This window comes from Nicotiana sylvestris, chromosome 11 (assembly GCF_000393655.2).
Source record: "Nicotiana sylvestris chromosome 11, ASM39365v2, whole genome shotgun sequence".
NCBI classification, from domain to species: Eukaryota; Viridiplantae; Streptophyta; class Magnoliopsida; order Solanales; family Solanaceae; genus Nicotiana; species Nicotiana sylvestris.
In genome coordinates this window covers 128,736,547-128,880,725 of record NC_091067.1, presented here as the reverse complement: position 1 = coordinate 128,880,725, position 144,179 = coordinate 128,736,547, and the positions used below count along the sequence as shown (strand labels likewise).

At 38.0% G+C, this 144,179-nt stretch overlaps 7 protein-coding genes and 1 long non-coding RNA gene across 10 annotated transcripts; 4 read left to right on the top strand and 4 right to left on the bottom strand.

The window, feature by feature from the left end:
• The first annotated feature begins 62,180 nt into the window (after nt 1-62,180).
• Nucleotides 62,181-67,519, top strand: LOC104244957 (CRS2-associated factor 2, chloroplastic). Its single transcript, XM_009800479.2, has 6 exons — nt 62,181-62,946; nt 64,223-64,350; nt 64,474-64,699; nt 65,419-65,546; nt 66,113-66,266; nt 66,705-67,519. The coding sequence occupies exons 1-6, from the start codon at nt 62,292-62,294 to the stop codon at nt 67,112-67,114; spliced, it is 1,701 nt and encodes a 566-aa protein (XP_009798781.1). The 5' UTR covers nt 62,181-62,291; the 3' UTR covers nt 67,115-67,519.
• Nucleotides 67,520-68,181: 662 nt separating this feature from the next.
• On the top strand, nt 68,182-73,917 carry LOC104244958 (uncharacterized). Of its 2 annotated transcripts, none has more exons than XM_009800480.2 (9): nt 68,182-68,330; nt 69,984-70,355; nt 70,847-70,880; nt 71,145-71,363; nt 71,782-71,871; nt 72,528-72,593; nt 72,679-72,770; nt 72,874-72,921; nt 73,380-73,917. In XM_009800480.2, exons 2-9 carry the CDS (start codon nt 70,015-70,017, stop codon nt 73,504-73,506), a joined length of 1,017 nt encoding a protein of 338 aa, XP_009798782.1. In that variant the 5' UTR covers nt 68,182-68,330; nt 69,984-70,014; the 3' UTR covers nt 73,507-73,917. The 2 variants fall into 2 exon arrangements, with proteins under 2 accessions (XP_009798782.1, XP_009798783.1); XM_009800481.2 differs by lacking the exon at nt 68,182-68,330 and adding an exon at nt 68,372-68,677.
• A 479-nt stretch (nt 73,918-74,396) lies between these two features.
• Nucleotides 74,397-78,900, bottom strand: LOC104244959 (uncharacterized). 2 transcript variants are annotated; one of them, XM_009800483.2, is made up of 7 exons: nt 78,815-78,900; nt 78,505-78,687; nt 76,021-76,103; nt 75,860-75,946; nt 75,499-75,647; nt 75,261-75,392; nt 74,397-74,851 (listed from the first exon to the last, which is right to left on the bottom strand). In XM_009800483.2, exons 2-7 carry the CDS (start codon nt 78,647-78,649, stop codon nt 74,662-74,664), a joined length of 786 nt encoding a protein of 261 aa, XP_009798785.1. In that variant the 5' UTR covers nt 78,650-78,687; nt 78,815-78,900; the 3' UTR covers nt 74,397-74,661. The 2 variants fall into 2 exon arrangements, with proteins under 2 accessions (XP_009798785.1, XP_009798784.1); XM_009800482.2 differs by having other exon boundaries at nt 78,797-78,868.
• Nucleotides 78,901-82,748: 3,848 nt separating this feature from the next.
• Nucleotides 82,749-85,563, bottom strand: LOC104244960 (probable glucuronoxylan glucuronosyltransferase IRX7). The gene is made up of 4 exons (XM_009800484.2): nt 84,910-85,563; nt 84,458-84,819; nt 84,054-84,304; nt 82,749-83,950 (listed from the first exon to the last, which is right to left on the bottom strand). Exons 1-4 carry the CDS (start codon nt 85,208-85,210, stop codon nt 83,485-83,487), a joined length of 1,380 nt encoding a protein of 459 aa, XP_009798786.1. The 5' UTR covers nt 85,211-85,563; the 3' UTR covers nt 82,749-83,484.
• Nucleotides 85,564-107,789: 22,226 nt separating this feature from the next.
• On the bottom strand, nt 107,790-108,239 carry LOC138881642 (uncharacterized). Its single transcript, XM_070161885.1, has one exon. It carries the CDS (start codon nt 108,237-108,239, stop codon nt 107,790-107,792), a length of 450 nt encoding a protein of 149 aa, XP_070017986.1.
• Nucleotides 108,240-108,599: 360 nt separating this feature from the next.
• Nucleotides 108,600-109,433, bottom strand: LOC138881641 (uncharacterized). The gene has a single exon (XM_070161884.1). The coding sequence runs from the start codon at nt 109,431-109,433 to the stop codon at nt 108,600-108,602; it is 834 nt and encodes a 277-aa protein (XP_070017985.1).
• Nucleotides 109,434-134,978: 25,545 nt separating this feature from the next.
• On the top strand, nt 134,979-135,866 carry LOC138881640 (uncharacterized mitochondrial protein AtMg00810-like). The gene is made up of 3 exons (XM_070161883.1): nt 134,979-135,116; nt 135,191-135,262; nt 135,567-135,866. The coding sequence occupies exons 1-3, from the start codon at nt 134,979-134,981 to the stop codon at nt 135,864-135,866; spliced, it is 510 nt and encodes a 169-aa protein (XP_070017984.1).
• An 867-nt stretch (nt 135,867-136,733) lies between these two features.
• On the top strand, nt 136,734-139,103 carry LOC104234414 (uncharacterized). The gene is made up of 4 exons (XR_011403633.1): nt 136,734-136,813; nt 137,291-137,392; nt 137,851-137,907; nt 138,334-139,103. It is a non-coding gene; the product is annotated as an uncharacterized lncRNA (long non-coding RNA).
• Nucleotides 139,104-144,179: the final 5,076 nt, after the last annotated feature.

Genomic DNA, 144,179 nt, shown 5'->3' with positions numbered 1-144,179 from the left:
GGGTTCTGGCGCCCAGTACAAGTCTTATATATGGTTTAAGTCATTTCTATAAAATTTGGTAGAAAGCGGAGTTCGTTTGACGTGATTCGGACCTAAATTGCTAAAGTTTATGTTTTATGAAGTTTGAGAAAAATCCTTTGATTTTGAGGTTTGATTCATTGTTTTTGAGGTTATTTTGGCAATTTGATCACACGGATAAGTTCGTATGAAGTTATTGAGTTAGTATATGTGTTTGGTTAGGAGCCCCGAGGGTTCGAGTGTGATTCGGATGTGTTTCGGAGGGTTTCGGACTTAGAAAATGTTGTAGGTTTCTCAGTTGTTGGGTTTCTGGTACTTCCTTCTTCGCGTTCGTGGGAGTACCCACGCAAACGCGATGGGTTAATTGTTGCTGAAGGAATTTCCTTCTACGCGAACACGTAGCTCAGGTCACGAACGCGAGGCTTTGGGGGGGATAACCCTTCGTGAACGCGGTCCTAGCCACGCGAACGCGAAGGCCAAATGGGCTTGGGCATGGGGTCCTAGTTGTCTTACGCGAACGCGAACGCGAGGGCTCAAGGAGATTACTCTCCGCGAACGCGAGCTCGTGTACGCGAACGCGAAGGCTCACCCAGCCTGACCATCGCGAACGCGAAGGGTCAGTCGCGAACGTGAAGGGCATTTTCACCCAATGATTTTAAAAAGGCCAAAAACAGAACACTTTCGGGATTTTATAAAAATTTCACAAACCTCTTTTTCTCCAAATTTTTGAAGCTTCTCTTCACCATAATCTCTTGGGTAAGTAATCTTTAACTTGTTTTCTTCATTTTCCATCAACACCCACTAGATTTTTAGGCCTAAAATATGTAATTAAGGGTAGAAATTAGGGATTTGGGTAGAGTTAGGGCTTTTTGATTATTTGTGATTTAGACCTCGTTTTGGGATCGAATTTGAAAACAAATTATATATTCGGGCTCGTGGGCAAATGGGTGATCGGGTTTTGGTCTGAACCTCGTGTTTTGACCAAGCAGGCCCGGGGTCAATTTTTGGGATTTTGGGAAGAATGATTGGAAAGTTATAATTGAACATTGGAATTTGATTGTTTAGCACTTATTGATGATATTGAGTCAATTATGTATAGATTCGATTGGTTGGAGCCGAATTTGAGAGAAAAAGCGGTGTTTGAGGCTTGAGTTGGTCGTAAAAGTTCGAGGTAAGTGTTCGGTCTAACCTCAGCTTGAGGGATTAGGAGTTGAGTCTTATTTGCTACTTGCTTCTTGTTTACTGCGACGTATAGGCATGGTGACGAGTATCTATATATTGCTATCGAGCATGACCGTGAGTCTTAAATTTGAACGTTGTTGTGCTCTTAGATGGCACTTCGGATGCTTTAATTAATGATCTCCTATATTGAGTAAAGATTGGTTTTATCCTCGTAGATCTTAGTTATGATTGAGTATTGTCATTAATTGAGCTGAGTACAAAATGAGTTAGGATTTGGTTATAGCTGATTCTCCCTTGCCGGGATGACTATTTCGATATTGTTGTTCCCTTGCCGGGAAGTTATTATATTATTTTTGTTACCTTGCCGAGATTTCTTGTAATTTTGTGATGACTTGTAAATGGGAGCGGGTGGTACGCCTACCACAAGATATGATGAAATGGGAGCGGGTGGTATGCCTACCATAAGATCGATGAAATGGGAGGGGGTGTACGCTTACCATGAGATATAATGAATTGGGAGCGGGAGGTACGCCTACCACGAGATATAATAAAATGGGAGCAAGTGGTACGCCTACCACAAGATATGAGAAATGGGATCGGGTTGCACGCCTGCAACAAGATGAAACTGAAAGTGAAAGTTACCTTATTTCTTTTTTATCCGTGTCAGAAGTTAAATTGTAGTTTCCTTATTATTCTTTGATATTCTGTTTTATCTGCTACCTCCGAAGCATGTTCCCCTTTCCAGCTTTGATTACTTATTACCTATTTACTTTTTCCGCCATATATTATATAACTGCACAGGTTTATCTGGAGTCTGGTCCTAGCCTCATCACTACATCGCCGGGGTTAGGCCAGACACTTATCAACACATGGGGTCGGTTGTGTTGACGCTACACTTTGTACTTATGTGTAGATACCAGAGCAGTGTTTGAGCAGCAACATTAGCTCGGGAGCTAGCCTTTAGTCCACCTAGACATCGAGGTAGGCTTACAGGCGTCCGTAGGCCCGACGTCTACTCTATCCTATTTTATATTCCGTTATCTCATGTATTCGAGACAAACAATATTATCTTTGTTTCAAACTGATGTATGTAATATTCTTAGTAGTCCGTGGATGATGTGACACCAGGTTCTGGGTAGAGACATGTATTGGTTTCTAGATATTTGGGTTTCATATTTATTTAAGACTTCTGCTAAATTTTATTTTCCTTTGTCACTTAAATGCGTTATCATTGATAATTTAACTGGCGAAACATGTATAAAAACGAATGAGATAGTGGTTTCTAAGTTCATGGCTTGCTTAACTTTTACGAGTAGGCACCATCACGACTCCCGAGGGTGGGAATTCCGGGTCGTGACAAGTTGGTATCAGAGCTCTAGGATACATAGATCTTACAATTCATGGACAAGCTCAGTAGAGTCTAAGGGATCGGTACGGAGACGTCTGTATGTATCCCCTAGAGGCTACAGAGTTAGGAAAATTTCCCATTTGTTCTTTCCTGTTGTGCGGTTTTGTTTCTCAATACTGATTGCCTTCCTACTCTGTTCTTTCGAGATGGCGAGAACACGCGCTTCCTCATCTACCGCTCAGCAGCCCGAGCCCCCAACAACAGCTCCTACGAGGGGCAGAGGGCGAGGCCGAGGCTGTGCTAGAGGCTGAGGTAGGGGAAGAGCTCAGCCCCGAGTAGCAGCACCAGTGGTGGAGCCTCAGGTTGATTTTGACGAGGAGGTTCCGGCCCCAGCGATTCCGGTGGGCCCAGTTCAAGTCCCGGAAGGGTTTATTGCTACCCCAGTTCTTCAGGATACTCTGGTCCGATTAGTGGGCCTCATGGAGAGTGTCACCCGAGCAGATTTGCTTCCTGTAGCATCAGTCGTCTCTCAGGCTGGAGGAGGGGCTCAGACTCTTGCTACTCGCACTCCGGAGTAGGTGGATCCTCAGATTCAGACTCCAACGGTTCAGCCAGTTAAGGCAGTCCAGCCAGGTGTAGTAGCTCAAACCGGCGATGGAGCAGCCATGTCTGCCGATGCTTTGTGGAGGTTGGATAGGTTCACCAAGCTCTTCACTACTACTTTTAGCGGTGCTTCTTCTGAGGAACCCTAGGATTTTCTATACAGTTGCCACGAGGTTCTTAGGAACATGGGTATTGTTGAGACCAATAGGGTCGATTCTGCTACATTTCTCTTGTCTGGATCTGCTAAGACTTGGTGGAGGGATTATTGCTTAGCTAGACCAGCCGGTTTGCCAACCTTGACTTGGGAGCAGTTTTCAGTGTTGTTTTTGGAGAAGTTTCTCCCCATTACTCAGAGAGAGACCTATCGGAGGCAGTTTGAGTGCCTCCAGCAGGGTTCCATGACTGTTACCCAGTATGAGACCAAGTTCATTGACTTAGCTCGCCATGCTCTTGTCATACTTCCTACCGAGAGAGAGAGGGTGAGGAGGTTTATTGATGGTCTGATTCAGCCGATTCGTCTTTAGATGGATAGGGAGACTGGGAGTGAGATCACCTTTCAGGAGGCAGCCAATGTGGTCCACAGAGTTGAGATTCTGTCACAGGGAGGTAGTCATGGGTCGGATAAGCGGACCTATCATTCAGGCAGATTCAATGGTACCTCGTCTAGAGTTAGAGATTCATATGGTAGAGGCCATCCTCATAGGCCCTTTTAGTCAGCTCTTCAGTTTTCTCACGGTGCTTCAGGTAGTCGTGGTCCTCCGATGCAGTATTCTGATTAGCAGTCTTTCAGTGCACCACCAGCACCTATCAGTGCACCACCGCTTCAGAGTTTCCAGGGTCGTCAGCCCCAGCAGCCGAGGGCTTGTTTTACTTGTGGTGACACGAGGCACATTGCTAGGTATTGCCCTTAAGCTTCGAGTAGTTCTCCGCATCAGGGTTCTCGTGCTATGATTCAGGCCCCAGGTGTTCCACAGTCCACCCAGCTAGCTAGAGGTGGGGGTAAAGGTGCTAGAGGTGGAGGTAGAGGTCCTAGAGGTGGAGCTCAGGCCGCCAGAGGTGGAGGCCAGCCAACAGCAGCCCGTCCTAGAGAGGTAGTTCAGGGTGGTTGGGCCCAACCCCGATGTTATGCCCTTCCAGCCAAGCCTAAGGCTGAGGCTTCAGATTCAGTCATTACAGGTATTATTCTGGTTTGTGATAGAGATGTTTCGGTGCTATTTGATCCAGAGTCTACGTACTCGTATGTGTCGTCTTATTTTGCACCGTATCTGATCATGCCTAGTGATTTATTAAGTGATCCTGTTTATGTGTCTACACCAGTGGGTGATTCTATTGTGGTTGATCGAGTCCATCATTCTTGTATTGTGGTGATCGGGGGTCTTGAGACTCGTGTAGATTTGTTACTTTTAGACATGGTTGATTTCGATGTTATATTAGGGATGGACTGGTTATCACCTTACCACGCTATCTTGGATTTCCATGCTAAGACTATGACCTTAGCTTTACTAGGTATGCCTCGTTTAGAGTGGAAAGGGACTCTTGGTCATTCTACTCGCAGTGTTATCTCGTATGTAAAGGCTCGCCGTATGGTCGAGAAGGGGTATTTGGCCTATTTGGCGTATGTTCGCGATTCTATTGCTGAGGTTCCCTCTACTGATTTTGTGCCTGTTGTTCGCGAGTTTCCTGAGGTATTCCCTTCAGACCTGTCGGGGATGCCACCTGATAGGGATATTGACTTCTGCATTGATTTGGCTCCAGGCACTCAACCCATTTCTATCCCGCCGTATCGCATGGCCCCGTCAGAGTTGAAAGAGTTGAAGCAGCAATTGCAAGACTTTCTTGAGAAGGGTTTCATTAGACCCAGTGTTTCGCCGTGGGGTGAACCGGTGTTGTTTGTTAAGAAAAATGATGGGTCAATGAGAATGTGTATCGATTACCAGCAGTTGAACAAGGTTACAATCAAGAATAAGTATCCATTGCCGAGGATTGATGATTTATTCGATCAACTTCAGGGTGCCAAGGTATTTTCAAATATAGACTTGAGATCTGGCTACCATCAGTTGAGGATTAGGGCCTCCGATGTCCTTAAGACATCTTTCCACACTCAGTACGGGCATTATGAGTTCTTGGTTATGTCGTTCGGGTTGACAAATGCCCCAACAACCTTTATGGATTTGATGAACCGAGTGTTCAGGCCTTGTTTAGACTCATTCGTGATCATCTTCATTGATGATATTTTGATATATTCCCATAGCTAGGAGGAGCACGAGCAGCATCTCAGAGTGATTCTTCAGGCTCTGAAGGATAGTCAGTTATATGCTAAGTTCTCAAAGTGTGAGTTCTGGTTGAGTTCAGTTGCATTCCTGGGTCATGTTGTGTCAGCAGAGGGTATTCAGGTTGATCCAAAAAAGATTGAGGCAGTCAAGAACTGGCCTAGACCAGCATCAGCTACAGAGATTCGGAGTTTCTTGGGATTGGCAGGCTACTATCATTGGTTCATGAAAGGGTTTTTATCTATTGCAGCCCCGATGACTAGGTTGACCCAAAAGGGTGCCTAGTTCAGATGGTCGGACGAGTGTGAGGCGAGTTTTCAGAAGCTCAAGACAGCTCTGATTATGGCACCAGTGTTGGTTTTGCCCACAGGTTCAGGGCCTTATACAGTTTATTATGATGCATCTCGTATTGGGCTTGGTGCAGTGTTGATGCAGGATGGCAAGGTCATTGCCTATGCTTCGAGGTAGTTGAAGATTCATGAGAAGAACTATCCGGTTCTTGATTTAGAGTTGGCAGCCATTGTTCACGCATTGAAGATTTGGAGGCACTATCTGTATGGTGTGGCGTGTGAGGTGTTCATGGATCATAAAAGTCTTCAGTATTTGTTCAAACAAAAGGAGTTGAATTTGAGGCAGAGGAGGTGGTTGGAGTTATTGAAAGATTATGACATCATTATCTTATATCAGCCGGGAAAAGCCAATGTGGTGGGTGATGCCCTGAGTAGGAAGTCAGCCAGTGTGGGCAGTCTTGCTTATATTTCGGTCGGTGAGAGACCGCTTGCCTTGGATGTTCAGGCTTTGGCCAATCGGTTTGTGAGGTTGGATATTTCTGAGCCTAGTCGTGTATTAGCTTGCACGGTCGCTCGTTCTTCTTTATTGGAGCGTATCCGTGATCGGCAGTATGATGATCCTCATTTGTGTGTCCTTAGAGACACGGTGCAGCGTGGAGGTGCCAAGCAGGTTACCTTAGGTGATGATGGAGTTTTGAGATTGCAGGGTCCAGTTTGTGTGCCTAATGTGGATGGGCTTCGAGAGTTGATTTTAGAGGAGGCCCATAGCTCCAGGTACTCTATTCATCCGGGCGCCGCGAAGATGTATCAGGATTTGCGGCAGCATTATTGGTGGCATAGAATGAAGAAAGATATTGTTGCATATGTGGCTCGGTGTTTGAATTGCCAACATGTTAAGTATGAGCATCAGAGGCATGGTGGATTGTTTCAGAGGATTGAGCTTCCCGAGTGGAAGTGGGAGCGATTACTATGGATTTCATTGTTGGGCTCCTGCAGACTCGAAGGAAGTTCGACGCAGTATGGGTCATTGTTGATAGGCTGACCAAGTCAACGCATTTCATTCCTGTGACAGTCTCCTATTCATCCGAGAGGTTAGTTGAGATCTATATCCGAGAGATTGTTCGTCTTCATAGTGTGCCTGTGTCTATCATTTCGGACCGAGGTACGCAGTTTACTTCGCGTTTCTTGAGAGCAGTTTAGCGAGAGTTAGGCACTCAGGTGGAGTTGAGGATAGCATTTCATCCCCAGACGGACGGCCAGTCCGAGCGGACTATTCAGATTCTGGAGGATATGCTCCGAGCTTGTGTCATTGATTTTGAAGGCTCGTGGGATCAGTTTTTGCCTTCAACAGAGTTTGCCTACAACAACAACTACCAGTCGAACATCCAGATGGCTCCTTATAAGGCTTTGTATGGTAGGCGATGTCGATCTCCGGTTGGATGCTTTGAGCCGGGGGAGGCTCGGTTGTTGGGTACGGATCTGGTTTAGAGGCCTTGGACAAGGTCAGGATCATTAAGGATAGGCTTCGTACAGCTCAGTCCAGGCAAAAGAGTTATGCAGACTGCAAGGTTCGAGATGTGATTTTCATGGTTGGTGAGCGAGTATTGCTCCGAGTGTCGCCTATGAAGGGCGTAATGAGATTTTGGAAGAAGGACAATCTTAGCCCTAGGTTCATTGGCCCGTTTGAGATTCTTGACCGAGTGGGAGAGGTAGCTTATAGACTTGCATTGCCGTCGAGCTTATCAGTCGTGCATCTAGTATTTCATGTGTCCATGCTTCAGAAGTATCACGGCAATCCATCCCACGTGTTAGATTTCAGCACTGTTCATTTGGACAAGGACTTGTCTTATGAGGAGGAGCCGATGGCTATTCTAGACCGACAGGTTCGTCAGTTGAGGTCGAAGAGTTTTTCTTCTGTTCGTGTTCAGTGGAGAGGTCAGCCTCCTGAGGCATCGACCTGGGAGTCCGAGTCTGATATGCGGAGCCGTTATCCTCATCTTTTCCCCGACTTAGGTACTTCTTTGTTCTATTCGTTCGAGGACGAATGGTTGTTTTAGAGGTGGAGAATGTGATGACCCAAAGGGTCATCACCTATTTTTTAATTGCATTCTGTGCTTCTGAGGCCTTGAAAACCTCATTTAGAGTCGCCTCAATTTGCGTATGCAGTCTGGGCGCGTAGCCAGAAAGCTTAAATATGAAATTTATTGAAAAATGATGGAATTTGAGTTTAAAATGAATAAATTTGACTTCGGTCAATATTTTGGGTAAACGGACCCAGACCCATGATTTAACGGTCCCGGAGGGTCTGTAGGAAGATATGGGACTTGGACGTATGCCCGGAATCGAATTCCGAGGTCCCAAGCCCGAGAAATGAATTTTTAACTAAAATTATTTTCTAAAAATGTTTAAGGAATTTTGAAATAAAATTTGTTTAGAAAGGGATGGTATCGGGCCCGTATTTTGGTTCCGGCACCCGATACAGGTCTTATATATGGTTTAAGTCATTTCTGTAAAATTTGGTTGAAACGGAGTCCATTTGACGTGATTCGGACCTAAATTGCTAAAGTTAATGTTTTATGAAGTTTGAGAAAAATCCTTTGATTTTGAGGTTTGATTCATTGTTTTTGAGGTTATTTTGGCGATTTGATCGCACGGATAAGTTCGTATGAAGTTGTTGAGTTAGTACGTGTGTTTGGTTAGGAGCCCCGAGGGCTCGGGTGTGATTCAGATGTGTTTCGGAGGGTTTCAGACTTAGAAAATGTTGTAGGTTTCTCAGCTGTTGGGTTTCTGGTACTTCCTTCTTCGCGTTCGCGGGAGTACCCACGCGAACGCGATGGGTTAATTGTTGCTGAAGGAATTTACTTCTACGCGAACGCATAGCTCAGGTCGCGAACGCGAGGCTTTGGGGGGGGATAACCCTTCGCGAACGCGGTCCTGGCCACGCGAACACGAAGGCCAAATGGGCCTGGGCAGGGGGTAGGGTAGTTGTCTTACGCGAATGCAAACCTTAGGACGCGAACGCGAGGGCTCGAGGAGATTACTCTCCGCGAACGCGAGCTCGTGTACGCGAACGCGAAGGCTCACCCAGCCTGACCATCGCGAACGCGAAGGGTCAGTCGCGAACGTGAAGGGCATTTTCACCCAATGATTTTAAAAAGGCCAAAAACAGAACACTTTCGGGATTTTATAAAAATTTCACAAACCTCTTCTTCTCCAAAGCTCTTAGGCGATTTTTGAAGCTTCTCTTCACCATAATCTCTTGGGTAAGTAATCTTTAACTTGTTTTCTTCATTTTCCATCAACACCCACTAGATTTTTAGGCCTAAAATATGTAATTAAGGGTAGAAATTAAGGATTTGGGTAGAGTTAGGGCTTTTTGATTATTTGTGATTTAGACCTCATTTTGGGTTCGGATTTGAAAACAAATTATATATTCGGGATCGTGGGCGAATGGGTGATTGGGTTTTGGTCCGAACCTCGTGTTTTGACCAAGCGGGCCCGGGGTCGATTTTTGGGATTTTGGGAAGAATGATTGGAAAGTTATAATTGAACATTGGAATTGGATTGTTTAGCACTTATTGATAATATTGAGTCAATTATGTATAGATTCGATTGGGTTGGAGCCGAATTTGAGAGAAAAAGCGGTGTTCGAGGCTTGAGTTGGCCGTGAAAGTTCGAGGTAAGTGTTCGGTCTAACCTCAACTTGAGGGATTAGAAGTTGAGTCCTATTTGCTACTTGCTTCTTGTTGAGTGCGACGTATAGGCATGGTGACGAGTATCTATACGTTGCTGTCGAGCATGACCGTGAGTCTTAAATTTGAACGTTGTTGTGCTCTTAGATGGCACTTCGGATGCTTTAATTAATGATCTCCTATATTGAGTAAAGATTGATTTTATCCTCGTAGATCTTAGTTATGATTGAGTATTGTCATTAATTGAGCTGAGTACAAATGAGTTAGGATTTGGTTATAGCTGATTCTCCCTTGCCGGGATGACTGTTTTGATATTGTTGTTCCCTTGCCGGGAAGTTATTATATTATTTTTGTTCCCTTGCTGGGATTTCTTGTAATTTTGTGATGACTTGTAAATGGGAGCGGGTGGTACGCCTACCATAAGATATAATGAAATGGGAGCGGGTGGTACGCCTACCACAAGATATGATGAAATGGGAGCGGGTGGTACGCCTACCACAAGATATGATGAAATGGGAGCGGGTGGTACGCCTACCACAAGATATAATGAAATGGGAGCGGGTGGTATGCCTACCACGAGATATAATAAAATGGGAGCGGGTGGTACGCCTACCACAAGATATAATGAAATGGGAGCGGGTGGTACGCCTACCACAAGATATGAGAAATGGGATCGGGTTGCACACCTGCAGCAAGATGAAACTGAAAGTGAAAGTTGCCTTATTTCTTTTTTTATCCGTGTTAGAAGTTAAATTGTAGTTTCCTTATTATTCTTTGATATTTTGTTTTATCTGCTACCCCCGAAGCATGTTCCCCTTCCCCAGCTTTGATTGCTTATTACTTGTTTACTTTTTCTGCCATATATTATATAACTGCACAGGTTTATCTAGAGTCTGGTCCTAGCCTCGTCACTACCTCACCGGGGTTAGGCCAGACGCTTACCAACACATGGGGTCGGTTGTGATGACGCTACACTCTGCACTTATGTGCAGATACCGGAGCAGCGTTTGTGCAGCAACATTAGCTTGGGAGCTAGCCTTCAGTCCACCTAGATACCAAGGTAGCCTTACAGGCGTCCGCAGGCCCGGCGTCTACTCTATCCTATTTTATATTCTGTTATCTCATGTATTCGAGACAAACAGTGTTATCTTTCTTTCAAACTGATGTATGTAGTATTCTTAATAGTCTGTGGATGATGTGATACCAGGTTCTGGGTAGAGACATGTATTGGTTTCTAGATATTTGGGTTTCATATTTATTTAAGACTTCCGCTAAATTTTATTTTTCGCTGTCATTTAAATGCTTAATGATTGATAATTTAACTGGCGAAACATGTATAAAAACGAATGAGTTAATGGTTTCTAAGTTCATGACTTGCCTAACTTCTACGAGTAGGCGTCATCACGACTCCCGAGAGTGAATGGACTTATATGGTTGCTATAGGCCGATATGTATGAAATTAATATAAACGGCTATTATATAAACGGTCGATATTACTAAGAATCACAACGATATAATTAGCATAGGTTATATGACTACAACCATATTAGTGAATGGACTTATATGGTTACTATAGGCAGATATGTATGAAATTAATATAAACGGCTATTATATAAATGGTCGATACTTCAAACATATTAGTCAATGGACTTATATGGTTGCCATAGGCCCGATACTTAAGACCATAATGAATTAAATTATATAAACGGCTATTATATAAATGGTCGATATTACTAAGAATCACAACGAAATAATTACCATAGGTTATATTACTACAACCATATTAGTCAATGGACTTATATGGTTGCTATAGGCCGATATGTATGAAATTAATATAAACGGTTATTATATAAACGGTCGATATTACTAAGAATCACAACGATATAATTAGCATTGGTTATATGACTACAACCATATTAGTGAATGGACTTATATGGTTGCTATAGGCTGATATGTATGAAATTAATATAAACGGCTATTATATAAACGGTCGATATTACTAAGAATCACAACGATATAATTAGCATTGATTATATGACTATAACCATATTAGTGAATGGACTTATATGGTTGCTATAGGACGATATGTATGAAATTAATATAAACGGTCGATATTACTAAGAATCACAATGATATAATTATCATAGATTATATGACTACAACCATATTAGTGAATGTACTTATATGGTTGCTATAGGCCGATATGTATGAAATTAATATAAAAGGCTATTATATAAACAGTCGATATTACTAAGAATCACAACGATATAATTAGCATTGATTATATGACTATAACCATATTAGTGAATGGACTTATATGGTTGCTATAGGCCGATATGTATGAAATTAATATAAACGGTCGATATTACTAAGAATCACAACGATATAATTATCATAGATTATATGACTACAATCATATTAGTGAATGTACTTATATGGTTGTTATAGGTCGATATGTATGAAATTAATATAAAAGGCTATTATATAAACAGCATTGATTATACTAAGAATCACAACGATATAATTAGCATTGATTATATGACTATAACCATATTAGTGAATGGACTTATATGGTTGCTATATGCCGATATGTATGAAATTAATATAAAAGGCTATTATATAAACAGTCGATATTACTAAGAATCACAACGATATAATTAGCATTGATTATATGACTATAACCATATTAGTGAATGGACTTATATGGTTGCTATAGGCCGATATGTATGAAATTAATATAAACGGTCGATATTACTAAGAATCACAACGATATAATTATCATAGATTATATGACTACAACCATATTAGTGAATGTACTTATAAGGTTGCTATAGGCCGATATGTATGAAATTAATATAAACGGTCGATATTACTAAGAATCACAACGATATAATTACCATAGGTTATATGACTTCAACTATATTAGTCAATGGACTTATATGGTTGCTATAGGCCGATACTTATGACCATAATGAATTAAATTATATAAACGGCTATTATATAAATGGTCAATATTACTAAGAATCACAACGATATAACTAGCATAGGTTATATTACTACAACCATATTAGTCAATGGACTTATATGGTTGCTATAGGCCGATACGAATGACCTTAATGAATGAAATTAATATAATCGGGTATTATACAAGCGGTTGATATTACTATGAATCACAACGATATAATTAGCATAAATTATATGACTACAACCATATTAGTCAATGGACTTATATGGTAGCTATAGGCCGATACAAATGACCTTAATATAAATGGTTGTTATGCAAACGACTATTTGGCATCTACCTCATCAACGGGCTATTTGACAACCACCTCATCAACGAGCTATTATAAGTTTGTGTACCGTATAAAAAATAATATTATGTATAGATACTAGACTTTTGATCTTCCCATCTTATAAATTGTATTTTAAAAAATATATGTAATAGTATAGGTATGTATATGAAGGCTTTTGATATTTCCATCCATATGAATTTTATTTAAAAAATAAAATAAATACGTAATAGTATAGGTATACACACGAAGTTGGTTGATCTTCCCATGAGAGAATGATGATTTATGGGATCAATGTTTTGGGATAATCAATATTTATTAACTAATTTTGGAGGAAAATATTTTGGAGAGAAAAATGGCCATTAAGCCAAATGTGAAATGAAGGGCTTTACTCGTATTTCACCAGTGTGATCATTGTTGAGCCACGTTGAGTTTGGCCAAATAGCAACTCTCTTTATTTTATTCAAGTGTTTGAATTTAGTTTAAAAGAAGGGAAAATGGTCAAATATACTCCTCTACTTTCGAATATTGTCTACATTTAACCTCTGTTATACTATCCGGCCAAATTTATCCCTACCATTATACTATCTGGCCAGATTTATCCTTATCATCAGCAAACATTTAAAAATTATCCCTTGATATGTTAAGTAATCCAAAATCTCCCAAATTCCTTTTATTTAAATCACTTATTGTTCTTATTGTTCTATTATTTTCTGAAATTACTATTAATGTGAATGTTAAAGTTATTGGAATATATAAAATATTCATAATTTTTTTTAATTACCGATGCACCCAATTCTCTTCTTGTAATAATGGGTTTGGAATTGGTTTAAAATTGTATTTATTTTTCAATCATATACGCGCAGTAGAATTCAGTGGGTCTAATTATTATATATTATATGCAGCTCATCATCATGTATGTAAATGTATATTCAAATATATTTTGTCATTACCTGGTTAGTATAGAGTTCGATCGACTAACTTAAGAGTGCACAATGTGTAGGCATTTGATTAAAGGAAAGTTGAATTCGATAATATAAAGTCTCCGAGAAACTTCAACTTCAATCAGTAACACTTGCAAAGTCTCCATACATTTGGTGCACCGAATTCATTAAAATTGGGATGGTATAAATACTTTTAGAATTTATAAAAGCTACCTAATTTAGATTTTTCAATTTACTATACTTTGTTTATTAACAATTATATTATTTAATATTTTTTCTCTTATTTTTTTCCTCCAATTCAGAAAGTAGGTAAATACCAATTATTTCGCAAATAGTGGACCAAGAAGAATAATTACTAATTTAATTAAAATAATTTGGGAGATTCTGGGTCACCTGACGGAATGAGGGGTAATTTTTTAAAATTTGCTGATTGTAGGCTATATTGGGCCCGATAGTATGACAGTAGGGCTGAATTTGGCCCGATAGTATAACTGAGGTTAAATGTAAACAATATCTAAAAATAGAGGGGTATATTTGGCCCTTTTTTTCCCAAAATTAAAACCCAAATTTACAACAATATTCAAGTGCTCAAGGCGGAGTTATAGTGGTTGAGAGTTAGTGATCTTTTGAGAGAGATAAATTGGTAACTAAGGGAGAATGGTAAAAATGAAGGTATAAGAGAGATCGTTTAAATGCGATAGATTTTGAGTAAAACTTTTATGTATTCTTTTTGTAAGGGGTCATGGAACTGGGAAGTAGTGATGGAGTAACAATGGTCTTCTAGTGATATTTTTGAGAATATAGAGAATCAATTTATGATGGTGGTCGATTTAGAAAGACTTGTCTTAGGGTGCGCGCTTTGCGCGTGTATCCAAATCAATGAATATACTAGAAATATATAAATAGTATTAAAAAGTGTGTTGATTTATAAAATAAAACTTAATGCAAACACTCATTAGATAAATCTCAAAAATAAAATATTAATGAAACATGTAACTAAACAGCATGTACACTTAACCCTGATTTTGATCAACCTATAGGTTGTTCCTTCGTATCTCACAAGAATGTTATAATCAATTTGAATACCAACATATATTGTTTGTTGCTAATTTACCAAAAGTTTCATTGGGCACAAATGACCAAATATTTATTATATGATTTCATCACAATTTTTTTAATATTTGTCAAACAACACAAATTTAGAAATTAAATCTTCTAGTCTTCTATAGATTCGGGAATGAAGGGATAAATCCTATATCTCCTAGAAAAATTGGATAAGTATAAATTTAAAATGTAAAAATAACTTATATTGAGTTAATATTTTGCAATAAATGACTTAATATTAAAAAAAACAAAGAGAACAAAAACTACAAAAAATCAATTGCTTGAATGAATGAATAATAAAAGAAAAATAATTAATGTCAACTCTTTATAATATAGTTTGTCTTTACTGTCTCAATCTTATTTCTTCAAGTTTGCATTTGAACTACTGTGATTCTTACTATTATATCATAATCGAGTTTATCTTTTAATTCCTTTCGTCGCTGATGTTCTTCCTATAGAAATAAATTTACGTACTTCAAAAGTTATGTCAACTTGAAAATTATTTTACTTATATGAAGAATTTAGAAAATAATTGAATGAGATTTGTGACGACCCGGCTAGTCGTCTCATGAGTTACCGCTTCGTTTCCCCCATTTCTGCTTCTTATTGCTTTGTCTATCGGTTCTAGGAGTGATCGGGTTGGTTGGCTCGATTTCGAAAAGGATTTGGTAAAGTTTGAGACACTTAGTCTCTTTTAAGGAAGCTTAAGTTGGAAAAAGTCAACCGGATGTTGACTTATGAGTTAGAGGGCTCGGATGTGAGTTCCGATGGCTCGAATAGCTTTGGAAGGTGATTTGAGACTTAGGAGCGTGATCGGAATGTATTTTGGAGGTTCAGAGTAGATTTAGGCTTGAATTGGCGAAATTGGATTTTTGGGGTTTTCAGCTTGATAGGTGAGATTTTGATATAGAGGTCGTAGCGGAATTCCGAGAGTTGCAGTAGTTCCATGGTGTCATTTAGGATGTGTGTGCAAAATTTTAAGTCATTCGGACGTTGTTTGGTTGGGTTTTTTATCAAAAGCGGAATTCGGAAGATTTTGGAAACTTAGGCTTGAATCCGATGTGTTTTTGTTGATTTGGTGTTGTTTGAGGTGTTTTGAAGATTGGTATAAGTTTGAATAAGGTCTTGGAATATGTTGGTGCTTTTGGTTGAGGTCCCGGGGGCCTCGGGGTGATTTCGGATGGTTGACAGAGAGTTTGGAATGTTTGACGAAGCTGTAGATTTTTCTGCTTCTGGTATTTCCGCACCTGCGAATTGGGGATCGCAGGTGCGATGCCGCAGATGCGAGGAAGGGAGACGCAGAAGCAGAAAGGATCTAGGGAGGCAGAAACCGCAAAAGCGGTTAGGAGGACCGCACCTGCGATGGCGCAGGTGCGGATATTGAATAGTAGATGCGAAAAATGGGAACTTAAGTCAGGACCGCAGATGTGGTGGATTGGCCGCAGATGCGAAAATGCCTGGGTCAGAAGGTATAAATTGTTTCCTTCGCGATTTTTGATCTATTTCACCATTTCCAAGTTGGCTTTGGTGCTTTTTGGACGATTTTGAAGGATGATTTCAAGGGAACTTCATTGAGGTAAGGATTTTGGACCTAAAACTCGTTTATATGGTATTATTTCACGGATTAGGCTTGTAATAATGGAATTTAAGGATCAAGTTTGGGGAAACTAGGGCTTGGAACTTAGACCTTTGATTGAGAACTTAGACCATTTGGGGTCAGATTTCAGAACTTTTGATATGTATGAACTCGTGGGGAGATAAGGAATCTATTGATGTAAAATTATCAAATTTTGAGATGTGGGCCCAGGGGTCGAGTTTTGGTAATTTCGGAATTTATGTTGTAAATTGATTATTTTCGCTTGGGCGTCATTCCCTTAGCATATTTGACGCTGTGATTCTGATTTTGGATAGATTCGACGCGAGTGGAGATCGATTCGAGGGGCAAAGGTGTCGCGTGCTAGAAATTTGGCCGGTTTGAGATGAGTAATAATTGTAAATGATGTTCTGAGGATATGAAACCCTGGATTGCACATCGTTGTGCTATATTGAGTTGACGCACACGCTTGATGACGAGTGTGGAGTCGTGCACTGTTGGGGATTATGACTTAGTCCATCCCGAATGACTATTTTACCACGTATTTGATTGAAATCTATTTGCTATCATCTTGTTTTGGGCTGAATGCCATATTTGGGATTCGTGCCAACTATTTGAACCCTTAGGGGATTTTTATTGATATTTCCTCACTGTTTTGACTTTATACTTGAACTCAGTCATGCTATATTCCATTATTTTCATAACTCAGCCATGTTTACTCTGTTTTAACACTGAAATGATCTTTTAAATGACATTTTGAGCTTAGAATCATGTTTGCTATTGCCCGAGTGGCTTGTGAGGATTTTTACTGAGTAAGGCAGAGGGCCTAATTGTGAGAAAACACTGATTATGATTATGAGGCCGAGGGCCTGAGATATGTACGCCACGAGATGGCTTGTTGATATGAAGCCGAGAGCTTAGTGATGATGCCACGAGATGGCTCGATATTGCGCTTGGACCGAAAGAGGCCCTTCTAGGAGTATGCACACCCCCAGTGAGCGCGGTTACCCATTGTGATGTGAGATATAGCCCGAGGGGCTGGTATTGTTGAAATTGTGCCCGAGAGGCAATCCTTTATGTTCTTATCTGTCTTATTTGTCTGTCATTTACCTGTTTAATTGTTGAATAGACATTTCTTGAAGTTTAAACCGAACTTATACGATTTTACATATCTTTACTGAACCATTGTTCTTACCTACTTTACTGCTTCATTATAGCATGTAATGTGTATTACGTAATTTCATGCTTTTAGTCTTTATTTGTGATTATTACTCACTGAGTTGGAGTACTCACTTTACTCCCTGCACCCTGTGTGCAGATTCAGGCGTATCTGGTCCCGCTCCCGAGCGTTGATCTTTTCAGCAGGCGGATCCGAAGATTCTCTAGGTAGCCGTTGGCATTCGCAGCTAGAGCTTCTTCCCTATCTTATTTCTCCTTGTTTTAGTTTTTGTATTAAACTCTGTAGACTTTTTCTGAGTATTCTAGATTTTTAGATGCTCATGACTAGTGACACCAACCATTGGCCTGTGTTAGGTTGTATTCCACAAATTATGCTATTATCTGCTACTTTGAGATTCTATTTATTATGATTTAGACTTATTCCTTATGGTTTAACTATTAAAAATTAAAGTGGGAAATGTCGGTTGGCCTTGTCTTTACGAGAGGTGTCATCACGACCGAGTTCGGGTTTAGAGTCATGACAAGTTGGTATTAGAGCCTAGGTTACATAGGTCTCACGAGTCATGAGCAGGTTTAGTAGAGTCTCGCGGATCGGTACAGAGACGTCTGTATTTATCCTCGAAAGACTGCAGAACCTTTAGGAAAACTTCATATTCTTGAAATTCTTATCGTGCGAATTTGTTGATCCGAGTACTAAACTTTTGTCATTCTATTCTCTCACAGATGGTGAGGACACGCGCTACCAGTCAGGATGGACGACCACCAGTACTACCAGCTGTGGCCACTAGAGGTCGAGGACGCGGTCGTGGTCGCGGTAGGGGCAAAGGTGTGGCCCACATAGCAGCTAGGGCAGCACATGCAGATCCACCAATCGCCCCAGTTCAGGATCAGGTTCCAGTTATGGACGCTCCAGCAGCACCAGCTCAGGCACCAACTGTGCCCATTATGATTTCGGGTCTTCAGGAGGCCCTGACTCAGATTCTATCAGTTTGCACTGGCCTAGCTCAGGCGGTCTCTGCTACTACAGCCGCAATTACTTCTCAGGCCGGGGGAGGCAATCAGACTCCCATCGCTCGCACACCTGAGCAGGTCGTGTAGGGACTTCAGATGTCGGGGGCACATCCAGCCCAGCCGGTTGCAGCTGCTTATGACTATGTAGTTCCTGCCATGCCAGAGGATGAGCAGCATAGATTGGAGAGGTTTGGTAGACTTCAGCCTCCGACCTTTAGTAGTGCAAAAGGCGAGGATGCCCAGGGTTTCTTGGATAAGTGTTAGAGGATGCTTCGTATAACAGGTATTCTGGAGACCAGCGGGTTCACTTTCACTACTTATTAGTTTTCTGGAGCTGCCTTCACTTGGTGGGAGACATTTGAGAGGCGTAGGCATGTTGGTGCAGCACCCCTTACCTGGTAGCAGTTCTCCGTTCTATTCTTGGAAAAGTATGTGCCGTAGTCTCGCAGAGAGGAGCTGTGTAGGGAGTTTGAGTGGTTGCGTCAAGGAGAGATGACTATGACACAGTATGAGATGAGGTTCTCCAAGTTAGCTCCTCATACTATTTAGTTGGTTCTAACAAATAAAGAGAGAATTAGGAGGTTTGTTGATGGCCTCACTTATCAGCTTCGTATTCTTATGACTAGGGAGAGGGTGACTGGTGCTACTTTCGAGGAGGTTGTGGATATTGCCCATGATATTGAGTTTGTTCGTCACTAGGAGCGAGAGGAGAGGGAGGCCAAGAGGCCTTGAGGATCTGGTAATTATAGTGGTGCTCCTTCCAGAGGTCAGTTTCAGCACGGCAGAGGCCGTCCACTCAGGCATGCTCACCTAGCTCGCCCAGGTTATCGTGGGGCATCATCGGGTCATGGTTATCATAGTTCTCATCAGGGCCAATTATCACTTAGTGCCCTTCCAGCTCAGAGTTCGTCCCGTGCTCCATCGGTTTAGGGCTCTTCTATGCCAGGTGCATCTACTAGTCACTCCGGTGCTAAGGGTTCCCTTCAGTCCCCTTCTCCAGCACCTGGGAGTTGTTATGAGTGTGGAGAGATGGGTCATATGTGGAGGCAATGCCCTCGTCGTCTTGCGAGTTTATCTCAGCAGAGGAGTCAGCCATCGGCTTCAATGCCAGTTACTTTACCACCACCCACCCACCTAGCTAGGGGTGGAGGTCAGTCAGTTAGGGGTCGCTCTAGAGGGGGAGGTCACTCAGGTGGCGATAAGCCCGTTTCTATGCACTTCCGTCTAAACCCGATGCTATTGTTTCTGATGCTGTTATCACAGGTATTGTTTTAGTCTGCCACAGAGATGCCTCTGTATTATTTGATCCCGGTTCCACTTTTTCTTATGTGTCATCATACTTTGCTTGTTATTTGGGTATGCCCCATGAGTTTTTTGCTTTACCTATTTATGTATTTACCACGGTGGGCGATACTGTTGTGTAGACCGTGTGTACCAGTCGTGTGTGGTGACTATTGGGGGTCTAGAGACCCGAGTAGATCTTTTATTATTGTGTATAATGGATTTTGATGTCATTTTGGGCATGGATTGGCTATCTCTGTGTCGTGCTATTCTAGATTGTCATGTCAAGATAGTCATATTGGCTATACTGGGTGTGCCACGGATTGACGAGGTTTGACTGATTATGTTCCCACTAGAGTAATCTCATTCTTGAAAGCCCAGCGTATGGTTGGAAAGAGTTGTCTGTCGTATCTAGCCTTTGTGAGGGATGTCGGTACAGAGACTCCCAGTATTGATTATGTTCCAGTTGTGAGGGATTTTCCCGATGTGTTTCCTGCAGATCTGTCGGGCATGTGATAACTAGGGATTTTGATACATTTTATACTCCTTCATGCTTAAGTTTTGATTAGAAATATGTACAAAATTGTCCCAAAGGCTCACAGTTGTGCTTGATTGCAGGTTTGATCAATGCTAACTGTGATTTCTACATGTTTTATACTCATTCTTACCTGAGCTTTTTGCATTAATTGCCATATATTAGTCCTAAAATGCTTACAAATTACACTTGATTGCAGGTTTGAGCGACAAGATGATAAATAGCAAAGATCGGCTAAAAAAGGAGTGAAATCTGCCAAGTGTCAAAAGACAACTGAAGTGGGGAACAAGATGACCTGCGCGGACCACACTGATTTGGTGCGAGGCCGCGCAGGAGAGTTCAGAGACCTTGCAAGTTTGAAGTCAAGCCACACGGTCCGCAATCAATTCCACGCGGTCCGCACTGATGGAAGTTCAGTGCGGTCCGCGTGGGTAAAAGTTCAGAGAGTTGAGTTTTGGGCAAAATCTACTACGTGGCCGCATCCCATTTATACGCGATCCGCGCATCTTAGCCTATGTGGCTGCGTGACATATCTGTGTGGTCCGCATCCCTCAGTTCCAGAAGCAAGACTTGAAGACTTATTGCCCTCCGCGGCCGCGTGACATTTGTACGCGGTCCGCGCCAGACCCTCAGGGGTATTTTTGTCCAATTTTTCCTGTGTAGTATAAATAGAACATTTTACTTTTAGCAGTGGGGTCAGATCTGTTTTGAGAGAGCATAGAGGAGCTGAACTTGGGATTTCATGAATTTAGCCTATTTTGGGCAATCTCTTCTAGTATTAATGTGGATTTGAGTAGATTAACATTGTAGTTAATTGTTATGTCAATTTCATCTATTATTTCTTCAATTTCTGTTCCTGTTATGGCTAGCTGAACCCATTAGCTAGGGTTGTGGCTCAACCCTAGTGTGGGTAATTAATGGGTGTGATTGTTTAATGCATGAATGATGTTGGGTGTTTGTTATTTGAATTAATCTTATGTTTTCATTAAGATTTGGTGGTTGCAAACACTAAGTCTAGCTTAGTGAGTCTTGACTCTTCTTGAGAAAGAGAGTCTATGACCCCAAGATTAATTCTAACAAGGAATTGGGATGGACCCATGAGAATGGTAGTCCCAATTAACGGGTTAAACCTCGAGAGAGTAATTACCCAACTTGAACCATAAGTTGCTTGGGCAAATTGGCCTACCCAATTGGTCTCGAGAGAGTCAATTGGGCAAAATCACTCTCTCTACCGAGAGGTGTGAGAGTGAGTGCAAAAGTGCAATGGTTATAGCATAAGTCCCATAGTCATCATTCTTGCATTAGGAATCTCTACCCGTTAGTTGACCACCTAGGTACATGCCACGGCCCTAGTGCCTTTCTCTATATTGCATACAACTTAGAATCATAATTTTAGCATAACTTAGCTTTACAATTGTAGTTGATAAATTGTAGCTATTAATCAAAAGAAAACCAAAAATGTTAGAAAATCAATTAGGAGCTAAAACATAGTTCTAGACTATACAAACACGCAACTCCAAATTGAAGTTCCTTGTGGAAAATTGACCCCGATACCGCTAGTGGGTAAAAGTATTAGCGCCCACTCTTCCTCAGGTCGAGTCCGTTGTGATCACTTTTTGGCGCCGTTGCCGACGAACTTTACGGTGTTGACTATATGTGCAGCTAGTATTATGTTTTGCTTCTCTTTCCTTCTTATTTACTAACTTGGTGTGTGCCGATCAATCAGGTACAATGGCTCTTAATGCAAATGACCCTATCGGCAATGTGATAGCGGGGGAGGAGGTAGAAGATCTAGAACAAGATGAGGTCTTACCTCAGCTTCCACGGAGAGGCCGACATGTCAATATAAATACAAATGAGAACATCAACATTCCAGACCCTCCTCCACCACCGCCGAGAGTGGCTCCCAGAGTTCTACCAAATCAAGGATACGCCAGTGCTATTGTTCCTCCCCGAATCCGGGCGGGGAACTTTCAAATCACAAATGTTATGCTGACCTTGCTCGAGCAAAGAGGTTATTTCACGGGTGCCTCTGATCAAAATGCCTACAATCACTTGAAGGAGTTCGTGGATACATGTTGGGGTAGCAAGCAGACAAACGTGTCCGAGGATGCGTTGAGATTGAGGCTTTTCCCGTTTTCTCTTCGGGGTAAAGCATTGGATTGGTTAGAAAGGCTCCCCAATCATTCTATTACAACATGGGATGAATTGGCGGACAAATTTATTGCCAAGTTCTTCTCTCCAAGTCATATGGCAGCTCTTCGGGATGAAATTCTAGCTTTCAAGCAAGAGCCAACGGAACCTTTGCATGAGATATGGGAAAGATATAGAACAATGGTGAAAGAGTGCCCTAATAACGACATGACCGAGGCTATGATGCAACAAACCTTTTATCGGGGCATCAACACCACAAATCAATGCATTGTGAACCAATTGGCCGGAGGGAATTTTATGAAACTTTCTTACCAAGAGGCATGTGATGTACTGAATGAAATGGCCGACACCTCTTCGGCATGGCAAAGCCGAGCAAACGTGCCCCAAGGTGACCCCACAGTCATCCATTTGCACAAGGAATTGCACGATCATGGTCAAGCTATAGCCGAGCTTACAACAACTATGAATCAATTGGCAAAGGCGCAATTGCAACAAGTCCAAAACCCGCGGCAAGTCAACACAATGGAAGGGGTTGCTATGTTGAAAAGGAGGCAAAGAGGACAACAACCTCAAAGTAATTGTGAACAATATGACAACAACAATGATGGTGGTGGATATTCGAACGAAGGTTTTGATGACCAAAGTGAGGAAGTCCAATATGTCAACAACTACCAAGGGAATAGAGGTAATCAAGGGAATCAACAATGGAGAGCCCAAGGAAATTGGGGCAATCAACAAGGTGGTAATTGGAATTACAACAACTATCAAGGAGGCAATTGGGGGAACAATAATTCGGGGAATCAAGGTAATTGGAACGGGAACAACAATTGGAAAAACAATAGTGGACAAGGTAATAGGGGGCAAGGCTTTCAAAGGACCCCAATGTATCAACAACCCAATAACCCGCCTCCGTTTCAATCTCAAGGGTCGAGTTCGTCGGGCAATGACATGGGTCGAATAGAGAGCATGTTCGAGCAAATGATGAAAAAGAGTCAAGATTCCGAGGCCCAATTAGCTTCGCATAACACATCTATCCGGAACTTGGAAGTGCAATTAGGCCAAATCTCTCAATCATTAAATACTCGCCCAAAGGGTGCTCTACCAAGTGATACGGTAGTAAACCCCAAGGGTGGGCACAATAATCATGTGATAGCAGTGACAACGCGAAGTGGAAGAGGCGGTAATGTGCATGCCTCAAGAGGAAACCAAGTTACGGTGGATGACGATGAGTTGCAAAATGATGAGATCTCGTTGGTAGTTGAGGATGTTGTTGAACCAAGTGCAAATGATGATGTGAGAATTGAAATTGATGAAGGTGAGGAGGAGACTCAAGAGGCTGTGAACCCGTCTAGGGAACACATCATTGATATACCCAAAACCAAGGCACCCTTACCTAGACCTCCTCCGCCCTATCCTCAATGGTTGGCCAAGCAAAAGGGTGACAACCAATTTAAGAAATTCATTGAAATGATGAAGAGTTTGACTATCAACGTGCCTTTGGTGGAGGCACTCGAGCAAATGTCGGGATATGCAAAGTTCATGAAAGATTTGGTTACAAAAAAGAGATCAATGGAGTGTGAGACAATCAAGATGACCCATCAAGTGAGCGCAATTGTGCATTCTATGGCTCCAAAACTTGAGGATCCCGGCGCATTCACTATCCCATGTACCATTGGAAGTGCCGACTTTGCAAAAGCCCTTTGCGACTTGGGGGCAAGTATCAATTTAATTCCATATTCGGTCTTCAAGACCTTGGGAATCGGACAACCTCGTCCAACTTCTATGAGGCTTCAAATGGCGGACCGGTCAATGAAGCGGCCTTTGGGAATTATTGATGATGTCCTTGTTCGTGTTGATAAGTTCATATTGCCGGCCGGTTTTGTAATTTTGGATTGCGAAGTGGATTTCGAGGTGCCTATTATTCTTGGGAGGCCCTTCCTAGCTACGGGGAAGGCCTTGGTTGATGTGGAAGCAGGAGAATTGACCTTCCGTGTTGGTGATGAAAAGGTGGTGTTCCACGTATGCAAATCAATGAGGCAACCAAATAGCACCGAGGTGTGCTCGTTTGTTGACATTGTCACGGCAGTGATAGTGGATGACACAAGCGCAATGGCAAATATTGAGGACCCACTTGAGGCCGTGCTATTGAACATTGATGTTGATGATAATGCTAGAAGGGTGGAGTGTGTGAACGCATTACATGGCATGGGCTCGTATTCTTATGAACCGAGGAAGTTATCTCTTGATCTTGAAAATCGCAAAACTCCTCCCACCAAGCCATCTATTGAGGAGCCACCGGTGTTGGAGTTGAAACCACTTCCTCCTCACCTCAGGTATGAATTTCTTGGTCCTAATTTCACTTTGTCAGTTATTCTTTCTTCTTGCTTGACTAACGTACAGGTTGATGCCACTTTGGCGGTTCTTCAAAAGCGCAAGCGGGCGATTGGATGGACCTTGGCGGATATTCGGGGTATTAGCCCCGTGTTTTGCATGCATAAGATAATATTGGAGGAGGATGCTCGGCCATCTCTTGAACATCAAAGGAGACTCAATGAGGCCATGCAAGAGGTGGTTAAAAAGGAAGTCATCAAGTGTCTTGACGTCGGTGTGGTGTATCTAATTTCTAACAGTTCGTGGACTTCTCCGGTACAATGTGTGCCAAAGAAGGGAGGAATGACGGTGGTGACCAATGACAACAATGAACTTATTCTGACTCGTACGGTAACGGGTTGGAGGGTATGCATGGACTACCGAAAGTTGAACAAGGTGACTAGAAAGGATCATTTCCCATTGCCGTTCTTGGACCAAATGCTTGATCGTCTTGCGGGTCGGGCTTTCTATTGTTTTCTGGATGGGTATTCAGGCTATAACCAAATTCTCATTGCCCCGGAAGACCAAGAAAAGACAACCTTCACATATCCTTATGGAACATTCGCCTTCTCTCGAATGCCATTTGGATTATGCAATGCACCGGCGACCTTCCAACGATGTATGATGGCAATCTTCACCGACATGGTGGAGGACATTTTGGAGGTCTTCATGGATGATTTTAGTATGGTTGGGGACTCATTTGGTGATTGCTTGCAAAACTTGGATTGTGTGTTGGCCCGATGCGAAGACACAAACTTGGTTCTCAATTGGGAGAAATGTCATTTTATGGTAGAAGAAGGAATTGTGTTGGGTCACAAAATTTCAAAAAGAGGGATTGAGGTTGATAAGGCAAAAATTGAGTTTATCTCAAGGCTCCCTCCCCCTACTTCTGTCAAAGGGGTGAGGAGCTTTCTTGGTCACGTGGGTTTCTACCGAAGATTTATCAAAGACTTCTCTAAGGTAGTTAACTTGTTGTGTAAATTGCTAGAGAAAGATGCTAAATTTGCGTTTGATGAGAAATGTATGGAGGCTTTCGAGCTTCTAAAGCAAAAGTTGACGACTACCCCGATCATTACTGCACCAAATTGGAGCTTGCCCTTTGAGCTCATGTGCGACGCTAGTGATGTTGCGGTGGGGGCGGTCTTGGGCCAAAGGATCAACAAAATGTTCCATCCGGTTTACTACGCAAGTAAGACAATGAATGAAGCTCAAAGGAACTACACAGTCACCGAGAAGGAATTGCTTGCCATTGTTTTTGCCATGGAAAAGTTTCGCCCATACCTTATGGGGCCAAAGTGATTATTCATACCGATCACACCGCCCTTAGGTATTTGATGACGAAGAAAGATTCTAAAGCAAGGTTAATGAGATGGGTGCTTCTTCTTCAAGAATTTGATTTGGAGATTGTTGATAGAAAGGGCAGTGAAAATCAAGTGGCGGACCACTTGTATCGATTGGAGGAAGAAGGGAGGCCTTTGGACGGCCTTGAGATAAATGATGCTTTTTCGGATGAACAACTCCTCTCGGTTTCAATGCTAGATATGCCATGGTTTGCCGACATTGCCAATTATCTTGTTACCGGTGTGGTTCCGTATGAGCTCTCTTCTAACCAAAGGAAGAAGCTCAAGCGGGATTGCTTGGACTACTATTAGGATGAGCCGTATATTTTCAAAATTTGCACCGATGGTGTAATTCGCCGGTGTGTTTCCGAAGAAGAGCAATTGAGTATTGTGGAAGCTTGTCACTCTTCGACCTATGGTGGCCATCATGGCAGGGCGAGGACGACGTCTAAAGTGTTGAGTTGTGGTTTCTATTGGCCTTCGTTGTTCAAGGATGCCGGTGACTTTGTGAAAAGATGTGATGAATGCCAACGTGCCGGAGGGATTTCGAAGAGAGATGAGATGCCCCTTAACACGATTCTAGAGGTTGACATTTTTGATATTTGGGGGATAGACTTTATGGGACCATTCGTAAGTTCTTGTGGCAACACTTACATCTTGGTAGCGGTTGATTATGTGTCGAAATGGGTTGAGGCCATAGCTTTGCCAAATAATGAAGCTCGAAGTGTGGTGGTGTTCTTGAAAAAGAGTATCTTCACGAGGTTTGGCACTCCACGTGCTATCATCAGTAACGGGGGTTCTCATTTTTGCAACCGGGCTTTTGACTCTTTGCTAGCCAAGTATGGGGTAAATCACAAGGTGACCACTCCTTATCATCCTCAAGCGAGTGGCCAAGTCGAAGTGTCCAACCGCGAGATCAAGAGTATTTTGTCCAAGACTGTCAATGCAAATAGGACCAACTGGTCGAAGAAATTGGATGATGCTCTTTGGGCTTATCGTACAGCTTTCAAAACTCCGATTGGTATGTCGCCGTATCGTTTGGTGTTTGGGAAGGCTTGTCATCTTCCGGTAGAATTGGAACATAAGGATATGTGGGCTCTGAAAAAGTTGAACTTAGAATGGGATATAGCTGCAAATCTCCGGGTTGAGCAATTGAATGAACTTGATGAGTTTAGGTTTCATGCTTACTCTAGCTCGTCCTTGTATAAGGACAAAATGAAGTACCTTCATGACAAGTATGCCCGAGGGAAGGAATTCAAAGTTGGTGACATGGTTCTTCTTTTCAATTCCCGGTTGAGGTTATTTCCGGGCAAGCTGAAGTCTAAGTGGAGCGGCCCTTTTGAAGTGGTTGGTGTAACTCCCTTTGGTGCCATTGATCTCAAAAATAAAAATGGTGAAGTTTTCCGAGTCAATGGGCATCGTGTCAAGCACTATTTGGGAAAGATTGATGACAGCCACGTGGTGGCACGCATTCATTTGAAATGATTGTGATGGTAACATGCATCGTGCCGTGATGTTAAATCAGGCGCTTCTTGGGAGGCAACCCATGTCTTTTCCTTTTCTTTGTTTTTCTGTTGTAGAATAAGATTTTTTTTTTGAGTTGATAATTTGTGAAGTGTTGCAGGAAATAATGTTGCACCAGTGCAGGGCAAAAGTGCAAAAAAAAATGGTCAGTCCCTGAAAATGGCCTACGCGGCTGCGCACCAAAGCAGTGTGGTCCGCATGGGCTTGAGCAGCTGAAAGTTCATTCTCAGAAGATTCAACGCGGTTCGCGTCCCTTGCTGTGCGGTCCGCGTGTGGAAACTTAAAATGGCATGCTCTCTGATAAAATTCATACGCGACCGCGGTCCAAAGCATTGCGGTCCGCGTGGGTAAAGCTGGAATCACCACGTCTCTGATAACTTCCACGCGGCCGCGCACCAAAATAGTGCGGTCCGTTTGGGCTGAGCAGTCAAATGTGAAGGAATGAAAACCAGCGCGGACCGCGGCCATTTTCGCGCGGCCGCACTGGTAGGTAAGTTGTGAGTTCCCAGGGTTTTTCTATAAATAGAAGCCTTGGGCCTCATTTGAACCTTTTCGCAAATTTTCATCTGGAGCTTTAATTTTCACTATACATCCGCATCTCCTGCTCAGTTGATTTCTCATTACTCCCTGGTAACAACTCTTGTTTATTTCATTCATAGCCTAATTTTTGTTTCTTTTAATCACTCCCTACTAGTATAACTTCTTATTTTCGTCCTTTTTCTTCTTAGTTAACTGTTAGTTTAGATTTTTATTGTTTTGGTTGAATCATGGGGCATAAATGCATGTTAATTAATTGAGTAGGGACACTTAGGACTCAAATTGTGAACAAAAATGGGACGTAATGGAAGAATATCCCGGCTCAGTTATATTTGCCCTACGCGGCCGCACAACATTCTTGCGCGGTCAGCGTGGCCCCTTGTGTGCAAGGACGAACCTTCTCAGCGCGATCCGCGTGCCAGTTCTATGTGGTCCGCGCTAAAGCCACGCGAACGCGGTCCAAAACAGTGCGGACCGCGTCGGTTTATTCAGAGAAACATGTGTGGGTATCAGTATACTGCGCGGACCGCGTGCCTTTTGTTGCGGTCCGCGCCTTTCTGTCTGTGTAACTGTGTCTGCAACTGTGCATTCAACTGAAATGTTTATTTCATATTATGTGCTTCTACTAACAATGTTAGAAACGTATTCCTTGCAGACAATGGTTCAAAAGCAAGTGGCTAAAAAACGAGCTGGCAAACAAATACCACCAGGGAGAAGTGGTTCCTCCCGTGGGGGAAAAGGAAAAAGAATTGTAAAGTTGAATCCTCAAACCCGGGAAGCTGATAGAGCTGCAGCTCACTCCACGGGGAGTGAGTATGCACCTTCGAGGAGTGTCACTTTAGAGTCTGCCCCCCCCCCACACATGTCCACATCTTTTCAGCTACGGGATTCCCTATCTCCTGGTCGTGCTGATGTAGCCACTTCCAAAAGGCTGGTAAATGTCATCTCGAACTCGTCTGATGAGTCCGGAGCAGAAAAATCAAATGAGAAGACGTACTCCACCTCTCCCACAGCTTCACTATCAGGGGAAAGTGGAGGATATGCCGAAGGAGGTGCACTACAGGTTGGAGGCATAGAGAGGACCAGGCGACCGGGGGCATGGGAAGATAGATTTGTCAGTGAGGTCGCTTTCCACAAATTCAGGGAATGGTGGCCCAAGAGAAAGTTGATTCCGGAAAGGCGGTTCATAGATGCCGATCTTGTCCCACTCAACCCTCATGTGCAAGCACAATTCCGTACTAGAGAGGGGTGGGGATTCTTCAAAGAGCGAGTTGAAATTTCAAATGAGCACATGGTGAAGGAGTTTTATTGCAATGTCTACCACACAGTTCGGGACTCTAAAGCAACAAAAGTGAGGGACAAGATCGTGATATTTGATGGGAAGTCGCTGAATGACTTCTTAGGGTTTGAAGAAGAGGATGAGTCTCAGTATCTTGAGAAGCTGGCAATGAAAGAGGAGGTTCGTCTGTGGTTGGCCGAGCATTTAGCAGCTCCAGGTACAGTCCCTGTGTGGTTGAAGGCACATGAAAAGATTTTTCGGAACACCCTCAACTTTGAAGCAAAAGGGTGGTTGACCTTCGTGTGTAGTTGACTTGACCCGTCTACACACGATCACTCCGTTCCCCTTCCTCGGGCTGTCTTGGTAGCATCTATCATGGTGGGTTTCCCTCTGAATGTAGGTAATATAATGTCGAGAGTGATTTCTACTGTCGGTAATGAGACAAATACAAACTACCCTTTTCCGAACACACTCTCCCTTTACTTCAGAGAGTTGAAAGTGAAGAAGAAAAGATATGATGTTACGGTACCTCCAGTGGCCCCCTACTCGTGGTATGATCAGTTGGGTCCGGACAACCCAAAGAGAGGCAAAAAGACTCAAGCTTCCACCCCATCCGCACCTGGCCAGTCTGAAGAGCCAGTTGCTACTGAGCAACCACCTGAACCCACTACTGATGAGGCACTGCCCCCAGGCCCTTCCTCCACAGCTGATCCATCTGTCGCAGCTGATTTGGTGATTCCTTCATCAAAGACTCACCGGTTCACTACCAACCAGCTCACTCACTCCCTTGCCAGTTTGAACAATTGGATGTTAGTTGCGACATCCAAGTTGTCTACTTTGACCACTGTTGTGCAGGCACAGGGAGCACCAGCTACTGTTGATATTCCCTCCTCCATTGAGGATGCATTGAAGAAGATCCTGGCCAACCAGGAAAAGATGATGGTGACGCGGGATGCCTTGACTAAGGCGGTTGGGGCACATGGAAAGGCGTTGGAAAAGTTGGCTCGGGAGTACAAGAAGCTAAAAAAGCAGAAAGCTTCCAAGGAGTCAGTTGCACAGTTAAGAGTGGATGTGGACAAGCTGCTAGCATATCAGATGCCACTCGACTTACTATTTGGAGATCCAGCTGGAGAGCCAGCAGCAATGCAGCCACAGGCAGAGGAGGATAGGCCAAGGAAGAAGAGAAAGCTCCCTAGTACAGAGGGAATAGTGATCGAGGTGGCTCCAACTCAGGTGGGCCCGTCTAGTAATGCAGATGTTGAGCCCTCTTCAGTTCCACCAGTTGATGAGCCGGATCAGGAGCAGACACCTGTCCCAGCAGCACAGCAGCAGCAGGCTGGAGACCAGTTTGATGAGGCTTGAGGGGCCGCTCTATATCCTTTGCTGATTTTTGTTGTTTTATCTGGTAGTTAGCATTGGGGACAATGCTAGCTTTTATTCGTGGGGGTGTGGCCCTACTATTTTGATTAACTGTTGGATTACTGTACATATTATCTTTACATTTAGCTTGTTGACATTAGTAATTGGTAGATGGTTTGTATATAACTGTTCATTCTAGATGCTCTTTAGATTCGATGTATATATTCATTCCCCCTGGTTGTATATTCTACTCCCCTTTTGTACATATTCATTCGGTTTTCATTTTGTTTTTCTATTTCTCGTTAAAATTCTTCGTCTTAGTTGCAAAGTTAGGCTTGGAGCCTTTTTGTCTTGTTTTGGCGTTTGCAATAAGCCCTTTGTTTTCTTAATGCCACGGTTCTTTCCAAGGGTAGAGGTTGTGCGAACCGGGTGGCTCTTCCCAATTATAGATGGCGTGACAACCTTCTTAAGGGTTTGAGTCCGTTTTTGATTTTTCTTTTTGATTTTCAAGTTTTTGTAGTTAAGGGTACCTCAGGCAAAGCTTCACTTGGGCCTAGCACATTTGCCTTTGATCCTATGGTCAAAGACATTATGTTGTGTGTAGGATGGTGAAAGTTGTGGCCTTGAGACTCTTGTGTTGACCAAACAATCATCATGTGGTCATTTTGGGCCATTGTGCGCTTGAATCATATCTAAGGTCGTTGTGGGCCCTCGACTCCGTCTTAGGCAATCCTTGAGTGTGTGTAGTGAGAATTTGAATCATGAGCCCAAGTACCGAGCCGATGGTCTAGAATTTGCCCTGAATGTTTGTTGAGGCGAAATCATAGGTGGAACTTGCCTTGAGACGTGATTATAGGCTCTCCTTGATCCAAAATGCAAAATTTGAACAATTTCCATGACCTACCAATGAAATAATCCCTAGTTCAACCCTTTTGAACATTAAACCTTTTTCGTTCATGAACCAAGCTACAAGCCTATACCCGTTCTTAACGAAACCCTCTCTTGGCACCCAAATCTTCCCTTGAGTAAATGGCAAATGTCTAAGTTTGGGGGAGAGACAAGAAAGGCATCAATATGGTAAAAAGGCGCAAAAGCAAAAAGAAAAGGAATGCAATGAAAAAAAAAGACAAAAAGAAAAACAAAAATGAATAAGAACCAAAAAGGGAATCCAAGGACAACAAAAAAGTGAAAAAGGTGTGGAAAAGTGATAAAAAGGAGAAAGGATTTGAATTGCAAAAGAAAGAGTGACAATGTGTCTCTCTAACCCCTTGAAGGAAGTGAATTACTCAATTGAGCCAAGAAAGTGTGCCAAAATAAATCAAAAGAAGTGTTTGAGGGAAGATTGAACCCATTTGAACAAAAACACGTCCTACCTTTACCCAATGCCTTCACAATAACTCCTCAAAATCCCTATATGATCTTGAGTTGAGGGAAGCCTACATTAGTGGATACTTACATAAGGGGCAAGCATATGGTACTTAGAGCCGGACTTAGGGCCTTTTCTTTGTGAGAGATGAGAGAGAAGTCCATTTCACCTCGATTTGTGTGCAAATACTCTAAAAGGTGAGGTTCACTCAGGGAAAGTCGAGGATGTGTGAGTTTGGGTTCCACAATGACCAAAGAAATTGAGAAAGGTTCCTTGATGAAATGTGTCAACTCTTGATGCTCTTGTGTCGCACTTGATCCACAAGTTTTCAAAGTTTGAATGTGTTAATTATGCATTCGCATTGAGGGCAATTGTTAGTCCCAATTGATGCTTGTTGAGGTTACTTTAGGATAAACAGGAATTACTTGGGTGTTTTCCATTGAGGGATAGGTCTCATTTTCTTTGCTTGAGGACAAGCAAAGGTTTAAGTTTGGGGGAGTTGATAACTGTGATTTTTACATGTTTTATACTCATTCTTACCTGAGCTTTTTGCATTAATTGCCATATATTAGTCCCAAAATGCTTACAAATTACACTTGATTGCAGGTTTGAGCGACAAGATGATAAATAGCAAAGATCGGCTAAAAAAGGAGTGAAATCTGCCAAGTGTCAAAAGACAACTGAAGTGGGGAACAAGATGATCTGCGCGGACCGCACTGATTTGGTGCGCGGCCGCACAGGAGAGTTCAGAGACGTTGCAAGTTTGAAGTCAAGCCACGCGGTCCGCAATCAATTCCACGCGGTCCGCATTGATGGAAGTTCAGAGACCCAGAAAATCAAGGCAAAAGCCCACGCGGCCGCACATCAAATCAGTGCGGTCCGCGTGGGTAAAAGTTCAGAGAGTTGAGTTTTGGGCAAAATCTACTACGTGGCCGCATCCCATTTCTACGTGGTCCGCGCATCTTAGCCTATGCGGCCGCGTGACATATCTGTGTGGTCCGCATCCCTCAGTTCCAGAAGCAAGACTTGAAGACTTATTGCCCTCCGCGGCCGCGTGACATTTGTACGCGGTCCGCGCCAGACCCTCAGGGGTATTTTTGTCCAATTTTTCCTGTGTAGTATAAATAGAACATTTTACTTTTTAGCAGTGGGGTCAGATCTGTTTTGAGAGAGCATAGAGCAGCTGAACTTGGGATTTCATGAATTTAGCCTATTTTGGGCAATCTCTTCTAGTATTAACGTGGATTTGAGTAGATTAACATTGTAGTTAATTGTTATGTCAATTTCATCTATTATTTCTTCAATTTCTGTTCCTATTATGGCTAGCTGAACCCATTAGCTAGGGTTGTGGCTCAACCCTAGTGTGGGTAATTAATGGGTGTGATTGTTTAGTGCATGAATGATGTTGGGTATTTGTTATTTGAATTAATCTTATGTTTTCATTAAGATTTGGTGGTTGCAAACACTAAGTCTAGCTTAGTGAGTCTTGACTCTTCTTGAGAAAGAGAGTCTATGACCCCAAGATTAATTCTAACAAGGAATTGGGATGGACCCATGAGAATGGTAGTCCCAATTAACGGGTTAAACCTCGAGAGAGTAATTACCCAACTTGAACCATAAGTTGCTTGGGCAAATTGGCCTACCCAATTGGTCTCGAGAGAGTCAATTGGGCAAAATCACTCTCTCTACCGAGAGGTGTGAGAGTGAGTGCAAAAGTGCAATGGTTATAGCATAAGTCCCATAGTCATCATTCTTGCATTAGGAATCTCTACCCGTTAGTTGACCACCTAGGTACATGCCACGACCCTAGTGCCTTTCTCTATATTGCATACAACTTAGAATCATAATTTTAGCATAACTTAGTTTTACAATTGTAGTTGATAAATTGTAGCTATTAATCAAAAGAAAACCAAAAATGTTAGAAGATCAATTAGGAGCTAAAACATAGTCCTAGACTATACAAACACGCAACTCCAAATTGAAGTTCCCTGTGGAAAATTGACCCCGATACCGCTATTGGGTAAAAGTATTAACGCCCACTCTTCCTCAGGTCGAGTCCGCTATGATCAATCAACAAGGTGACAAGATGTCAAAGATCAGCTCAAAAAAGGAGTGAAACTTGCACAAGTATCAAGACAAGCCTAAGCTCAGGCAAAACAGGGCCAGTGCGGCCGCAAGTGCGGCCGCAATGATGTGCGGCTCGCACAAGTGAGGTGCAAATAGGCTGCTATTTGGGCAAAAAGGCAATGTGGCCGCACGAGGTTTTGTGCGGTCCGCACTGGGATCAATGCGGCCACACTCGATTTAGTGCGGTCCGCAGAGCCAAGGTTGAGAGAGTAGCCAGTTCTAAGTTTGAAGCCCAATGCGGTCTGTGTTCCATTTCATGCGGACCGCACTAGAAGCCATCGCGGCCGCACTTGATTCTGTGCGGTCCGCATTGCCCGAGTTCAGAGAGCCATTTATTCAAGTTCAGAGCCCTAGTGCGACCGCACGTGATTTTGTGCGGTCCGCACTAACCCCGCAGGGGTATTTTTGTCCAAATTTTTCAATTTAGTATAAATAGCTTCTTTTCCCATTTTTTAGGTCATCAGATAGTTTGTACTGAAGGCTGCGCTCGTGACTTCGACATATTTAGCTATATTGAGTAATTTTAGCTTTATTTCAACATTGAATCTTCAAGTTTAATTTAGCAATTAATTAATATGAGTTTTTCTTCATCTATTTCTTTGTTTCCTTCTCTAATTATGAGTAGCTAGACCCATAAGCTAGGGTTGTGGCTCAACCTTAGTGAGGGTAATTAATGGATCTTGTGTTTTAGGGCTTGATTGATTATGGGTGTTTGATATGTGGACTAATTTTATGTTTAATTGCTGAATTAGTGGTTGCTAACACTAGTTGTGTTTAGTTGACTTTGGATCTTCTCGAGAAAGAGAGCCCAAGTCTCTGAAATTGGTCCAACAAGGAATTGGGGCGTACTTAAGAGATTGATAGCCCCAATTAAAGGGTTAAACCTAGAGATAGTAATACCCGACTTGAACCTTGATTGCTTGTGTAAATTTGTATACCTAATTGGTCTTGAGAAAGTCAATTCGGGCAAAATCACTCGAACTACCGAGAGGTGTAGAGTGAGCAGAATCGTGCAATGGTTATATCATACTCCCCAAATGTGACAATCATGCCTTAGACTCAAGTATTTGTCAATTGACCACCTAGGCGAAAGTCACTACCCTAGTGCCTTTTATCCATTTGAACAACTCGCAATAGTTTAATCTTAGCATATTTTAGTTTAATTGATCATTGTAGTTCTATACAATTAGAAATAAATCAAAATCCAAAATGTTTAGAAGTGCAATTAAGAGCAAATACACAACTCCACTCTAGATAGACACCCGACTCCAACTTCTAGCTCCCTGTGTAAATAGATCCCGGCCTTAATCAGGTAAAAGCTTCTTCGACCTCTCTCGCTACTCAATAGTAGTGCATGGTTGGCCTCGATCAGCATGCCACCGAAAAGGGATGTTGATTTTTGTATTGACCTGGTGCCGGGTACTTAGCCCATTTCTATTCCGTCGTATCATATGGCATCAGCGGAGTTGAAGGAGTTAAAGGAGTAGCTTCAGGAACTCCTTGATAAGGGGTTCATTCGGCCTAGTATATCACCTTGGGGTGCGCCAATTCTATTTGTGAAGAAGAAGGATGGCACTATGAGGATGTGCATTGATTATAGGCAACTGAACAAGGTAACAATTAAGAACAAGTATCCTTTGCCTCGCACTGATGATTTATTCGACCAGCTTCAGGGAGCGAGAGTGTTCTCCAAGATTGATCTCCATTTAGGTTATCACCAGTTGAAGATCAGGGACTCGGATATTCTTAAGATAACTTTCAGGACCGGATATGGTCATTATGAGTTCTTGGTGATGTCTTTTGGGCTGACCAATGCCCCAGCAGCGTTCATGCATCTGATGAACAGCATGTTCCGGCCTTATCTTGACTCATTTTTCATAGTCTTCATTGATGATATTTTGGTGTATTCGCGTAGTCAGAAGGAGCACGCGGAGCATTTGAGAGTTGTGTGCAGAGATTGAGGGAGGAGAAGCTTTATGCAAAATTCTCCAAGTGTGAGTTTTGGCTAGGTTCAGTGGCTTTCTTGGGGCATGTGGTGTCCAGCAAGGGTATTCAAGTTGATCCGAAGAAGATAGAGGTGGTTCAGAGTTGGCCCAGACCATCCTCAGCCACAGAGATTCGTAGCTTTCTCAGTTTGGCGGGTTATTATCGCCGGTTTGTTCAGGGATTTTCATCCATCGCATCACCCTTGACCAAGTTGACTCAGAAGGGTGCTTCATTTGTATGGTCGGATGAGTGTGAGGAGGGCTTTTAGAAGCTCAAGACAGCCTTGACTACAACTCCAGTGTTAGTTTTGCCATCAGCTTCAGGTTCATATACCGTGTATTGTGATGCTTTGAGAGTTGGTATTAGGTGTGTATTGATGTAGGAGGGTAGAGTTATTGCTTATGCTTCTCGTCAGTTGAAGCCCCATGAGAAGAACTACCATTTTCATGATTTGGAGTTGGTTGCCATAGTTTACGCATTGAAGATTTGGAAGCATTACTTGTATGGTGTGTCTTGTGAGGTGTTTACTGATCATCATAGCCTCCAGCACTTGTTCAAGAAAAATGATCTTAATTTGAGGCAGCAGAGATGGTTGGAGTTGCTAATGGATTATGATATCACTATATTGTACCATCCGTGGAAGGCCAATATGGTGGCCGATGCTTTGAGCCGAAAGGCAGTGAGTATGGGGAGTTGGCATATATTCCAGTTAGGGAGAGACATCTTGCAGTTGATGTTCAGGCCTTGGCCAATCGGTTTGTGAGATTAGATATTTTGGAGCCCAGTCGAGTATTGGCTTGTGTGGTTTCTCGGTCTTCCTTATATGATCGCATCAGAGAGCGCCAGTATGATGATTCACATTTGCTTGTCCTTAAGGATAGAGTCAACATGATGATGCCAGAGATGTGACCATTGGTGATGATGGGGTGTTGAGGATACAGGGTCGAATATGTGTGTCCAATGTGGATGGGCTTCGGGAGTTGATTCTGGAGGAGGCCCATAGCTTGCGGTATTCCATTCATCCGTGTGTTGCGAAAATGTATCAGGATTTGAGGTAGCATTATTGGTGAAGGAGAATGAAGAAAGACATTGTGGGATTTGTAGCTCGGTTTCTCAATTGTCAGTAGGTGAAATATGAGCATCAGAGACCGGGTGGCTTGCTTCAGCGGATGGATATTCCAGAGTGAAAGTGGGAGCGGATCACTATGGACTTTGTAGTTGGACTCCCACGAACGTTGAAGAAGTTCGATGCTATTTGGGTGATTGTGGATCGACTAACTAAGTTTGCACACTTTATTCCTGTGTGTACTACCTATTCTTCAGAGCGGTTGGCAGAGATCTATATCTGGGAGATTGTTCATTTTCATAGTGTCCCAGTTTCCATTATCTCAGATAGGGGCACTCAGTTTACTTCACAGTTTTGGAGGTCTGTGCAATGAGAGTTGGGTACTCAGGTTGAGTTAAGCACAACTTTTCACCCTCAGATGGATGGGCAGCCCGAGCGCACTATTCAGATATTGGAGGACATGTTGCATGCCTATGTCATTGATTTCGGAGGGTCATTGGATCAGTTTCTACCGCTTGCAGAGTTTGCTTATAACAACAGCTACCAGTCGAGTATTCAGATGGCTCCGTATGAGGCCTTGTATGGGAGGCGATATAGATCTCCAGTTGGTTGGTTTGAGTCGGGCAAGGCTAGGCTATTGGGGACACATTTGGTGCAGGATGCTTTAGAAAAGGTGAAGGTGATTCAAGAGAGGCTTCATACAGCGCATTTGAGGCAAAAGAGTTATGCTGACACAAGGTTCGGGATGTGTCCCACGTGGTTGATGAGAAGGTTCTGCTGAAGGTTTCGCCCATAAAGGGTGTTATGAGGTTTGGTAAGAAAGGTAAATTGAGTCCTCGGTTCATTGGGCTTTTTGAGGTGCTTCAGAGGATTGGGGAGGTGGCTTATGAGTTTGCTTTGCCACCTAGCTTGTCGAGTATGCACCCGGTATTTCATGTTTCTATGCTCCGGAAGTATATTGTGGATCCGTCTCATGTTCTGGATTTCAGCACGGTTCAATTGGATGGTGATTTGACTTATGATGTGGAGCCAGTAGCTATTTTGGAGCGTCAGGTTCGAAAGTTGAGGTTAAAGGATATAGCTTCAGTGAAGGTGCAGTGGAGAGGTCGGCCCGTGGAGGAGGCTACCTGGGAGACCGAGCGGGAGATGCGAAGCAGATATCCTCACCTGTTTGAGGTTTGAGGTTTCAGGTATGTTTCTTGACTCATTCGAGGACGAACATTTGTTTAAGTTGGGGAGGATGTGACGAACCGGCCAGTCGTCTCATGAGTTACCACTCCGTTTCCCCCATTTTTGCTTCTTATTGCTTTGTTTATCGGTTCTAGGAGTGATCGGGTTGGTTGGCTCGGTTTCGGAAAGGATTTGGTAAGGTTTGAGACACTTAGTCTCTTTTGAGGAAGCTTAAGTTGGAAAAAGTCAACAGGATGTTGGCTTATGAGTTAGAGGGCTCGGATGTGAGTTCTGATGGTTCAAATAGCATCGGGATGTGATTTGAGACTTAGGAGCGTGATCAGAATGTATTTTGGAGGTACGGAGTAGATTTAGGCATGAATTGGCGAAATTAGATTTTTGGCGTTTACCGGTTGATGGGTGAGATTTTGATATAGAGGTCGTACTGGAATTCCGAGAGTTACAGTAATTCTGTGGTGTTATTTAGGATGTGTGTGAAAAATTTCAGGTTATTCAGACATGGTTTGGTTAGGTTTTTGATCAAAAGTGGAATTCGGAAGATTTTGGAAACTTAGGCTTGAATCCAATGTGTTTTGGTTGATTCGGTGTTGTTTGAGGTGTTTTGAAGATTGGTATAAGTTTGAATAAGGTCTTGGGATATGTTGGTGCTTTTGATTAAGGTCCCGGGGGCCTCAGGGTGATTTCGGATGGTTGACGGAGAGTTTGGAATGTTTGACGAGCAACAGATTTTTCTGCTTCTGGTATTTCCGCACCTGCGGATTGGGGACCGCAGGTGCGATGCCGCAGATGCGAGAAAGGGAGCAACAAAAGCGGAAAGGATCTAGGGAGGCAGAAACCGTAGAAGCGGTAAGGAGGACCGCACCTATGATGGCGCAGGTGCGGATATTGAATCACAGATGTGAAAAATGGGAACTTAAGTGAGGATCGCAGATGCGGTGGATTGACCGCAGATGCGAAAATGCCTGGGTCAGAACATATAAATTGTTTCCTTCACGATTTTTGAGCTATTTCACCATTTCTAAGTCGGCTTTGGAGCTTTTTGGACGATTTTGAAGGAGGATTTCAAGGGAACTTCATTGAGGTAAGGATTTTGGACCTAAAACTCGTTTTTATGGTATTATTTCACAGATTGGGCTTGTAAATAATGGAATTTAAGGATCAAAGTTTGGGGAAACTAGGGCTTGGAACTTAGACCTTTGATTGAGAACTTAGACCATTTGGGGTCGGATTTAAGAACTTTTGATATGTATGAACTCGTGGGGAGATAACGAATCTATTGATGTAAAAATTATCGAATTCCGAGATGTGGTCCCAAGGGTCGGGTTTTGGTAATTTCGGGATTTATCTTGTAAATTAATCATTTTCGCTTGGGCTTCGTTCCTTTAACATATTTTGACGCTGTGATTCTGATTTTGGATAGATTCGACGCGAGTGGAGGCCGATTCGAGGGGCAAAGGCATCGCGGGCTAGAGATTTGACCGGTTTGAGGTGAGTAATGATTGTAAATGATGCTCTGAGGGTATGAAACCCCGGATTGCACATCTTTGTGCTATATTAAGGTGACACACACGCTTGATGACGAGCGTGGGGTCGTGCATTGTTGGGGATTGTGACTTAGTCCATCCCGATTGACTATTTTACCGTGTATTTGACTGAAATCTATTTGCTATCATCTTGTTTTGGGGTGAATGCCATATTTGGACTTCGTGCCAACTATTTGAACCCTTAGGGGATTTTTATTGATATTTCCTCACTGTTTTGACTTTATATTTAAACTCAGTCATGTTATATTCCACTATTTTCATAACTCAGTCATGTTTACTTTGTTTTAACACTGAAATGATCTTTTAAATGACATTTTGAGCTGAAAATCATGTTTGCTATTGCCCGAGTGGCTTGTGAGGATTTTGACTGAGTAAGGCCGAGGCCTAATTGTGAGGAAACCCTGATTATGATTATGAGGCCGAGGGCCTGAGATATGTACGCCACGAGATGGCTTGTTGATATGAGGTCGAGAGCCTAGTGATGATGCCACGAGATGGCACGATATTGTGCTTGGGCTGAAAGGGGCCCCTCCAGGAGTCTGCACACCCCCAGTGAGCGCGAGTACCAATTGTGATGTGAGATATAGCCCGAGGGGCTGGTATTGTTGACATTGTGCCCGAGGGGCAATCCTTTATGTGCTTATCTATCTTATTTGTCTGTCATTTACCTGTTTAATTGTTGAATAGGCATTTCTTGAGGTTTAAACCAAACTTATACGATTTTACCTATCTTTACTGAACATTGTTCTTACCTGTTTTATTGCTTCATTATAGCCTATAATGTGCCTTATGTGATTTCATGCTTTCAGTCTTTATTTATGATTATTACTCACTGAGTTGGAGTACTTACTTTACTCCCTGCACCCTGTGTGCAGATTCAGGCGTATCTGGTTCCGCTCCCGAGTGTTGATCTTTCCAGCAAGCGGATTCGAAGATTCTCTATGTAGCTGTAGATGTTCGCAGCCCAGAGCTTCTTCCCTATCTTATTTCTCCTTGTTTTAGTTTATGTATTAAACTATGTAGATTTTTTCTGAGTATTCTAGATTTTTAGATGCTCATGACTAGTGACACCCCGGTATCGGGCTGTGTTGGGTTGTATTCCGCAAATTATGCTATTATCTGCTACTTTGAGATTCTATTTATTATGCTTTAGACTTATTCCTTATGGTTTAACTTTTAAAAATTGAAGTGGGAAGTGTCGGCTGGCCTTGTCTTCACGAGAAGCGTCATCACGATCAGGTCCAGATTTAGGGTCATGACAAGATTCCTTTGCTAATTAGTTGATGTAAAGACTTAGTTATTTATTCTCAATATTAAAGGAAATAATTTATCTTTTATGTGATTCAAATTTTTAATATTAGCTCATCCTGAATTTTAAATATTTCATTTTTATTATAATTTTATCGATCCAATAAGAATTATATTTTCAAATAGTTGAAAATTCAATCACTATTTCACTTTTGGATTTTTGTGTGTCACTTGTTTTAAAATAAAATTCTACGTTCTGAGGCCTTAAAAATCTCTCTTAGCATTACCTCAATTTGCGTGCATAGTTTGGGCCTAGCTGGAAAGCCTAAATGTGAAAATCTGTGAAAAAATAATAAATTTTGACTATAAAATGAATTAATTTGACTTCGGTCAATTTTTTGGGTAAACGGACCTGGACCCATGATTTGATGGTCCCGGAGGGTCCGTAGGAAAATATGGGATTTGGGCGTATGCCCGGAATCGGATTCCGGGGTCCCAAACCCGAGAAATGAATTTTTGAAGAAAATTATTTTTTGAAATTGTTTATAAGGTTTGGGAATGAATCTTGATTAGAACAAGTTGGTATCGGGCCCGTATTTTGGTTCCGGCGCCTGGTACAGGGCTTATATATGATTTAAGATAATTCTGTGAAGTTTGGTAAGAAACGAAATCCGTTTGACGTGATTCGGACCTTAAATGCAAAATTTGATGTTTAAAGAAGTTTTGAGAAATTTCATTGATCTTGAGGTTTAATTTGATGTTCATGATGTTATTTTGGTGATTTTATTACACGAATAAGTCTGTAGGATGTTTTTGAGGTTGTGTGTATATTTGATTTGGAGCCCCGAGGGCTCGGGTGAGTTTTGGATAGGCCACAGGGTGGATTTTTAGACTTAGAAAGTTGCAGATTTTAGCTGGTGTGCCTAGGCCTGCAGGCTTCGCACTGGCTCGCAAATGCGAAGGCTGGATCGCAAATACGAAACCAGCCCAGGCCTGTCTTGCTCGCAAATGCGAGGCTTCGATCGCAAATGCGAAATTCCCATGTTTAGCCTTGGGTCGCAAATGCGACCCTTTCTTTGCAATTCCCAGCTCGCAAATGCGAGCCTCCCTTTGCATTTCCCAACCCAGCAGAGGTCGGGGTTAGCAATTGCGAACCCCTGTTCGCAATTCTCATATCTGAGGCCTGCAACTTTTATATTTAGACTATTTTCAACCCATTTTTCACATCTTTTCAAAACCCAAACTCCTTAGGTCAATTTTCCAAGAACAACTCTTCTTCCAACTCGATTGTAAGTTAATTTTAACTCATTTTCTTCAATCATTAACATCTTTTAACATAATTTCAACTCAAAATCAATGATTTTCATGGAGAAATTGGGTGTTTTGGGTAGAACCTAGGTTTTTCAAAAATTGGGGATTTAGACCTCGATTTGAGGTCCGATTTAAAAAAAATCATATATTTGGGTTCGTGGGGGAATGGATAATCGGGTTTTGGTTCGAACCTCGAGTTTTTACCATGTGGGCCCAGGGGCGATTTTTGGCTTTTTGGGTAAAACTTTGGAAAACTCATTTTCATGCATTGGGGTTGATTCATTTAGCATTTATTGATGTAATTAAGTAACTTGTGGCTAGATTCGAGCGAATTGGTGGTGGAATCAAGGGGTAAAGCTATAATTGAAACGTGAATTGTATTCGTAGCATCGAGGTAAGTGTTTGGTCTAACCTTAGCTTGAGGAATTAGGAGTTGTGTCTATTTGCTAAGTGTTAATTATGGAGTACGACGTATAGGCATGGTGACGGGTATCTATACGTCGGTGTCAAGCATGTCCATGAGTCTTGTGTTATAAATTGTTATGACTCGGTTGTGGTTTATTGTGTCTCATATGTTATTATCATCATTGTTCCCTTGCTGAGATATTTGTTTGATATTATTGTTCCCTTGCCGGGATTCCTTGTGATTATAGTTGGTTTGTAAATGGGAGCGGGTGGTACGCCTACCACAAGATATAATGAAATAGGAGCGGGCAATGCACCAACCACAAGATATAATAAAATGGGAGCGGGTGGTACGCCTACCACAAGATAAATAAAATGGAAGCGGGTGGCACGCCTGCCACGAGATAGGTGAAATGGGAGCGGGTGGCACACCTGCCACGAGATAAATGGAATGGGAGTGGGTGGCACGCCTGCCACGAGATACAGGAAATGGGATGGGGTTGCACGCCTGCAACAAGATGTGAAAAGAAAGTGAAATCTGCCTTTGTTTTCCTTATTCTTGTTAGTGGTTGGATTTTGATTCCTTTATAATTCTCTTGATATTCTGTTTTTACCTGTTATTCCCCGAAGCATGTTTCTCCTTCCCATCTTTGCTTGTTTATTCCTGCTTTACTTTCTACTATATATTATATAACTGCACAGGTTTATTTGGTAGTCTGGTCCTAAGTCACTACTTCGCCAAGGTTAGGCTAGACACTTATTAGCACATGAAGTCGGTTGTGCTGATACTACACTCTACACTATGTGCAGATCCTAGAGTAACTCTTGGACCATAGTTGGTACCTTCATTCCACACGGAGATTCAAGGTAGACCTACATGCGTCCGCAGGCCCTGGCGTCTCCCTCTATCCCTATTACCTTTTTCATTTTCCCTTATTTTAGAAACAGTGTATTGTTATTTCTTCAGACTTTGTATGCAATAAATCTTAGACCGCCTGTGACACTGTGACACCAGATTTTGGGTGATTAAGGCTTGAGTAATTGTAATAGACATTGATTTCAGATATTTTATTATTGTCTTCCGCTTAAATTTAAAGTTCCGTTGTTTATACGTTATCGCCTTATATTTGTTAAAAAGGAAATAATTGGTTAATGAAGTAATTAGTTTGAAGGTTTGGCTTACCTAGCTCACATTAGTAGGCGCCATCACGACTCCCGAGAGTGGAAAATTCGGATCGTGACATTGTGTTTGCAGGTTGTTAGTATTATTGACTTTTGACAATCACCTCTCTCTCTCATATATTTTTAGTTATTTGTTCTAATTGTTGAGTGTAGTTTTCAAATATTATAAAAATATCAATGAACTATTTGAGTAGAAAGGAGTTCAAACATAATATAAAAATATATTATGGTTTATATATTAAATTTAAAATCAATATGGAAGAAATTGTTGTTACGTTATATTGTTCAAATAAAAAATAGTTATATAAAATAAAATTTTAGTTGATTTTAACGTCCTAAATATTAAATCACTATTTCTACGTAATTCAAATAGGAGGGATTGGATGATTTATCATGATTTTGTGAATGATAAAATATAAAATCATACTATTACATTATACAACTCAAAGACGTAAAACCCCAATTTAATATAATTGACATAATTCAAGAAAATCCTAGCGTTATTTAATCTTCATAACTCAACAAAGATGTGTAATATAATAAAACGTTATATTTTGGAGAAACTTTACTATAATAGTCATGAATGTAAAAAAGGAAAGAAGGAAATAAACATAAATTTGCATTCTCAAATAAAATCAAATAAAAAAGTGAAGTAGTAATGTAGAACTTTACAAAGAAATCTAAATCACATTTCTTAACTATTTTAAAATCCTCATTATTTTTATCTTCCTCTTTGCCGTTTCGACTTTTCCTTGTTTTTACTATAATTAAGTTATAATGTTCAGTAATGAAAGACTTTATATAAGGTAGAGTTTTAATTGATTTTGAAGTCCTAACAATTAGGATTTTCTATATACTTTGAATAAGGAAAGATGTGATAAGAAATAATTTAAAATCTTAAATATTAGAAAAATAATTTAAATGACCACTTTGTCTAATATGAAATCTAATTTTAAAGGGTAAAAAAAGCAAATGACATTTCGCTAATGTAATGACCCAAGAGGTCATCACTTGTTTTAAAATAAAATTCTGCGTTCTAAGGCTTTAAAACCCTCTTTTAGTATCCCCTCGATTTGCGTGCACAATCCGAGCGCGTAGCCGAAAAGCTTATATGTGAAAATCTGTGAAAAATGATAAATTTTGACTATAAAATGAATTAATTTGACTTCGGTCAATGTTTTGGGTAAACAGACCCGGACCCATGATTTGACGGTCTCGGAGGATCCGTAGGAAAATATAGGACTTGGGCGTATGCCCGGAATCGAATTCCGAGGTCTCAAGCCCGAGAAATAAAGTTTTAAAGAAAATTATTTTCTGAAATTTGTTTAAAGAGTTTGGAAAAAAATTTGATTAGAACATGTTGGTATCGGGCCCGTATTTTTGTTTCGGCGCCCGGTACAGGTCTTATATGTGACTTAAGATAATTCTGTGAAATTTGGTAAGAAACGGAATCTGTTTGACGTGATTCGGACCTTAAATGCAAAATTTAATGTTTTAAGAAGTTTTGAAATATTTCATTGATTTTGAGGTTTAATTCGTTGTTTAAGGGGTTAATTTGGCGATTTGATCGCACGGATAAGTCATACGATGTTTTTGAGTTAGTACGTATGTTTGGTTGGGAGCCCCGAGGGCTCGGATGTGTTTCGGAAGGTTTTTGAACTCATAAAAATTGTAGGTTTTTCAGTTTCTGGTGTGCTGGTATTTTCTCCTTTGCGTTCATGAGGGTCACGCGAACGCGATGAGTTATTCTTGCTGAAGGAAATTTCCTTCTACGCAAATGCGAGACCCAGGTCGCGAACGCGAAGCTTTGGGGGGTCTTCCCTTCGCGACCGCGGGCCTGGTATCGCGAACGCGAAGGCTTATGAGTCTGAGCAGGGGGAGGGGTATTATACCTACGCAAACGCGATCCCCTGGACGCGAATACGAAGGCTCGAGGAGTTAGTACCCCGCGAACGCGAGCCCATTTACGCGAACGCGAAGGTCTCTCAGGTCTAGCTCATCGCGAACGCGATGAGCCTGTCGCGAACGCATAGACCAAATTCACCCAGTTATTTTTAAGTCCAAAAATAGAATGTATTACGGGAATTCCACCATTTTTCATAAACTTCATCTTCTCCACACCACTTGGGCGATTTTTGAAGAGGAACTTCACCATAGCTTCATAGGTATGTAATCCTAAGCTCGTTTTCTTCCATTTTTATCAACACCCACTAGATTTTTAAACCTAAAATATGAGATTAAGGGTAGAAAATTAGGGATTTGGGTAGAGTTAGGGCTTTTTGATCATTTGGGAATTTGACCTCGTTTTGGAGTCGGGTTTCAAAACAAAATATATATTAGAGCTCGTGGGTGAATGGGTGATCGGATTTTGGTCCGAACCTCGTATTTTGACCAAGCGGGCCCGGGGTCAATTTTTGACTTTTTGGGAAGAATGATGGGAAAGCTATAATTAAGCATTGGAATTGGATTGTTTAGCGTTTATTGATGTTATTAGGTCGATTATGTCTAGATACAATTGATTTGGAGTCAAATTCAAAAGGAAAGGCGATGTTTGAGGCTTGAGTTGGACGTGGAAGTTCGAGGTAAGTGTTCGGTCTAACCTTAGCTTGAGGGATTAGGAGTTGTGTCCTATTTGCTATTTGCTTCTTGTTGAGTACGACGTATAGGCATGGTGACGAGTATCTATACGTTGGTGTCGAGCATGACCGTGAGTCTTAAATTGCAATTTATTTTGTGTTCTTAAATAGTACTACAAATGCTTTAATTGATGATTCTTGATATTGAGCAAGGATTAAGTTTGTTTTCGTGGAAATTACTTATGATTGAGTATTGGTGTTAGCTGAGATGAGTAGAAGTTGGGTTAAGATTGGTTATAGCTGTTTTTCCCTTGTCGGGACATAATTACTTTTACTGTCGAATCCCTTGCCGGGATAGTGTAGTTTATTGTTGATCCCTTGCCGTGACTCTTGGTATGGTTGTTGCTAAAGGTATATAAATGTTTTGTTGGATGGGCTGCATGCCGCAACAATACTATATATGGAACGGGTTGCACGCCGCAACAATGTTATGCTGGATCGGGTTGTACGCCGCAACAATACTATATATGGAACGGGTTGCACACCGCAACAATGTTATGTTGGATCGGGTTGCACGCCGCAACAATATTATATTGGATCGGGTTGCACGCCGCAACAGTGATATAAATGGATCAGGTTGCACGCCGCAACAGTGTTAAATGATAGGGATCGGGTTGCACGCCGCAACATTGTTATTATGGTTTTGTTGTAAATCTTGAATTGTTCTCTCATATTTCTCTTAAGTTTCTGCTGGATTCGATATTTCCCCCGTAGTATGTACCCCCTCCCATGTTAATTGTTTATTCCTATTTATTTTTCCGTTGTATATTATATAACTGCATAGGTTTATCCGGAGTCTGATCCTAGCCTCGTCACCACCTCGCCAGGGTTAGGCCAGGCACTTACCAGCACTTGGGGTCGGTTGTGCTGATGCTACACTTTGCACTATGTGAAGATTCCGGAGCAACTTTTGGACAGTAGCACTTGGGGAGCCTACCTTCAGTCTAGCTAGAGATCCCGAGGTAGTCCTACAAGTGTCCACAAGCCTAGTGTTCTCTTCTACTTTATTATGTACTCTGTTTTCATTAGATTTCAAGACAGATTGTATTTCTTTCAGACATTTGTTGTAGTAATAGTAGTCTGTCCGTGATATTGTAACACCGGATTCCGGGTAGAGATGTGTGTTGTGATTATCGTACTGGTTTCGGTTATTATATTAGATTAAGTCTTCCGCTTGATTTCAGTTATCGTTAATATCTAAATGTTGGATACCTGTTAAATTCAGATTGTTAAAAAGGGTTAAAAATGAAAGAGTTAGAAATTTCTATGTTTAGTGGCTTACCTAACTTCTACGAGTAGGCGCCATCACGACTCACGAGGGTGGGAAATCCGGGTCGTGACAAGTTGGTATAAGAGCTCTAGGTTGCATAGGTCTCACAATTCACGGACAAGCTTAGTAGAGTCTGAGGGATCGATACAGAGACGTCTGTATTTATCCCCTAGTGGCTACAAAGTTAGGAAAAACTTCACATTTATTCTTTCCTGTCGTGGAGTTTGGTTTCGCAATGCTAATTGAATTTCTACTCTGTCCTTTCGCAGATAGCGAGAACACGCGCTTCCTCATCCAATAACCAGCAGCCAGAGCCCCCAGCAGCAGCTCCCACGAGGGGCAGAGGGCAAGGCCGAGACCGTGCTAGAGACTGAGGTAGGGGTAGAGCTCAGCCCCGAGCAGCATCACCAGTAGCGGAGCCTCAGGTTGACTTTGATAATGAGGTTCCGGCCCCAGTAGTTTCGGTAGGCCTAACTCAGGTCCCAAAGGGGTTTATTGCTACCCCAGTTCTCCAGGATGCTCTGGTCCGTCTAGTAGGCCTTATGGAGAGTGTTACCCGAGCAGGTTTGCTTCCTGTAGCACCATCCGTATCTCAGGCTGGAGGGGGAGCCCAGACTCCTACCACTCGCACTCCGGAGCAGGTAGATCCCCAGTTCCAGACTCCAGCAGTTCAGCCAGTTGAAGCAGTTCATCCGGGTGTGGTAGCTCAAGCCGGTGATGGAGCAGCTATGTCTGCCGATGCCTTGTGGAGGTTGGATAGGTTCACCAAGCTCTTTACTACTACTTTCAGCGGTGCAATTACTGAGGATCCCCAGGATTATCTAGACAGCTATTATGAGGTTCTCGGGAACATGGGGATAGTTGAGACCAATGGGGCTGATTTTGCTACTTTTCGCTTGTCGGGATCCACCAAGATTTGGTGGAGGGATTTTTGTTTGGCTAGACCAGCCGGATCGCCAACTTTGACTTGGGAGCAGTTTACTAGCTATTTCTGGAGAAGTTTTTCCCCATCACTCAGAGAGAGGCCTATCGGAGGCAGTTTGAGCGTCTCTAGCAGGGTTCCATGACTATTACCCAGTATGAGACCAGATTCATCGACTTGGATCGTCATGCTCTTGTCATACTTCCCACCGAGAGAGAGAGGGTGAGGAGGTTTATTGATGGACCTATTCAGTCGATTTGTCTTTAGATGGCTAGGGAGACTGGGAGTGAGATTACTTTCCAGGAGGCGACCAATGTGGCCAGGAGAGTGGAGATGGTTCTATCGCAGGGAGGTGGTCATGGGTCGGACAAGAGGCCCCATCATTCAGGTAGATTTAGTGGTGCCTCGTCTAGAGGCAGGGATTCGTATGGTAGAGGCCATCCTCCTAGGCCTTTTCAGTCTGCACTTCAGGTTTCTCACGGTGCTTCAGGTGGCCGTGGTTCTCACATGCAGTATCCTGATTAGCAGCCCTACAGTGCACCACCAGCTTCTATCAATGCACCACCACTCCAGAGTTTTCAGGGTGGTCATTCAGGTCGCCAGGTTCAGTCTTAGTTTCCTCAGCCGCAACAGTCAGGTGGATTTTTTGAGTGTGGTGAGTATGGTCATATCAGGAGGGCTTGTCCGAGGTTGGTGGGTACTTAGTCGCAACAGCAGGGTTCCCGTGCTATGGTTCAGGCACCAGGTGTTCCACAGGCCGCCCAGCCAGCTAGAGATGGGGGTAGAGGTGCTAGAGGTGGAGGTAGAGGTGCTAGAGGTGGAGCTCAGATTGCTAGAGGTGGAGGCCAACCAGCAGTAGGTCGTCCCAGGGATGTAGTTTAGGGCGGTGGGGCCCAGCCCCGATGTTATTCTCTCCCAGCCAGGCCCAAGGCTGAGGCTTCAGATGCAGTTGTTATAGGTACGGTTCTGGTTTGTGATAGAGATGCCTTAGTGTTATTTGATCCAGGGTCTACGTACTCCTATGTGTCATCTTATTTTGCACCATATCTGGTTATGCCTAGTGATCCCTTGAGTGCCCCTGTATATGTGTCTACATCGGTAGGTGATTCTGTTATGGTAGATCGAGTCCATCGCTCTTGTATAGTCATGATTGGGGGTCTTGAGACTCGTGTAGATTTGTTGCTTCTGGACATGGTTGATTTCGATGTTATATTAGGGATAGACTGGTTATTACCTTACCATGCTATCTTGGACTGTCATGCCAAGACTGTGATCTTAGCCTTACCGGGTTTACCTCGTTTAGAGTGGAGAGGGACTCCTGGTCATTCTACCCGTAGTGTTATTTCTTATGTGAAGGCTCGGTGTATGGTCGAGAAGGGGTGTTTGGCCTATTTGGCATATGTTCGTGATCCTAGTGCTGAGGTTCCTTCTATTGATTATGTGCCCGTTGTTCGTGAGTTTCCTGAGGTTTTCCTTTTAGACCTGCCGGGTATGCCACCCGACAGGGATATTGTTTTCTGCATTGATTTGGTTCTGGGCACTCAGCCCATTTCTATCCCGCCATATCGTATGGCCTCGCCTGAGTTGAAAGAGTTGAAGGAGCGGTTGCAAGACTTGCTTGAAAAGGGTTTCATTAGGCCGAGTGTTTCACCTTGGGGTGTGCCAGTGTTGTTTGTTAAGAAGAAAGGATGGATCGATGAGAATGTGTATTTATTACCGATAGTTGAACAAGGTTACAATCAAGAATAAGTATCCATTGCCGAGGATTGATGATTTGTTTGATCAACTTCAGGGTGCTAAGGTATTTTCGAAGATTGATTTGAGATCTGGCTACCATCAGTTGAGGATTAGGGCATCCGATGTCCTTAAGACAGCCTTTCGCACTCGGTATGGGCATTATGAGTTCTTGGTGATGTCATTTGGGTTGACAAATGCTCTAGCAAATTTTATGGATTTGATGAACCAAGTGTCCAGGCCTTATTTGGACTCGTTCGTGATAGTCTTCATGGATGATATTTTGATATATTCCCGCAGCCGGGAGGAGCACGAGCAGCATCTCAGAGTGGTTCTTCAAACTCTTAGGGATAGTCAGTTATATGCTAAGTTCTCGAAGTGTGAGTTCTGGTTGAGTTCAGTTGCATTCCTGGGTCATGTTGTATCGACAAAGGGTATTCAGGTTGATCCGAAGAAGATTGAGGCAGTCAAGAACTGGCCTAGACCAGCATCAGCTACAGAGATTCAGAGTTTCTTGGGATTGACAGGCTACTATCGTCGGTTCGTGGAGGGGTTTTCATCTATCGCAACCCCGATAACCAGGTTGACCCAGAAATGTGCTCAGTTCAGATGGTCGGACGAGTGTGAGGCGAGCTTTCAGAAGCTCAAGACAGCTCTGACTACGGCACCGATGTTGGTTTTGCCCACAGGTTCAGGGTCTTATACAGTTTATTGTGATGCATCTCGTATTATACTTGGTGCAATGTTGATGCAGGATGGCAAGGTCATTGCCTATGCTTCGCGGCAGTTAAAGATTCATGAGAAGAACTACTCGGTTCATGATTTGGAGTTGGCAGCCATTGTTCACGCATTGAAGATTTGGAGGCATTATCTGTATGGCGTGGCATGTGAGGTGTTCACGGATCACAAGAGTCTTCAGTATTTGTTCAAGCAAAAGAAGTTGAATTTGAGGCAGAGGAGGTGATTGGAGTTGTTGAAGGACTATGATATCACCATCTTAAATCATCCGGGAAAGGCCAATGTGGTGGCTGATGCTTTGAGTAGGAAGTCAGCCAGTATGGGCAGTCTTGCTTTTATTCTGGTTAGTGAGAGACCGCTTGCTTTGGATATTCAGACTTTGGCCAATCAGTTTGTGAGGTTGGATGTTTCTGAGCCTAGCCATGTGTTAGCTTGCACAGTCGCTCGTTCTTCATTATTGGAGCGTATCCGTGATCGGAAGTATGATGATCCCCATTTGTGTGTCCTTAGAGACACCCTGCAGCACGGAGGTGCCAAACATGTTACCTTAGGTGACGATGGAGTTTTGAGACTGCAGGGTCGAGTTTGTGTGCATAATGTGGATGGACTTTGAGAGTTGATATTAGAGGACTCCCATAGCTCTCGGTACTATATTCATCCGGGTGTCGTGAAGATGTATCAGGATTTGCGGCAGCATTATTGGTGGCGGAGAATGAAGAAGGATATCATTGCATATGTGACTCGGTGTTTGAATTGTCAGCAGGTTAAGTACGAGCATCAGAGGCCCGGTAGTTCATTTCAGAGGATTGAGCTTCCCGAGTGGAAGTGGGAGCGGATCACTATGGATTTCATCGTTGGACTCCCGCAGACTCGGAGGAAGTTCGACACAGTATGGGTCATTATTGATAGGCTGACCAAGTCAGTGCATTTCATTCTTGTGGCAGTCTCCTATTCTTCTGAGAGGTTAGCTGAGATCTATATCCGGAAGATTGTTTGCCTTCATGGTGTGCCCGTATCTATCATTTCGGATCGAGGTACGCAGTTTACCTCACGCTTTTGGAAAGCAGTTCAACGAGAGTTGGGCACGCAGGTTGAGTTGAGCACAACGTTTTATCCTTAGACGGACGGGCAGTCCAAGCGGGCCATTCAGATTTTGGAGGATATGCTCGAGCTTGTGTCATTGACTTTGGAGGCTCGTGGGATCAGTTTTTGCCTTTAACAGAGTTTGCCTACAACAACAGCTACCAGTCGAGTATCCAAATGGCTCCTTATGAGGCTTTATATGTTAGGCGATGTCGGTCTCCGGTTGGATGGTTTGAGACGGGAGAGGCTCGGTTGTTGGGTACGTATCTGGTTCAGGATGCCTTGGACAAGGTCAGGATTATTCAGGATAGGCTTCATACAGCTCAGTCCATGCAAAAGAGCTATGCCGACCGCAAGGTTCGAGATTTGGCTTTCATGGTCGGTGAGCGGGTATTGCTTCGAGTATCGCCTATGAAGGGCGTGATGAGATTCAGGAAGAAGGGCAAGCTTAGCCCTAGGTTCATTGGCCCGTTTGAGATTCTTGATCGAGTGGGAGAGGTGGCTTATAGACTTGCATTGCCGCCGAGCTTATCAGTCGTGCATCCAGTGTTTCATGTGTCCATGCTTCGAAAATATCATGGCGATCCATCCCACGTGTTAGATTTTAGCACTGTCCAGTTGGACAAGGACTTGTCTTATGAGGAGGAGCCGGTAGCTATCCTAGACCGGCAGGTTCGTCAGTTGAGATCGAAGAGTTTTCCTTCTATTCATGTTCAGTGGAGAGGTCAGCCTCCTGAGGCATCGACCTGGGAGTCCAAGTCCGATATGCGAAGCCGTTATCCTCATCTTTTCCCCGACTTAGGTACTTCCTTCTTCTGTCCGTTCGAGGACGAACGGTTGGTTTAGAGGTGGAGAATGTAGGTCATCACTTGTTTTAAAATGAAATTCTGCATTCCGAGACTTTAAAAACCTCTTTTAGCATCCCCTCGATTTGCATGCACAGTCCGGGAGCGCAACTAGAAAGCTTATATGTGAAAATCTGTGAAAAATAATAAATTTTGACTATAAAATGAATTAATTTGACTTAGGTCAACGATTTGGGTAAACGAACCCAGATCCGTGATTAGATGGTCTCGGAGGGTCCGTAGGAAAATATGGGACTTGGGCGTATGCCCGGAATCGAATTCCGAGGTCCCAAGCCCGAGAAATGAATTTTTAAAGAAAATTATTTTCTGAAATTTATTTAAAGGATTTGGAAATGAATTTTGATTAGAACATGTTGGTATCGGGCCTGTATTTTGGTTCCGGCGCCCAGTACAGGTCTTATATGTGATTTAAGATAATTCTGTGAAGTTTGGTAAAAAACGGAATCCGTTTGACGTGATTTGGACCTTAAATGCAAAATTTGACGTTTTAAGAAGTTTTGAAATATTTCATTGATTTTGAGGTTTAATTCGTTGTTTAAGGGGTTAATTTGGCGATTTGATCGCACGGATAAGTTCATATGATGTTTTTGAGTTAGTATGTATGTTTGGTTGGGAGCCCCGAGGGCTTGAGTGAGTTTCAGAAGGTTTTTGAACTTATAAAAGTTGCAGGTTTTTCAGTTTATGGTGTGCTGGTATTTTCTCCTTCGCGTTGGCGGGAGGACCCTCGCGAACGCGATGAGTTATTCTTGCTGAAGAAAATTTTCTTCTACGCGAACGCGAGACCCAGGTTGTGAACGCGAAGCTTTGAGGGGTCTTTCCTTCGCGAACGCGGGTCTGGTATCGTGAACGCGAAGGTTTATGAGCCTGGGCAGGGGGAGGGGTATTACACCTACGCGAACGCGACAACCTGGACGCGAACACGAAGGCTTGAGGAGTTAGTTCTCCGCGAACACGAGCCCATTTACGTGAACGCTAAGGTCTCTCAGGTCTAGCTCATCGCGAATGCGATGAGCCTGTCGCGAACGCATAGACCAAATTCGCCCAGTTATTTTTAAGTCCAAAAACAGAATGTATTACGGGAATTCCACCATTTTTCATAAACTTCATCTTCTCCACACCACTTGGGCGATTTTTGAAGAGGAACTTCACCATAGCTTCATAGGTATGTAATCCTAAGCTCGTTTTCTTCCATTTTTATCAACACCCACTAGATTTCTAGGCCTAAAATATAAGATTAAGGGTAGAAAATTAGGGATTTGGGTAGAGTTAGGGCTTTTTTATCATTTGGGAATTTGACATCGTTTTGGGGTCGGGTTTCAAAAAAATATATATATTCGGGCTCGTGGGTGAATGGGTGATTGGATTTTGGTTCGAACCTCGTATTTTAACCAAGCGGGCCCGGGGTCAATTTTTGACTTTTTGGGAAGAATGATGGGAAAGCTATAATTAAGCATTGGAATTGGATTGTTTAGCGTTTATTGATGTTATTAAGTCTATTATGTCTAGATACAATTGATTTGGAGTCAAATTCAAAAGGAAATGCGATGTTTGAGGCTTGAGTTGGCCGTGGAGTTCGAGGTAAGTGTTCGGTCTAACCTTAGCTTGAGGGATTAGGAGTTGTGTCCTATTTTCTATTTGCTTCTTGTTGAGTACTACGTATAGGCATGGTGACGAGTATCTATACGTTGGTGTCGAGCATGACCGTGAGTCTTAAATTGCAATTTATTTTGTGTTCTTAAATAGTACTACAAATACTTTAATTGATGATTCTTGATATTAAGCAAGGATTAAGTTTGTTTTCGTGGAAATTACTTATGATTGAGTATTGGTGTTAGCTGAAATGAGTAGAAGTTGGGTTAAGATTGGTTATAACTGTTTCTCCCTTGTTGGGACGTAATTACTTTTACTATCGAATCCCTTGCCGGGATAGTGTAGTTTATTGTTGATCCCTTGCCGGGACTCTTGGTATGGTTGTTGCTAAAGGTATATAAATGTTCTGTTGGATGGGTTGCACGCCGCAACAATACTATATATGAAACGGGTTGCACGCCGCAACAATATTATGTTGGATCGGGTTGCACGCCGCAACAATACTATATATGGAACGGGTTGCACGCCACAACAATGTTATGTTGGATCGGGTTGCATGCCGCAACAATGTGATATTGGATCGGGTTGCATGCCGCAACAGTGATATAAATGGATCAGGTTGCACGTTGCAACAGTGTTAAATGATAGGGATCGGGTTGCGCGCCGCAACAGTGTTATTATGGTTTTGTTGTAAATCTTGAATTGCTCTCTCATATTTCTCTTAAGTTTCTGCTGGATTCGATATTTTCCCCGTAGCATGTACCCCCTCCCATGTTAATTGTTTATTCCTGTTTATTTTCCGTTGTATATTATATAACTGCACAGGTTTATTTAGAGTCTGGTCCTAGCCTTGTCACCACCACGCCGGGGTTAGGCCAGCCACTTACCAGCACATGGGGTCGGTTGTGCTGATGCTACACTCTGCACTATGTGCAGATTCCAGAGTAGCTTTTGGACAGTAGCACTTGGGGAGCTTGCCTTCAGTCCAACCAGAGATCCCGAGGTAGTCCTGCAGGCGTCCGCAGGCTCGGCGTTCTCTTCTACTTTATTATGTACTCTGTTTTCATTAGATTTCGAGACAAATTGTATTTCTTTCAGACATTTGTTGTAGTAATCTTAGTCCGTCCGTGATATTGTGACACCGAATTCCGGGTAGAGATGTGTGTTGTCATTATCATACTGGTTTCGGTTATTAGATTAGATTAAGTATTCCGCTTGATTTCAATTATCTTTAAATATTGGATACCTGTTAAATTCAGATTGTTAAAAAGGGTTAAAAATGGAAGAGTTAGAAATTTCTATGTTTAGTGGCTTGCCTAGCTTCTACGAGTAGATGTCATCACGACTCCCGAGGGTGGAAAATCCGGGCCGTGACAACTAAAGGCTTTCGTGCTTTTAGTATAGTACTAGTCTATAGGTACGCGCGTTGCGCGTGTACCCTATATTGATGAGAATTATTTTTTTAAAATATATAAATTGTTCAAAACATGGTTTTAGTCACAAAAAAAATATTAAGTAAAAGTTTGAGTTCTTAAAAATGATAAATATTGATCATGAAATTGACACATATATAAAGAATTTTATTCATTTATTCATGACCTTTTCTAATAATATTTATTTAAGTAAAAAATTAAGTTAACGTATACAAAAAATTTTATTAGTACTTTGAAATTAGTATATCTTATGAATATTACATTTGTCTTAATAACCATGTATATTATGATTCGTTGGGTAGTAATCAATAAAAATGGAGAATTAAGTTGATAATTTTATCATAATATTATAATTGATTTCAAAATTATAATTATTAGGAAAAATAATTAAATGTCAATGTTATCCTATTTGAAATTTATTTTTAAGGGTAAAAAGGTTTATTAATATTTCGCTCTAGGCTTTGTTCTTCAAAAGTTATGCATTCTTGCTAAAACTGAAAAGTTGAATATACAGAATTTGAATATTCATCAATTTCAAAAATTTTAAATTTTTATTTTATATTCGAATATAACTTTTAGTAAGTATACTTACATATTGAGATTAGATACACACGCAATGCACGTACTGTGAATTTTACCAAATACAGACTCCTAACTAAAAAGAAAATTGTGTGTGCGATTTAAGCAAAAGATTTAACCAAAAAGATCTCCTAAACCTAAAAGATATTAATTATAAAATAAACAAATTTAATACTCCAACATAGGGGCGAAAATTTAGGCTAGGCAGAATTTTTTTTAACTACAAAAAAAGGTCTCCAAAACCTTAAAGCTTTTAACTACTCCAACGTACGTAGGGAGTAGAACTGTGATGACCCAAAGGGTCATCACCTGTTTTCTTATTCATTCAGAGCTTCCGAGGCCTTGAAAACCTTATTTACAGTCGCCTCGATTTATGTGCGCACTCCGGACGAGTAGCCGGAAGCTCAAATATGAAATTTTGTGAAAATTTGCTAAGTTTTGATATTAAAATGAATAAATTTGACTTCGGTCAACATTTTAGGTAAACGGACCCGGACCCGTGATTTGATGGTCCCGAGAGGTCCGTAGAAAAATATGGGACTTGGGCGTATGCCCGGAATCATATTCCGAGGTCCCAGGCCCGAGAAATGAATTTTTGAGTAAAATTATTTTCTGAAAATATTTAAGGAAAATGGAAATGAAATTTGATTAGAAAGTGATGGTATCGGGCCCGTATTTTAGCTCTGGCGCCCGGTACAGGTCTTATATATGGTTTAAGCACTTTCTGTAAAGTTTGGTTGAAAACGGACGTCGTTTGACGTGTTTCGGACTCAAAATAGAAAATTTGATGTTTTATGAAATTTGAAAGATTTTTTGGATTTTAAAGCTTAATTCGTGGTATATGACGTTATTTTGGCGATTTGATTGCACAGTTAAGTTCGTAGGATATTGTTGAGTTAGTTTATGTGTTTGGTCGGACTTAGGAAAATTGCAGAAACAGTACCCATGAATAGTACCCCGTGAACAGTAGCCACGAATAGTACACCGTGAACAGTACCTATGAATAGTACCCATGAACAGTACCCGTGAATAGTGTAGTGAACAGTACCATGTGAACAGTACCCGAACGTGTGAACAGTGCCCCCGACATTTTCTGGACAGATTCTTAAGTTGGGAAAATGGGACTCGTCCCATTTTCCATTTTTATCAAAATGGAGCTCGGGAAAGGCGATTTTCGGGAGATTTTCAGATAAAACAACGGGGTAAGTGTTCTTAACTTAATAAAAATCTTGAAAACCCTCTTGATTTAATTTGAAGATTTGAGGATCGAGTTGATGTCGGATTTTGGTAAAATTAGTATGGTTGGACTCGTGGTTGGATGAGGTTTCATATTCCATAATTTTTGTCGTGTTCCGAGACGTGGGCCCACGGGCGAAATTTTAGTGCAATTTCGATTTTTTAATGGAAAATGTAGAATTTCATATGGAATTAATTCCTATAATTTTTATTGACTGAATGGAATTGTTTATGACTAAAGTTGAGAATTTCGGGCACGAATTCGCGAGGCAAAGGCTTGTTGAAATTTTGAATTGGTTGCAAAGCGAGGTAAGTGTTTGGTCTAACCTTAGCTTGAGGGATTAGGAGCTGTGTCTTATTTGCTAGATGTTAATTGTGGTGTACGACGTATAGGCATGGTGACGAGTATCTATACATTGGTGTCAAGCATGTTCGTGAGTCTTGTATTATAATTGTTATTACTCTATTGTGGTTTATTGCGCTTCATATGTTATCATCATCATTGTTCCCCTGTCGGGATGTTTGTTTGATAGTATTGTTCCCTTGCCGGGATGTTTGTTTTGATATTATTGTTCCCTTGCCGGGATGTTTGTTTGATATTATTGTTCCCCTGCCGGGATATTTGTTTGATACTATTGCTCCCTTGCCGGGATGTTTATTTTGATAGTATTGTTCCCTTGCCGGGATGTTGTTAAATATCATTGTTCCCTTGCCAGGAAGTTGTTATATTGCTATTGTTCCCTTGTCGGGATTCCTTGTGATTATTGTTGGCTTGTAACTGGGAGCGGGTGGTACGCCTACCACAAGATATAATGAAATGAGAGCGAGTGGTACACCTACCACAAGATATAATGAAATGGGAGCGGGTGGTATGCCTACCACAATATATAATGAAATAGGAGCGGGTGGTACGCCTACCACAAGATATAATGAAATGGGAGCAGGTGGTACGCCTACCACGAGATACATGAAATGGGAGCGGGTGGCACGCCTGCCACGAGATACAGGAAATGGGATCGGGTTGCACGCCTGCAACAAGATGTGAAAAGAAAGTGAAATTTGCCTTTGTTTTCCTTATTCTTGTTTGTGGTTGGATTTTGATTCCTTTATAATTCTCTTGATATTCTGTTTTTACCTTCTTTTTTTATATATTTTCAATACTCCAAATTTCAACAATTGTTACATTTTTTAACTCAATTGATTTCCCAACTAAATTTTCCTTAAACCGTTTGAGGTTGTACTTTACTTAAAAGGAATTTCTACTATGTTTTGATTTATTGATTTCTCGTATTAAAAGTAAAGGATTCATTCGATATTGTACTTTAATTAAAAAGGGTATCGTCTTTATCAAATGATTTCTACAAATAACTTCATCTTTTCTTGTTGATTTTCTAATTGGGTTGGAAGCTGTACTCTACTTTATGTTAAGTGAATGAGGCGTCACAAGGTGACATTTACTTGAAAGAATTATATTCGAAAGATGCTTATTTGAAAGATATTTTATTTAAAGGAAATATATTCGAAATATATTCATTGAAAAGTATATTATCTTAGAGATTATTAATTGAAGGATTTATAGGCGAAAGATTTACATTTGAAGGACTTGATAAATTGATTGCACTTGTGTCTATTATTTGTTGAGAAACATTTATGGTGTTCTTGTTGCCTACTATTTATATCACTGGTTGATCATTGTTGACATCATTGTTATCTGCTTCCTATTATTTTGTATGCTATATTGCACAGGTTTATTTGGTAGTCTGGTCCTAGCCTCGTCACTACTTCACCGAGGTTAGGTTAGGCACTTACCAGCACATGGAGTCGGTTGTGCTGATACTACACTCTGCACTATGTGCAGATACTGATACCGGAGTGCTTGGACCGCAGTGAGGGTGCTGTCTTCAGCCCACACAGGCGACACGAGGTAGTCCTGCAAACGTCCGCAGGCCTTGGCGTCACCTCCTATCCTTTCCTTTATCCTGTTTCCTTTATTCATTTCAGAAACAGTGTTTTTTTCATCTTTCAGACTTTGTATGTAGTATTCTTAGACCGTCTGTGAAGCTGTGACACCAAATTCTGGGTAGGATTGTATTTAGACTTCCGCAGTTTTGTATTAAGATAAATTGTCAGATTTTGTCTTCCGCTTAATTATTTTTGCTATTTGCATGATATCTACTCATCATTGATAATGGTTTAAAACTGGAAAAGGTTAAGTAATTAGGATAATTTGGCTTGCCTAGCTTTCACCAGTAGGCGCCATCATGACTCTCGAGGGTGTGAAATCCGGGTCGTGACAAGAACGAATAAGAAAAAATTTAGGCGAAATTTTATTAACTTTCCTAGACTGTTAATAATAGGAGAATAATTAAATAGCTATTCCTAAATTATAGGAGAATTAATTAAATAATTATTTCTAAATATTAATGAAATACTCAAATTACTAAGGATTTCGTGCTTTTAATATAGTATAGATATAGATAATAGATAGATAGATATAGATATAGATATAGATATAGATGAGGGATGGTGGTTGAGGCAATTATTTATAGATGTAGCACGTGACCAAATTTACTATTTCGTAAATTTAGATAATAAATTTGGACTACTTCACATTATTCAAAGACAAATTTGGTCATTTTCCCTTGTTAAAAAAAAGCTCACATGCTAAAAAGTTTATGCCGTTAGTTAAAAGGACAAGGCTAGCCTACTTTTGTAACAACAAGGTTATATATGACCTCAACTATTAATTTTGAGAGTAAATTTGAGCAATTTTTTAAATTCAAGGGCAAATTATGACTATTTGGTAAAAAAATAATACTTCTACGTTTTATGTGACACATTTTTTCTTTTAGTTTGCCACAACAAGAATGGCATCTTTATATATTTAGAAACAACTTAATTATAAAATTATTATTTTATCCTTAACAAAATAATTTATAAATCAAACAAATATTTGTAGTCTATTTTAGACCATAAATTTAAAAAGAAATCCCCTTATTTCATGCCTGGTACATTGCCACATAAATTAGGATAAACACATTAGTACTCAGAGCCTGTTTGGCCATGAAATTTCTTTCACTTTTTTTCGAATTATTTTTATTTTTTTTCAAAATCAGTGTGTGGCCATAAAATTTTTAATTTTCACTTGAAGATGAAGTTTGGAATTTTTCGAAAGTTTGAAAACTCCAAAAAAGCTATTTTTCAAAATTTTCACTCATATTACTCATAAAAATTGAAAAATAACCCAAATTATATTCATGTCCAAATACAACTCTAATTTCCAAACACCATTTTCACTTAAAATTATTTTTCACCTTTTTAGGAATTTTACAATTCTTATGTCCAAACGCCCACTTAGTACTAGCCCGTTTGGCCAAGCTGCAAAAATCAGCTTATTTTGAGAAGTGTTTTTTTCAAAAGTGTTTTTCTCAAAAGTACTTTCGGTGAGAAGCAGTTTGTGTTTGGTTAATTAGTTTGAAAAACACTTCTGAGCAGCAATTAGTGTTTGACCAAGTTTTAAAAAACTGCTTCTAAGTGTATTTTTATCAAAAATGTTTCTCAAAAAAATGCTTTTGAAGAGAAGTTACTTTTTTCTGCTTCTCCAAAACTACTTCTGTTTCTTTTCAAAAGCACTATTTTTCCTTCCAAAAATTTGGCCAAACACCTTAATTTTTGGCCAAAAGTGCAAAAAATGAAGCTTGGCGAAACAGGCTAGTAGTAAGCATTTTCGCTTGGCTTTGCAGTACGACGTCGGCACAGACAAAAAATCTCTTCTCCCAACTGAAGATTTGATCATCAACTTCCTTCCCTCTCATCTGCTAACACAAAAACCAGAAACACACTTTACGGAACCAAAATCCCCTTTGCTCCTACAATGCCAATTCTAGCCATGTCACTACCAAAACCCAACCTTTTCTCTAATCTTCCCACTGCTCCACCCCCCACCCACAACCCCAACTCAACCCCACTACCTCACCCACCCATCCCTATACCCAAATATCCACCACCCCAAAAGAAACCCCACAATTCTCAAAAACCGCCCAAAAAAACCGCTCCAGCTTTTAAGACTCACCACCACAATTCCAACTACCACAAACCCGTTAAACCGGGTCAAGTCATCACATCCGACGGCGACCGTTCCGTGGTCGTTAAAGATAACGGCGTGTCCTACCGTCTCCCAGGTGCCCCATTTGATTTCCAGTTCAGTTACTCTGAGACTCCAAAAGCTAAACCTGTTGCTATTCGTGAACCGGGTTTTTTGCCTTTTGCTCCTCCTACTATGCCTAGACCGTGGACCGGGAAAGCACCCATGAAGAAATCAAAGAGAAATATTAAGCTTTTTGAGCCGTTGAATCCTCTAGTAGAAAATAATGATGGGATTAAGCGTTATGAAATGTTTAGGGCTTATGAGCTGATGGGAAAGTTTGAAGGGAGGCCAAAGGAAAAGGTGTTGGGTCCCCCATTAACTAAGGAGGAAATCCGTGAGCTATTGAAACCTTGTATAGCTAGTAATCGTCAGGTTAATATTGGTAAGTTTACTTGGAATTTTAGGTAAGGAAATGTGTTTGCAATGAAACCAGACAAATGAATCTTACAGCTTGTTTGGATTGTTGTTACATGTTTCATAATGTATCTTATTGTATTGTACTGTATTGTTTGATGAATACCACATTTGGATAGATTGTATTGTTTGCCGTCGTTTTATGATATCACGCACCAACAATATGAAGAATAAACTTGCAATATTGCCGGTTAGGTAAGGAAATGCGTTTGAAATGAAACAAGACGTGTATGAATCTTAGTTGACAGACTAGTTATGCAGATATTATAATGTAGGAATTTTTATGGGGTAAGTGATAATGTGAAATGCAATGAATAATAGTGTAGGAATTGTTATGCTGCGTACTTGGTGAACATTTTGGTCTTTAGGTGTTCTTATCTAGTTATTGCTAATACACATATTCTTACTCCACATTCTATCATGCATAAAGTATTACATACATTTCTGCATAATTTATGCCAGTATTAGCAATGCAAAGTTTAATACTTTCAACAATGCATTAGTTATAGTGATTACTACTCCTAACTAAAGCTTCGTTAGTGATCCAGAGATAATTTTATCTTATGTGGTCAACCAAATTTTTGTATTATTTATGCGGGATTTATGCTAGGGTTGTTTGTGTTTATGTGGTCAATCAAACTTCCGCCAAGTTATTATGCTTACTCGCTAGTGCTATGTCACTTTTGCTTCTTAGCCGCCTGCATGTCCCTTCGTTCCCTCTGCCTTACAAGAACTTATAAGAATACCTAAGCCAGATTAGTGGTTTTTGCAAACCAACCCAAAACTGATTTGGGATTGAGACATAATAGATAGTTATTGATTGTTGTTGTTGAATGGTGAACTTTTGTTTTTGTATTGCTGCTTTTTTTTGCTGCCAAAGCTCAATTTTGCTCATGTATATTTTGGAATGTTGAGCCAATTAAAAAAAAGAAATAGGCAAAGTGTTTTTTTTTGTTTTTTTTTTTTGGGTTGGGGGCGGGGAGAGGGAGGGGAAGGAGCTTCTGGGGTCAACTTGATTGCTAATTGTTGATAGCATCTTGTTTTATCTAAGGACTTGTGAAGGATTTTATTTAAGTTGGATTGTTCTGAATCCATTGCCCGATTTTGCACATGCTCTGCTTGCTAATTCAGAACGACTTTTCTTCATTCTTCCATTCATTTTGTACTTTTTCCTCTCTCAAAATTTTGAGCATGCAACAATTTGTGCTTTTGGAATTTTCTTATTGAATCTTTGAATTTGATAGGTCGGGATGGATTGGTACATAACATGTTAGAGTTAATACATACCCATTGGAGAAGGGATCCGGTTTGTAAAGTTCGATGTTTAGGTGTCCCCACTGTTGATATGAACAACCTATGCAAATGTCTCGAGGTTATCCATCGATTAAACTATTGTCAAATATTGTTGAATTTTTGGTCATGTCTTTTTATTAAGTTTACTATATACACTCTAAAAGGGTTTCCGGCTTGCCATCTGCATCTTTATCACTATTAGGAGAAGACTGGTGGAAAGATCATACATAGAATGGGTGGTGTAGTTTATCTCTTTCGGGGCAGGAACTATGACCATCGTACTCGTCCAAAGTACCCACTGATGTTATGGAAACCAGCTACACCAGTTTACCCAAAGCTTATACAGGACGCTCCAGAAGGATTGACCAAAGAAGAAGCTGATGAACTGCGAATCAAGGGAAAAAAGCTACCCCCTATCTGTAAATTGGGTACGTCATCTACCTAACCACTCCGACATGTGCTTGTATCTGATTTTAAATTTGAGCTCTGGCTTTCATTCTGCTATTGAGGTTATTGGCAACAACAAACATGTAATATTGTTGGGTCACTTGCAACTGATAGCAGAACATCTGATCATGTTACTGTTAAGTAATGAATCTCCTACATAATGCTGTTCATAGGATGCTCTGCACCACCTTCAATCTTTCCCGTCTTTTTGATAGCCAATATTTATGACCATGTTGAAAATAAAAGCATCTTTATCCACCATCTTTTGCTTCTAGTTCCTGACCACTAACTAATTTTTGTTGAAGGAGAGAGTATCTAGAGCTTTTGTTTTTCTTGAAGCAACTGAATGTATGCCAATGTATCTCTTATTTTCCAATCCGTGAACCTAATAAGTTTAAAAACTTTGTGGGTTGGTTGTCTAAATCTACATAAGACACATTTTGCTATATAAACAAAGTGAAAGACGAGGTCCTCCAATTTCATTTTCGACTGGTCTGTTTAATTAGAAATGTTTATGTGCAGTATCTTTTTTTCCTTGTGTAAACTAGCTTTATATGCATTTCCTGTGGTTATGATCAGTTTTCTGCACTTTCCAACTAGGCAAAGTTTTCACATTTGTATATGTGTGTACGTTGGACTTCTCATCGCATTTTCTTGCATTCTGACTCATTTTGAAGAACTTGGGTATCTTCCTTTGCAGCTAAAAATGGAGTCTACCTTACATTAGTTAGAGACGTGAGAAGTGCATTTGAAGCTTCTCCACTTGTGAAGATTGATTGCCGGGGGATGCATGCAAGTGATTATAAGAAGATAGGAGCTAAGTTAAAGGTTTTGTTTATTCCTCGTCTTATTCTTTAATTATACAGTCGCTTGATTTTTATATTGCTGTATAAATCCATGCATGACTTTGGCTTTTGTGGAATTAGGTTCTTGACACGTGCATCATGAGCAATGCAGCAGTATAAAATATTTCTTAAGATCTCTCTTACATATTATTGCACTATTTTACTATCCTTCAGAGGTTATGCAATTATATTACAAGACAAGTAGCAAGATTTAGTAATATAGGAGCTTGCATTGTGTTTGGGCTTGACTTCAGTTATGAAATATTTAGCTAATCAAGCAAGACCCTGTAGCCTCTGAGATATTCCGGTTAAGATTAAGGTTTTTCTTGTGAATTAGAGATTAACAGCTTGTTTGTTTGCAAAGCATCTAAAAGTTTTGTTTCAGTGCAAAACATGACTTGATGGAAATCAGAATTTAATATCCACATTCTATAAGAGAGAAAAGTATCTATCAAATCTTGGGCATACTCGAACAGCTCTTCTGTTTTTTGGGTACTTCTGTTCTTTACATTAGATATGGTCTTCACTAATTTCTACTTCCAATGACAGGAATTAGTCCCGTGTGTGCTATTATCATTTGATGATGAACAGATATTGATGTGGAGAGGGAAAGAGTGGAAACCTATGTACGGTTATGCCCCTGCTGTTGTGTCCTCCAGAATAGATGGTGTCACAAATGAAATGAATTCTTCAGAACGTCCAGGTATGCATGGAATACTAACACATTCGCTTACCTTGAATTGGCTTATACATGTAGCTGGTTGTCTGAACAAATTGCCTGTTCTCCACCTTTAACATTCGTGCTGGTAGTTGTTTAATCATATTTGGAGAATAGACACTGTCCACATACAAATACACTGTGATTATACTAGCCTATTATATTGTCTCATCAGAGTTGTGGAGAAACCAGACGAAATACTGCCAGGTTTTAGCCACGGGTCTATGTTTTTCACTGTTTGCATTGCTTGAAGTTGCCTGACATTTAAGTTTTGCTTTGTGCAACTAAGGTTCACATTGCGATAGAAATACTATACTTGCTTACTAAGTCTCACCTCTTTGGAACTTTAGACCTCTTTTTTGCAGACTCTAAATCGATTTTGCTAACTATAGTATTTATATATTTGTTACACTCCCAACGCAGGCACGGCCAAAGATCGTTCTAAAGCAGTTGCGAAAACAGTGAGTTCAAGCCCTAAAATGATGTCCCTGTGGAAGAATGCAGTCAGTTCAGGCAAGGCACTATTACTAGAAGAGATTGATCTGAAACCTGATGATCTATTGAACAAGGTGGAGGAATTCGATAACATTTCCCAGGCCACAGAGCACACATATCCTGCTTTGGTTTTGTCCAGTAAACATATACCTGAACAGTCAGGAGTGATGTGGAAAGGTAGTTCTGATGACGACAATGACAGCGACGATGAGATAAGTGATGATGATTATGAGGATAAATATAACATTAACAACTCAGTTGAAGCATTAGAGTCAAGAGTTCCTAAAGGATTTTTACCAGTTGATTTAATAGTAAAGGAGTTTAGTGATGAGGAGTAAACAAGTAGAAAGAAAATAAAGTAACTTGAATGGTAGGTATAGAGCCACAAGCAGCAAGATTTGTAGAAGAAAATGAAGAATGGAGCAAAAGGATTTGGAGGACTTTCTGCTCTTTTCTTGGTCAATTGTTCTGACATTGGTCTTTCCTCTGCAATTTTGGAAGAATGGTGGATGCCCAAAATGTGGAAGTATGAAATAACGTGCCCAGAATAAAGGGCTCTTATTTTTTCTGTTTTTTTTATATTATATATCTGTCTGTACAGTTGTATCATGTATAATTTAAGAAATTAACAAGTTGAAAAATTATGCAATAGCATCCATGTAAAATAGTGACCTTGTCCATCTAAGGTTGTGTCATTAGAAAAAATAATAGGGAGCATATGTATGAGATATCCTAATTCCTAACACTTGCCCAGAGTAAGATAAGCATCCCTACCAAAAAATGTGAATTACTTGTGAAAGTGCACAGTTTGCCAATTAATTCGTGAAATTCCATCTTAAAATGCCTGGATTTGTTACTCCATGAAAGAAGAATTAACAATGATATCGTTTCTTAATTTTTACATTAGACATTTATAGATACAGAAACAAACTTTGATGAGACAAGCATTTATCAAGAAAAGTTTGTTCTTATATGGCATTTGAAATTAAATTACGACAATATTTATTAGTATAAGATGTACATTGTGGTATTAAATGTTTGCTTACACCTCTCAACATTTTGCTTCAAATAATTCATATATTGTCTAAGATGGTGTCTAAAGGGGAGCGTTGGAGCAACGATAAATGTCTTCGTGTGACCTATAAGTCACAGGTTCAAGCCGTGGAAGCATCCACTAATGATTGCATTAGGGTAGAGCGTCTATATCACACCTCTTGGGATGCGGCTGGACTGCTTTTTTTTTTTTCTTTCTTTTTTCTAACGATGGTAATATTATTGTTGTGAACCTCATTGGGTACAAAATTAGTAGAGTAGTAATAGGAGTGCGTTTGATAATTTAGTCAAAAGTTGAATTTCTATTTTATCTAGTGCCAAGTCAAACACATAAGACTTACTTGGTGAATGGCAGAGAGAAAAAAAAGGTCCTTCACTAGTGTAGAACAAGACAGAAAACAACATAGAATGGATTGGTGGTGTAACAAAGAGGGAAGCAAGATGGAGAAAAGCCCCTATCATTTATTCAATATCATTTTCCCCCATCTTCAGGCCCATAAGGTACTCCTATATCAATTGTATCTAACTAATTAGTCTCAGTTTATAAATATCCAGTTTAATTCTTGTACTTACTCTTTCCCTATTTTGCTAATAATTTGCTATGAAACTAATATTATCAATCTTCTTTCATTAATGTCCTACGTTGTACCCACAAATAATTGAACAGAAATACATCTTTTTGTTTGTTTTAGCAATCCTACATTGACCATGCATATACCTCCAATTTTGCTCTCTGGATTTCCCATCTCTTTGATCCTAGCTCTTTCATGGCTGCAGCTTAGGATAAACAAAAATATTTGAAAGAAAAAAGAGATTTTTTTTGATTGATTCTTCAAGATTTTTTCTGGGTATGTTCTATTTTCTTTCATATTGAGTAAATTGTATGTGTTGCATGTATTCTTTGTGCGTATGTGTTGCCTACAGACTGGAATATGTGTTTTTGAGAGCCAAGAGCATATTCTCAGATTTCACACAACATTTAAAATATTTATTTTAGTGATATAAAAGAAATTATTTGAGTAATTATTGAAAATTTAATTTTATATTATAACATTGTATCAACGTTTTATGCATGAAAATACTTTAGTGAAATTCTAAATTTTTTTCGGGAAGTTGTATAAAAATAGAGCAGTGTCAAATATTTTAGAATGTTCAAAATGTACAGACTGATGAGGGCGGACAGTGTAAGTGTATTATGCCATGCTTATGTTGTTTCGTATCTTGATGTTGTCTTCTAGTTTTGTTTTTAAACAGTGTTAACATCCTTTTTATGATAATATAGCAATGCTCGCCTATAATCAATGTTAAGGAACTCTCGTCCTTGCTTTTTTTAGTTTTTCTGAAGTAATCCTGTTCTAGGATCCTGCTATCTGCACCTTGAATTTCTTTTTTTAGCTCCGTACATTATCAAAATCGATATAAGAGGATCAGGTTGAATCTCCTTTGTCGGAAAATTATATTGTGCAAATAGAGTAATAATAAACCTTTTTGTATACATATAGAAATTGTTGAATCCTCTTAACATAAGGAAGCTTCTAGTGTAGTGGCAAAGATAGTTTAAACATTTGTTCAGGTCGCAATGGCGAAGCTAGCAATTTCCCCAAGGGTGTTCAAACTTGAAAGAAGTGAAAAAAATTCTCCGACAAAGGGTGTTCAATATATATTATATACCTCTAAAATCTAATATTGTACCTATATACACAGTGTAATTTTTCGATGAAGGATAATCAATTGACCACCCTTAGGACAATGTGGCTTCACCCCTGTCAGATCGCACCTTCAAATCCTATGTGTGGCGTTCTTGCATTTTTTGAATCCCCTTGTTAGTATTTTTGGCTCCCCTATTGATGGATATCATAATGAGTTATCACCAACATCATTCCTAAATTGTAACAAACTTCTAGTAAATTATAACCTATACTAAACCACAGACTATTTTGATTCCTTGTTACATAAAGGGAGTTCTTTAAATTGGTAGGTAATGAATACTTGCTTCTCGTGCTGCAAGCTCTGAAAATGGAAAATAGTTACCTTCAATTTGAGATAAGACATCGTAGTGTCTGAATTTCTTGAATTCTAGCTATAGTTATTGTTACAAAAGAAATATAAACTCAAGCTTTGAACGATTAATATTTACGATAATGTTCTTAACAGGATCTTCATATAACATACTTGGCAGCAAGTCATGATAAGACATACAGCCACTCCAAGTTATTGGTTGACGTGGAGGTTCTCAGTCTTGGGATCGGGGCTCCTTGTAGCTGTAGGTATTTCAGCACTCTTAATATGGAAGTTTGAAGGTTCGCCAAAATGGAGATACCAGGAAAGAGATAATAATAATAAGAAGAAGAAGAAGAAGAGGCCGGTTGGGTTCTTGTACAAAGACGAAGCTTGGAGTACATGTCACAAAGCAATCAGTCCTGTTTGGCTGCTTTCTTACAGGCTAATTGCTTTCATTTTTCTTCTCTCAATGCTTGTCATGGATGTTGTTCTAAATAGTACAGATATATTCTTTTTCTATACTCAGTAAGCGACATCTCCTTCTTATTTCCCCATATTTCTTCTTGGCTTGATTCTGTTTTGGTTCACTCTCTTGCTAACCGACACTTTTTGGTAATATGCATATTGTGGATTCTGTCAGTAATCCTTTCCCTCTGTAGTACTACTCAACTCCTAATCAAGTTTAGGTTTTCTTAAAAATCAGAATAAATGTGTGCTAGAAATGTTCACTTCCATGGTCGTGTTGTCACTGTCTCTTTAGTTTTGCCTTTTCTTATTTGGTTTTCATTCATGATTAGTTAATATCCTTAGGTCCTGTTGATCAAGTTTCCCTATGATATAGATAGAGTTATACTAGAAGCCTTATTACCTCTTGCAATTATAACTTAGCATTTGAAATACTAAGATAACAATGCCTAATAAATTTCACTTTTACTAGTCCATAACTATTTAACATGCTCATCGCGTGATGCTTAGTCTTATTTTTTGCTTTTGATTATTCTTTTTGTGCTGAACAGGTGGACATTCTCTTTGGTCACTCTGTATTTTGGGGTATGTTACTCAGCAATTGAATCATCTTTGCCAATTCATTTCTGGATATGATCTGGTGGATGTGAATGTCTTAAGATGCATATATAAAACGAAAGTGTTTCTTTCCTCCTGAAAAGGCATACTAACTATCTCTTCTTCATCGCTAAATAGTTCAGGAATATTATTTCATATAATTACAACATTATCATCTCTTCTCCTTGCTCATTTAGCTTCAAGTTTCCCTTATTTCTTTAACTTGGTTATGTTCTCAACGAAATGGTGTAGTTAGGGTCTTCACTCTCCATCTATGGATGTATCCAACATCGGCGCAAGGGTGTTGCTGGTGCGAAAGTTGCCTGTATCGATGAAGAGAAAAACGACGCCCCAACTCTTGAGAAGAATGCAAGTTTACCTGGCATATCCAAGGACTTGAGTTCCAATGAGGAAACTGATGATAGAGAAGTTGCAGGACGTTTGGGCTATGCCTTTCAAATAATTTTTCAGGCATGTCCTCTCAAGATATATTCACCTCGGATTTGTTTTTTCAAAAGTATGGTAAACCTATGTTGCGCGGACTCACCGCACCCGTGTCAGATCCTCCAAAAATGCATTATTTTGGAGGATATGACACACAGTTGGCGACATTTTCGGAAACTCCGAGCAACATAGTGTTAAACAGAATATCTAGTTTTAATCTTCATTTCTTCCTTTCCTTTTTCTTTATACTCTATCTACTTAACCATTACCATACTCATTTATGGCATAGGTAACTTATTATCGTCATTCGTCATAGATATTTGATAAGTTAGTGTTTCCCTTCCTTATTGCTACTGGAAAGTAAGTAAACAAATACAAAGTGGTACTGTCTTTTGGCTAATTTTCTTCTTGTTGTTTTGTTTTGGTCTTGTTCAAAAACTTTTAGATATGTGCGGGTGCTGTGGTGCTTACAGATTGCGTTTATTGGCTTCTTATCTACCCATTTCTCACGCCCAATGATTACAGGTTACAATTTGTAAGTCCTAAGAACTGTGGTTCCCTTTGTTATGTCTTCTTTCTTTATGTTTTACTGGCTTGATCCTATTTCCCTTTTACATTTTGGTTCAATTTGTGGCTTCTTGTATTATTATGCAATAAAGCCTGGCCATGCACTGTAGTGCTAAGTCCAGAATGATGTTCTGGTATACTTTGCTACTCAACTGTTCTAATTTTCGGGTCATTAGCTACCCACATCTAGCCTTTAAAATTTGACAGTTTCTTTTACAATCAAGTCTCGTTTTTCCATTCCTGATTGCGTGGTTGTTCTCACCGTCCTCTATTTTCTTTAGTTTCTGGACATATTTCTACATGCATGGATACTGAAATCCTGAACAGAAGAAAGCTAAGTGCTCTTAGAAGACATGGCAGTACTTTAACTTCACCATTGCTTACTTATGCATCTCTACTATTAGCAGTTCCTCAATTCTGAACTAAAGGAAAAAGTTGTATATTATATGAAAGGAAGGTTTCTATGTCTATACTTCCACTGCAGAGTATGACGGAAAAGAGCATATCTACCTGGATTAGTATTTATTTGTGCTTTGCACATAGTTTAAAAGATGATTAACCTGTGTTCTTCTTTCCCCTTTCTCGCTATTTATACATAAGTTGATGTTCTACCCGTCTGTGCAGCTGGTTGTTGGTATGCATTCTGTCAATGCCATTACCCTGCTTGGCGACGTGATTTTGAATTCTCTTGTAAGTTTGCATTTGTGACTGGCTTAAACTATAAACGTATCCTATGCCCATATCTTGGCTAACATGATCTCTTGCCTCTTTCCAGCGGTTCCCTTTCTTCAGATTTGCATATTTTGTACTTTGGACATGCACATTTGTCGCGTTCCAGTGGCTCGTTCATATGTGTGTCTCAAAGTGGTATGTTTGCTTTCAACATGCTATTCATTATCATTTTATTCAGGAAAAAAGAGCCATTTAGGCATATGCTGTTACTAATAGAGTTCAATTCCTGCTGCAACAGGTGGCCTTATCCCTTCCTGGATGTTTCATTCAAATACGCTCCCTTAGTGTATGTGTGCAATCTTTCGCGTTTATGCTTTTAGTTATTGCAGATATATACCCTCTATGATACATAGAAATGAGCCAGGGGCGGATCCACCTCCCGACCTACGGTTTACGTGAACCCAGTAGATTTTGTCCAAACAGTGTAAATGTGTTCGAAAAATTTACTAACTAAATGTTTTAATGTGAACCCAGTTACTATTGAAAATTTACTCGAGGTCGTTGCAGGAACCCATAAGCATCAACTCCTAGATCCGCCTCTGATTAATGAGCTATTGCCCCTTAGTGTGCGTTACTCACTCTTCATGGTTGCATGTCGTATCCTCCAGAAGTAGTACATTTTTTGGAGGATCCGACACGGGTGGGGCAGTATTTTGGAGAGTCCGAGCAACATAAAAATTAATGACCAGAGTTATTCATAAGCTTATGAAGTGCTTATGCTATTTGCCAAATGTGGAACTGCAGGTATTTGATGGTTGGTGTGTTTCATCTCCCTTGCTATGGTCTGTTTGCCTTGGTAATAGCATTGAAATATTGGTTAGCAAGATTATTCCGGTGGGTGAGTCGGAAGCTATCTGGAGACAGTAAATGAGTTCAAACACCAATCAACAAGTCAAGCATTATTATACACTAGTATTCTTAAATCAAATTATCTTTTTTTTTTTTTTTTAATTCTTAGTGCTACTCAAATAAATGAGTAGCACAAGCTATTATATACTATAATTTTTATCACATCCCCGGGTTCTTATCATGTATATAATTTTTTTCATTTATATCCTCGAAACAAAACGAGACTAGAAAGAACACGGGAATTTTCCTATCAATTATTATCCAAGGCAAAAATGCTTTTCCTGTTTGCAAATGCTGGGAGCAACTTTTGGGGCTGCCGGCTGGTATGACTTACAGAAAGTTGATAATCATCAGATCACAAAAGAATGTACCAAGACCAGTTTGTCCTTTTTTTCCCTTTGGATTTAACCCTAATTCCCTTATGTTTTATTTATATTCTGGTTGTCTTGTAAAATAGTTAGCATTTGTTTCGACCTCTGTATATAATTTCTCTCTGAATTATACACATATGCTAAACGTATACCTATTCTATCATCTTACCATGATCCCCAGCTGCCTCTTGAGTTAACTATTTATTATAGAAAAATCTAACAAAATTTCTAGCAAAGATTTTAAAAGATCATTATGTTTAACATTATTGTCGTTTCCTATTCCATTCTTTGATGTAGTGGCTTTATTTTGTTTCCGACTCCATAATGGTATTTAACATTTTCAAACGTGTGGAAACATGACAATTAGAGAAACATAAGAGTTTGTTGGACAGTTAGCTCTAAAGTTATGTTTTCTTAAACAATGATCATACACTACTGTGATTAACAAAAGAGAGAGTTTATAATAGTCAATAGTAATCGCGATTAACAAAAAGAAATTTACTCAAAAGAAAGTGAAATATTTCCAAGTTAAGCAAGCCAATAACTCAAGAGCAATTGCTACATTTTCCAAAAAAAGAATCTAACAATGACAAAGATATTTTAGGCACGACAAACATAATGTTAAGGTGGATTTAAATATGCAAGATAAAGAGAAATCTCCAAACTCTGCCCCTACTTTGAATATGTTTTCCAAGTTGATGTCTTTTTACATCTTTCTGATAGTATTATGAGCTTCCTGGACAACGACAAAAAAAAAAAAAAGGAAAATGAAAGAAAACCCAACACCTATTTGCTTGAGAAGTAATTCAAGGTTTCACATTCTCTCTGATGAACTTCTCCAACTGAGAAATTTCTCCGGTCAAACCAGAAGCTTCAGCAACAATTACTCTGTTATGGCACTGCGAAAAAGCAAATGCTTCTCCAGGTACACCAAGCGTAAATTCATTAGCGATATCTGCATCAGATACTGCAGTCCTTGATGTACGAAGCTTGTCGCTGGCTCAATAAGAAAATCAACAAGTTATAAAACAGAACACCAGAAACAGCACTTTAACTAAAAGTTCTGCCATGGTTATAATACAGTGACCTAATGGGTACCCGAGTAAATAAGTAAAATAAAGGATACAACAAAACTTCATGGTGCTGCTATGATATTAACAATTTATAAAGGGTCTCCTAGTTCATTACCAGAAGAAAACGAATAAAGCATGCAACATATTTCACGGTGGAAAGGTTAATTTCAACTCTCTAGAAGGATTTTATTCTTATTTTCTATGTGTACGGATCAGAGTTACGCTTTAACCATACATTATATATGTATGCTTTAGGATAGTCTTCCTCATGTATGAACGGGTAAATTGGTGTTTGTTCTAAGAATAAATGCCATTGGATAGTGTTGCCGTACATTTCTTTCTCCAGCTGTTTCCTGATGAACTCCGTTGTATGGGCAGTTACTTTGTCAACCTTGTTGCAAAGGAGGAGCACTGGAACTTTTTTCTTGACTACACTTGCCTTTGTTAAGATCTCATATAAGTACCTGTATGCAAGAGGGATCATGATATGCAAAAGTCAGTTGTCAAATATCCAAATGCAAATTAACAACTGCTATTATTAAAGCAATATAAGCAGCAAATGATCAGTACTCTGAAGCAGCACGGCAGTTTGGTAAAAATTCCACAGAATCCACCACAAACACAACGCCGGCTGCTTGAGGCAAGAATTCATCCAGCTTCGGCCGAAGGCGAGAGTGCCCTGGGACATCAACAACGTGAATAGGCTTAACTTTCCCTTTCTGCAGCATAAAGTAAAACAGGTCCAAGTATGAGATGTGAAATACGTGAAGGAATTCAGTAAATCAATTACAAAAAACATGTCAAGACAAAAAAGGTAGACCAGTGGCAATTAACAAGATCCATCTTTGCCTTCTGAAGGTGGAGATGACAAGAATGCTGGGGAACTAGTAGAATGGGAAAAGGCGAAACAAGAGAAGACAATGTTCATTACCTTGTCTTTTTCGGAGTTTAGAATAAAACTGCCTTCATTTGGTTCCATTGACGTCACTGTACCCTGATGGGCTGAACCATCTCTAAGCTGGTGTATGCCACATCTAAACAGTTTAGATAAACTCCAAAAAGATTATCCCAGGTCTCATGTCAAAGAGTTACCTGGTAAAAAAGATAAGTTTTGCCGCTTCCACTAAGCCCAGTGAGTACAATGGTGTTAGATGCTGTACGCTTGAAAAGGCGAACTGCAGATAGAATAGTAAACAAAAGGAAATTCATCATATTTCAGCCTTCAACGGAAGTTAAAATGGATAAGCAAAACTCTAAAGCTAATACATGAAACCATTCACTGAGGATCATCATAGTGGCAAACGGGTGAAATAGAATTTTACGAAAATGTGGCATCAAATAGAAGAAAAGAAGAACCTAACACAGTCAGTCCTTGCAACCCCCCCCCCCCTCTCCGGACTTTTGCAACACATTCAAAAGATGAGTCTTGAGAAAAATAGTAGAAAGAGCCAACAGGAATTTATATAGTCATACTTTGCTTCATACTAAACTTAAGAAAGCAAGAGGAAATTTTTGCAGAACAGGCAGCTTAAGGCCGCTCCCACAGGCAAAGCTACTTAAAAATTTATCAAAATAGTCGAGACGATAAATATCATAGAGAACAAGAAGAAAGGAAGAATTTCCGGGGAACGCCTGAAAAATTGTCGGAAGAATGCTAGGCAGGATGGTGTCACTGAATGAACCAAAAAGGCACCCTTAAATGATGGCCAGAAAGAGACAAGAGTAATGCACTCGTGAAGAGAAGGAAATTTTTTTGGGCAGACAGACGGCATAACACCGCTTGCTGGTAAGTAATAAACTCTAACACCATGAAGAAAAAAGAAGAGAAGAAAACACTTATTGAATTTTGTTACTAGCAATATACAAGAGGACACTATGTAGGAGTTTTAATTTACATGAGATATGGGAAGTTTTATAAATCTCCGGTTTCTGATATTCTCCTTGCTTATAAAATTTGGGTTTCTGACATTCTCCTTTTTATAATTTTCTTGGGATGTTCTAGGAGAAATGTAAAAAAGATGAAAATGTTACACATACAATAAAAAGAGGATGGTTAAAATAGAGAACTGCTACTGAGTGTTATGTGATAAGGATGCCTACCAAAGTTAAAGTAAAGTTCTATAGAATAGTTGTGAGGCCATCAATGTTATATGGGAGTGAATGGTAGGCCTCTAAAGTTCGACATGTTCACAAGATAAATGTCACAAAGATGCAGATCCTAATATGGATGGGCAATCAAACAATATTAAACAAGATTAAAATGATATATTCAACAGAAGGTGTAAGTCGGGGGCAGATTTATAGGCAAAATTATGGGGCACGTGAACCCATGGTCTTTACGCAAAATTAGATAAATGTACATATTTTCTAAAATTGGTATAATATTAATTGGCGGCACCCATGCTCCAAGAGGGTTGTGGTGCACTTGGTTGAAGGTAAAGTTATTTACCAAGAGGTATAGGGATCAATTCTCACTTAATACATTTTTTCCTCCATTTTTTTAGTAGTGCACCCATGTACTAGAAATCCTAGATCCGCTCTGGTATAAGTAGCACACATAGAGGATAAAACGAGAAAAGGTCACTTCAAATGATTCAGTCATGTCCTAAGTTGACTTCCAAATGCTTCAGACTACAGGTGTGAAACCATTGTGAGTTCAGGGGTTAAAAAGGGATGAGGTAGACCCAAAATCACATGGCAAAAAATTGTCTCAGAGGACCTACAATCTTTTGAAATCCATGCAGGCCTAGTGAAAAATAAGGCACGATAAAAGAAAAGATTAATATAGGCGATACTAATTAGTTGGAATTAAATTTTTAAAGTGTTAGTATATTTACTTTAGATCCATTGCTTTCTAGGAGTCTTAAGTCATGCTAGAATTGTATATGGCAGTAGAAAATATAGAAAACTTCTAGTGTTTTTTTTTAAATTGTTATCTTACATATTATTGCAATGAAGTGAGCTTAAAAGGATAACATGAACATTAAGAATTCATATGGCCGACCCTAACTTGCTTGGGATTGAGGCATAGTTGTTGTTGTTGCATTCTTAAAGAAATTCTTAATGATAATTTTTTGTTTCCGCCAATGATACCAAAATTGATATCTAATCGACAATTGAGCAGAGAATTAAAAAGAGGAATCACCAAAATAACAGTTGATTAATAAAAGAAGAGGGAGTGCGATAGGTTGATGGCTAGCAAAAGCTAACCAAACTATGATGATTCCTCTATGCATACAAAAGATTCATAAACCGATATCAACTAATTTGGGATTGAGGTGTCATTCACTAAAAGAATACAACTTTGTTTTTTGTAGTTTGACTAAGATATAACTCAGTTATGTAATCAAAATTTTGCAATCACACAATTTTCTTCCAACACCTTCAGACACAAGCAAACAAAGAAAGGAAAACCTAAAACAAGTTCCAACGCCAAATGAAGAAACCTTTGATTTCCCAAGTCAAACTCAGAAATGAAAATTCAAAAGAATTGGACACATTGACACACCCATGCGAAAATTTAACAAAGAATTAAGGAAAACAATGTAATATTGAAGGGATATTTGAAAAGCTTACTGATAAACAAGAAAATGAGGGTGAATAAAACAACTCCAAGTGCAGTATAAAGTTGAACAGGAGGTGTTTGATGGATGAATTCTTCAACTTCATGTAACCATTGCTGCATTTGACTTTTCAATTGTTCCACTTTCTCCTTATCCATCTTCTTTTCAAAATTCTTCACTCGAATTTAATCTTACCCTAAGAAAGAACGAGACTTTCTCCATTAGATTACAAAAAAATTACAGACAGAAACAGGGAATTAAATAGGAATTGAAATTTATTGAAAGAGGAATATCTCAAGGATCACCGGAAACTCGATACCCACCGGCAATCCAGAGGGCCACCGATGCCTGAGGAAACGAAGAGTGTAGCAAAGTAGTTAACTGAGACGGGTTTATCGATAGGAAATTGGGCTTTAGAATCTGCACAAGTTTTGGGCCTCAGCCCACCAATTTTTGCTAGCAAATAGCACGGGCTAGCCAGTTTTCGGACTGGTCATTCAAAAATAGCTAGCGTTTGCCAAGTCAATAAAAAATAACCACTATTTTGCTGCAACAGAGATCGGTCCAGCATAATATACTGGAGTTTGGTGCACATGTGTATAAACTTCCAGCATATTATGCTGGAACTCCAACACGCAGAAAGTTCCAACATAATATACTAGAGATTCGAGCACCTGTGTATGAACTTCCAGCATATTATATTGGATCGGTATACTTTGCGGGAACTCCAGCATCCAGTATACTTATGCTGGAACTCCAGTATAATATACTGGAGTATCTTCCGGATTTTGAACAGTGTTTTCGTTCAGATTTATCTTTACATAAAAAAATGGCTAAATTTTGATTACTTTTGAAAGTGTGGGTATTTTTGAATGACCACTTGTAAATCTGACTATTTTTTAAATTCTCCCTGGAAATGTATTAGACCGAGTTCTTAATTTAGATATATTTTAACTTCAATTTATCACATTCTGAGTATGATATGGAAATTTAACCTCATATAGCAAAGATATACACCTTATTTATTATAAACTAAAATTATTTTAAAATATTATTTTTTTATAGCTACCTTTTATATTTTATAGCAAAATAGATATTTATGATATATACTACCATTGAAGTGTGAAATACGTTAATTATATTTTTTCTCTCTCTTTCAATTAGCACACGACTCTCTTTGAGAAAATACCTGCTTCTAATCGTGAATTCTCTGACCGAATATTTTAGGGTTACTGCATTTGAAAATACTTCTAAACTGTTGGGAGAAAAGGGGAAAGATAGAACTTTTCTTCAAAATCGAATTCCTCCAAGGAGGGGCTCGTCGCTCTGAGACTAAGGCCATTGCGTGAGGAGAAACAACGATGTCGGAATAATCCGAGTAGAGCATAGGTACTATAACATGAACGACTGACACTACAATATTTTCTACGCCAGAGAAGATTTGACGGACGGTTTTTTCTTCGTCTCCATTTCTAGTTTTAATACAATGTATACAGTATTTTGCTTGGCCGAAAAACGCCATCTCCGACGACTTTTCTTCTCCTCTTTGCTATTTAGTCACATACAATAATACAAATACATTATATTTTGTACAAATCCACTCAAACACATTGTATTTTTATAAAATATTTTTTTGCCTGTATTTATATATTTCGAATGTCTGTATTTTTTTACTCCAGTTGAATACACTTGTATTCATGCATACTATATATGCAGTATGCATGAATATAGGATATAAACATTGAAATACACTGAATACAAAAATTGAAATAGAACAGAATATAAATGAATACATTTAATTTTAAAATACAGTGAAATATAATCAAATACACTGAATATAAATAAAAATACAGTGAATACAACCAATAAAATATACTGAATACAACAATAATAACATGTATTAGGAATGACAAAAATACTGTTAATATAAATACATTTGAATACACTGAATACAAAATAGCGAATACAATAAATACATACATTGAATCTAATGAATGCGACATTAAAAAACAAAATATTGAAACACACCAAAAACAATAGTTATATATAACTGAAAAATCATTCTAATTAATTGGGTTGATAATGAGGCGTGCTAGAATTTATTTTGTTGAGTTATATTAGGAGTCTATCACGTTAATTGATACTATTTCCGTTATTAGACTGCTGGACAGACCTATTTTTAAGGTGATTGTCGTTCCTGTATTTATGAATGCATGACGCGAATACATGTGAATACAGTCGCGTACAACTGTAACCTCCTATTTTTTAGGCGACTTTTGCTACTGTATTCAAGAATACAATAGCGTGAATACAACGAATATACTATCGTAACAACTGAATAGTAATTATAGGAATTAACTATGTATATAGTAGCTATAGGAAGTTAATAGCCACAAAACAATAGTGGATTCTGAAAATTATTGTTAAGTCTAATATGTAACTTAGAAGGTAAAGTAAAAAATTTGCTATAATCGGTTAAAGAATAGTTGTAAAAGTTCTTTAATCAGTGCATATCTGGATATAACATAAATTATTATTCTTCCTCTGTCTTAATTTATGGGATGCATTTATCTTTTTAAATTGTTCCAAAAGAATTATATCTTTCTGTATTTAGAAATAATTTAAATTTAAATTTCGTAAAAGAATGATTTATATTATACAAGTATATATGACTTATTGTAAATCACATGTTTTAAAACTCTCTTTCTTAAATTTTATACCTAGTCAAACAACATCGAATAAAATTAGACGAAATGGGTGCTAATTATGGGCCAAGTCAAGCCATTTTGAGTTCTTCTTATTATTATTTTTATTTTATTTTTTTACTTTTTGTTGAACGTGAAAGAAGGTTCAATGAAAATTAGCGCGCCGAGCTGCCCTTCAGGCAGTACCTTATAATAGCTGATACCTATTTTCTCCAAATGCGTCCTTCAAAAATTGATATTGAGAAAGAAAGGGATCGGACAATGGATAATTCAAAAAGGACATAAGATTTTTTTGGATCCAAAATTAATAATTTGATATTACAGAGAAGTTTGAATTTATAATGATGTGGCTATTAAGGGGATAGTTAAGTATGATCTTTGATTCTGTATGAACCTGTTAAAAATAGAAAGTTGGAAAAGCATAAGGCTTGGGAGAAAAAAGAGCATTAATTAAAAAAATTCAAATACAATTCCGACCTACAGGAATCGAACCAGTGACCTAAGGATTATACTGCTTGGTAATTCCAAGCAGAGTCCTCCGCTTTACCAACGGAGCTAAGGTCGGGGATAATGCCTGTATCACCATTCATAATCTGATATACTTCGTATTTAGAAAGCCAAATAGTTGACGCCATTTTTCCTTAAATGTTTATCCATGTTTTGAGTTACTAACTATTTTACTGTGGATAATTGATAAATCCAACTGGTTTATACCTTTAAATGTAATCGGATCAGATAAGACTCCGAGAGAGCAGTCCTACTCAGCACATCCAATTTCACTTTGATCAACAACTTGATGGTATGACTAGATGGTTTAAGGTATTGGTTTACTAAATCGACGTACAATACGTCTTAATCATTCGGCTGGAAAAAAAAACTTCATGAACTCGCAATTTATAGGCACCTCTTCAGTATTTCAATTAATAATCAAATCATTGTCCTATGAGCTAAATGATATACAACATAACAATACGAGTGACCAAAATGTTATTCGCAAGGATATGATTCACATTATCATAAACTGGTAACGGTAAAAAACTTGTGGGAAAGAATAAGAAAGGTGGCGTAGAAGACAAATATAGAGACCCAAAAGTCCAAAACATTGCCTTAAAAACAGAGAACCTAGGGGGACAAAATATGTCATTTGGCCAATTTTACTCTGCAACCCGTGACCACTGAATTATTGAATTACTACTACTACTCACTTCTTTCTCTTCCCTTTCTAACGTAGTAACGTTTCACCATTAAAATACAACATTAAAGTTTCTGACACATCCTCGCTGTCTCCAAGCTGGTCCTTTCCATATTCTCTCTCCCACTTAAGGGTAAATACTGCATCCCCTCTCCTTTCCCATCTTCTTTACTATATCTCCTCATTCATTGAATCACAGACTCTACAATTCTTTTTCCCACAAATGCCAGTAAGAAAATACAAAAATTCAACATCATTCAACTTGAACATAAACCGGTGTTGCCAAAAGCGAAAAACATAGGAATTTTAAGCTCAAAGTGCAATTAAACTTCAATCTCTATTTATGAAGAAAGGCGCAACTAAAAATTAAAATGCTTATGTAATTCAAGAAAAATAACAAATTCACTCCTAATATTTGTTGTTTAGTACTGTCATGTTCAAGATAGAACTCATGGACATTGAGGCACATCCCTTACTGTCTTACCTAGACTTAAAAGCTTACACGAGACGAATCGTCCTCCTTGGCTTAAATGCACCATATATGAGCCTTTGATAAGGCTGACATGAATATTGTATTATCTATTTCTTTCTAACTTTCTACCTTTCGTATATTTGAGTAAAATTTCTACAAAGATATAAGAACAAAAAAAACAAAGGAATTGTACAGCAAAGCAGAAGCATCCACACTGCAGACCATGCGCATTTTCTCAACCATCTTCTGTCTCTTCTTATTTCCCCCATACCATACCAATAAAACAATAATATTCCTTCACTTCACATGTGCACAACAGAAGCTAATGTCCACCCCAAGCCGCATCTACAACCAATCACATCTTGCCAATTCAGCTTACAATAAAATCTCTCTAATCTTGGACCCCACTTACCAATTTTCCTAACTCTATATACATAAAAAGTGAAAAATATACAGAGTTGTCCTGTCACTCTCTCTCTCTCTCCTTCTTCTGCTAAAAATAAAGAACAGTCCAATACATCCATAGCTGTCTCCCACATTTACACATTTCCACGTCGATTAAAGAGCCTTTCTTAGCTGGCAGTAGATTCTATCCCCATAATATGCTCCACACCTGGCAAAATTCTATTCGTTTGAAACTCTTGACCTGCGATGAGACATACTCAACTTCTGAGTCAAAGCATGTAAAACTTGCCACGTGGCGTCTCCCTCTACCGTCCGATCATGGAACAAGAGGGACCGTGTAATTCTTGGGTCCCACAGCTTCTGTTGTATGATGCTTAAGTTGGTGGCAGCCACGTGTTCAAGAATTGAACCAAGCTTTCCGACGTCTTTCTCCGCCACCGTGACGGAGATATCCGCCCACGGCACGGCGGAGGAAAACGGCAGCTCGATGCCGTCGGCGATGATCACCGGTACACAGCCTAAAACGACCGATTCCACCAGTCTTGGACTCCATGGGGCCCACCCTAATGGACACAAACAAAACGTTGACCGTAATATCTCCGACTGGTAACCGGCAAACCTATGCCTCTTCAGGTAAAATCTCCGATCATTCCCATATTTTTGTAATATAACTGTACGAACTTTCCTGACAATGAAAGGAGAAGATAAAACGGTAAAAGGTCATTATCGACATTTCATAATAAAACAGACCAAAAAGATCGTTCACGGAGATAAAAAATTACACTTACTTGCTGTAATAACGTCCGCTGACATTTTTAGGGTGGACTTCCATTTTACCCCTAAAGAACGCGAAAATATCACGTTTACCATTGACGTCCGACGTGGACAGCGTTTTCCGTACACTTTCCGGCGACACATACGGCGGAATAACAACATGTTCTGCTCTTTGACATGGGTGATCATATTTAACACCAAACGTTTGTAATATAATCGAATTTCTCAAAATTTCAGGTATCCCATCTGCCATAGCCACATCCTCCTATTAACGAAAACACATAAAGATCAATACTTTAACCTTAAAAGACCATAAAGATGAAAACATCATCTTATTTTTTGTAGGAAAAACAAAAAGATTTCTTCTTTATAGAAAAAATAACAGACCAGTCAATGAAAGCTTCATTTTTGGACTTACCAACGTGTGAAAACAAGCTCCAAAATCATGAGAAGCGACAAAGACATGGTCAGAACCTAAACTACGATTCCAAAATGGAAATTGTGAAGATATTAGCTCAACAGCTGAACCAATAAGAGAACGAGCGTGACCAATAGCTGGGAATCCATTAACTGTGCTAAAATTGCAAGAAACATAAACGGGTACGAAGAAAAAATCAGCTTCCCACGGGTCAAATGTTCGGACATCGCTGTTTAACAAAGCTCTATGTATTGCCACCTCAGATGCAAACAAATGGTTGCTACATCTTTCATTTGTTAACCAATCGCTATTATATTTTGTTGGTAACTCGTAAACGTAAATCTTTAAACCATTCAATGAATCTGAAACAAACAAACAAAATGAATAAAGATTAATACGAGTATTAATGTTAGCAAAAAATAGAAGATTAATAATGTGACGTAATTAATTACCTTGGTGGTGTTTAGGGTATTGAAGAAGAGCTGAAGAGTTGATTGATTCAATGAGAGCACGTGAAGCTTTAGATTGAGAAACGGTAGTTTTAGAAATGAAGGAGATAGTATTATTAGGCTTGTGATTAAAGAGAAAAGAAGCAAAGAAGTAAAAAGAAAGTGAAAACCAAAGCACCCATTTGAAATATCTGTAACAAAAACTTTTCTCTGATGTTCTAACGTTTCTGCTATTATTATGTAATAGCCTCATTCTTACATAGAAACCTCTGTTTCTATTGTTTGTTCTTTTTGGTTCCAACATTTAAATTTCGTTTCTCCCTTCTTAAACCCCTCGAAAAGAGAAATGGTGTGTAGCTGGTGAAATGGGGCTGTCGTTTTTGGTATTGAAGTGGAGATGAAGAAACAGGGGATGGTTTGTTAAGAGTTCGTTTTAACTTGAAGAATAAAGAAATGAACGAATATGTCACAGAAAAAGAATTGACACCTAAAAATAATTAAGTATTGGGGTTTGGTTCAGTTTCTGTTTCCCTAGGAAAAAAATAATAATGGAGGTCATGAAGTTGCAGAGATGGCAGAGAGAGAAAGTGAGAAGAGAGAAAGGGTTTACTAATACAGAAGGGTCACATTGTGATGGAGCAGAATGAATAGCGGCATGGCTCTCGGTTTCGAAGTTGGCTTTTAATATTATGTGTTCTAAGTTTAAATACCAAAATAACCTTTAAGTTTTGAATTTTTTGTTTTTTTTGGTTCTATTAGTTGTCTGTATCAGAAATTCGAATTCGTTCAACGTAAAACTAATTAAAGGATAAAGCAATTTTTTTCATCACCATTCTCGATATTAAGAAAATATTGGATGAATCAACCTTTGAATATGCAAGTTTCAACTATAATATCGTGTGGAAGGTCAAACACTCAAGTTTTTAGTTGGTAAGTATTGATAGGCAGGGGGGGAGGGGGGAGTATTGATAATTGAGTTATATTTATGATCTCATTTATTAGCCATTTCACATAGTTGGAATTAATACTACTAAATTCTTGATAGATATAGTAAGATCCTAGTATTAAAACCTTGGACGGTGAGATCCAGATCTATACAAGTGTGATATTTTGAAAATTGATCTAGCCTTTGAACGTTACTCTCTAGTTTAGTCAAAATTATCAACTTGTTTCTACAGATTTCACATAAAGTGTGAAATATTATGTAAACGTGTAATTATTATTCAAAGTCTGAATTTGAGGGCTTTGGTTATGTTGTTAGATTTGACTAGTATTAGTACACATGCGATGCGCGGACACAAATATCACATTAGAATTTGAGTTATTGAAATTACCTTAAAATTTAAAACTTCCATATAACATGTTTCTTTTTGTTTATATTTTTATTTTATATATGTAACAATCTAACTCCTTGATTTAGTACTTGTATTTTATTTTGTGGTCAATATTAAATAATGCTAAACATATCATGTTTGTGATATGTCTTGTTTGAGCATATTATTTAACAAAATTTTTACTACCACTTTATGTTTCACAGCAAATTCGAATAAGTCTTATCCTTCTACATTTTCACCCAAAACAACTCTCTCTTTAATCTTTGCTTATAGTTATTGCATTATCTATTACTTAATAATGTTATATTCATGTGATCTTTTATTAGCTTACCAATTGACTTGATATCTTGCTTATTACCCTTTTGATAAACATATATAAATATAATTTTTTTATTCCTAAAATTTAATTTATTTTTGTACTTTTTTCCTCTTACTTGGAACTCTATTTTCATTTAAATCTTTCAATAATATTTTTGAGTATTATTTAATTATTTAATATACTTATAGTTAATTAATTCAAAGTATAAATATTCTCACACTATCTCTATTTTCCTCTTTATACATCCTCTTCCCTACTATGAATTTTTAATTAGTTTTTTTACATTAATATTTTACCAATAAACAAAATATATAATATCACATTTTATTTTAAGTTTTAACTTTGAATTAGTTTAAAATATTAATTGATAATTTTTTTATTATTATATTTTAAATCTATTGAATTTTCTTATAATTATTTTTTGTATCACGTGTAGTTAAATTTTCTTTCTCTTCTAACGTTAGGATACAAATAGACTTTAATTTTCGTTCATAAAATTACCCACATGAGATATTTATTTTGTATTTCGTTAGTTTTAATTTGTTATCCAATTTTTAGTTTTTTATTTAGTAAAACTTTAATTTTGTAGTCCTATCCATAGTTTGAGTGTTTCGCCATAATTTTAATCTAAATCTCAAGTTCAAATCGTCTTTCCCTTCTATTTCTAATATTGAATATTTTTAAATTTTTTATTATTGCTATTAAGTTACCTAATATATAGTATTTTATTTTCTTATGTGGCTTTCGTTAACATGCCTCTTTATTTTATATCATAATCTATTTATATCCTTTAATATCATTATATAAATCGATGTATGATTTTTTTAATCTTGAAATAAATATTTATTTTATTTAAAATTAATACCCAAAATTATCAAATTGTTTAAGCATTATATATTTACTTTATTTTATTTTTTAAACCAATTCTTAGTATAAATAACCTCACATTATCTCTAATTTATAATAGTTTGATTTTTTTAAAGTTTTTAATCTATTAAACTTCAGTTATGTGGCCTTATCCACGTCATGGCCATTTTTTATCATACTTAAAAAAAAATTATATCAAATTTAAATAAGTTTTATCCTTTTTTGTTCTTTATGATAGAAATTTTGATTTTTTCTCTGTTTGTTTCTCATTTTGCTATTGTATATTCAATACTTAATATTATTAACATTTTTTTTTGGTAAGTAAAATTTGTTATTTCACGAACCAAGTATAATCTTTACAATTCGCATTCATTAGGATCTTGGACATCATACCCCAAGTCCTATACTTTCTCGTTTCTCCTAATTACAGACAAAAAAATAAAAGGAAACTCTGTAAAGCAGTCTAGTACTATCTCAAATTTTAGGATACTCTTTCATCTCCTGTAGCTTGCTATCTAGCTTCTTATATTTACTACCACAACTATGAATTTCCTGTGCTATTACCCGTATGATGGCCTTATTTTGCCTAGCCTTCCCTTGAAAGATCCTCAAGTTCCTCTCATTCCATATGTGATAGACGCATGCTACCAAACAGATTCTATACACATTTGAATTTGCAAATTTCCCCTTTGCATGCACCTCTGCCCATTGAACTTCTTCATTTTACCCTTTTGCTTTCCTTTGGATTCCTTGTCATTCCAATAAGCTATCCCAGATTTGTGATGTTACTCCACACTTAAAGAACAAATGTTCTGCACTTTCTAGTTCTCTTGCACACAATGGACACGATAGATCATCAATTTGACTCCATTTTGCCACTCTATCTCTTGTTAACAGCCTCCCATGTAAGTTTAAGTATAGTATGAATAGCCATCTAGGAGCTCCAGAGTTGTTACAGATTAATCTTCTCCATGAGCATTTTGGATAATCACCCTGGAACTTCTTGTACATCTTTTGTATGGTGAAGCCTTGCATCTGATTGAGTTCTTCTTCTTGTATCCCCACTTCTTCCAAATATTCAGCAACCTTTAGTATCTTCTGTACAATCCAAGACGCCTGCATTGGTTTGCTCTTCTACAGACTAACTCTCCTTCCATAGTAACAATGTATCCATTTTACCCATAGTTTATCCTTCTTATTGCATATGTTCCACAGCAATTTGCACACAGCTGCCTTGTTCCACAATTGGATGTCCATAATGTTCATCCCCCCTGCTACCTTTGGCATACAGATTCTATCCCAGGCAATAAGTGCCCTATGTGATACATCAACACCTCCTGTCCAGAGGAACCTTTTGCACACACTCTCAATCATTTGTATCAACTTCCTAGGTAATGTAAAAATCTGAGACCAGAAAGTTTGTATTGAGAAAAGAACACTTTTAATAAGTTGTAATCTCCCTGCATAAGACAAAAACTTTGAAGTCCAGCTAGTAATCCTGCCAATTATCTTGTCAATTAGTGGCTTGCACTGAGTTATTGATAGCCTCTTTGTACTGAGAGGGACCCCTAGGTATCTTATAGGCAGCTCACCCTTTAAGAAACCTAGATGATCCAATATATCAAGCTGCAATGTCTGGTTCACTCCCCCAAAGTATACACTACTTTTCTCCACATTTGCTTTCAGCCCAGAAACCTTAGAGAACATTTGAAAACTAGCATACAGTGCTTTCACAGACTCCATGTCTCCTTTACAAAACAAGAGCAAATCATCTGCAAAACTGAGTTGTATTATATTTAGCTTAGCATATTTTTGATGGAATTTGAAAGACTTGTTCCCCTTAAGCCCATTTAACATTCTTGTGAAGTATTCCATTACTAGCACAAACAAAAAAGGGGACATGGAATCTCCCTATCTCAGTCCCTTCTTTGCTGGAAAAGGCTTCATAGGATTACCATTTATAAGTATAGAGTAGGATACTGTAGTTACACATTTCATGATCCATGTAATGAACTCTTGTGGAAAGCATAGTTGGTCCAGAATTTGCTATGAGAAACACCACTCAACAGAGTTATATGCCTTATTCATATCAATCTTCAAACAACATCTTGGAGTAATATTCTTCCTGCTATAACCTTTTACAATCTCATGGCTTAGAATGATGTTGTCTGAAATTATCCTCCCTGGTACAAAAGCTGATTGGCTATCATCAACCAAGTAGTCCACACCTGTTGAAGTCTGCTAGTTATGATTTTGGATATGACTTTATAGATGGTAATACAACATGATATTGGCCTAAACTCTGAGATTCTTAATGGATTTTGCACTTTAGGAACTAAAGTCACTATAGTGCAGTTGATTGGTCTGTACATTTATGAAGTTCTAAAGAAGTCCTGAACTGCACTTCATCTCCTATAATTGCCCATGTCTTTTTAAAGAATAGTGGATTATACCCATCACACCCTGGAGCCTTTGAGTCATCTATGCTTTTTAGTGTTTGGACAATCTAATCCCTTGTCATAGGTTCTATCAGTTTTACTTGTTGTGCTCTTGTCAGTATGCTTCCTCTCTTCATCACATCTGGTGTAATTGTTGGGATCTCCTTTGCAGCTGTTCCTAATAGTTTCTGATAGAACTGAATGATTTCCTGTTGTACTTCCTCCTGATTCCGAGTCTGCATTCCTGTTTGGGTGACTAGCTTTATAATCTTCTTTTGAGCATTCCTGTTCTTTATACTAGCATGAAAGAAAGCTGAATTTGAATCCCCTAGTCTCAACCATTGGATCGTGGACTTTTGTTTCAGTATACCCTCCTCAATTGTACTTCATTTTTCTAGCTTGTCTTTTAGATCATTTTCATCATTCTTCAAACTCTTTGTATGGTTTAGGTCTCTTATTAGCATCTACATCCTCTGTAACTCTCCCCTTATGAGTGTGATCTTCCCATGAATTTCGCTATACTCCTCTTGATGCAGCTGCTTCAGCCCATTCTTAAGTTTTTTAAGCTTCAGCTAGATTCTTTTCATTGTTGGTCCTTGTATGTTCCTCTCCCATGCTGCTTTAACTATGTCTTCAAATTCCTTGTGCTCAGCAAGGTTGTTGAAAAATTTAAAAGGTTTTGGACTGTTCTGCTGTTCCTGCTCAAAATAAAGACACAAAGGTGTATGGTCAGAAAACAAAGGGTCCTGCACCACCACCTCCAATTGCCTCATATTCATCATTCATCCATCATTTACTAGTGCTCTATCTATTTTGCTATGTACATGACTATTTGTTCATGTAAACTCCCTCCCAACATATCTAAGTTCTGTCATTCCTGTATTTTCTAAGAAATCATTGAAATCCCTTATCTCTGCTTCCATAACAGGGTTCCCATTGTACCTATATTCCCAACTTTGTATTGCATTATAGTCACCCATTGCAATCCAAGGTCCCTTTAGCTCCCTATGCAACTGTGTTAACTCCTCCCACATGTTCCTTCTTTGTTCAATAGTGTGCAGCCCATATATTGCTGAAAATCAGAATTCTTCCTTGCTCTCAATTAAAGTAATCTTCCCTGTGATCATCTGCTCAGATTTATTATGCTGCACAAACTCCACTACTCCTGGATCCCATACTACCCATATTCTTCCTTTTGTACTAGCTACATAATTGTCATTCCACTTCCAGCTCTGTGCAATTTTTTGTATGATTTTCCTTGCCACATCTTTCTTCACCTTGTGCTCAATAATAGCTATTAAGCCTACCTTATTGTCTCTAATATATTTGTCGCACCTCCTTTTTACATACCCGAGAGGGTGCAAGGGAGTTTTCTCCAATTAAAGGACAGTCGAAACGGGATTTGTTTGTTTGTTTCAGAGTCGCCACCTGGGAATTTTAAGGCGTCCCAAGTCACCGGTTTTAATCCCTGAATCGAGGAGAATATGACTCTGTCTATTTAACAGTCTGCGCACCAGAAATCCGGATAAGGAATTCTGTTAACCCGGGAGAAGGTGTTAGGCATTCCCGAGTTCCGTGGTTCTAGCACGGTCGCTCAACTGTTATATTCGGCTTGATTATTTTGATTTGTAAAATACATTTTTATTGCATGATTTTATTGTTACCGCTTCTATTTATATTTAAAGACCCTTCTTTGAATTGAATCACGCGTACGTGTATTCGTGTTATAAATTATATTTTTTTAAAAACATGCGGAGTTGTGTCACGCGCACGTGTACACAATAATATAGATAATATTTTTATTATAATAATTATTTTTGAAATTATGCTTTAATAAAATCAAGAACATTCGCCCTTTTTGTATAATTAAGTAGTGAACCTCACATCTCGGTTTTTTATGAAATTAATAATGATATTCTCCGAGGAATCCCTTTTATTAAATATTCGATCGAAGTTGCGCGAACGCATAATCCGAATTGCTTTTAGAAATATAATCAGGTTACGCGAACGTATCCCTAATCACAAAAATATTCTTGATAAGGTTCTCTACAAATTGTTATTATGTGTTGACCGCGAGCCTTGTTTTACACATATGAATCATATACCTCAAATTTTAAAGAATTAATGACGTGAAAAAGAAAACAGACAATACGTATCTAAAACTAACATTTTTCGTGGATACAACCTTTGGATGTCCATAAATCGAATCGTGTATAAAATTGGGAAAGAACTTAAAATGGTAAACAAATTAATATTTTCCGCAGAATCTTCATTGTTTCATTTAAGGCGAACTCTTCTTCTATATATCTTTTACATAAAATGCCACGATTCGTTTATAAATCCTATGTCCTTCTCATGTATTTGTTTTAGTCCAAAGTTGCAATGGTTTGGTTAATGTTTGCAATGGAAGATAAGAGTCAAGTTGATAAGAAAGAGAACTATTATACAAATTGATTCAATAAAATTACATCACATGCAATATAGTTGTACGTTTGAACCATTCCTAATATTGTATCAACTCACCTTCCACATATGATTATATATATACTCATCATCATGCCATATATGAACATACAACTTATATCAATCTAAACGAAAATCAGATTATTTTTTTTTACAAGATATACTAATAATGTAATTTATTGATACTTCCATTCTACTTTACATTTAGCTAACAATATTACGGGATGTAATTAATGGCCCATTTTATGCCATGTTCCCTACCTTGGTATTTTAATCATGACTTCACTTAATGAAAATTCCGAAATAGATGATATTATTACAACACTTAAACGAATTTTAAGAGGTAACAATTATCTTATATTCATTACGCCAAACGTACTACTATATTAATCAACTGAAACAAAAACCAAATTTTTAACTAATGAACTTGAACGAATGGAAAACAGAATTATAATTCCCGAACTTCATTAATTTGTCATGTTGAAGCTTTTCGTGACATGAATTTACAGATATGTACCTGATATTGGAAGCAAAAGAAAATGAAGATGAGAATCAGCAGCAGTAATAACAGTACAACAGCAACAACTGCCCAGCAACAGTAACAACCCAGTAACAGACCGGTGGAGTAGTAATCCCAAAAACAAAAGCTTTAAGCTTTAAATGAAACAACAACCATTAATACTAATTTCAAACAAAGAAAGAAAGCAGTAGATTTTTAGTTTTTATTTTTATTTTTGAAAGCTTAAATATTTTTCGGAATTTTTCTCTCTTCTATTCTCTGTCCGTTTTTTCTCTCTATCTGTGTGTGTATTTTTTTTCTCGTATCTCTCTTTATTGTCTCCCTTGTCTTGTGTTCAAGACTTCATATATATAATCTCATCCCATAAATCTTTCAATTAATTAAAATCAATACTTTTTCTCTACCCAACCCATTATCTTCCCACTCATCCCCATTACATTAAATAAACATATCACACCACCCCATTTCATTTTGTCCCCCATGCCTAACATAAAATAATGCAAGATTCCCCCTTTAAATTAAATCTTGTCCCCCCTTTATATTAAATAACCATATCACAACCCACCCCATTTTATTTTGTCCCCCATGCTTCATATAAACAATTACAAAATGTACAATTCCTAAACTACCCCTCTGACCCTATTGCAAATTACTATTTTACCCCCGAAAGTACTATAAATTACCAAACTACCCATCAGCTATAACACATCAATTAATCAAACTTAACCAAAATATAGACAATATGATCAATTTCTAACAATGTTCAAACAACAATATGAACACGGATGAACATCATAACAACAATATCACATGAACACGATTTTAACAACATTTCAACAACAAATCACATGAACACAAATTGAACAACAAAGAACAACTAAAATTTGATTGAACAATATTTTAGCAACAAAACCTATTTTCGGATTTAAACAACAACAACAATCAAACAAGTACATTTAGATTAAATTCAATAATATTGAACTTAAAATCAACTCTAACAACATTACAACAAACAATTCTTATATTAAACTTTAAACAAGATTATGAGAACAATTCAAGCAATAATCATAAATGGTAAACAAGAAATCAAACTATACAAAATTCGGATTCAAGATCATCCAAACAAAGTATGAACATGAATGAATCTATTTTAACACAACAAACATGACGGATTAAACGATTAAATCAATATATTCCTTTAACACAACTAAATTCTTTTTAGACAAATAACAAGATCGACGAATAAACAATTATGAACTTAAGCTTGAACTTAACAATATTAACAATTTCTAACAATACATAAACTCATGAAACAAATTGAAGAAATAGTTAATTAAATTTCAATTTGAATCTAACAAACATCAAACTAACAAATATTCACTTAAACAATAATACAAACATGAAATGAATATGAAAACAACTAATTAAACTTCTATTTTGAAATCTGAAAATTAATTTAACAAAACAACATGATCACACTAGAAAATTATTTCAACGATGAATCAACGAACAAGACAAGGATTAAATCATTTAACGATTTTGGATCCGAAAAATATCAAACAAAAATATGAACAAAAATAAAACTTAGAACAACTAACCGGAGATGAACAACGACAAACTCGAACCATGTATGGACTGTTTTGACAAATATCAACCAAAGCTCGAACAAAAGCTTGAACTCGACTTTATTGAGTAACGTCGAAACAGTAGCAATAATTTACGCGAAGCAGAAGCAACGTTTGGTTGTTTGGTTGAGATAGAAGCAGCAGCGACGGGGCTTCGAACAACAGAAGGAACAAACAACGGGGTGGTCGACGCACATTCAGAAGCAACTGGTGGCGACGAAGGACTGTTTTGCCGGAGAAGATGAAGCTCGACCAAACGACGACGAACTAGAGCAACAATGGTGGACGAAGAAGATGAAGTGCTTGGGCAACAGCTGTTTGGACGATGAGGGTGTGTCGAAGAAGAAGGTAAAGGGCAGCCATGGATGCTTGGTTGGAGCTTTGGAGGAAGAAGAAGAAGATAGGAGAGGGGGGCAGATGGTTTAGATTTTTAGGGTTTTTTTTTTTGTTTTATTGTTTGTAAGATAATAGAGGTGTTGGGTTATGGACTGGGTCGACCCAGTTCGAAATGGACTGGGTCGTAGGGAAGATTGGGCCATTTTTTGGGCCTGTGGCTTGAAATCGAAGAAGAGGCCCAATTCCGACTTTCTTTATATTTTCGCTCTCTTTTCTTCTTTTATTTCTTCTAAAACTAATCTATAAAATATTTAAACTATTATTAAGAATTAAATTAAGTTATAAAAGCGCAAATTAACTCCCAATAACAATTAACGCACAATTAAGTAATAATAAAGCATAAAATTGTATATTTGGACATTAAATGCTAAAAATGCAAACGATGCCTATTTTTGTAATTTTTAATTTTTGTAAAACAAATTTAATTACTAACAATTTTAGAATTAAATCCTACATGCAAAATGCGACATATTTTTGTATTTTTTATTAATTTAGCAAATAAACACGCACAGACAAATACAAATAATTATTCAAAATATCACAAAATATCACAAAATTGCACACCAAAGAAAAATCATTTTATTTTTGGATTTTTTGAGAGTAATTCTCATATTGGGCAAAAATCACGTGCTTACAATATTTCTTTATTTCTTTTTGCTTATATACTTTATTCAATCCTCTAACATTCCATGTTACTATCTTCATATAGGTATGAATGGGCCATCCTCCTCCTGCATCACTTCCCATCTATTCTTACTACTAGCTCCCACACTTATCTGTATTGAAGTTGAAGGATCTGGTGAATTGCTCTCATTTGCTATACTTATTCCCCCATGTTTTGAGTTTCTTGCTGTAGATTTATTCTTCACTGTCTGCCAACCTTCCTCATCCTCCTGTCTTTGTGGTGACAAATCTTGCTGTGGCTTTTCTATTCCTTTTTGCTTTTCATCCTGTTTTTGAACTTGTATAATAGTTGCTTTGTCATGCTTCTCTTCCACTTGTTCTTTCCTTCGCCAAAACTATTGTGACTTTTGGTCTCTTCCTTTTTGCTTTATTTCTTCCTTCTGTAGTTCTTGGCAGACATGTCCCAATTGTAGACATTTTGTGCAATACTAAGGCATTCAATCGTACCAAACATCTTGCTCAAACTCCCTGCCATTAGGATCTTCTACCATAATCTGTTTTGGAAGTGGCTTAGTCACATCCATTTTCACTAGAATTCGAGCATATGAAATGCGCTCAACTCTAGTAGTACATGCATCTGCATATATAGGTATTCCCAAAGTACTCCCAATTCGACTCAATGAATCATCTTCCTAACAATTAAGAGGTAGTTTAGGCAATTGGATCCAAAGTGGTATAGTTTTCAACACCTCATTAGCAAAGTCAAAAGTCGCAGTCCACACTTTAACCACCATAGGCTTGCTATTCATCATATATGGCCTTGAATAGAGCACATCATCTCTATATTCTATTGTGTCAAATTTAACCATAAAATACCCATCATTATGAAGGTATATTGATGGTTTTGCAGCAAAATTCCACTGAAATGAGACAAATCTTTCAAACGCAGCAATAGTAGGAGTTTCACCCACTACATACACAATCACAGCTATTCTCCATTTCTCAGTAGCTCGCTCCACAACCTCTTTGTCTAATTTAGCTACCTTGACCACATTTTTAATTGTAGGGGCAATATACTGTAAATTCATACCTCAAGTAGCTATTTTATTTTCAGTGAATAGGCTCTTCCATTTCATCTTTGCAGTTGTCTCAACTGGGATCTCCAATTTCCTCTGAGCTCCAGTTTCCCCCATACCTTTCCCTGCTCCATTCCTCTCAGCTTCCTCAATTACAGCAGCAACACTCTTGTTAGGTTCTAATTGAGCTGAATTTGAGCCTTCTATAGTCAACGGTGGTGTTTTTGCTCCTTTTGCTAAATCTGGCCACTGTTCCATTGGTTTTTCTGTTACTGTTTCATTGATTTTCTTAGCTTTCTCATCAGATTTCTCAGCTGGCTCTCTATCTACTTCCTTCGCTGCTAGATCTCTCAGATCCACAGTAGTTGCATGTCGTCGAGGCCGGCCTCGCGGCATTTTCCGGTGAAGTTGGCGCAAGATAGCAAAGTCGCACTATCCTAGCGGCACTGAGATATTTATATATATTATTAACGTTGTCATATGCTTTTTATTAGTTTACTTGAATTTAATATCCACTTTATCACATTCATTTTAATATAATACAAATAAAAAATAAAAATTATTTCAATAGTAACTTTGACTCTATTGCTCATATTCTTAATTATGAATTTTCTTATCATATTAAAAAAAAAAAGTCCCATCTCAAATTCAAATATATCTTATTCTTCTATTTTCTCCATTGGACCACATTTCCAAAAATCATCTTATACTTTCAAACTTAACCTAGCAATACTCAATTCAAATATTAATCGTAAAAACTATAATTGTTGCAATAATATTTTCACTATTATTTTAAGAAATATTTATTTATGTATAAAATATTTATTGTCCGAATTGTCAACATTAATATAACCTCATTATATATATTACTATTTAATTATTTTTTCTGCCATAATTGAATTATACACAAAATTTAATTAAAGATTACTATAGTAATGTATATTGTTCACAAATAAGGTCAGATACAAAGTTTGTACTAAATAAAAAATTATTATTCCAACTTAAAATTATTGTGTAAGATAAAAAATAAGAATTTAATTAATTCTTTCTCAAAAAAAGATACCTACCATAACTGAATTATATACAAAATTTTAATTAAAGATACCTACAGTAATGTATACTACACCCAAATAAGGTCAGATACAAAGTTTGTACTAAATAAAGAATTACTATTTCAACTTAAAATTAATGTGTAGGATACAAAACGAAAATTTAATTGATTCTTTCTCAAAAAAGGATACCTACCATAACAGAATTATGCATAAAATTTTAATTAAAGATACCTACAGTAATGTATATTGTACCAAAATAAGGTCTGTTACAAAGCTTGATCAATTAATTAAAATTCGTCCCTACCATAATTTATTTCGTCCCTACCATAATTATACAAAAAAAATGTTAACTAAATTATACTACTAATAGAGATTTGTATCGTAATTAAAAAATAATTCTTATTGAACTACTACTTCCATTAATTATGTTTCCATTAATAATTCAAATTTTTATTGTTGTCTTAAAATTTTTAAGTGGCTTTTTTTTAGCTTGTCACTTAGCTTAACGTCATGCTTCACTACTCTCCTTTTAATATAATATAATATAAATTTGCATACTTAAAAAAATCAAGCATATGAGGTTTTGAAATATTTTCTCAATCTCAAAGTGGAAACAAACGGAGTAGATTTGATATCTTTGTTATTTTTGAAATTAGGAGTATTAGTACTACTCACTCCACCTCATCTGGACATATTTATGTGGTTAGGTTTGAGGTAGATTTTAGAAATTTTGTTCAGATTTATATCTATATTAAAAAATTATTAAAAGTATATAAATATTTAGCTCATAATTCAATCCGATAGTTTTGTCATTATTATACATTAATTTAAGATCGTTGTAGACAAAGTTCAAATCTAGAACCTGCGTCTACTCACTTCTTGTTGGTGTTTATAGCTTTAATGAGGAACATTTTATATTTTCAAAATTGAATTAAGTTAACTCGAGAGAAAATGTTATTAAAAGAAAAAACAAAAGAGGGGATGAGGGTAAAGTAGGAAACTAGAAAACGATAAAATCTAACAAAAAAGATCGTTGTAACAAAATCTAACAAAATTGATAAAATAATGACGAAACAATCCGATAGTTTCGTCATTATTATACATTAATTTAAGATCGTTGTAGGCAAAGTTCAAATCTAGAACCTGCGTCTACTCATTTCTTGTTGGTGTTTATAGCTTTAACGAGGAACATTTTATATTTTCAAAATTGAATTAAGTTAACTCGAGAGAAAATGTAATTAAAAAAAAAAAAACAAGAGAGGGGATAAGGGTAAAGTAGGAAACTAGAAAACGATAGAATCTAACAAAAAAGTTTGAGAAAGAGTGTATCTGAAAAGTGACTTTGAGAGACCAGCTAGTTCAACTTTGTTTTTTGTTTTTTTAATTATCTATTTCAAGTGTTGTACTTAAAAAGTTGATATAATTCCATACCCAGAGACACTGCACACGAGAAGGGCAGTTACAAAAAAGCTAAATTCACTGGCGAATTTTATTCCATAGCATCGCTACTATATTTGATTTTTGTATTTGTTGTTAGGTTGTCCAAACATAGGAGAAAAATTCCTTTACTTGTCCTCATGCCCTGTTATTAGTTGTTAAAAAGATAACTTTAAACGATTTTTTGAAATTAAAATTATATATAAATTAATATGCATTTAAAATTAAAGCTTTCTTACTGAAAAAATACAGTGTAAGTACTGTATTACAAGCAGTACATATCAAATTGATCTCATCTTTCATGCTTTCCTGATCTGACAAGCAAATTCGTAATCTTGTAGAATCAATGAATCCAAGAAAATTAATCCATAAATTCTCGATAATAAACCATCTCAAGTCCATTTTTTCTTTTTTGGTAAGTAAATTTTTCATTTCACAAACCAAATATAACATTACAGCACATCTTTGCTAGGAACTTGGACATCATGCCCCAAGTCCTATATTCATCAGATAACTCTTCCTTGTAAGACAGTTTGTTATTGGCAAGTTGGAAGTGGGACGTTTCTTTCTCGTACCGTGCCTGTTAGCCTCAGAACTGATCATTATGAAATAGCGCATAACAGGTACGAGATTGACTCAACAGGCACGAGATTGACTCAACATGCACGAGATTGACTCAATAGGCACGAGATCCTAAAGTTAATTATTTTTTAACAGAAAAATCAAATTTATTTGAATTTTAAATTCAAAATTCGAATAGATAGTCGTGTCTGTTTGTGAAACAAGACATCTTTTCTGAAAGGGTCTGTTGGTTGCCTATAAATACATAAGAATTCCAACGAAATGATATAGAAAATCACAAGTGTTATTGCAGGCTTTGTTGTATCCTGAAGAGAATCGTTTTGTATTTTCCCTAAATTAGTATACAGGCGATAACTCTTTAAGGACATTCGATTTTCACGCCTCAAAGCCAATTTTGTTTATTATAAAATAACAATCTTAAAGAGTTATTCTGCTATGGAGAAATTGATGTCTGTTGTTGAGAATCCGAAGGAGTTCATCAAACTTGATCGCTTTGATGGAACGAACTTTACCCGTTGGAGAGACAAGATGATATTCTTGTTGTCCGCTCTCAATATCTACTATGTCCTTGATTCTGCCTTGCCTCCGATGCCTGAGCCCATAGCAGAAGATTCTGACGTAGTCAAGGAAGAAAGGAAGAAACGAGAACATGATGAACTGTTGTGTCGCGGCCATATTCTGAATACTTTGACAGATCGACTCTATGATCTTTACTGCAATCTGAAGTCACCAAGAGAGATTTGGACTGCTCTACAAACTGCATACCAGAATGAAAAACGAGGTATTGACAAATTCCTGGCTCTGCAGTACTTTGAATTTAAAATATTTGATACTAGGCCTATAATGGATCAGATTCATGAACTGCAAATCTTAGTATCAAAACTAAGTGATCTTGAAGTTAAAATTCCTGATGCACTTCAAATAGGTGCTATTCTTTCGAAATTGCCTTCCTCTTGGAATGACTATAGAAAGAAAATCCTACATTATATGGATAAAATTGAACAATTTCGTACTCACATTCAAATTGAAAGTGAGACTCGTGCTCGTGATGCTATTAGTCAGCCTTCGAGTTCGGCAGTCAATTTTATCAGTCAGAATGATTCAGGAAGTGGGAACAAACATCTGAAAGTTTCCAAAAAGTCTTCTTTTAAAAAGAGAAAGAACTTTAGTCGTCATCATTGTGGAAAGAAAGGCCATATGATTCGGGACTGCAGATATAGAAAGGCAGGAATAAATTTCAATGCAGGCAATACCGAAAAGTCTAGAAAGATTAAAAAATCTAAAAATTCTGAAAAGGCAAACGTAGTGGAAAATTCTGCCCAAGGACTGGTTGCCATGGTTTCAGCAATGCAAATTGGTATGGTCACAGAGTTGAATGTGGCTACCGCTGCTACAAATACTCAAGACTGGTGGCTAGATTCGGGTGCTACTATTCATGTCTGTTATGACAAGAAGATGTTCAAGACATATGCAGAAGTGCAGGATTCTGAACAAGTCTTGATGGGAAACCATGTTGCGGCAGATGTTGCTGGAAAAGGAAGTATTGAGATTAACTTCACATCTGGCCAGAAGTTGACGTTACTGAATGTGTATCATGTTCCTGATATGAAGAAAAACTTAATGTCCGCTGCTTTGCTGTCAAAGAAAGGCTTCAAGATAGTTATTGAGTCTGATCATGTAATAGTGTCTAAGAATGGAGTTTTTGTTGGAAAAGGCTATAACTGTAACGGCATGTTCAAATTGAGTATTAATGAAATAAATTATGTTTCTGCTTACATCGTTGAGTCTGATTCTTGTTTATGGCATGCTAGACTAGGACATTTAAATTTTGGCTCCTTGAATTATATGTCCAAAAATGGTTATATCTCATGTAAAACTCAACATATAAAATGTGAAATTTGCATACAAGCAAAGATGACTAAGAAACCATTTCGTAAAGTTGAAAAATCCACAGAACTATTAGATTTAATACATTCAGACTTGTGTGAATTAAATGGAGAATTAACTAGAGGAGGCAAAAGATATTTTATTACTTTTATAGATGACTTCTCTAGATTTACATATGTTTACCTACTTAGAACTAAGGACGAAGCTTTTCAAAAGTTTAAAGAATACAAGTCTGTTGTGGAAAATCAAAGGAGTAGGAAAATTAAAATTATTCGAAGTGATAGAGGCGGAGAATATTTTCCTAACGAATTTAATAAGTTCTGTGAAGAGCATGGCCTAATACATCAAATGAGTGCCCCTTATACTCCTCAACAAAATGGGTTAGCGGAAAGAAAAAATAGAACTTTGGTGGATATGGTTAATGCTATGTTACTTAATGCACATCTGCCACATAATTTATGGGGTGAAGCACTACTAACTGCATGTTATATTTTAAATAGAGTACCTTCAAAAAGTATGCATATTTCGCCTTATGAGCTTTGGAATGGTAGAAAACCAAATTTAAATTATTTTAAAGTGTGGGGGTGTATATCCTATTATAGAGTACCTGACCATCAAAGAACAAAATTGGGTCCTAGAGGAATTAAAAGTATTTTTGTAGGATATGCACAACACTCCAAAGCTTATAGACTGCTAGATCTAGAATCTAATGTCATTATAGAATCTATACATGTTGAATTTATTGAAAATAGATTTATAAATGACAATGTTGATGAAATGACTGAAATAAATGGAAAACGTATTGATGCTAATAAATTGTCGCTTTCTGAAATTATTAAAACTAAGGAAAGAAGTGATGATATGCAGATAGAACCAAGGAAAAGCCAAAGAATAAGAAAAGAAAAACATCTTGGTTCTGATTTTATTTCTTCACAATCTATAGTATTTCTTGTTGAAGGAGATAGGACAAACGTTTGTAATCAAATTCCAATTGTATTAAATGTTGAAGAAGACCCAAAGACGTTTCAAGAAGCAATGTCTTCTAGAGACGCTGCTTTTTGGAAAGAGGCCATTAATGATGAAATGGACTCAATTATATCCAACAACACTTGGGTTTTGGTTGATCTTCCTCTTGGATCAAAACCTATAGGTTGTAAGTGGGTCTTTAGGAGAAAGTACAATACAGATGGTTCTGTCCAAACCTTCAAAGCAAGATTAGTTGCAAAAGGTTTCACTCAAAAGGAAGGCATAGACTATTTTGATACATATGCTCCTGTTGCAAGAATAACATCCATTAGAGTCCTTTTATCCTTGGCCTCTATCTATGATCTTTACGTACATCAAATGGATGTTAAAACAGCCTTTTTAAATGGGAACCTTAGTGAAGAAATATATATGCAACAACCTGAAGGTTTTGTTCTTCCGGGAAACGAGAAGAAAGTTTGTAAATTGATAAAGTCTCTTTATGGTCTTAAACAAGCGCCTAAACAGTGGCATGAAAGATTTGATAGTGTAATACTATCAACCGGATTCGTACATAATAATGCAGACAAGTGCATTTACTCTAAATTTACAAAAGAATATGGAGTAATAATTTGTTTATATGTCGATGACATGCTGATTTTTGGTACGAATCTACAAGGAATTACCGAGACCAAGAAGTATCTAACCTCAGTTTTTAAAATGAAGGATTTAAATGAAGTTGATACTATTTTGGGAATCAAGGTCAAAAGAGATAACAAGCAAGTGACTTTGTCACAAGCACATTATATAGATAAAATCCTTACTAAATTCAGTCATTTAGGAATAAAGGGGTATAATACTCCTTATGATTCTAGTGTTAAGCTAACTGCAAATACTGGAAGAGCAGTAGCACAGTTGGAGTATGCAAGTGCGATAGGTAGTATGATGTATGCAATGCATTGCACTAGACCCGACATTGCATTTGCTGTTTGTAAACTTTCAAGGTTTACCAGTAATCCAGGTAATGATCATTGGAAAGCAATAAGTAGAGTACTTGGATATTTAAAATATACAAAGCACTTAGGCATTTGCTATAATGGTTTTCCTAATGTATTAGAGGGATATTCTGATGCAAGTTGGATTACAAGTGTTAATGATAATAAATCCACATCAGGATGGATATTTACTCTAGGCGGTGGAGCCATTAGTTGGGCATCCAAGAAACAAACATGTATTTCCCATTCTACTATGGAATCTGAATTTATTGCATTAGCAGCTGCTGGAAAAGAAGCAGAATGGCTGAGGAATATGTTACTTGATATAAAGTTGTGGCCACAACCTATGCCAGCCATTTCCATATTCTGTGATAGTGAGACTACAATGTGTGTTGCTCACAATAAATAATGGTAAATCGAGACATATAAGCTTGAGACATGCTTATATCAGAGAATTAATTACAAATGGAGCTATAGCTATAATATATGTGAGATCAAATAAGAATTTGGCTGATCCACTTACGAAGCCATTAGGTAGAGATGTAGTACAACAAACTTGTGGAGGGATGGGGCTGAGACCCTTAAATTAAATACAAGGAATAGGAACCCCACTTTGAGTTAGTATACACTCTAACAATATAAGTTCAATGGGTAATAACAAGTTACTTGTATTGTTTAAGCACTGATCTCCTCTTTAGGAGCCCTAATTCTATTGTACTACTTACTGTTATATGAGGAGTTAAGGAGTTGTTAAATGCTTGTTATAACAGGGGCATAAAGACAAACTCCAAAGTGCATACTGTTACATGAAGAGGTTGATTAATCTTAATGGAATTATTAATGTCTGGAGTAACAGGGACATAGTAACTAATTCCACCTATATGAATATTGAAGTGGTGCCGCTTCTAGTAAGATTTAAAGGGTTGATCTTGTAAATATTCATGAATTCAGGATGAGCACATGGCCGTAAACGTGCTAAAGCGAATACTGGATTTTCTAAGCTACTTGATAACACCGTGTATGTGGTACTTTCGGTTTTGGCACAAGGATTTGTGGTTCAAATCTTAAGATACCATTAACTTCGTCAAAACTTTAATATACTTACACTAAAGGAAAGTTCAAATCTGTAAAAGATACTTTCAATTATTCACAAGTGTTATGAAGTGAAATAACAAACTAGTGGGGGATTGTAAGATAGTTTGTTATTGGCAAGTTGGAAGTGGGACGTTTCTTTCTCGTACCATGCCTGTTAGCCTCGGAACTGATCATTATGAATAGCGCATAACAGGCACGAGATTGACTCAACAGGCACGAGATTGACTCAACATGCACGAGATTGACTCAACAGACACGAGATTGATTCAACATGCACGAGATTGACTCAACAAACACGAGATTGACTCAACAAGCACGAGATCCTAAAGTTAATTATTTTTTAACAGAAAAATCAAATTTATTTGAATTTTAGATTCAAAATTCGAATAAATAGTCGTGTCTGTTTGTGAAACAAGACATTTTTTCTGAAAGGGTCTGTTGGTTGCCTATAAATACATAAGAATTCCAACGAAATGATATAAAAAATCACAAGTGTTATCGCAGGCTTTGTTGTATCCTGAAGAGAATCGTTTTGTATTTTCCCTAAATTAGTATACAGGCGATAACTCTTTAAGGACAGTCGGTTTTCACGCCTCAAAGCCAATTTTGTTTATTATAAAATAACATACCTACTCTACCATTGAGTTCTAGAATGAATACAAATTAGGCTATCCTCAATCTCTAGGGTACCGCTTCATAGCTGTCAGTTTCCCAGTTAACTTCTTATTCAGATTTCCTCGACTATAGACTTCATGTGCTATCAGACGTATAATGTTCTCCTTCTGGATTTACCTTGGAATATCCTCAAATTTCTTTCCATCCATATATGATAAATGCACGCGAACATGCACAGTCTATACATATTTGCCATTGCTGAATGACCATTTACATGAACCTCTGTTCATTGAACTTCTTCAGACCATCCTTGAGTCCTCCTTGTGATTCCCTGTCATTCCAATAATCTCTCCCACATTTGTGGTGTCATTGCACATTTAAAGAACAAATGATCAACTGTTTCCGGCTCTCTTGCACGTAGTGGATATGTCAAATCTTCAATCTGACTCCATTTGTCTGTTCTATCCATTATTTGCAATCTCCCTTATAAGTTGAGATACAATATAAACACCCATCTAGGAGCCCCATAGTTGTTACATATCAGTCTTCTCCAAGAGCATTTAGGGTACTCTCCTCGAATCTCCCTGTACATTTTTTGGATAGAGAAGTTCCTTATTTGTCCAAATTCCCTCTCTTGTAAGCCCACTTCTTCTAGGTATTTTGTTGCTTTTAAGATCTTCTGTACAATACAGGATGCTTGCTTAGGTTGATTCTTCCACAACGTGGTTCTTCTCCCATAGCAACAATGTATCCACTTCATCCATAGCTTATCCTTTTTGGTACATACATTCCAAAGCAGTTTGCATATAGCAACCTTATTCCAAGCTTGAATATCCATTATATTTAGTCCCCCATAAACTTTTGAAATGCAGAGTTTTTCCCACGCAATTAGTGCCCTTTTCGAAACATCCACTCCTTCTGTCCATAAAAATCTTTTACAGACACTTTCGATAATTTGAATCAGCTTCTTTGGTAGAGTAAAAATTTGGGACCAAAATGTCTGTATTCAAAAGAGGACACTCTTGATTAGCTGTAGTCTCCCCTTTAAGGAATCCTAGTTGGTCAAGTATTTCAAGTTGTAGTTGTTGGTTAACTCTACCAAAATACACACTGCTTTTATCCACATTTGCCTCCAGGCCTGAAACTCTTGAGAACAGCTTAAAACAAGTATACAAAACTTTCACTGAAGCCATATCACCTCGACAAAATAGTAGAAGGTTATCTGCAAACCCAAGTTGTACTATGTTCAACTTTGCACATTTAGGGTGAAATCTGAACTCCTTATCCTTATTATCCTTCACTCCATTTAGAACTCTTGTGAAATATTCCATGGCTAGTACAAATAGGAAAGGGGATATAGGTCTCCCTGTTTGAACCCTTTCTTTGCTGGGAATGGATTAATAGGATTACCATTTATGAGAATGGAATAGGATACTGTTATGACACACTTCATGACCCATTGAATGAATATCTATGGAAAATTCAGTTGCATTAGAATCTATTCTAGAAAGCACCACTCCACAGAATCATATGCCTTCCTCATATCAATCTTCATACATCATCTAGGTGAGATAGACTTCCCGTTGTACCCTTTAACTAGTTCATGACTAAGTATGGTATTGTCTGATATTACCCTGCTAGGAACAAATGCTGTCTGACTATCATCTACTAGATAATCTATTACCTCTTATAGTCAGCTAGTGATAATTTTGGATATAATCTTATATATGGTGGTGCAACGGGATATTGGTCTGAACTCAGCTATTTTGGAAGGAATTTACACCTTTGGTATCAAAGTCATTGTGGTGAAATTAATTGGCTTATATATCTCAGATGTTCTCAAAAACTCTTGGACGTCCTCAATTAGTTCATCCCCTATAATTTCCCATGTCTTCTTAAAAAACACTGCATTATAACCATCACACCCTGGGCTTTGGAATCTTTTATACTTTGTAAAGCCTAATAGACTTGTTCTTTAGACACATGAGCAATTAGCTTCAATTGTTGGTTTCTTGTCATCACATTTCCTCTCTTCATTACATCAGGTTCAATAGCTGGAATTTCCTCTATTGTTGATCCCAGAAGCTGCTTATAAAATTGAATGATTTCCTGTTGCACCTCCTCCTGATTTTGGGTATATGTCCATATCTGAGTGAGCAATCTAGTGATCTTCTTTTGAGCATTTCTATTCTTGATACTTGCATGGAAGAAAGCAGAATTTAAATCACCTAGCTTTAACCATTGAATTCTTGACTTCTGCTTGAGAATGTTTTCCTCTACCATAACCCATTTTTCCAGCTTCTCTTTCAGACATTTTTCAATGCTCTTCAATTACTCTGAGTGATTAGGAGTTCTCACTTACATTCACTTGTTGTAGCTTCTCTCGGGTAGCTTGGATCATTTCAGGAATTTTACTATACTTTTCAACATTTAACTGCTTCTAGCCTTGTTTCAGCATTTTTAACTTCTTCCAAATACTTTGCATAACAGGGATCTGCATATTTACTTCCCAAGTTTCCTTGGCTAGTCTTTGAAACTCCTTATGATCTGCTAGGATATTGAAAAACTTGAAAGGTTTTGGACATGTTGTTGGTCTTATTCAAAGTATAAACATATAGGAGTATGATCAAAGAAGAGAGGGTCATGCAGTACCACCTCTAACTGTGTCATATCAATCATCCATCTAGCATTTACTAAAGCTCTGTCTATTCTGCTATATACATGATTATTTGTCCACGTGAATTCTCTGCCAACTGCTTTGAGTTCTGTCATTCCTGTGTTTAGCAAAAATTCAGAGAAGTCTCTAGTTTCTGCCTCCATAACAGGGTTACCATTATATCTATCTTCAAAGCTTTGTGTGACATTATAGTATCCCATAGCAATCCAAGGTCCCTCTAACTTATTATGCAACTGTGTAACCTCTACCCACATGGCCTTTCTATGATCAATGGTGTGCAGACCATATACTGCTGACATCCAGAATTCTTTGTGAATTTGGCGGAGGAGAATCTTCCCAGGGATTAACTGTTCAGAACAACTATGCATGGTAAAATCCAGTACCCCAGGATCTCACAAGATCCATATTCTCCCTCTATTACTAGCCACATAATTATCAGTTCACTTCTAATTCATAGATATTTTTTGGATAATTTTCCTGCCATAGGTTGTTTCACCTTGTGCTTAATTATTGCTATCAAAACTACTTTGTTGTCTCTAATATATTGCTTTATTTCTCTTTGTTTATAGACTTTATTCAATCCTCTAACATTCTATGATACTATGTTATAAAAAGATCATCTGTATCCTGCATCACTTCCCACCTATTCATACTACTAGTACCTGAGCTTACTAGTGCAGACATCTGAGAGCTTGAGGGATCAAGAGTGTTGAAACCATTTGATGTGCTCACCCCTGTGTTCGCATATTTTTTGCCCCTTTAGAAATAGATTTATTTTTGACAGTCTTCCAACCTTCTTCTTCTATAGTCATTTCTAGACTTTTTGAGAGACTTTGTTGCTGTATATTTTCATTACCCTTCATCTTCATACCCTGTACTTGGGTGTGTGAAACTGCAACCTTTTGTATGACCTGATCACTTTGTAGTCCCCCTTCCTCATGTCCTATCTTCCTCCAGAATTGTTGAGGCTTCTGGTTTCTCCCCTTTTGTTGTTTTGGCAGAGCTTTTTTCTGTGATTCCTGGCACATATGATCTAGTTGCAAGTACTTATTGCAGTACATAGGCATCCAATCATACCAAATTTCCTGTTCAAATTCCCTTCCATTTGGATCCTCCACCATGATCTGTATGGGAAGAGGCCTAGTGACATCTATCTTGACCAAAATTCTGGCATATGATATACGTTCAACCTTTGTGGTGCAAGCATCAACATATATAAGAACTCCCAAAGTACTTCCAATTCTGCTTAGTGAGTCATCCTCCCAGCAATTCAGTGGCAGCTTTGGAAGCTGAATCCATAATGGGATGGTCTTCAGTACTTCGTTAGTAAAGTCAAAATCAGCATTCCACATTTTAACCACATCTGGTTTACTATTCATCGTGTAAGGTCCTGAATAGAGCACAACATCTTTATCTTCCATAACAACAAATTTTACCACAAAATACCCATCATTATGCAGATATATTGTGGGTTTAGCAATAAAATTCCATTGGAATGTGAAAAATCTTTCAAACGCAGCTATAGTAGGAGTTTTGCCCACTACATACACTATTACAGCCATTTTCCATCTCTCAGTAGCTCATTCAACCACCTCTTTGTCTAGTTTAGCCACTTTAACTCCATTCTTAATAGTAGGTGCTATGTATTGTAAATCCATACCTCTGGTAGCCATCTTATTCTCAGCGAAAATGTTCTTCCAATTTGTTGTTACTGCTGGCTGAACTGGTAATTTCAGTTTCCTCTGAGCACCAGATGTTCCCGTTCCCTTTTCACCTCCTGGTTGTTTAGGTCCTTCAATTATGATATTTTCACTCTTGTTCTGCACAGATTATACTGAATTTGAGCTTCCCTAATTATCGGCGGGGTCTTAAGCCCCTTTATAGTTAGGGCTGGTCATTGTTCCATTGGAATTTCCTCTTCTATAACTGTAATTACCTCATCTAATTCCTCTACTAACTGCCTTATTGGTCCTTTCAATGGTAGCTCCTTCGATTCCACACTTATCGCAGGTCTCCGAGGTCGACCTCGCAACATTTTTCGGTGATGATGGCACACAATAGTAGTAGCATTCTATCATACGCCAAGAGCGTCTTTCTATTGTCTACAAGTCCATTTTATAGCTATATAATTATGAATATATTCATTACTAAAGATTGTGGTGGGATAGATAAGAAATTTCAATCCTTAATCAGATGTCTTGAGTTTGAGTATGTAGACGAAAAAATTTATAGTAAAAAGTGCTTCCTCTTTAACGGATATCATGCAGACTAAATTTGAATTAGTCGTGCCCAAAGCGAGTACCTGGCACCAAGTGAGACACTAGTAACTCTCACTAATATAATATGTACCTTTTTTCATTTTTCGTATTGGTTATTTTATTCATGCTCGCAAGATAAGTAAATAAATATATTAGACAAGACATGAGTTTATTATCATTTTGTTTCTAACATCGCTATCAGAAATATCTCTATCTTATTTTATCACCTAATATTTAACTAATCTGCACCTGAAGTTTTTTGCTTTTGGTTTAGGATAACAACATTCTAAAATACTTTTGTACTCACCTTTTAAACTTCATCAATTAAAAACAAAAAGTTCGCCACCAGAAAGTCAAATTTACTCCATCTCACAGAAAATTGAAAATTTTATGTTGAGAAAATACTTTTTTTTACAAATGGACTTAAGTTAACCTTCTTTCCTAAGAGGAGAATAAAGAAGAATTATTCTTATTCCTTTTATATAAATTATATATATAAAAAAATAGTTTACGCATTTTAATGCCTTTCACATCAATTTTTTATAATTATTGTGTCCAACCTAAACTTGTGTGTATCCCGATTAATATTAGGGGTATCTGCAGCTACTTTCTACTAAATTAAATAATTTTGTCTAGCAAAATTTGAATAGATAAAAAGAAATTGACTAATATTTTTACCGCCAGTCACCTTTCAAATAATCTTGTGATGTTATTATTTCTATAGTTTTTGTTGATGGTACTGATATATTGTCTCTTTTCGTCTTCTTGAGTCGAGGGTCTATGGAAAATTACCTTTCTACTCCCTCGGGGTAGAAGTAAGGTCTATGTACAGACTACTCTTCCCATACCCCACTTGTGAAATTTTACTGGGAAGGTGGTGGTAGTGTTTCCCATCCTAATAAACTTTCCCTTAGGGTCTATTTGGAAAGCCACCAGGTAATTGGAATTGGTGTAATTACTAGGGTAGTAATTACATGGCCTAGTAATTACACAGTTGTGTAATTACGATGACCTGTTTGTTTGTCATAGTGTAATTACAAGTTTACTGTTTGGTTGCACTAGTGTAATTACACAGTTAGATAAAATTTTAAATGGAGTAATTATCAAAACTTAAAAGTTAATACAATAAATATATGCCTACAAAATTTTATAAGTATAAATGATATTATATTTGGTATTTAAGATGTATATTTTTCGTGAATATACATTAATTAGTAATCATATATTTATAACTAATATTGTAAAAATAATATATATATATATATATATATATATATATTAAATTAATAATAATTAATTTAGATACTTACAAGAACTAAAAACATACGTTTTATAAAATAACATGGAATTCATATTTGATAAATTAAATTAATATTTATAAATATAATGTCATAACATTATTCAAATGTTTGACAAAATTAATCTATCAATTCTAACTAAAATGAACAACATGCAATATGATCCAATGCTACTAAAGCAAGTAAATTGGAACCATGAATATAATGCAATTTTAAAATACAAAAAAATATTTAACTTATGTCAAATTCCAACATGATAATAGTAAGTTCCACTACAACTTAAGATTAGGAAATATATTAAGTTTATAACCACATTCAACAACGAAATTCCACTTTAATTGCATCACTCATTATCCAAGTTTGTTAATGACTCATTATTTCTAATATTAGGAGGTGCAATTTCAAAAAATAGAATAATAAAATAAATAAAATATAAGCAATTTCATGGGATCACAAGAAGTAAAGATAGAGAAATAAAATATAAATAATGTACAAAGAAAATATATTTTAAAATTTAAAAAAAAATTAAAAATATAAATAAAAAGTTATAAAGAAAAAAATTAAAATTAAAATAAAAGGTAAAGAAACTAAAAATTAACCTTGTAATTACACGGTGTAATTACCACCAATTCTCACCTTCCCTTGAGATTACAAACATACTAAACTGTGTAATTACATCCAATTACAAACACATCCAATTCATAGGTGGCTTTCCAAACAGGCTCTTAAGAAATCTCGTATTATTATAGTTAGAGCGTTACCACTCTATTAAATTAGTCATTAGGAAAGATAAATATTCTTAAAACTTTTGAGTGCCAATAAATTAAAAACTTAGGGGTCGTTTGGTAGGATGCATTGGATAAGCTAATGCATGCATTAACTTTGTGTATTAATAATACATTGTTTGGTAGATATTTTGAACATATGCATTAGTTATGCAAGCATTAGTTATACATCCTATTTGGTATTATCCTATGCATAACTAATGCATAGAAAACAATGGTATTAGCAATGCAATAGATTTTAATGCATGCATTAGCTTAGTTAAAGACAAAATTATCCTTCAAAATTTATGCTTGATTAAAATATGCTAGGTAGTATATTAATGCAAGTTCAAAATAATCCAAATAGTGAGAAATAAATTTATATCCCTAGTAAATAAATAAATACTTAGCATATTTCCTTTTTTATAAATAAATATTTAATTTTATTTTACAATATAGGTAGACAAATAAAATAATTTTTTTAAAACTTTTTCATATAAAATATTTCTCAACATACGTTTCTTTTAAAAAGTTAGAGTGTGGACTAGCTTTGAGGGTATTTTTGTAAACAAACAATTCTTTTAGAAATTGTACAATACTTTAATACATCAAACTAAACAATTGATAAGAAATATGTCAGCATAACTAATACCAGCATAACTAATGCAAGTATAATTAATACCAACATTACTAATACAGCCTATTCAACATTATTCTTATGCACCCTACCAAACGACCCCTTAGTGGTGATGCTAAAGAAAATGTTCGTATCTTTTTTTTTTCTCCTTTCCACCCTTTCTTTTTTGCTTCCTTTTATCTCCTTCGCACGAGAACGAGAATGTTCTACGCAACATCATGAATTAATTCACAGTTTCACACCATATAACAACTTTCGGCAATTAATAAAGAGTAATTCAGCCTGATTAAAGTGGTATCAAGAATAAATGCATGACCTAAAGCCTTAAAAGCAGAACATTAAAGATGAAAAGCTGCTTCCTTATATATCGTTCAATCAAATTATAAACAAATCCTTTGTGCTTAAAACATGAAAATTGAGAAACGTATTCTCAACGTACAAAAACGCAATCCATATCTCTATATACTCCCTCCGTTCACTTTTAATTGTCCACTTTTGAATGTGTATTTCTTTTAAAAAATATAAAGTATATATTTTATAATTTTACATATAATAATGATAGCATTTTAAAAAGTCTTGGAAAATAATTTGGGGAATAAGTAGTTAATGATAAAGGTAAAACAAAGAAAAAACTGTTTTTCTCTTAATTTAGTATAGTAAATAAGTAAAATTTAAAAAAAATATTTTAATATAGTGCGCACTAAAAGTGAACGGATTTTGAGTATATAAAAGGGAAACAAGGAAAAGGTCTAAGCTAATCTTCCATCCTGCTACCTTAGAATTCCAAAATTGAATGATTCAAGTGGAAATATAACGATGAATTATTGGAAGAAGTCATTGAACTATTTTGGATATGCATTATCCTTTAAAATTACGTCTAATAGACTCAATTCAAAGGCCAATAAACTGAAATTAGACGTCATCATTATCTTCTGTCTCCATTCGTGTATTGGCTTATCAATTTATCAACCACAACTAATTATGGGGCCAAACAAATACAATTAACAACTGGATTAGGTAATGAATCGACATTTATCTGAATACGTTACGTATTTAAACAAACCAGGTAGTTATTCAGCTGAGTAATATTTTTTATATTAAGAATAGTAGATATCTCAGTGGAAGTCTCTTTCAAGCATTCACTTAGAAGTTAAGGAAGTAAGGAACCTTCTAAAATATATTACATATTCAACTTTAAGGCATTTCGTTGCACTTTAATCACCCTCGTGAAGAGGCGCACTCCGATACCATTGATGTCCAATAGCTTTTATAGTAATGGCTGGATCTACTACTACCTCGTCCATTGAGTATAACAGAGCAAATGATGGTATAGCAATGAACATAGGGATGATACTAGGAAATATGGTCCGAAGAATCTCGATAGTAGTTCCATGAACAATCCTTTGCGGGATTGGATTTTTTTTATAGTGGAAATGCCATAAAGCGCGACCCAAGATCCATGATACGAAAACCAAAATCAGAATAACGAAGAAAAAGACATCGTGATGTAAGTCTGTTATTCCTTGCATTATAGGTGTTGCTGCGTCTTGAGATCCTAATTGCCAGCGGGCCCCTACTGGTAGTGATACTCCGATCTCATGGATGGCGGGTCTATCACCCCAATTGGTTTAGTTAGGAAATTATTTATATGAGTATGCCCCTATCCCGTAAGCCTTCCATCGTTGCAAGCCCCTTCCATTCGAGGCACGAGTAGGAACATAAAAAAAATGGCTCCGTTCGTGATTCCCAGGTGGGGATCACTTCACTCCAGCGTCTGTAGAGTCTTCTTGCAACTTTCCTTGAAAATCGACTAAGCGCGAACAGAAGCTCGTAATGGTCGACAGTATTCCTGCCATACCAGAATTCCAATTATTTAGAGCTAGAAGCTTCGCCAGAAGCAAGCAAGATGAGGTCGCTCTGCTTCGTAGACAAGGCTCGTTCCGTACTTTACTTACGAGCTCGTGTAGTACTCACCCCTATCTCTAAAGGGGCTTATGCACTCCACTCGCTGTCTACTAAACGAGCGTTAGAGCGAGCGAGCGAAGCCCTCAATTTAGTGGCTTCCCTCACCCTCCTCTTTCATTTCCGCTTAAGCTTCCCCGGTTTGTGGGATTAATTGATTGGATACCCGAGACCCATAATCTTTCCTAGGAACAGCTTCTACGACGATAGGCATAAAGGCATGATTAGTTCCACAAATCTCACTGCACTGACCATAGTAAACTCCTTCTCGTTGTACCGAAATAGAGGTCTGATTTAAACGACCAGGTACAGCATCACATTTGACACCTAAGGAAGGTACAGCCCAACTATGAGGTACATCAGCAGATGTTACAATAAAACGTATATAACTTTTTGCTGGTACAACCACTCTATTGTCGACTTCTAATAAACGTGATTGACCCAATTCTGGATCATCTTCTGGAATCGTATAACTGTCAAAAGTGAGTGACTGTTCATCGGAACTGTTATAGTCCGAATACTCATAAGGTAGGGTCGACGCCCGCCTCCCCCCAAACTGTACTTGCAAGTTTCCCCGCAAAAAGCTCTCCACGCCTACTCTTAGAAAGAACACTATTTTTCTTTAGTTAGGTAGTTCTCCCGACCGTAAGACCCTTTATGAGTAAGGTTAATCGAAGGCCGGGGAAAGTTTATTGGCAAGAGGGAACCATTTCTCACCCAGCCCTACCTACCCTATGTATTCGATTCTTCCCATCCCGATAAAGCGAGTCACCCGTGATTCGATAGTTCCATTTTCCGCTGATGCAGGCCGATTGGGATCCCAGCAGTCAAACCACTGTGTTCGTTCCTCACCCTCCTTCCAATCAAATCTATTCTAAGGTGTCCGGAGGCAGGGGAAAGAAAGGAGGGATTGATCGACCAACTTGAACAGATCCATAACCTGCTTCCATCTGTCCTGAATGAGGGAATTAAGGCGGGTATAGTCGAACTGAACTGCTTGATTCTAAGGTGGGTGATAAGCAGCTGTATCCGTATCAAGCCTACCATCTCTTCTCACGAAAGACTTTCCATCCCGTCTCTGAAAGTTTTGCAATATAAGTGGCCCTGCTTCAAAGCCCCAGAAAACCCCCTTACTCTCTCTCTATAAAAAAAAGCCCTTTCCCCTTTCTTTAATAATATAAGGTAAGCTTTGAAAAGTAACACGCTCCCGACAGGCAATTAATCCATAATATCATCCATCATTGGCATTATTGGAAATAAATCACCCAACTCTTATTCAAAGCCCATCTACACACTCTAGCTGCTTCCTTTTGACTTCTGAAGGCCTAGCGAGTTCCTTTTTTTTTTCAAAGGCGGTCCTTTTCTTTCCTCGGACCGATGACTCGCTTGCTCAGTACTGTTAACTATTGTAGGAGGATGTCGCCCCCTCGGGACTACCAGTAGCTTCGGTTGTTGAATCTCGTGCAAGTTAGGTTGTGGTTGTATTGGCTGCAAGCAGAACGTAGGCGCTTTAGGTGTGTGTTGATCATGCACTCTCGCTTCGTGTAATATCGTATGTATGATAGAGGTAGTGTGGTGATTGACCTCAATGCTAATGGTGATCCCCAAGGTTCAACGAATGAATGAAGCTATGATCGTACCCGGATAGAGATGAATGGTCTTCCTCTGATGTCTCCGCATGGTAACTAAACACTTAGTTAGCGTTAGCTTTTTTTTATTTCGCCAACTCAGCAGATTCCAGTATCCGACCTATCTCTTTCTGCCGATTCCCCGGGTTGTCGGAATTTCTGGTTCGATCAGGACCAGGAGTCCCATTCATTCGTTTATGGGAGCGACTCTCTGTTCCCATTCTCCACCGGATCATCAAGTAATTAGCCAGCTCAATCCATTTTTCCATCCGATGATCTTGGTAGGGCTAACGAGATTTCTTTTGCTTAAGGCTAGGCGTATAGATAGGTTTCTGGATCTCGAGATTAGTTTAATTTCTCTTTCTCCTTCCATTGCTTGACTAGGTTCGCTTTGCAATTTACCCAAAACAAAGGCACTACCAAACTGCACTACATCCCTTTCAATTGGTCTACAACAGGGTCATTGTAGAGAATCCCTGCCCACCACTCTCCCTGTAGGTCGAGCCTCCTTTTCAGTCGCCCTCTACTTGAATGAATTGACATTTGTGGATGCTTGTTCATTCGGGATTCTTCTATCTATATTTAGAACTACTGGATCAACTACTCCGGCTTTTAGCCTTTGCAAGTTCCCAACATCGCTCCGGTTGGAATTAGAGAAACTAAGTTCGTTTCGGTATGAGAAAATAACCAATCCTGAATAAGGGATAAGTCAGGCGTGTACAGACTATGGCATCGTTAAGCCCTTTTAATTAAGTGTGAAATGTGTTGTTTCAAAGTAGCTAAGGGAAGTTTGGTCGGAGACCTGATCTTTGGTCATATAGCCGTGTGAGAAGTCTGGTACTCTATTAAGAAGAAAATTCCCTGATCGTCTGTCATATGCGCTGCCCATATCCTGAGCCTGCTTAGAAGGGACTCAATAACGTTTGAAGGTCGCCCACGGGATGCATTGTACGGTAGTAGTTTATGTTAGCTGCTTATCCAGTGCCTTCTTTACGACTTTCGACAATTAGTCTAGATAAAATATAATTTGTTTTTAGCCCCTGACTAGACACGTCTAGGAGTGTTCAAACCGAACCGGAAAACCGCACCAAACCGAAAAACCAAACCAAACCGATTAAAAAATCCGACTAGGTTTGGTTTGACTTGGTAAAAAAAAATTCGAACCAAACCGACATATAAATATATAAATTTTATTTAGATTTTTAAGACTTTATAGTGAATTTTCTTTTGAAAATATAGAAATATTTGGGATCCTCTCATGTATTAACCTTGAAAGCGTAAATTAACGAAAAATTATTGTTAGACGACTAAGAAAATAACTATCATGTATTACTAAAAAAATTCTCCCATTAGAATATTTTAATAGATCATATATTTGTCAATTTTTTTCCATATTTACTAAATATATATTCACTTATCAAAGTTTTATCTATAATTTTAACAAAATAAGATTGAAATAATATTCATATAACAAAAAAAAACCCGAAAACCCGACAAAATCGAACCAATCCAAACCGATATTATTGATTTGATTTGGTTTTGATAAAAACCGAACCAACCCGATCCATGTACACCCCTAGACACATCTTCTTCTGCTTCAAGGATCAAAAGTATTATTGCTATTAATTAATTTTAAGAGCTAAGCAATATAAGAAAAAAGTTTAGAAAAATTAGGTAGGTTAGTTAAATAAATTCAATGGCTTAGTGCAACATAAAATCAAATGTAGTGCGCGCACGTCAATAGTCAACTAATCCAATAGCAATCTAAGAGCTAAGACAACCTCTCAAGTACTTATACCATGGTGGAGGAAATAAACTCGAAAAATGGGACTCATATAACTCCAAAAAAAAAAAAAATTAATGTAAGAGAATCTTTCATCCTTTAATATATCGTGTAACTCATCGAAGGGAAGGCGCTCCCTATCAAGTTTTTTATTTAGAACTAGAATTTAAAATATCCGATTACAGATAAAGTTAGATCATATCCATTTCACTACCGTCTACAACCCTTCCTCTAGAGAAAAAAGTTACAGTAATATAAGATTTCTCTCCTTAAAATAAAAAAGGAGAAATAAAGTTTCTTTTAAGGCCCATCAAATCTTTTTCTTCCATTTATTCTTCTTTCTTTTTCCATCACTTACTTAGTTTCTAAAAATAACTAAGTATCCAATCACTATTGAAGATGATGGACGAGGTTGCTTCTAAGTATAAACAAGAGAGGGTCCACATGTGTGACAATTTAAACCTATATAATAATACCAAATTGTACCCCACAAACACAAAGTAACCTAAAACATTAATGTGGCCTACTCATTTCAATTTCAGATTGCTGGACCATATAGTAGCACTTTTATTGTCAAATCACAATCATGAACCCATCAAGGCCGGAGGTTATGTGATACATAATTACTCTGATCAAATTACTACTTTGCTTATTCCAAAATACTCCATTGAAATTCCCTACTAGTTAAGTAATCACCTTGTAGATAAATACTCATGGATAATTCAATTGACCAACTTTAAAAAAAATGTCTTGAAAATTCCGAATTGTGCTGGAGTTATGTTTAAATCTGTTTACCATCTCAATTTTGTAATTTTTGACATCGTTTGTGAAATTTTGTGCTGAACTTGGTTTATGTCTCAATTCAAACTTCACTATATTTAGACAGGTAGTACAAAATAAGATAAAAGACTTCCTTTTTTCCTTTTGTGGTTTATTGAAGTTCATCAAGCCCGACTAATATTGATTCGCGCTTATTAGGACTTACGATAAAGTCTTTTTTACAAAAAGTTTTTCCATTCTCAAAATTCAAATCCGAGAGCTCCGGATAAAATTAAAGGAATGCACTATCGTATAACACTCCTTGATGATAGAGAAAACATTTCTAAGGAAGTTATAAATTTTAAAGAAGAACACGTTAGTACCAATATTTATTTTTGTGCATCAGAAATTAAAGAACTAAAACTTGTTAACACTTTTATAAGATTGGGTGGATTTGATCAGAGTACAATTCATTGATTTGGCTTATCCAAGAAAGAAAGGTCCATTTCATTTTATGGGGTTCTGTACCCTCAAAACTCATAAAAAAAGCCAGACTACAGTTGAAAGGGTTGTGTAGATTCCCTTCCCTTCATGCTAAGTCAATCATAGTAATCCTTTTAGGCTTTAGCTTTGAGACATGCATTTGATTCAGCAGAGAGACCCTACTGGATGTGGAGTGTGAGCTGTGTTAGCACATGCATATTTTGGATGCCAAAACAAAACTCAAAAACTAGCCATGTGATGAATTATTAGCAGAGTATTTTTGCATTTACTCTTGTCTTCTTGAAGGAAACACTAATGATATAGTTTGAATTGTGTATCGTATTGCCTAAACATTTTTAATAGTGTTGTCAAATTATTTACTTATGATGTTTTTGACACGTTCACATGTGAAAGTTATGCATTTTTTTTTACGATATAGTAGTTGTTAAATTGTTTGACTACTTACGACAACAACATATTCAGCATAATCTTACGGGTGTGATCTGAGGATGTTTGACTACTAATTACACTAAATTTAAAAGTTTAAACTGGCTACTTAAACCTAAAAAATTTCAAATTCATTGCAAATGAATGGTCTAAATCATGGGCTTTAAGCTGTACGTGTTACTGTGATAGTGAAGGTCGTGACCGCTTCTCACGGCGGTGATGCAGTGGTGGTTGGGGTGGTGGATGGTGAAGGAAGAAAGAAAAAATAGTAAAAAACAATAAGTGGTAAAATCCACGTGCCAAGGCGCAAAAAACAAATCTGGTAATCGAGTGCGAAGAGAATAGTTATTCCACTTCGAAACAGTCTAAAAGAAAAAATAAGACCCCACAAAATTTATGTATGTAGAAGAAAATTCGAGACAAGTTAGAGAGGTATTTATGTATTTTTCCATTTTCAACTAATTCCTCATTTCTCAAGTTAATAATAGGAAATAATTTAAGCCATTACTTTAAGCGGCCGTGTAGAAATGACCTATGATCATCCCCAAATGCCTTTGTCATTACATCTTGAATAACAGAGGGGATATACTATACCGTTTGAATTCACATGGAAAAAAACTGGACGTGTTTTTCTGTTTCATTATGCAATTGGCCATGTATTTTACTAGATCCTTGTTTCTCAATTATTTTGTTATTACAATATTACATATGCTTGAAAATTATTTTTCGGTATTTAACTGTTTAAAAGAGGTGGTCTGTTTTGGTCTGGCCTTGTCTTCACGAGAGGCGCCATCACGATCGGATTCGGGGAATTGGGTCGTGACAAGTTGGTATCAGAGCCTAGGTTACATAGGTCTCACGAGTCATGAGCAGGTTTAGTAAAGTCTCGCGGATCGGTACGAAGACGTCTGTATTTATCCTCGAGAGGCTGCAGAACCTTTAGGAAAAACTTCACACTCTTGAATTCTTATCGTGCGTCCTTGATTCAGCTTGGAAAGTAACTTTTGAAATTCCTTCCACGCGTTTGTATGCACGCATGAGCGCTCAGTATCAGATGTGCATCAATGACTTGTGATTCCCTGATCGAGGGGTGAGATATGATCTCGGTGAGTTGATGTTGGGCCAGTCTGGAGGACTTGGGGCTAGATTTTTGCCTATAGCTTGAGCACCGAGATGCTGCTTGTGTGAGCAAGTGCTTTTGAATTTATATGTTCGGTATTTTTCCCTGTTAGTGGAAGTGACGGCTGGATGGCTATGTAATAAGAATGTTAGTGCTGCGAGATGTATTCGTATGATTTTGCAGTGACGAGAAAGGTCCGCTGGAGGATAGAAGAACTATTAGGTGCTTGATTTCCGTCTTGATTCGAGTTATAGCCCGAGTTATGGGCGTGTGAAGCATCTTTTCATGTCTCCTAGTTGGGAGTGGAGTAGATTTCATATTGCGGTATGAGTTTAGACTCAGGAAGACTAAGTGAGTGTGTAATGCTTATGATGGTGGAAGGTATACATAAATGTTAATTTAAGGCGAAGCAGGTGAGTTATCTCCTGCGAAGTGTTCTGGAGTTGTGCGATCTTTATGTTGTCTGTTAGAAGATCCCATTTACAAGTGAAATATATGTGCGAATTTAATTTGGGTCACTTAAGAGAGTGAGTTTAATTGCTATGAGAGTAAATGCGAAATTTGTAAAAGATATGAAGTACTAGATGGTCTGTGTGCCACGAGCTTATGAAGGGTTGAGTTTAATCTCACTATGGTATTATGACAGCAATAAAGTGTATGCGTTATGAGTTATGGTGCGTGTTTTGATCTATGGCTTCGAGCCAAGTAGGGGAGTCCGCTATTGAATAGTTGATTGCACGGTTATGTGCTCTAATGGTTCCAGTTCGAGGCGTATTTGTAAATCAGTTGTGGCTCGAGTAAAGGAAATTTCAATAAAGGCTATGTTATGCTTTATGGGTGTACGAGAATTGGGGAATGACTTGAGTTGTGGTTGGTAAGGAATGCTCGGTGCATAGGGCAGGAAGTTGCTTGGTTATATTAGAATGAGGTCACATTCTGCAGTGTCGGAGTACAAATGAAGCACAACTTATTCGGTTCGTTTAATCAATCTAGCTGCGGTTTGAGTAGAGTGGATGCCTCTAGAGAATGGTCTTATTGTGTTCAAAATTTTACATGCAATAATTGGAGGCTTTCAAGTTGTACTCATGGATAGAAACTGAATTTTTAAGTGGAAGATGGCAAGACTTGTAGTATTTTCTATGTTAATTATGGGATTCCATATATCAGTATCGGGAAAGTGAAGGTAATGGCTTCGGATTCGCAGTAAGTTTTTTCAGAGTCGGTATCTTGAATATGGTGCTTTGGGAAACATTAAAAGAGTATTCAGCGGGTGATGAACCTGAGGCTGTGTGGTATTATGCTTGGGTCTCGTGTGGTAAGTTTGGGTTGAAGAAATGTGATGTTATAGCAAGAAGGAGTATCAAGTGAAGGTAAATCAGAAGGGAGCTCGGATAGATGGGATAGCTTGGTAGTAGGCCATATCGGTATGGTAAGGATATGAATAGTTATTTGGGTGTTTACAAGGTAATGAGTTTCCATATGTGTTTCGTGGCAATTCTCTTAGGTTTTGGATGGCTTGTGTATCTTGGTTGAGTTAAAATAAGTCAGTATTGGTGGTTTGGTTTTATGGAAACAGGGATTTGTAGAGTTCTTAATAATTTCTACCATGATAGAGATGTATAATTTCTGCTGGCATAAGGAGCATGGAATGTATAGTAATTTTCTCCTAGATAGGATCAAATGGAATTTTTTTGACTAGTTAAGTATGTAGTTGATAGGGGCTCGGAAAGGGATTTTGAAGTTCTCATTTTTATCATAGGATAACATATTATATGTGGTATGTTGTGTAGGGCGGAGATTGGCATATGTAAGGTCGCAATTCAGTTTTGAAGGAAGGTCATAAATTCTTAGACAGCACATGCAGTTTCAGATGACTAGGTAAATGATATTACTAAATGGTGTGTCTTGATAACGGTATGCACTTCAGAAAGAGGGAAGTGTGATTGAGTTAATAATACATCATAGGTATTGCGGTTGTGGACTGTGAGAAAATAGCTAAGGTTGGTCAGAGGGTAGTATTTGCTATGATTCAGTCGTTGTGAACCTTCGGAGGATTATTTATCTGTTATGTGTGACTAGACTTGATGTGTGGTTCATTAATAGACATATATGGATGTGTGTTCTGTATCACGACGGTTTGGTTGACTTCGAGTTGTCACTGGTGAGAGATGTGTTGATTCAGTTGTTATTGAGTTATTAGTAATCACGAGGATCTATGAGTTATCTTTCCATGTTGCGAGGCGTTAAGGTTTGTTGGTTATAGGCACATGTAGTGCGGCGTTATTGGGTCCTCTCACTGGAATTCGAGCGGGTAGAGTATCATGTATTGCTCGGCGGGTAGCGTATCGGTTGTGTCCCTTCGGGTATGTGTAATGTTATATCAATTGCTTCGCAGTGGTTATAATGATTGCTTTGGTTTTAGCCATCATATTGCGCACGGTTGTCGATTTTGAGAAGAGTGACTTAAGGTGTTTTCACGTGGATCAGTGTTTGGATGAGGTCGCGCATTGGAGCGAAGCTATGGGGAGGTATGATCCTGTGGGTTAGATTTGTGTGTTCTGTTTTTATGATGTGATACGGGTTCTCGGCATTGTGTGTGGTGGTACTAGTGAGCTTGCGGTACAACTCTTTCATTTGAGTCATTTTTTAGGAATTGAGTAGGTTCGGATTGTGGCTTATTGGTGCACGGATTGCACGAATCGTGGCTTTAGTCTATATTGAGGTATCAATGTCACAAGAGTAGTTGTGTTGGATTAGATGAGACTGTCGGGGTCTTTAATGACTGCAAACGGATTTGCCAAAGGAGGAGTGACATTTGCCAAAGGAGGAGTGACTTCTTGAATGGTTGATCTGGGAAATGGTTATGGCTTACCGCGTGTTTTAGTGATCATTGACAGTATATGAAAGTGTTGAGGTGAGGCTTTAGTTGATAAGAGTTTTTCTATCGGTATTCGTTTGTTGTGTGCAACTGCTGTAATTAGAAGTTATCACTACGAGTGTTTGAGTCATGTGGTATATCAAGTGATTGCACCTGAGATTGCAAGTATGGGTGATTACAGCTGGTTCGGGCTTATTCTGAATATAGATGTGAGATTCTGATCTTGTGAATGATTTCAAAAGTGGAAATGTGGTTCTAAGGCTTATGGGTTAGATTGGGTTGTGAAATTTCAGTTACTGTATGTTATCGGACCTATGTGAGATAGGGTGACGTGGGATCACCCTCAGGTATATGCATGGTAAGGTTATTCAGCGATTGGTTAGCTTTTGGAACAACTCTGAGCACGTTCGTGGATGAACGTATGTTTAAGTGGGGGAGGATGTAATGACCCGACCAGTCATTTTGAGCTTTTGCACTTTGCTCGCCAGTTCTCGGGCATGACTTGCCCCGTGTGGTATATTATGACTTATGTAAATCGTTGGTGTTGGGTTTTAGGTTAATCAGAATTTAATTTGAAAGAACAGTCTCAGTTGTAAACTTAAAATTTGAAAGGTTTGACCAATATTTGACTTGTTTGTATATGATCTCGGATCGGAATTTTTATGATTTGGTTAGCTCCGTATGGTAATTTTGGACTTAGGATCGTGCCCGGATTTTTTTTTGGAAGTTTGTAGTTTAATTAGGCTTGAAATGGCGAAAATGAGAAACCGAAGTTTGGAAATTTGACCGAGGGGTTGACTTTTTGATATCGAGATCAAAATCCGACTCAAGAAGTTGGAATAGCTCCATTATGTCATTTATGACTTGTGTGCAAAATTTGGGGTCAATCGGACCTGATTTGATAGGTTTCGGCGTTGTTTGTGGAATTTGAAATTTCTAAGTTCTTAAGCTTGAATCCGAAGTTGATTTAGTGTTTTGATGTTGTTTTGAGTGATTCGAAAGCTCAACAAGGTGTTAATGATGTTATGGGAGGTGTTGGTATGTTTGGGTAGAGGTTTGAGGGCCTCAGGTGTGTTTCGGGTGAGTTTTGAGCGAGTCCGGATATTCCTGAACTTAGAAAATGGATGGGGGCAGAAGTTTTAGTGCTGGGCGCGCAAAATGGTCCGTGGTCATGAAGATCCGCATGTCGTCGGTCCAACTGCGGAAGCTCATATCTTTTGATCTACAAGGAATTTGGAGATGATTCAAAAACGAAAGTTGTAGCGCTTCGTGTCTAGTTTCCAGAAAGGTAAAGATATTGCAATTTGGACATCTGTAGCAAAAGGCATGGCGAAAATACTAAAGTCTGTCACTGCAGAGGAAAACTGTGCGGCCGCGATTGTTTTTGTGCGGACCACGATTGGTTTTGTGCGGCCCGCGGAGGGTGAAATCTGAGGGGTACTCTATAAATACGAGGTTTTGGGTTTTATTTGATATTTTGACCTAGAGAGCTCAGATTTTGGCGATTTTTAGAAGGTTTTTCAAGAAATTCATCGGGATAAGTGATTTTAACTCAGATTTGGCTAGAATACATGAATCTATCACTGAATTCATCATTTAATTCGTGATTTGGGATGGAATTTGGGAAAAAAATTGTGAAATCTTTCAAAAATGTAAAATGATAATTTGAAGGACCAAATGGTATCGGAATTGGATAATTTTGGTATGGTTAGACTCGTGAGGGTATGAGGATTCTGAAAATGTAAATTTTACCCGATTCTGAGACGTGGTCCCGGGGCTCGGGTTTTGCTAATTTCAGGATTTTTGATATTTTTCAAATGTTTTCGCTTGGGCTTTGTTCCCTTGGCATATTGTGACGTATTCGTTCTGATTTTGGATAGATTCGACGCGCGTGGAGGCCAATTCGAGGGGCAAAGGCGTCGCGAGCTAGAGAATTAGCCGGTTCGAGTCGAGTAATGATTGTAAATGATATCCTAATGGTTTGAAACCCCAGATTGCACATCGTAATGCTATATTGAGGCAAGATACACGCTGGATGATGAGCGTGGGGTCTTTTACTACTGGGGATTGTGACTTGGTCCGTCCCGATTGATAATTTTACCGCGTATTTGACTGAAATTCATTTGTTATCATCATGATTTGGGCTGATTGCCATATTTGGGCTTCATGCCAACTATTTGAACCCTTCGGGGATTTTTATCACTGTTTCCTCACTGCTTGACTTATTATTTGAACTCAGTCCTTTTGATATCTACTGTTTTACGAACTCAGCCACTTTTACTTATATTTGAAACTTAAATGATATTTCTACATCATATTTTGGGTTGAGAACTACTGTTTTACTAATGCCCAAGGGGCTTGTGATGATTTTTGGACTGAGTGAGGCCGAGGGCCATATGTGAGGATATGCTGAGTGATATGAGGCCGAGGGCCTGGGATACTTTATATGCCACGAGGTGGCTTGAGTGATGTGAGGCCGAGTGCCGAGTGATGATGCCACGAGGTGGCTTGATATAGCGCTTGGGCCGTAAGGGGCCCCTCCGGAGTCTGCACACCCACAGTGAGCGCGGGTACCTATGATGATCTGAGAGTGAGCCCGAGGTCCTGATACTGTTCTGAGTGATTGATACTGAGCCCGAGGGGCTGATACTATACTGAGAGTGAGCCCGAGGAGCTGATACAATTATGAGCGATTGATACTGTGCCCGAGAGGCGGATTTCTACTTGTTATTTACCTGTTAAATTACCTGTTTTACTTGTTTAAAAAAGGGATATCATTTGATTTCTTCACTGATTACTACTTTAAGTGATTTTACTGCTTGATATGGAATTGCTTTGTGCCTTTACGTATTTTCATACTTTCAGCCATTATTTATAATTATTACTCACTGAGTCGGAGTACTCACATTACTCCCTGCACCATGTGTGCAGATTCAGGCATCGCAGAGTCCGCTCCTGAGTGTTGATTCTCCCAGTCCAGGTAGTGATTCAGAGACTACGAGGTAGCTGTTGGCGTTCGCAGCCCCGTGCCTCCCTTATCTTATCATTTTCATATTTTTAGAACTATTGTATCAGATTTAGTGTTCAGTAGACCTGTATCCGGATTTCTTAGTTGCTCATGACTTGTGACACCCCGGTCTGGGCTGTGTCGGGATGGTTTCTACTGTTGTTATCGTTAATTCCACAAATTATGGTTATTATATCTCGTTTTAGAACTACTTATGGTATTTAACTGTTTAAAAGAGGTGGACTGTTTTGGTCTGGCTGGCCTTGTCTTCACGAGAGGTGCCATCACGATCGGATTCGGGGAATTGGGTCGTGACATATAGTTTCCTATATGGTATAAGAACGAAAATTTTCTTTAAAAATATGGCTGAGCCATAAACATAGTTAATCGACTATATCATTATAGCCTCCCGGATGGAGATCCATGTTAACTGCAGATTCGGGAGTTTAGGCTTATTTTGCTTTACAGTGTGTTTTTTCATTCTTTTTATTGCGCTCAACCCACATGTACTATTTTAGAGATTTTTTCGGGAGAAATTCAAAAATAGCCAGATTTACAAGTGGTCATTCAAAAATAGTCTAATCAAAATTTAGCCACTTTTCATGTAAAAATAAATCTGAACGAAAATACTGTTCAAAATCCGAAAAAATACTCTAGTATATTATACTGGAGTTCCAGCATAAGTATACTGGATCTCCAGTATATTATACTGGAGTTCCAGTATAATAGAGAGTGGAGCACCGGTGCTCCAATCTCCAATATATTATGCTGGAACTTTTCGCATGTTGGAGTTCCTGCATAATATGCTGGAAGTTCATACACAGGTGCATTGATCTACAATATATTATGCTAGAACTTTTCGTGTTGCAGCAAAATAATGACTATTTTTCAATGACTTTGCAAACACTGACTATTTTTGAATGGCCAGTCTAAAAACTGGCTAGCCCTTGCTATTTTTACGATTTTTTCCTTCCTATAAATATTTGAAACTTATTTATCAAAATTATCCTAATTTTGTATAATACCCGCTCTAAACAAGGTTTGCTTACAATTTGTATACAATCCATTATTAGTGTCTTAAATTAGGGGATTCAGTTATAACTTTCCTTTTTTTCTCTCCTCTCCTCTTTCCTTATTCTCTATCGTCTCTCTCCATATTCAATTTATTATTATTGCCTTAAATTAGGAGATTCAGTTACACCATTTTTTATTTATTTTGCTCCACTCCTCTTTTCTTATTCTCTGTCACCTCTCTCCGTACACAATAGTTTGAGGGAGTTAATAAATAATCTAACCAGATATGATGCTGGCAATTCAGATTCTGTGCCCATTCTATTCATAACTCCATCAGTACTTCAAAAGTTCTACAATAAATTATATTCGTAACTCCATTATTTGGACATAGAGAAGATGTCTGTCTTTTACAAGACTAAAGGAAGCTCGACTGCTCGCATGACTGTAAGATCTGGCATAAGGAAGATCCTCCCCAACTCTGAGATATGTAATTTTGAGTCTGAACCCTGTGGTTATTCAATGAATTCGATTTAACGAGTTGCACTCTCAACCATTCATATTACCCCGGAATACGTTTAGCTATGCTAGCTTTGAAGTAGTTGGGCGTGATCTGAAAACCATGAAGCTGGGCCAGCTAGTTGAGAGGGTGCTACCATTATATATTAAATACAATTTTCATATAAATTTTATACAAATATGTCTTTTGTATATATTTTGTATATGATTTGCCTATATTTTATATGTGGTGTGTTCTTTTCTCTCTCTGAAATTTCAATCAAACTTCATCTCTTAATACATATCAACAACTTTATGTAAAAGATAATATTTATAACTTAAATACAAATTTCATACAATGATTAAGACATTATACAACTAGTTTTCAACTTTCATACAACATTCAAATAAAAAAATATATAACTACAACAGAATATAACTTAAATACAATTTACATACAACTATAACATAACTTTAATACAATTTTGTAAGTATATTGTATGTCATGTGTTTTTCTTCTTCTTCAAGTTTCAATACGAAATTTCGCCAAAATCAAGTCTAATATTCACCAAACACTCTCAAAATTGAGATATAAACTCCAAAGAATATTTCTCATTATTTACAACAACACTCAATCCAAACATGTAATAGTTTTTAAAAATTCAAATTCAAATTCAAAGCTTTAAAATTTTTTAGTGGCTGTCAACGATGAAGAGTCAAACACCTTCAAAATTTGTTGATTGATAATTTCAATTCAAACACCAATTGTGCAACATGAAAGAAAATTGCTAAATTAAAACTCTATAATAAAACGATTGAAATCCATTGAAAAATTACATTAAAACTATATACAACATGAATGATAAAAGTAGATAACATCAAAGAAAGAAAATTGGGGAAAGAAGAGAGAGAGAGAGAGAGAGAGAGAGAGAGAGGGAGAGGGAGAGAGAGCGCATGTATATGAGAAATAATTGATATTCCTTATTCAATTCCTAATATAAAGGGATACTCATTAAAATTAATTTGTATATAATTGATAAATCGTATATGACCATGTAATTAAGTTAAAACTTGATTAGAGAGGGTAAATAAGTTTCCTATGTAGTATAAATATGTAAAATCCCGTTTTTTTTATTTTAACTATATAATAAGTGAAGGTTCTTTGCCGTCCATCATGGCACTTCAGTAAATAAAACCAAAAGTGAGGCTAAGTTTCTAACCCTCCTATTTCATGTGTTAATTCTCGATGAATCCATTTGAAATTTAGCTTTTGTAGGCAATTTTTTTTGATTTCTCTCTATTTCTGTGGTTGATGGTTCTTTTTTCGCCCCTAGGTAGATTCTTAATCTTCTTCTTCCTCCTCTTTCTTTTTTATTCACTATTTTTTCTGATTTCTGTTTATATTTTATGCTATTTGATTTTGATACTCTTTTTGGGTTTTAATAGCCTTTCAGTTCGTTCCTACAAAGAGGCATTTAAAGTGGTAGACAATTCCTATTAGCAGATTTTTCCATTCTTATTGCATGACTTGAAATTTTTGCTTTATGAATACAAATATAATATTTTGGATAGTTGTTGATTCAGAAGTTATAAAATCAAACAATAATGGTATTTACCAGTTTTAGTTTATTTGCAAATGGGTTTTATAGGGACTTAATATGGGGCCCATATTGAAGAAAACAAAAAGAAAAGAAGAGATAATGGGATGGTAGGCGCCTACAATCTCATACTTGCAAATTGCAAAGTTACCAAAACTCATTTTGATTGGTTGAGAGAAAAGCAATTGTGAGTATCTAACTTGTTGACAAATTGTAGGCAAATTGCAAATGCAAATTGCATGACCAAATCGGCAACAAGTCAATTTCACTGGCTATTTGGACGGTAGCTCTTGCTACGAATAGAAGCCTCCGTTCTTTATTTCAAACACACCAAAATAAGAGAGAAGTATTAGAGTTGTGAGATTATAGTTATTTGAAATAAAGAGTGTTATTTCTTTTGAGTCGTAGTAGTTTTTTGACACTACACAATTGTAATATTATAGTGGTATTATGTTTTTCCTCTCGGGTATTATATTTTACCCCATTAAAAAATTTAGTGTCATTATTTCTCTCTTGTTTTATTATTATTTGCCGTGAATATTATTCCTGGGCGGGATATATTTATTTTCCAATATCGTGGTATCAGAGCCATGTCGAATAATTATCACGACCCAAAACTGAACCCGTCGTGATGGCACCTATCGTGGTACTAGGCAAGCCGACATTTTCGAAACACTTCAATATTTCATAAAAGTGAGACATGTTTTAGAAATCCGGCAAGTACAGTTCATTTTAGAAATTTCAGTAAAGAATAGACATGTTTTCAAATCCGGCAGTTTAAGTCAAATTAGTTTTATACAGTTTCGAGTTCAAGTAAACCAGATATAAAATCTTCAAAAATTTCACAGCAATGATAGATATTAATTAAGTGCAACAACAACTGAAGGCAAGCACAGCCTCTCAGGGCAACTGTCACTCGACTCATTTCAACAGCTCAATCACTCGGCTCTCAGCCCTCAGTACTCACACTCAATAGGTACTTGCGCTCATTGGGGGTGTACAGACTCCCGAATCTAGCCACAAGCAGTACAATACAATTAATATAGGCTAAATGGATCAATTCCACAAGAAAACTACAAAATTAGACCCAATAATCCGAACTCGGCTCAACCCAGACCCCGGACCCACGTCTCGAAATCCGATAAAAGTCACAAAACCCAAAATCACATTCACTCACGAGTCTAACCGTACCAAATTTACTCAAATCCGATAACAAAATTCCATTCAAAACCTCAAAATCCTAACTCAAGAGTTCTTCCTCTTTTTCCCCAATTTCTCATCCCAAGTCACAAATTAGATGATAAAATTAGAGATATAATCATGGGATTTAACCAAAATCAAGTAAGAATAACTTACCCCAATCAACTCCATGTAAATCCCTTCAAAAATCGCACAAATCCGTGATCTCTATCTCAAAATATGAAAAATGTGTTCAAACCATCATTTTTAAAATTAATACCGTCTGCCCAGATTTTCTTCTTCGCGAGCGCGACCGTCCTCTTGCACTCGCGTAGACTAACTCTGCCTCTCAGCCTTACTCTTCGCGAAAGCAACCAATGCTTCGCGAACGCGAAGCTTTGCAAACTCAGACCTTCGCGAACACGTCCCTCACCTCGCGAACGCATAGACCAAGAACCTAGGGGTCCCCAGCTGCCTCACTCTTCTTCACCAACGCAACACCACTCACACGTTCGCGATGCACACACTGCCATACCTTTGCGTTCGCATCCTCTCCTTCGCGAACGTGTAATAGGAAACCAGAAAAATATAGCAGCAGATATCAGTTATCTCTCAAAGGCCAAAAATGATCCGTTAGCCATCCGAAACTCACCCGAGACCCTCAGAACCTCAACAAAACATACCAACACATCCCAAAATATCATAAGAACTTTGTCGAATCCTAAAATCACCTTCAAAAATGAATTACGCACGGATTCAAGCCTCATGAACTTTGAAATTTCTAAATTCTACAAACGATGTCAAAACATACCAAATCACGTTTGATTGGCCTCAAATTTTGCACAAAATTTTGCACACAAGTCATAAATAACACCACAGACCTAGTCCAACTTCCGAAAATCCAATCTGACCCTGGTATCAAAAAGTCCACTCCTGGTCAAACTTTTCTAAATGTTCAACTTTCGGCATTTCAAGCCTAATTCTACAACGGACCTCATAAACACAATCCAGACGCGCTCCTAAGTCCAAAATAACCTAACAGAACCATAAAAATTCAAATTCGAGGTCATTTACACTTAAGTCAATATTCAGTCAACTTTTCCAACTTGAGCTTTTAAATAAGAGACTAAGTATCTCAATTCACTCTAAAACCTCTCCGGACCCAAACCAACCAACCCGGTAAGACATAATGCAGCTGAAGAACACTAAAAAACCAGAGAAATAGGGGAACATGACTACAACTCTTGAAATGACCGGCCGGGTCATTACAATAATGGTCCGCTGTCTTTTTAGTACCCCTATCTCATAAAAGATAATTATGAGAAATGGTGTCTACGTATGAATGTCATTCTTGGATCTCAGGATGTGTGAAAAATTGTAGATAGAGGGTAGGAAAAACCCGATAATGAGGAAATTCTACCTCAAAATGAGAAAGAGGTCTTGGCAAAGACAAGAAAGAAGAATTAACAAGCCCTCATACTCATCCACCAATGTTTGGATGATGCCATGTTTGAGAATGTGACAGATGCTATCACCTCAAAGGAAGCTTGAAAGATTTTACAAAATGCTCTTTAAGGAGTTGACAAGGTGAGGAAGGTAAAATTACAAACTCTAAGGACTGATTTTGAAGTTTTAAAAATAAAAAAATCTGAATGCATTTCGGATTATTGTTCAAAAGTGAATGTTGTTGTAAATAAATTGAGAAGATACAGGGAGGACATAGAAGATGTCCGTGTGGTAGAAAAGATCCTTCACATTTTAACACCTAAATTCAATTTTGTGGTATGTGCTACTGAAGAGTCTGAAGATTTAGACTCTATAATGGTGGAGCAATTGGGGGGGGGGTTCTTTACTGTCCATGAAGAAAAGATCAAGAGGAGACAAGAAGTGCCATTGGAGCAACTTTCGAGGGAATGGACGAGGCCGTGGTAGTCATGGAAGAGGAAAAAGTAATGGTAACAACTTCAACAATGAAGTTAAAATCCACCAAACATTCAGAGGTCGTGGTCGTGGACAAATAGGAGGAAGAGGATGTGGATACTACCAAGAAAATAATGGAAAAATGTATGATAAATCAAAAATTAAGTGTTATATTTGTCATAAATTTGGCCATTACTCTTGGGAATGTCATAGCAATGTTGAAGAAAAAGCTAACCTTGTTGACGGCAAGAAAGAAGAAGATGAGTCAACATTGTTACTAGCACTCAAGGAAGAAGACATGGATGATTGTAGCTCGTGGTATTTGGACAATGGAGCAAGCACTCATATGTGTGGATGCAAACAGAAGTTTGTGGAGATCAATAAAATGGTGAGAGGTAATGTATCCTTTGGAGATACCTCAAAGATTCAAATCGAAGGGATAAGTACGGTTCTGATCTCCTGTAAAAATGGTGGCCACAAGTTAATTCAAGATGTTTATTATGTCTCAAAATTAAAAAGTAATATTTTGTATTTGGGCCAACTTCTTGAAAAAGAATATGACATCCACATAAAAAAATATGCATCTTTGGCTTAGAGATTCAAGTGAAATTCTAATTGCTAAAGCACATATGGAAAAGAATAGATTATTTTCTCTGAATCTTAAGACAATTGATGCAAAGCGTTTGAACGCTAATGTGCAAGATGAATCATGGTGTTGGCACAAGCGATTTGGGCTCTTCAATTTTGAAGCGCTCAAATCAATGGGAGAATATAACATAGTGCATGAGATACTATCAATCAACTATCCCAATCAATTGTGTGAAACTTGTCTTCTTGGAAAACATGCAAGGAGGAGTTTTCCAAAGGATGCCATGTCAAGATCAACCAAACCGCTCCAGCTTATTCACACTGATGTGTGTGGACCAATCAATCCACTTTCCCTTGGTAAAAGTAAATACTTTCTTCTTTTCATTGATGACTTTAGTAAAAAGACTTGGGTTTATTTCTTGAACCAAAATATGAAGTTTTTGTTGCTTTTAAAATTTTAAAGTACTTGTGTAAAAAAAAAGTAACTATGAAATAAAAGTTTTAAGGTTCGATAGAAGAGGCGAATTCATTTCAAAAGAATTTAATGACTTCTGTTAGTCTTATGGAATTCGTCGCCCTCTAAGGTACCTTATTCACCCCAACAAAATGGAGTTGCAGAGAGAAAGAATCGAACGATTCTTAATATGGCTAGATGTATGTTGAAAGCTAAAAGTATGCCCAAGGAGTTTTGGGCCGAAGCTGTTTCTTGTGCAGTTTATTTGAATAACAGGTCTCCAATAAGAAATATTAGAGATCAAACCCCTCAAGAAGCATGGAGTGGAAGAAAGCCAAGTGTTAAGCACTTGCGAATCTTTGGGAGCATAGCCTATGCTCATATGCCATACCAAGGGAGAAGAAAGCTTGACGGTCAAAATGTCAAGCATGTATTTGTTGGCTATGATACGAGTTAAAAAGACCACAAGTTATACAACCCAAGTAGCGGCAAAGTGGTGGTAAGTCGCGATGTTGAATTTGACGAACAATTGACATGAAATTGGGAAGCTTAAAAAGAAACTTCATATGATTTTCTTCCATACTTTGGTGATGAAGAAGAACTAGAGATCGTGGAACCTGTGCAGGATACAACTCTACCTCTTTCTCCAACCAATGTTACATCTCCCTCTTCTCAAGAAAGTTCAAATGAACAACCGCAAAGGATAATGAGTATTCAAGAGCTCTATGAGGACAGAAAAGAAGTTACTAATTTTGATTTTTTATATTGTATCTTTGCTAACAGTGAACCAATAAACTTTGATGAAGCTGTTATAGACAAAAGGTGGAGATAAACCATGGAGGAACAAATCGACTTAATAGAGAAGAACAACACTTGTGAGTTAACAACTCTTCCCAAGGGTTATCGAGCAATTGAAGTAAAATGGGTATTCAAGACAAAGAAGAATGTTGATGGAGATGTGGAGAGATATAAGGCATGACTTATGGCTAAAGGCTACAAGCAAAGGCAAGACATTGACTATGATGAAGTCTATGCACCTGTTGCCAGAATGGAGACGATTCGCTTGCTGATCTCTTTAGCGACACAAATGAAGTGGAATATCCATCAGCTAGATATCAAGTCAGCCTTCTTGAATGGATATCTTGAAGAAGAAGTCTATGTCGAATAACTATTGGTCTTTGTATAAAAATCATGAAGCTATAGTGCTGAAGTTGAACAAAGCTTTATATGGATTGAAGCAAGCCCCGCGAGCATGTAATGTTGCATCGACAAGTATTTTCAAGACAATGGGTTTACTCGTTGTCTCCATGAATATGCTTTTTACTTTAAAGTTCATACTAGTGGAGATATCTTGTTTGTTTGTTTTTATGTTGTTGATCTTACTTTCACGAGTAATGACCCAAGTCTGTTTTAATCTTTTAAGAAAGATATGTCCCGTGAGTTTGAGATGACAAATGTAGGGCTCATGTCATACTACCTGGGCCAAGAAGTGAAGCTGATGGAGGATGGAATTTTTCTCTCTCAAGAAAGCTATACAAAAGAGATATTGAATAAGTTCAACATGCTCGATTGCAACTCCATAAACACACCGATGGAGAATGAGGCAAAATTGTCCAAGTTTGATGAAGGAGAAAAAATGGATCCCACATTTTTCAAAAGTCTTGTGAAAAGTTTGAGGTACTTAACTTGTACCAGGTCAGATATACCCTTTGCAGTTGGATAGGTAAGTCGCTTCATAGAAGCTCTTACATCCACTCACTTGAAGGTTACTAGAAGAATTCTTCGTTACCTAAAAGGTACGGTCGACTTTGGGTTATTTTATTCTTCTTCTAGTGATTTCAACCTTATGAGATATTGTAATAGTGATTGCGTGGGAGATATTGATGATAAAAAAAGCAACCAGTTTTGTGTTTTTCTTAGGTGATTATGTTATTTCTTGGAGTTCAAAGAAACAATCCATAATTACTCTCTCGACTTGTGAAGCCAAATATGTAGCAACAATATCATGTACCTGTTATGCTATTTGACTAAAAAGATTATTGAAGGAGCTCAATTTGCTACAAATTGAAGCTATAGAGATTTGTATTGATAACAAATCCGCACAGGCACTCGCCAAGAATTCAGTGTATCATGATCGAAGCAAGCATATAGATACAAGGTATCACTTCATCAGAGAATGCATTACCAAGAATGAAGTCGAGCTCAAATATGTGAAGTCTCATGATCAAGATTTAAATATCTTTAAAAAGCCTCTTAAGTTTGAGAATTTTCAGAGATTGAGATCAAGTCTTGGAATGAAAAAGAAAAATTAAAATTAAAGGAGATATTTGTGGGGCCCATATTGAAGAAAACAAAAAGAAAAGAAGAAATAATGGGATGGTAGACGCCTACAATCTCATACTTACAAATTGAAAAGTTACCAAAACTCATTTTGGTTGGTTAAATGAAAGGCAATTGTGGGTGCCTAACTTGTTGACAAATTGTAGGAAAATTTCAAATGCAAATTGCACGACCAAATCAACAACAAGCCAATTTTATTGGCTATTTGGACGACAACTCTTGCTATAAATATAAACTTTCGTTCTTCCTTTCAATACACCAAAATAAGAGAGAAGTGTTAGAGCTGTAAGAGTAATCCACAGACTATTTTAGAGTGGGAGTAATATTATGGTGAGATATTTAAAATAAAAAGTGTTATTTTTTTTTTTGAGTCGTAATAGTCTTTTAACACTACAAAATTGTAATATTATAATGATATTATACTGTTTTTCTCGAATATTTGACCCGATTAAAAGATTTGGTATCATTATTACTCTCTTATGTTATTATTATTTACCGTGGATATTATTCCTGTACGGAATATATATTTATTTTCCCAACACTTAATGCATGTACAGAAAAGATTGACTGACTCTGTGGACGTATTCCAAAAAGATTCTTATTTTTTTTTCATTTCATGTCTCTCCTGCTTTTCTACTTTTGGTTATAGTAGTTTTTTTTCCATGTGGTTACTCTTTGTTTCTCTTGCTTCAAAATAAAATATGGGCATCTTTAGCTTTTGGGTGGCTTCTTGTTTGATTTTATGCATATATGTCTGAAATTCGTTTTAGCGATCGAGGCAGTGATGATATTAATTTGCTTATCTAGGTATGAAGTTATTTGGAAATCGTATCAATCGAACCTGTATATGAGTTGGCTTGGAAAACCTAGATGAAATATGATCTGAGGCTTCTCTGTCACTTGCAACAGGTTATTTTGCGGCCATGGCGTGGTCTCCTGCTCTTTGCCTCATTAGATATATAGCGTAGACAAATGGTCCTTCTAGACATTGTTTGATGGAAACTATTTAATTCTTCTGAACTCCGCTCATAGATAGGCCTTAATATAAAATGGGAATTACTACTTATTTATTTACATTTCTTCAATTTTGCCGGTAAACGAATGATTTCTTGCTGGAAGAAATTAACAATGCTTAGCTCTTTCTATGTCTCTGGTGAAGGTTCTTCGTCGTCCATTATGGCACTTCAGTAAAAAAAAAATTAAAGTGAGGCTTATTTTTTATCCTTCCTACTACTGTGATTCCACGTGTTAATTCTGAAAGTATCTGCCTAAAACTTTTGCTTCTGAAGATGCACGTTGATGTTATTGATTTCCTTTTGTAATTTATTTTGTTGGAATATAACAGTTACAAAATTTTGATTTTAAAGATTTTTGAAAGTGCAAGTTGCGCAAGGTATAAAGAGACACTTCCTCGAGTGTAAGAGGTAATTTATGCACTCTTTTATTCTAATGTCATATGCATAGTTGTAATGCTAAATGGTTGTGCTTTATATTTCATGTTATACCGTATATATGAGTGTACTTTAGGAATAAATTAAAGATTATAAAATTTAAACTTTATGTGATGCCCATGATGATGGTCGGGCCGATGAGGGGATCAAGTAGGACTGACAGACTTCTAGGATGACAAACTTAACTATATAAGGCATGAGTTAAATTCACATGGTACGCACAAATTTAGGGCTCGAGGTGGCGTAGTCCAAAAAAATAAATCTGTGCTGGCGTAGGTCCAAAGTGGACAATACGTGTCATGGGCTTGGGTCGTGACAAATATGATATCTGAGAATATGACGGTTAGCCCCTCGGCGCTTGGGAGGCATCCTATTTAATAAAGATTCTGAATTGTGCAGGATCGAGCCCTGGCCTTGGAAGCCATCCATTCAAGCCTTCCCAGTCCTTTTTTATTGTTTTTTGATCGGACTTTCTAAATCCATATGGTATGATATGGCTTTCAAGCTTCTTAGCCTGGGTTTGTGTGAAGCATGAGAACATGTTACCCTCAGTATGGTGGTGGGGCAAACTTCAGCGAGGACGCTGAGTCCCAAGAGGGGGTGAATGTGATGCCCATGAAGGAGGGTGAGCCGATGAGGGCGGGTCAAGCGCTGGCAAGCTTCTTAAGAAGAGGTGAACATATCACCTTAGGCAAATCCGACATCGGAATGAGAGAAGAAAGTGAAGAGCTATATAAGGCATGAGTTAAGCCCATATGGTACTCGCACTTTGGGGCTCGAGGTGGCATGGACCAAAAAGATAAATTTGTGCGGGCCTAAGCCCAAAGCGGACAATACATGCCATGGACTTGGATCGTGACACTTTAATAAAGAACTTCATGAATCAATGAAATGTTTGCAAAACAGATGCTTAGCAGTAAAATGAAAGTATTGAACTACAATAATATGAACTTTTCTTTCTCTGTCTGTATCCATTTTCACTGATAATGAAGTTTTCAATGTCAAACTCTGAGTATATGAGAAGACTAAGACCCGAGAAATTGTAATGGAAACGAAACAACAGAGGTTTATGATGAAATTTTTTAAATCTTTTCTACTAGGTAATCTCTTCTGAAGTATGTACTCCTATTTTGTTATTGAAAGATGGAAACTGTAGTTTCACTTATTAATTTTTACAAGTCCTAAATGTATTGTTGACAGAAATTAAAAGTTACAGTATGTCACAAAGTCGCAACTCAATGCATATCACTTTTTTGGTACTGGAAGAGAGATTTCATAAATTAAAGCTAGAGATAATACTTTTTAATTCATGGCTAAAATAGTGAATGCTAAATGAAATTGTTGAAACAAGTGAAGATCTGATATTTGAGTTTTTTCTTATGGTAGTACCATTCTTTCATCCCTTTAATTATACCTTTAATCGTGTAAACACAAACTATATCACTTTTTAAGGGACATATATCATCACGAACTTTGCTTCATTATGAAAAACTAAAAATGGCGGACAAGAGATTTTGTCACCTTCTTTGACTTTCTTGAACATCTAGTTCTTATCTTGATCTGCCCAATAATTTCAAATGAAAATATGCTGCTACTCGCTCTAGGTAGACAAAAGACTTGCATTTTTTCCCCGTTTTTCAACAGTTAATGACCTAATTTAGTAAATTGCCAGAACATAAAAAGTTCAGTAACAACTATAATTTTGCAGTCCATTCTCAAATGTCAATTCTGATCCCAAATTTGAAGCATATTTGTCTAGATGCTAATTGAAATATAGTTAAAACAGATAAAAGGCTTGGAATCTCTTAGAGTTTTCGTAAAGGGTTTGTGCAAAAGGAAATCAGAACAGATGATTTTTCTTCATTAGCTGAAAAACAAGAGTGAGAATCTAAAAACTGAAGTTAATAAGAGTATTCCAAGAACTGTGAAAGCCAAGATAGACCTTTTAAAGATAGCTTTGAGAAATTTGCATCTAATGCAAGAGGTAGAATAAGCTAAGAAAAAGTTGAAGGATGTTATAGAGTTGGAGTAGAGCCTGCTCTTCCTTGATACATAGTATATGTTTTATACGATTTTTTTGTTTCAACTTACTTGGTGCTTCGATGTGCTTGCATTTATGTCCTCACAGGATGATATTTGGCGTTGTAGTTCATTTATTAGTGTATATGTTTCTTTTAATAAATCCTCCTGAGGAATTAACCTTGGAATTTATTATAAAAAGGCCTGGTATAATTACATTTTTGACATGAAAGTGACAATTTTCTCAGCAAAAATAAATATTAGTTGAATGCATTAAAGCAGAATCAAAGGAAGATAGAAAATGTACTTGAAAATGCTAGGTACCAGTGCAAATTAATGATATTAGGGAGTATTTTCACCTAGATGTCCAGTTTAAAGGAAAACTGCACTAGAACTAGAAATATTTGAATTTTTAAAAAGGGGGGAGGGGGAGTTCTTTTTTAATGGACAAGAAAACATAGAGTAATTTCAAGATTAAACTAAATTGTTGGGTCAATCAAAAATGGTAAATTTAATATCTTGGTGTCATTATGATATGTGTAAAATCAAATGTTAATAACTTTTTTGAAGTGAAGTAAGTATTACTTGTACTAGGAGGGTTGGTAATAAAACAATTATAAATACTCTTAATTATGAAAAAGGTAATTTTTGCTCCATATATTGAAGGAATTGGCATTTGGCAACATATGTTATTGTGGGTTAGATAGAGTTGATTGGCCTTTATTTTTGCATTTTATCGCTACTTAACTTGAATGGTGTCACGATCCAAACTAACTCTATTGTGACGGCGCCTATTGTGGTACTAGGCAAGCCGACACATTATCAAAACAAATCGATAGTTTTGTTTTTTTTTCCACGACAAATCCAAAGCTATATAATACAAAACCTTAAATAAGGAGTTCAAATCAAAACAAAAGTACGGAAAAGAAAGTCCGACATCGAAGTGTCACTAAGTCATGAGCAACGACTACAACTGTTCTGAAAATAGCAAGACTAACATAGTCTGAGAATAACCAAAATATACTAAATGGAAGATAAAAAAGGAGAAAAGAAGGACTGCGATCGCCAGGCAGCTACATTGCTATCTCCGATGATCCACTACCGAGTAAATCAACAACCGCTACCGTGGCCAGAGATAGTTGGATCTGCACACAAGATGCAAGGGTAACGTGAGTACACCAACTCCGTAAGTAACATGTCAAAACTATGGACTGATAGGTAGTGACGAACTTAAACTCAACATGTAACAGAAATAAACTGTGCAGAAAAGTAGGCATGCTTTCAATTCAAGTATTCAGCTCAAGCAGTAAAGTAAACACAGATCTGGACAATGTGAAGTATAAAGCTCAGCTAATCTCTACGTGCTAATGCACATAATGTATGAAAATCTACCATGTACCTCCACTCTCAAGTGCCCAACTACTCGGTACTGTATATGGTCATCCAACCTAGGGAAGATCCATCCCCGAATATCTACACATCACTGACAACAATCACTCAGTACCGAGGAAGGCCATTCCAGCCCGGTGGAGAAGATCCATCTCCAGGTATAAATGCTTCGGACAAGATCCATGTCTAGGGAAGATCCATCCCTCAATAATATCAACTGCATTTACTGGGGGTGTGTTACAGACTCCGAAGGGGCTCCTACAGTCCAAGCGCTATCATAATCATCAACATAACAGCTGCAGTGTGCAACCCAATTTCATAACTATCACTCATGGAATGAACTAGGTCCCGATTCTCACGGTGCATGCCCGCACGTTCGTCACTTGACATGTGCGTCACCTCAATACTAATCACATAACACATAGTTTGAGGTTTCAAACCCTCAGAACCAAGTTTGGAAGCGTTATTTACCTCAAACCAAGCCAAAATCCTGCTCTGCGATGCCCTTGCCTCTCGAATCGGCCCTCAAACATCCCGAATCTAGCCAAAAGCAATACAATGCAATTAATACAGATCAAGGAACCAATTCCACAAGAAAAATTACTTAATTGGACACAAATTTCAAAATTCACTCAAACCCGACCCCCGGGACCACGTCTCATAATTCGATAAAAGTCACAAAACTAGAAATCCCATTCACTCACGAATCCATACATACAAAATTTATCAAAATCCGATTCCATTTGGTCCCAAAAATCTTCAAATCAACTCTGCAAATCCTCAATTTTCTCTAAGTTACTTGAGTACTAGAGCTCAAGTAACTTACCTCACTGAAAACCCCTTGAATCTCCCTTCAAAATCACTCTAAAAGCTCCAAAACACGTCTTCAAAATGGTGGAAATGAGAAAAATTCGCGAAGTCTTCAATTTATAGGTTCTGCCCAGCAAAACTGCATCTGCGATAAAATACACGCTTCTGCGACGCCGCACCTACGTAAAATCCGTCGCAGGTATGGATTCCACTTACTCCCTCAAAATCCGCATCTGCGGTCAAAATATCGCACTTGCGGTCTCGCAGGTGCGCTCCAAATCTCGCACCTGGGCTTCCAGTCCAAACCACTCATGCCCGCATCTGCGACTACCCAACTGTACCTGCGACCTCGCACCTGCGGCTCCCCATCTGCAGGTGCGGAAACACCAGCAACTTCAGAATTCAGCAGCAACAACTATCTCCCAATACCAAAAACAATCCGTTAACCACCTGAAACACACCTGATGCCCTCGGGACCTCAACCAAACATACCAAAAAGTCATATATCCACATACAAACTTAGTCGAACCTTCGGAACACTCAAAACAACATCGAAATACCAAATTATCCTCGGATTCAAGCCTAAGAACTTCTAAACTTCCAAATTCCGCAACCGACGCCGAAACCTATCAGATCACCTTCGAATGACCTGAAATTTTGCACACACGTACAAAACGACTCCACGAACCTACTCCAACTTCTGTAATTCCATTCCGACCCCGATATCAAATTTTTCACTGCCGACCAAAATCGCCAAATTTTCAACTTTCGCCAATTCAAGCTTAATTCTACCACGGATCTCCAAATCACATTCCAGATGCGTTCCTAAGTCCAAAATCATCTAAAGGAGCTAATCGAACCGTAATAATGCAAATCTGAGATCGTTTACTTTGCTAATGTTTACAAAGAGGATTCTTCCTATGAAATAATTGCTCACTCTTGGTTTGTTCTTGAAATTGGTTGTAACATATAATTCAATAAAGTGCAGTTTTGATTTATAGTTTGGATTATGTAACCTAATTGATGTATGGTGTCAGTGTTTTGTTGTTGGACCCATGCTCAGTACAAGCAACCTTTCTTTAGAGCATAAATATGTATTAATGTGAGACTTTTATGAATAAAAAATATTATAAAAAATTTCATGTTTTGACATCTATGAAAAAAATTCACATTAGATCATATTTTTTAAGTTATATGCATAAATATATTTCATGCCAAATATTTCATGAATAAAAGAACATTCAAAAGCCTCTTAATAACACGGACCTAAACCAAATACAAAAGATCAATTATCACTTCTAGCCATCCGGGAAAAATTAATGATAATCGATAGCGACAAATACACCATACAATTCATAGCCCAAAACCAATTACAAGGGCTAGCAATCGCAACTAAAAAACCAGCAGCCGCCTAACCTTTTTGTAAAGTATCTGAAAAAAATATTTACATCAGTTTGAACTTCCTTTTGCATCTGGGAGCCTTAGTTTTTTCTTCAATTCCTCTTACGTCCATAAAAAAGTTCCTTTTAGGTTTAGAATATTTTTTTTTTGTTTGTTTGTCATAACATATGGAAAATCATTAATTTTTTTAAGTTTCGAACACTTTCATCTCCTTTTATGTTTTAGATTTCTTTTTCTTTATTTGGGTAAAATTTGAACACTTTCACCTCTGCAACTTTCAAACTCTTCCTATTACACATAAATTATAATCTTTTTTATCTTTTACTAAGAGCCTAAATTTTTTATTGATCTGATCTAAAAAATATATGATACTGCATAAACAAAAATATTCATGATATAAGAAGAAAAAGAAGAAGGTGATGTATATGTTGTACACACAGTATACATACTTTACACTAGTATAAAGTGTATATACACTTTTTAAACGTCATAAATAATATATACACTTCTTATGCATTGTAGAATAATATATATACTTTTTATATATCGTAGAACAATATATATACTTTGGATACTCTAAAACGCTTAGAATACACTAAAGATATTTTAGGGGTACACCAAAAAAT

What these genes read in the sequence shown, in the direction of transcription:
- LOC104244957 (XM_009800479.2), top strand. Translation starts at nt 62,292, where the DNA reads ATGCCAATTCTAGCCATGTCACTACCAAAACCCAACCTTTTCTCTAAT. An exon ending in ACCTATGCAAATGTCTCGAG is followed by an intron (nt 64,351 to 64,473) that starts GTTATCCATCGA and finishes TATCACTATTAG; the next exon opens with GAGAAGACTGGTGGAAAGAT. An exon ending in AGATAGGAGCTAAGTTAAAG is followed by an intron (nt 65,547 to 66,112) that starts GTTTTGTTTATT and finishes TTCCAATGACAG; the next exon opens with GAATTAGTCCCGTGTGTGCT.
- LOC104244958 (XM_009800480.2), top strand. Translation starts at nt 70,015, where the DNA reads ATGATAAGACATACAGCCACTCCAAGTTATTGGTTGACGTGGAGGTTC. An exon ending in ATATTCTTTTTCTATACTCA is followed by an intron (nt 70,356 to 70,846) that starts GTAAGCGACATC and finishes TGTGCTGAACAG; the next exon opens with GTGGACATTCTCTTTGGTCA. An exon ending in ATGATTACAGGTTACAATTT is followed by an intron (nt 71,872 to 72,527) that starts GTAAGTCCTAAG and finishes CCGTCTGTGCAG; the next exon opens with CTGGTTGTTGGTATGCATTC.
- LOC104244959 (XM_009800483.2), bottom strand. Translation starts at nt 78,649, where the DNA reads ATGGATAAGGAGAAAGTGGAACAATTGAAAAGTCAAATGCAGCAATGG. An exon ending in TAAACTCCGAAAAAGACAAG is followed by an intron (nt 75,648 to 75,859) that starts GTAATGAACATT and finishes TTTATGCTGCAG; the next exon opens with AAAGGGAAAGTTAAGCCTAT. An exon ending in AAACAGCTGGAGAAAGAAAT is followed by an intron (nt 74,852 to 75,260) that starts GTACGGCAACAC and finishes TTATTGAGCCAG; the next exon opens with CGACAAGCTTCGTACATCAA.
- LOC104244960 (XM_009800484.2), bottom strand. Translation starts at nt 85,210, where the DNA reads ATGTTGGAACCAAAAAGAACAAACAATAGAAACAGAGGTTTCTATGTA. An exon ending in ATACCCTAAACACCACCAAG is followed by an intron (nt 84,820 to 84,909) that starts GTAATTAATTAC and finishes TGTTTGTTTCAG; the next exon opens with ATTCATTGAATGGTTTAAAG. An exon ending in AGCGGACGTTATTACAGCAA is followed by an intron (nt 83,951 to 84,053) that starts GTAAGTGTAATT and finishes TTTCATTGTCAG; the next exon opens with GAAAGTTCGTACAGTTATAT.
- LOC138881642 (XM_070161885.1), bottom strand. Translation starts at nt 108,239, where the DNA reads ATGCATAGTTGTTCTGAACAGTTAATCCCTGGGAAGATTCTCCTCCGC.
- LOC138881641 (XM_070161884.1), bottom strand. Translation starts at nt 109,433, where the DNA reads ATGGCTGTAATAGTGTATGTAGTGGGCAAAACTCCTACTATAGCTGCG.
- LOC138881640 (XM_070161883.1), top strand. Translation starts at nt 134,979, where the DNA reads ATGGAGGAACAAATCGACTTAATAGAGAAGAACAACACTTGTGAGTTA. An exon ending in GAGATGTGGAGAGATATAAG is followed by an intron (nt 135,117 to 135,190) that starts GCATGACTTATG and finishes ACCTGTTGCCAG; the next exon opens with AATGGAGACGATTCGCTTGC. An exon ending in ATCCATCAGCTAGATATCAA is followed by an intron (nt 135,263 to 135,566) that starts GTCAGCCTTCTT and finishes TAATCTTTTAAG; the next exon opens with AAAGATATGTCCCGTGAGTT.